The 127730-nt window shown below is 51.0% G+C and overlaps 2 protein-coding genes, 1 non-coding gene and 1 pseudogene across 6 annotated transcripts; all 4 read right to left on the bottom strand.

Moving 5' to 3' along the window:
* Nucleotides 1-11510: 11510 nt before the first annotated feature.
* LOC133746884 (multidrug and toxin extrusion protein 2-like) lies at nt 11511-59492 on the bottom strand. Its single transcript, XM_062175122.1, has 17 exons — nt 59340-59492; nt 59141-59242; nt 54848-54916; nt 53487-53635; nt 51175-51217; nt 50634-50678; nt 49617-49714; nt 47511-47608; nt 34854-34967; nt 33746-33813; nt 25606-25714; nt 23791-23866; nt 20561-20630; nt 17582-17714; nt 13070-13164; nt 12034-12088; nt 11511-11752 (listed from the first exon to the last, which is right to left on the bottom strand). Exons 1-17 carry the CDS (start codon nt 59490-59492, stop codon nt 11511-11513), a joined length of 1719 nt encoding a protein of 572 aa, XP_062031106.1.
* A 1847-nt stretch (nt 59493-61339) lies between these two features.
* LOC133776909 (multidrug and toxin extrusion protein 1) lies at nt 61340-99098 on the bottom strand. Of its 4 annotated transcripts, none has more exons than XM_062216209.1 (17): nt 98964-99098; nt 91705-91806; nt 88464-88532; nt 85251-85399; nt 84722-84764; nt 83315-83359; nt 80146-80243; nt 79813-79910; nt 79604-79723; nt 79442-79509; nt 78845-78953; nt 78653-78728; nt 75306-75375; nt 74350-74482; nt 67571-67665; nt 66133-66211; nt 61340-62239 (listed from the first exon to the last, which is right to left on the bottom strand). In XM_062216209.1, the coding sequence occupies exons 1-17, from the start codon at nt 99093-99095 to the stop codon at nt 62013-62015; spliced, it is 1713 nt and encodes a 570-aa protein (XP_062072193.1). In that variant the 5' UTR covers nt 99096-99098; the 3' UTR covers nt 61340-62012. The 4 variants fall into 4 exon arrangements, with proteins under 4 accessions (XP_062072193.1, XP_062072194.1, XP_062072195.1 ...); XM_062216210.1 differs by having other exon boundaries at nt 79610-79723; XM_062216211.1 differs by having other exon boundaries at nt 62146-62239; nt 75302-75375.
* A 10587-nt stretch (nt 99099-109685) lies between these two features.
* Nucleotides 109686-109757, bottom strand: TRNAW-CCA (transfer RNA tryptophan (anticodon CCA)). Its single transcript has one exon. It is a non-coding gene; the product is annotated as a tRNA-Trp (tRNA).
* Nucleotides 109737-116074, bottom strand: LOC133746883 (replication protein A 32 kDa subunit-like; annotated as a pseudogene).
* Between the last annotated feature and the right edge of the window lie 11656 nt (nt 116075-127730).

The raw sequence follows: 127730 nt of genomic DNA, 5'->3' as shown, positions 1-127730 counted from the left end.
AGCTGGCTGAGAAGCTGGAGTCAGGCAGGAAGCGCCCGGACCCCGACGGGTCGCGGCCCGCGCCCCCCGAAGCGCTCTGCGGAGGCGTGCTCCCCTTCCTCTTCCATGTTGTGGCTCTTCAGATGTGGCCGGATGCGCGGCGGGCAGCGCCGGGCGTCGGGGTCCCGGCACCCACCTCCCCACCCTCGCCCTGTCCCCCGGGCTCCGGCTCCTCCCTCCGCGGATCGGCCGCCCCCACCCAGGCAGCGCCTCAGTTCCTGCGAGGTGGCTCCCCTACCCCCTCTCCCCGGGGGCAGGGGGCCGAGACAGCGGTATGAGTGGGGTCAGAGCTCGTGGAAAACTGTGCACGGGTCGCAAGAATTCTTTGCATGAAAACAAGCTTATCTCTCTATCCCATTTCTCAGGAGCTTGTTGAAGTATCCTAATGCATGCATTATCCTCTTCCATCCTTGCATGAAAGAATTCTCTTTCGGCCGCAGGTCACCTGCGGGCCCCCACTCCCCATGTTATAGCAGAACCCCCAAGAAGGAAACCCACCCGCTTCCTCGTTGCTAACCCAGTGGGGGAGTTCCCGGTTCTTTCTCCTCTGCACTCAGCGGCTGACCCTGACCCATGCCACCTTCTCCCCGCACCCTTGTGGTCTTTTAGCTCAGCAAGTCCTCTGGGTGGGTATTCCTTTGCTAGCTCTTTCGCGGTCGCTCAGTGTCGGAGAGGGCTCTAATCCCAGTCTTTCAACTCCCGAGGTACAATCAGCTGTGTCCTCTTCGTGTCCCTTTGAATGTTTGTAGAAAGGCTCAGTTACCCTCCTTCGTAAGCAAACAACACACGATTGGCCCTATCTTGAGAAGCGGCACTGTCCTTTGTCTGTTGTACTCCGGCGGGGGTCCTTGGACTCACCCTCGGCGGGGGTCCTTGGACTCACCCTTGAGTCTTTGGCCCTGATCTCCAGGCCTCCGTTGAACCCAACCGCTCTTATCTCAAATCCCAGCCATTTCCTCCTGAACTGTCCACACCAGTGGTATCTGAGTGACCTCCCTTCTTGCGCTCCTGGCTTTGTGAAGGTGATTTATCTGGAAACCTCATCAGCGGGCTTCCCATAAAGTTCGGCTGGCAAGGGGCACCCCCAGGAAATCAGCAGGCGGTTTCTGGCTCTTTCTACAGAGGAAGAGGAGGCAGGATTATGTCTTCCCAGGTCAAGGCAAAGGGCATAGGTGCTCGTCCGGCCTCTTGGTGTCCAGCCAAGGGTGTTGTAGCCGCTTCTGAACTCTCATACCGCCCCTTCTTCCTTTGATGTTTGATAATCTTAAGAGTCGTTCGGCAAGGAATAACTGAGAGCGGTTTCTCTTTGATGACTGGACTCTCATGCACTTTGTGGAAGCCTGTTCTCCACCTGGCTGACAAGCCATCTCTTAAAACATACCCTGACCATCGTTGCCCCCTGCTCAAAACTTGCCAGTGTCCTGCTAGCACATCTAGGATAAAACCCAAACCCCACGCTGAGTTCCCCAAATCCTATGACCAGGGCTGGGCCAGGTCAAAGCCAGGAGCCCACATGGATAGCAGGGGCCCAAACACTTGGACCATCTTCTTCTGCTTTTCCCAGGCCATTAGCCGGGAGCTGGGTTGGAAGTGAAGCAGCCGGGACATGCACCTGTGTCCGTATGGGATGACGGTGTAGCAGGCTGATTTACTCGTTATGCCCACAATGCCCACCCCACCCCACCCTCCCTGCAGTGGTTTTTGGGCATTTGATGAGTGAACCAGTAGTTGGGAACTCTCTCTTTTCTCTCCCGCTCTCAAATTAATAAAAAATTAATTAAAATATCAGTCTCTACTACTCTGTCCCTTACCCTGTTGTACTTTTCCTAATAGTATAAATGGAGTATGAATTTGCTTATTTGTCTTAGATGTTCACTGTACTGTTAGAACCCCTAGTGGGCACTCGGTCTTTATTGAATGAATGGTACACTTCTACCTACTCTTGTCTGGTCTTGGCCCTGCCAACTTTGTGGCCCTTTCCAATAGCCTGTGTTTGGAGGTTTCTTTAAGGAGGTTCTTGGTGAAGTAAGGACATTGGCAAGGCTTCAGACTCTTCTTCACTCCTCGTTTTTGCTTGCCTGCTAGAACTAAGCCAAATCCAAACATCAGTCCATGTGGAGCATGTGGGGTTAAAGTAGAGAGGTGAGCGGGCTTTCTACATTTCAGGAAAAAGCAATAGCTTCCAACACATAGCAAGTCGGTAGAGAACTGAGGTTGGCCTGGGCATAGCAAGCCAGCCATCCAATGTCAATGTCTAGAACTGTCAAGATTTAAATTAGCTCAAAACTCATCACAGAGTGTTCTCAGTTATCTTCTTGATTTGACCCATCAGAGTCTCCAGCTAGAAACTCCGGGTTGAATAAGCCTTAAGCAAGAGCAAATTATCTAAGATAAATTGAGACAGGACTCATGCTACCAATCTTTTGGAAATATAAATAATGGGGACATGCATTTGGCCTAGAGGTTAAGATATCCACATGCCACATGGGAGTACCTGAGTTCAGTTCCCAACTCCCTCCTGGTCCTGATTCCAGCTTCTTGCTGAAACAGACCCTGGCAGGTAGCAGGGATGGTCCAATGGGGAGACCTGGATTGAGTTCCTGGCTCCTGGCTTTCCAGTTCAAGGTTGCTAGCTGTTGTGGGGCTTTGGAGAGTGAACCAGCAAATGGAAGAACTTGTGATCTCTCTCTCTCTCTCTCTCTCTCTCTCTCTCTCTCTCTCTCTCTCTTTCTCTCTCTCTCTCTCCTTCTCTCGCTCCCTGCCTCTCAGATAATAAATATTTTTAATGTAAATCAGAGAATAGGAATCAGTATCACCTAAGATGAGGTCATCTTCCAGTAGCAAAGAGCTGCTTCTCCTTCTGAGAGTAAGATGTAAGGATTTCTAGAAAGAGTACCTAGGGTTCTGATGTCACAATCACACAGAGTTTGACTCTTTACCAACACTTGGACATTATTAGTTGGAGAAATTAATGGATAGTGTTTTGTTTGGCATACAGGTATTAAAAAAAAAAAAATCCAGGGGCCAGTGCTGTAGCACAGTGGGTTAAACGCTCTGGCCTGAAGTGCCAGCATCCCATATGGACACGGGTTCTAGTCCCGGCTGCTCCTCTTCCGATCTGGCTCCCTGCTATGGCCTGGGAAAGCAGTAGAAGATGGCCCAAGTCCTTGGGCCCCTGCACCCGCATGGGAGACCCGGAGGAAGCTCCTGGCTTCGGATCGGCGCAGTTCCGGCCGTTGCAGCCATCTGGGGAGTGAACCAGCGGATGGAAGACCTCTCTCTGTCTCTACCTCTCTCTGTGTAACTCTGCAAATAAATAAATCTTGAAACACACACACACACACACACATCCAAACACTTTAATAGAATAAGGTGATATATTTGGGAATTCTTTTTTTTTTTTTCTCCAAGATTTACGTATCCTAAAGACAGAGTGACACAGTGAGAAACAGAAACAGAACAAGAGAGATCTTCCATCTTCTGGTGCACTCCCCAAATGGCTTCCACCACTAGGGCTAAGCCAAGCAGAAGCCAGGAGCCAAGAACTCCATCCAGGTCTCCTACATGGGTAGCAGGGGAAAGTCCTTGGGCCATCATCTAACGCTTTCCCTGGCGCAGCAGCAGGAAGCGGGCTGGGAAGCAGAGCAGCAGGACTAGAATTGGCACTGTGATATGGGATGCTGGCCTCGCAGGTGGCAGGGGGCAGAGATGGTGCTTGACCCACTGTGCCACAACACCACCCCCTTGAATATTACTTCTCTCAGAAATGTGGTAGATTATGGTCATTTTAGTATGCCTGCCCGTGCTTCTTTCCAACCCCCCTTTTCATTTCAAAAGGGCACAGTGGGTTAAGCTGCCACCTTCAATGCCCACATCCCGTGTGAGCGCCAGTTGGAGTAGCAGTTGCTCTGCTTCGGATCCAGCTTCCTGTTAACCTGGGAAGGCAGCAGATTATGCCAAAGTATGTGGAACCCTGCCACCCATGTGGGAGACTCCTGGCTTCAGCCCTGCCCAGCCCTGGCTGTTGCAGCCATTTGGGGAGTGAACCAGCAGATGAAAGAGCTCTCTACCCCAGATCTGTAACTCTTTAAAATAAATAAATAAATCCTTTTTTTTTTTAAAGGCTATCTCTTCTCTACTCACTTGCATTGTTTCTCTACAAAACTTAGTCAACTATATTAATGCAAGTCTATTTTGGCCTTTGTATTCTCTTCCATTGATCTCTCACCAATACCACACTATCTTGTTTACTATACTTTACATTAAGTCTGGACACTCAGCAGAAAGTTTTAGAACTTCATTCTTCTTCAACATGTTGGCTTATCTGGGCTTTTGCCTTCCCATGTAAATGTTAGAATCCGTTTGCTGAGGTCCACACAACAACTTGCTGGATTTTGATAGGCAATGTGTTGAATCTATAGATCAAACTGAGCAGAGCTGACATCTTGATGATGTTGAGTCTTCGTGTCAATGGATGATCTCTTCATTTACCCAGATCTTCTTTGGTGAAGATCTAGCATGTCCAAGCCCATGGAAAGAAGTAGTTTCCATTGTGTAGAACTTTAGGTTTATGTCTAAGGAGCCTCTTTTAGTGCTAATGTAATTGGCATTGTTTTCCATCGCTTTTCATTTCAACTCAGAGTGTTCACTGGCGGCACACAGAAAGAGGCTGACTTTGGCTTAGCAACCTGCATCCCGATACCTTGCCAGTCACTCAACAGTTCCAGGATTTTGTTGTTGCTTTTTAGTTGAGGTTTTCCAGCTAGATAACCATGTTGTCTGAGAACAATAGCAGCTTTATTTCTTCTTCCTAATTGGCATATATTTTATTTCCTTTATTTCTCTTACTGCATTAGCTAGAACTTAAACTGTGGAGAAAAGAAATGGCGAGGTTGCTGTGGCGCAGTGGGGTAAGCCGTCATCTGCATATGGGCGATGGTTCAAGTCCTGGCTATTCCACTTCTGATCCAGCTCCCTGATAATGTGCTTGGGAAAGCAGCAAATGGTCCAAGTGCTTGAGCCCCTGCACCCACGTGGGAGACCCGGATGAAACTCTTGACTCCTGGCTTTGGCCTGGCCCAGCTCTGGCCATTTCGAACATTTGGGAAGTGAACCAACAGATAAAGATCTCTCTCTCTCTCTCTCTCTCTGTCTCTGCCTCTCCTCTCTCTTTCTGACTTTCAAATAAATAAATCTTTTTGAAAAAAATGTGTTTTTTTATTTATTTGAGAGGCAGAGTTATAGACAGTGAGAGGGAGAGACAGAGAGGTCTTCCATCCGCTGGTTCACTCCCCAAAAGGCTGCAATGCCAGAGCCGAGCCGATCTGAAGCCAAGAGCTTCCTCCAGGTCTCCCATGTGGGTGCAGGGGCCCAAGGACTTGGGATGTCTTCTACTACTTTCCCAGGCCACAGCAGAGAACTGAATCTGAAGAGGAGCAGCCAGAACTCGAACTGGCACCCATATGGGATGCTGGTGCCACAGGCAGAGGATTAACCTACTGTGCCACAGCACAGGCCCCTAAATAAATAAATAAATAAATAAAAATAAATGGTTCCTGATATCAGCAGGAAGACATATTGTTTTGCTCCTTGAATGTTACCTAAAGTTCTTTGCAGGTACTTGTTACTAAATTGAGAAAGTTCCCCTCTATTACTAGTTTGCCATATGGCTTTTTTTTTTTATTGCCATAAAACAAACATCACATAAAATTTACCAGTTAAAGGTCACAGTTCAGTGACTTTAACCATATTTACAGTGATCCGCCACCAGCACCATCATCCATTTCTGAATTTTTTACCTGCCCTGCCATAACCTCTGGGTATCTTTATTTAATGAAGTGGACTCTTCTGGTGCTATGGTTTGGACATGGTTTGTCCCAACCAAGACTCAGGGGGAGGCTTGGTCCCCAGTGCAGCGGTGTTGGGAGACGGGGTGGAGCGGGAGGTGTTTGGGACATGAGTAGGATCGGTGCCTTCCTCACCGCCACAAGAGCGTGCTCTTAAACATGAGCCCACCCATCGTGTGTCGCCGCTTTCACAGGTGCCCACTTGCCCTTCTGCTGTCTGCCATGAGTTGACACAGCTCGAGACCCTCCCCAGATGGGGTCGCTCCCTCTTGGATTTCCACCTCCAGAACTGTGAGCCAAAATAAGCCTTTCCTTCATTAATTAGCCTGTCACAGATATTGTGTTATGGCCACAGACTAAGGCACCTAGGTAATTCATGTAAGTGAAAGGATGCCGTCTTTGTCCCTGTGTGCTTGTACACGCGACCTTGCGTAACTCCGAGAAGGACTTATTTTCCTTAGTTTCAAGGTTTATCTGTGTTGTCGTGTATCAGGATTTCATTCCTTTTTAGGGCTGACAATACTCCTTTGTAGGTGTGTGCCACGTTTTGTTTATCGTTTTACCTATGCTGATGGACGTTTGCCTGGTTTCCTCCTTTTCACTACTGCGAATGGGGCTGTGAACATTGGTGTGCAAGTCTCTGAGTCCCTGCCTTCCATTCTTTCCAGAGTATACCTAAAGTAGAACTTTTACACCATATGGTAACTCTGTGTTTAATTGTTAGAGATCCCTCACAGTTTTCAATGTTGGTTATATCATTTTGCATTCCCAACAGCAATATACAATAGTTCCAATTCTCCACGTTTTCACCAACATTTGTTATTTTGTTTTCTTTATGTAACACTTGTGATTTTAAGTTGCATTCCCTAGTATAGAGAATATTTTCATGTGCGGACTGGCTGTTTATCTTCTCTGGAGAAATGTCTATTCAAGTCTCACTCCCACTTAACAATGTATTAAAATTTATTTTCATTTTATTTTACAGGCAGGCACAGGCAGAAAGGTATCTCCCATCCTCGAATTCACTCCCCAGTTGTCTGCAACAGCCAGGGCTGGGCTAGGCCAAAACCAGGAGCCTGCAGCTCAATCCGTGTCTCCCACTTGGGTGGCAGGAACCCAAATACCTGCTGCCTCCCAGGGAGCACATTAGCAGGAAACTGGAAACATAAGCAGAGCTGGGATTCGAACCAGGCACCCTGAAATGGGATGTGGTTGTCACAAGCAAACTGCTGAGCCAAATACCTGACCCCCACGCCCACCCCATATTAATTTTTTTGACTTGAGCAGATTTTTTTGGTGATGTTGAGTTCTAAGAATCTTTATTTGCTCTGAACACTGATCCCTTGTCAGATATATAGTTTGCAAACATTTCCTCCCATTCTATTAACTATTTTGAATGATGAGTTTTCTTTGATGCACACTTTTCTAATTTTAACTCTTATTTATCTGTTTCTCTTTAGTTGCTTGTGCACTTGGTATCAGATCCGAGGACCCACTGCCTAGTCCATTCTCACAGAGACGTCCTCTTGTGTTTTCTTCTAGAAGTTGTACAGTTTTGAGTCTGGATGCTTAGGTCCTCCATTGCTCTTTAGTTAGTTGTGTATGGCAAACGGTGGTGGAGGTCAAACTGCCTCCTTTTTTATGCAGATATCCAGTTTCCCTAGCACTTTGTGTTCAAAATCAGCACCCTTGTTGAAATCATTTGCTCATGTAGGCCAGAGTTAATTTTTCCGGCTTCCAATTCTGTCTGTTGGTCTGTCTGTATTTCAGTACCACACTTTTGGTTACTGTCACTTTGCAATGCATCTTGAAATCAGGAAATCCTCTAACTTTGTACTTCTTTTCCAAGATGGTTTTGGCTTCTTGGTTCCCTTGAGATTCCACATAGGGGTCGGCGCTGTGGTGTAGCAGGTAAAACCGCCACCTGCAGTGCTGGCATCCCATATGGGCACCGGTTCGAGTCCCAGCTGCTCCAATTCTGATCCAGCTCCCTGCGATGGCCTGGGAAAGCAGTAGAAGATGGCCCAAGTCCTTGAGCTCCTGCACCCATGTGGGAGACTGGGAAGAAGCTCCTGGCTCCTGGCTTTGGATTGGCGTAGCTCCAGCCATTGCAGCCAACTGGGGAGTAAACCAGCGATGGAAGATCTCTTTCTGTCTCTGTCTCTGTCTCTCTGCCTCTCTTTCTCTCTCTGTGTAACTCTGTCTTTCAAATAAATAAATAAATCTTTTCAAAAAAGAGAGAGAGATTCCACATATATATGAAGATGGATTTTTCTATTTCTGAGACATGCCTTTGGGATTTCGATAGGGGATTGCATTCAATCTGTAGATTGATTTTGGTAATACTGTCATCTTAAGAGCATTAACTGTTAACTCTTTTTAAAAGAGTTATTTATTTATTTGAAAGGCAGAGTTACAGAGAGGCAGAAACAGAAAGAGAGAAAGGTCTTCTGTCTGCTGGTTCACTCCCCAAATGGCTACAATGAGAGCTGCGCTGATCCAAAGCCAGGAGCCAGGAGCTTCTTCCAAGGTCTCCCACATGGGTGCAGGAGCCCAAGGACTTGGGCCATCTTCTACTGCTTTCCCAGGCCATAGCAGACAGCTGGATCGGAAGTGGAGCAGCCGGGACTCGAACCGGCACCCATGTGGGATGCCAGCACTGCAAAACAAGGCTTTAACCCACTGTGGCACAGCACTGGCCCCATAATTTTACTTCTTTTCCAATTTGAGTGCGAAGTTGGTTCTTCTTTTGTTGCCTTATTGCTCTGTCTCAAACTTCCAATATTATTTTGAACAGAAGTAGGAGAAGCAGACATCATTGTCTTGTTCCTCATTTTTGGGGAAAACCTTTAGTCTTTCTTTCAGCACTGAGTTTGGCATTAGCTGGAGGTTTTCATGGATGACTTTTATCATATGAAAGGAGTTTCTTTTTTAAAAATTGTCATTTATTTATTTGAAAGAGTTACAGAGAGAGAGAGAGAGAGAGAGAGAGAGAGAGACATTCTATTTGCTGGTTTACTCCCCAAGTGGCCGCAACAGCCAGGGCTGAGCCAAGCCAAAGCTAGGAGCTAGGAGCTTCATCCGGATCTCCTACATGGTTGGCAGGGACCCAAGCACTTGTGCCATCTTCTGCTGCTTTTCCCGGGTCATTAGCAGGGAGTTGGATGGGAAGTGGAGCAGCTGAGACTCAAACTGGCGCCCATGTGGGATGTGGGATGCCGCAGGCAGAGGTTTTACCTGCTACGCCACAGTGCTAGCCCTGAAGGAGTTGCCTTCTATCCCAGTTTATTAAATTTGTTTCTCAAGAAAAGGTGTATAATTGGTATGTGAAATTAACATCTGTAATACTCATTACTTTTTCTTCTTTTCTGCCTTCTCAGTTTTTTTTTTTTTAAAGTCAGAATTACACAGAGAGAGGAGAGGTAGAGAGAGAGATTTTCCATCCAATGGTTCACTCCCCAATTGGCCACAACGGCTGGAGATGCACCAATCCGAAGTCAGGAGCCAGGAGCTTCTTCTGGGTCTCCTACGCAGGTGCAGGGGCCCAAGGACTTGAGCCATCTTCCACTGCTTTCCCAGGCCATAGCAGGGAGCTGGATGGGAAATGGAGCAGCTGGGTCTCGAACTGGTGCCCATATGGGATGCCGGCACTGCAGGCACTGGCTTTACCCGCTATGTCACAGCGCCAGCCCATGTAATATACATTTACAACTAACCTAATTCGACTCTTCAGTAATATTACTCATATTACATTTCATGAGTGATGCAAGTGCCTTATCCCAGAATATTTTCAATGCCTCTTTCCTAACCTTTATTTTTGGAATCTATAAACTATAATAACCCAAAAGCAATATTGCTACTACTATTTTAAACAATTTTTTAATCCACTAAATAAATTAAGAATGGAAAAAATAAGGGCTTTTCTTTGGCCTTCATTTATTGCTTTTCTAACTCTCCCTTTCTTTGTGTCTATCTGAGTTCCCAGTGGATTTCGGGAAAGATGGTTCCTGTGAGATCACAGTGCAATGCTTCCCACTCATGGGTATGGCGCAACACAGGAAAACAAAGACAAAACACAGAACCACAGTGTTGGGAAGGAAGTGGAGGAAACGGAGCCCTCACACACCACTGGTGCTAACGTGGAAGGCACAGGCACTGTGGAAAACACCGGTGGTTCCTCAAAACTTACATGCAGAACTACCACATGGCCCAACAACGTCCCTCCTGCGCAAATACTCAGAATGTCCAAACGAAATCTTGTACGTGAATGTCCACAGCAGCGCCGTGGACAACCTACCCGTCCACTCACGCTGGACACACACACCGACTGTGCCCACCGTCCAGGGAGACGGCGCTCAGCCCGGAAAAGGAAAGAGGTCTTAACACACGTTAGTCTGTGGGGGAGTCACAGAGGAACATCGTGCCAGGCGAAAGAAACCAGGCTCAGAAGGTCTCACATCATATGACTCCTTCAGATGAAGTAACCACAACACGTAAACCCACAGCCGCAGATCAGAGGTGGGTGTGAGCCCGAGGAGGGCAGGGCGGGGGTGAGATGGAGATCTATGGTGGTGTCTGTGCAGCATTTGGTGGGGGGCAGGGCTCTGGGCTGGGGGCTCTGCTCATGGCCTGGTGGGCTTGCTGTTGGGAAAAACTAATTAGTGGGATTTTTTTTTAGGGTTCTCTCTTTTGTTTGGTCAACTGCTCTGGAAAAGGCTCTAGAGATGCCTTGTCTGGAAGATGAAGCCACCGTAGCTGACAGCACAGCAGGATCTGAGTAGCAAGAACACAGCTTGAGCTTCTGGTCATTAAAATGTACGTTGCCATAAAATTGTGTTAAAAGGCAAAAAAATGAAAACTACTTTTATTGACTTTGTATTCCCCAAATATTGCCAGCCACACTTTTGGTTTTAAGATGTTCATTTTATCAAACCTCGACATTAACAGAATACATTAACAGACCAAACACAAAACAGACCAAGCACAAAACAATGAAGCAACCTTCCCGAAAGAGGAAAACTATTCTCCACACAGGAAGAGTAAAGAACATTCCCAAGAGCCAGTGTTGTGGAGCAGCAGGTAAAGCTGCTGCTGGCGACACCCGTTCCCATGTGAACACGGGTTCAAGTCCCCGCTGCTCCGCTTCTGATCCAGCTCCCTGCTAATCCACCCGGGAAAGCAGTGAAGATCGCCCCAGTGTTTGGGCCTCTGTCACTCATGGGGAGACCAGGATGGAGTTCCAGGCTCCAGGCTTTGACCTGGCCCAGCCCCAGGTGTTGTGGCTGGGGAGTATATCAGTGTATGGAAGATTCTCTCTTTCTCTGCCACTCTGCTTTTCAAGTAAATGAAATCTTAAAGGAAAAAGAAAAAAAAAGAATATTTATAGTAGGGAAAATCAAATTTACAGATTTAGAAACCATGATGGAGTCAACGGAGAAAAAGTTTACTTCAAATTCTAGCTCCGTTCTCGAACCACTGTTAGGATAGGGTAGCTTCTCAGAATGACCAAGGAACAACACTAACATCTGGGGCACGGAAACCATCGGCCAAACGACAAGGTCACCTTCCGGGCCTAATTGATGCCTATCATCTCCAATCGGTTAGTAGACAGCTGATGACAGTGTTTTAACCACGGTCCCCGAAAACTCTTATTAGAATTCCGGCCAAAAAGACAGCAAGAGCAGCCGCTAAAGCCGCTCCGCGGTAGAAAATCAGCTGCCTCGTTGTCAAGACGTGCCCGACGGTGGGCACCGCGTACTGCGTGCCGCCTTCTTCTAGAACCACCAGCTGGGCCGTCTGGCTCTCCGGTCCGATGATATCAGGCAAGATCACTCCACCGGGCACTTCTCTCTCCAGCATTGGTAGAACTGTTTGCAGAGAACAGGGCGGGCGTTACCTTGTGAACCGGGTCAAGCAAAGGACTGTCACATGAGAAGACATGGTAAGTGCTGGCTGCCAATCGTCAGTTAGGATACATGGAATTACATGCAACACATTTCTACGGAGAGCCCAGAGTCCACCTGGCCAATTGGCGGGACAAGTTTGATTGAGCAAGACAGCAGGATTTCATAAACTAAGCCACTCCGGCTACACTCAATTTCAATCTTTTTAAAAGAAATAGGGTGCACTATAGCAAAGCCCCCATTACCTGTAGGGGGAGGGACGGTCTCTTTACTCCCTTTTAGCCCAGCTCGAACCTGCGCCTACAAACAAGTGTCAGGTGAGAACCGGAAGTGGAAGTCAGGCGCGCAGTCCTCTGTTTCAGTTCAAAGCTCCCGCTCAAGGGTGACGTTATCTTGTACCATCTTTCTTAGTCCTGAAAATGCCTCAGGCCAGCAGAACACAACACCAGACAACCAGGCTGAGCGCACAGCAGTTGTACAACAAGCTTGCTGCTAGCATTGCAAGTGTCATGCATTGTTTACACCTTTCAGTGTTCCTAAACACAGGTAAAAGCAGTAAATTCTTAAGATGAATGGTGTCAGTTTGTGGTCCTGCCACACTCTACTCACCTCGTAAATCAAACTGAGCACAGGAAAGACAAAATAAGTCTCAGGCAAATCAAAAGGATTGAAAACGGAAAGGCTGGGTGCAGCTGATGGCGGACAGCAGTGGAACCAAACTCACCCCTGGTGTTCCGGGTAACAACCCGGCCTCAGGCCAGCACCTACCCATCTCCTCTCAAGCCCCAAGCTAAAGAAGGGCTTCCCATTCAACACAGATGCATCCAACATGATCTTGACCCTCCACCCCTACGCCGTGTCCCACAGATCACAGGTGTGTAGCATACTACCTTTTAGTAAAAGAAAAGAAACCTATGCAAATCAGTAATCTGCGTAAACGGACCCAAACTGCTATTTCTCTAAAACTGTTACACTGAAACAGGAAAGATATTTGGTAAGCGAATTCCTTTTTCTGTTGCTGCTGTTCACTTGTAAGGTGCATTCCCCGGTCTGTAGGTGTTAACTCAGCTCCACAGCAGGAGGAAGACGCGCTCCAACACGGTCTTCCCTCTGCCCCACCCGGCCTGTGAGATGCAGTGCATGGCCCTGCGAGGTTCCTGATCACGTGCTAGGATCGAGCAGGGCCACCCAGACAGGTCTCCCATGTGGGTGGCAGGGACCCAAATACTTGGGCCATCACTGTTCCTCCCAGGGTCTTTCCAAAAAGACGCCGCCCGTTACCTGCTCTGCAGCTCTTGTCCAGTTTGTCCTCCAAACGTACACCAGGTAGAAAAGGGCTTGAAAGAAGACACAGAGGATCAAGCCCGACCAGAGGCCTGTGGGTTTGGAATGAGAACACAGGTCAGATCTGCTCCAGATCCACAGAGTGAAGTCCCAGTTAACTTCCCCCAAATTTTACATGACAGCGATTAGGCTAAGCGCTACCAGTGAGATGTTTGTCAATAACGGAAAAAACACTGGAGCAAAATGCATTGAGATGCCCCTGCTTTTACAGCTCTGACGTTATAGGCAATTTCAATCCTCTTCTTAATATGTTTACGTGTGTACAGGTGGATAATTTGTTCAAATCTATTTATTTATTTTTATTTGAAAGGCAGAGAGACAGAGTCACACAGAGAGATCTTCAATCGGCTAGTTCACTCCCCCAAATACCCAGACAGGTCTCCCATGTGGGTGGCAGGGACCCAAATACTTGGGCCATCACTGTTCCTCCCAGGGTGCACATCAGCCGACATCTGGAGTCAGAGTGGAACTGGGACTTGAACCAGGTGCTCTGATAGAGGACGCGTGGATCCCAGTGTCTTAACCACTGCACCCAAGGCTCAGTCCACATAGGCAGATGTCCATTATGCTAAGTGAGACACGCTAGGCACAGAAACACAAATACTGCACGATCCGTTTCACTTATGTGTGGAAGCTAAAAATAGCTGGACTTACAGAAGTGAGGCAGAGTGGTGGCTGCCCCAGGCCGGAGCGGGGAGCTGGAGAGATGCTGATCCAAGGTGCAAGTTTTCAGTTAGGAGCACTACGTCCAGGACCCAGATGGTGATTCGCGGGTGACTACTGTCCATGACAACGCGCTGTATTCACGAAAACTGCTGACATTTTAAATGTTCTCACCATTTTAAAAAAAAGGTACCCAGGAGCAGGCTTTGTGACTGACACCCACACCCGATGTCGAAGCGCCAGTTCAAGTCCTGGCTACTCTGCTTCTAAGCCAGCTCCCTGTCAATGCACCCGAGAAGATGATGGTTCACGTGCTTGGGCGCCTACGCCCGCATCAGAGACCTGGATGGAGTTCTTGGCTCCTGGCTTCAGCCTGGCGCAGCCCTGACTGTTGTGGCCATTTGGGGAGTTAAGAAACAAATGGAAGATCTCTCTCTCTCTCTCTCTCTCTCTCTCCCTGCCTGTTTCTCTCTCCCTCTCCCTCTCTCTCCCTCTCATACTGTCTTTCAAATAACTAAATAAATAAGCATTTTAAAAGAATGTATAAGGCAACAGCTATGTTAATTAGCTTAAATAACCCATTCTACAATGTATACATGTATCAAAACATCAGGTTACACCGCAAATATATACAACTCCTATTTGTCAATTTAAAAATGTAGCTAACACATCTGAGCACATACCATAGAAAATAGCAATAAGTACTTTAATAGATAAAGAAGGAAACCACTTATTTACAAAGGAGCTTAAGATCTAATGGGGTGGGGGAGGTTCTTTTATTTATTTATTTTTTCTAACACCAAAGCTGAATTAAATGTAAAGCCAAGGGCGAAGATGGTTGCTTTGGTTAAGTGGTGCTTCCGAGGGTCTGTGGTAGAGAAGGATCGCAGTAAGTCCCTGGCAGTTCTCCTCCCAGGTACCTGTAGACAATGACAGTGCCAGGCTGGGATGAATCAGGTACCGCCTAGTCCAGTCCATGCCGGTCATTAAGCCAGCATGGGACATTACCAAGACAACGAGACACTAAGCACCAGCAGTGTGTGGACACCAGCCAGCTCTTCCGACAGCTTCCAGACTGACACTGCACCAAGAAAGGAGGAGAGAACTGACAGCGGCTCTTTCGCACAAACACAGCTGGCCTCCAGGTCTCGGGGAGTCCAGCAGGTGGACTCAGAGTCAGCGCCCAAGTCTCCAGCCAGTCCGCATCTGTTCTCTACAGATCCACTGGAACCGTCTTGGGATGAAACCTAAGGGAGAAGGGTCTCCCTGAGGAAGCCACGAGAGGTCTGAAGACAAGTTGCATTGAGCCGTGGGAGCTCCGCCTCTCCCCCCTGTAGGGGAACAGGTGCAGAGTGCTAACATCTCGAGGAAGGACGTGACTGATGCGGGGCAGGGACAGTGTACAGGTGACAAGTCCATCGCCATGCTGCTGTGTGCCCAGCTCTTCCCTTCTCACTCATGGGCTAAAGCCCTCACACAGGCAAAGGCTGTTACTGAGCCACACATCGTCAGGCTTGGCAGCGGCACTGGGCAGAGCTCGCAAGCATGGGTGACCAAACCAGAAAGGCGGTCAGAGGTAGGAGATGTCGGCAAGAGTGTACGAATGTAGGCGCGGCCAAAACCGCAGAGTGGAGGGCAGGCATGAGGTCAGGCCAAAGATGGAGGCACCGTCAGCACCAAAGAGCAAGGCCCTGAGACTCACAGGAGAGCGCGGAGGCCAAGAGGAGCAGCACCGTCGCCAGCATTCCAAGAGCAAAAGCAGACAGAGCACCAGAGAAGTAGAGAGAAAACCAAGGTCTGAGTGTGAGCTGAGAAAAGACAGGAACCTCGGGGCCGGTGCTGTGATGTAGCGGGTAAAGCCACCACCTACAGTGCAGCATCCCGTTAAGGGCGCCAGTTCAAGTCCCGGCTGCTCCACTTCCGATCCAGCTCTCAGCTATGGCCTGGGAAAGCAGTGGAAGATGGTCCAAGTCCTTTGGCCCCTGCACCCATGTGGGAGACCCGGAAGAAGCTCCTGGCTCCTGGCTTCAGATCGGCCCAGCTCTGGCCATTATAGCCAACTGGGGAGTGACCAGCAGATGGAAGATCTCTCTCTCTCTCTCTCTCTCTCTCTCTGCCTCTCCTTCTCTCTCTAACTCTTTCAAATAAATAAAACACAGGAGCCTCGCCCAGATGCTACACGGCACAGGCCTGACGGATACATCACTCAGTCAATGCCAGGTAAAGGGTTGGGGGAGGATGAGCCCCAAGGATAGAGGACAACACCAGGGCGGCTCTGGAGTCAGCTAGCTGGGTCAGCTCCGGCTTCCCTGCTGACCACGTGTGCCACTCTGAACACACTACTAAATCCCTCAGGTTTTAGATCTTATGATAAAATGCAGCTAATGGAAATCATACCTTATATAGCTGTCATTAAGTTAAACGGCATAATATGCATAAAGAGCTTAGCACAGTTTGACAAAAGCTGTCCACGAATACTGTCTTACCTGTGCATTTGAGCAGTTACAGTATTTGCAGGAAAAATACAAATTTTGGCGCATTTTGGCTTGTGGTCAAGGTGCCCGTTAAGATGAACACAGCACACACTGGAGTGCATTGTGGGTTCAGTTCCCACCTCTGGCTCCTGACCCCAGCTGCCTGCTAATACAGACAATGGGAACAGCAGTGGACGCTCCAGGGGTTGGATTTCCGCCACCCACATGGGAGACCTGGGCTCCCAGTTTCAGTCTGGCCTGGTCCTGGTTGTTGCAGGCATGTGGGGAGTGGACCAGTGGGTGGAAGCTCTCACTTGGGACTGGAAGACTAAATGCTACTAAGGTAGCAATACTCTGCAAAATAACTACAGGTTCGCATGCAGTCCTGATTAAGAACACCAATGCCTTTTCACACAGAGATGGAAAAGCTGATCCTAGTTCACATGGGATGGCAAGGGGCCCCCAACAGCCAAAACAACAACAACAACAATGAAAAAGCATAACAAAGTTGCGGGATTCACATTTCCTGACTTCAAAACTTATTACAAGGGGGCCTGCGCCATGGCTCACTAGGTTAATCCTCCGCCTGCAGCACCGGCATCCCATATGGACACCGGGTACTAGTCCTGGGTGCTCCTCTTCCAGTCCAACTCTCTGCTGTGGCCCGGGAGGGCAGTGGAGGATGGCCCAAGTGCTTGGGCCCTGCAACCGCATGGGAGACCAGGAGAAGCACCTGGCTCCTGGCTTCGGATCAGCGAGATGCACCGGCTGCAGTGGCCATTGGAGGGTGAACCAACGGCAAAAAGGAAGACCTTTCTCTCTGTCTCTCTCTCTCACTATCCACTCTGCCTGTCAAAAAAAAAAAACAACAACAACAACAACAAACAAACAAGCAAACAAAACCTTATTACAAAACAAGTCATCAGGGGAGGGTGGAGATGGATAAGGATAGACATACAGACCAATGGGCCAGTACTGCAAGTCCAGAAATGAACTCCCAAGTCCACGGCCAACTGACTTTGGACAAGCAGTCCAAGAGCACGCCGTGAGGGAAGACTACAGTCTTCATGGAGAGCTACTCACACGCAATCCGGAGGGAATTCCGCCCAGCAGTGTGGGCTTTGAAGTTCCCCACCACTCACCAGGCCCCAACGGTAACTGACTCCTGCTAGAATCCCTTATTTAGTCCTGGTCTCGGCCCGAGGGCAGGAGCTTGCTGACTTTGTTCAACACTGCATTTTAGACAGACATTCCTAACTCCTAACCGGACAAGTGAGGGCTGAGGCGAGTCCCTGGGGAATCGAACACGTACCTATTATCCCAAGTTTGGCAGCAAACATCAGAGATACTCCAGTGGGAAATCCAAAAGCATAGTACCCGATGCCATTCAAGAGAGCACCAATCTTTTGTTTACCCATGCCTCTCAGGACCCCTCCGGAAGTGCCCTAGGGAGAAGAAAAGCAAGGTTGCAGGCTCGGGGCTGTCGTCCTACCAAGTTCACGATACAACATTAATATCCCATTACTTTGGATATGGTCAAATCTTTTTTTTTTTTAAAGATTTTATTTATTTATTTGAAAGTCAGAGTTACACAGAGAGAGGAGAGACAGAGACAGAGAGAGGTCTTCCATCTGATGGTTCACTCTCCAGATGGCCGCAACAGCCGGAGCTGCGCCGATCTGAAGCCAGGAGCCAGGAGCTTCTTCCGGGTCTCCCACATGGGTGCAGGGGCCAAAGGACTTGGGCCATCTTCTACTGCTTTCCCAGGCTATAGCAGAGAGCTGGACAGGAAGTGGAGCAGCTGGGTCTTGAACCGGCGCTCATTTGGGATGCCAGCGCTGCAGGCCAGGGCGTTAACCCACTGCGCCACAGCGCCAGCCCCAGATATGGTCAAATCTTAAAACAAGAGACCAAGGACAACATTTGGCATCTCAAGTTATGTTAACAACAGCTACAATACTAAAATACAACAGCTTTCGTCAGAAAGTCATCACTGAATAGTATTGGGATCTGTTTATCTTGGCTGCTTAAGAATGTTTTGTAAATGCACATGTTGGGGCCGGTGCTGTGGTTAATCCTCCGCCTGCGGTGCCGGCATCCCATATGGACTCCAATTCCAGTCCCAGCTGCTCCTCTTCTAATCCAGCTCTCTGCTATGGCCTGGGAAAGCAGTAGAGGATAGCCCAAGTCCTCGGGACCCTGCACCCGCATGGCAGACCCAGAAGAATCTCCTTGCTCGTGGCTTCGGATTGGCGCAGCTCTAGCCGTTGCAGCCATCTGGGGAGTGAACCAGTGGAAGGAAGACCTCTCTCTCTCTCTCTCTGTCTCGGTAACTCTACCTCTCAAATAAATAAATAAGATCTTTTAAAAAAAATGCACGTGTTATAGGAAAGATGTAGGGGCAGCCTTCGGCCTGGCAGTTAAGATGTTGCCTCCTATACCAGAGAGCTGGGTCTGATGCCGGCCTCCAAATCCAGCCGGTGCAGACCCCAGGAGGCAATGGTGATGTCTCCAGTAACTGGGTTCCCACCAACCAGCTTCGGCCTCCACTGTTGCAGGTACTGGGAGAGCCAGATGACAGGAGCTCTCTCTGTCTCTCCACCTCTCAAATAAGTTTTACAAAAGATTTTAAAAAATTTATTTGAGAGGCAGAAAGATGGACGGAGACACAGAGATCGCCCATCATGATTGCTGGTTCAATCTCCAAATGTGGAGGCCAGCACTGTGGCACAGCAGGTTAATGCCCTGGCCTGAGGTGCCGGCATCCCATATGAACGCTGGTTCTAGTCCCGGCTGCTCCTCTTCCGATCCAGCTCTCTGCTATGGCCTGGGGGAAGCAGTAGAGGATGATCCAAGTCCTTGGGCCCCTGCACCCAGACCTGGAGGAAGCTCCTGGCTTCGGATTGGCTGGTGCAGCTCCGGCCGTTGCGGCTATCTGGGGAGTGAACAAGCGGATGGAAGACCTCTCTCTCTCTGTCTCTACCTCTCTCTGTAACTCTGTCTTTCAAATAAATAAAATAAATCTTTAAAAAAAAAAATCTCCAAATGCTCACAATAGCCAGGGCTGGGCCAGACCAAATCAAGAGCCAAGAACTCCACCTGGGTCACCTATGTGGGTGGCAGGACTCAAACAATGGATCCATCACCTGCTGCCTCCGTGGGGTGCCCATTAGCAGGAAGCTGGAATCAAAAGCAGAGGCGGGACTTGAACCCAGCACTCTGATGTGGGGTCCTGCGTGGTGTCTTCACCACTGTGCCAAGTGCTACTTTTTAGTTAGGTGTCATTGATGGTATCTCAGCAGAAGTTAGTGTAACATCAAGGCTGCCAACGGTGACCATGACCTTGTCTTCACACTATTCTTATGACAGCCAGTGCTCCAATCCTGGGCTCAGAGTGACGCGGACAGAGTAGAAGTTCCACAGGGAAAAACAGCAAATGACAAATGGGCCTAGAGGTCGCGTCATGAAGGGTACGTGCCCGGCTGGGAACAAGCTTCGAGGAATGATGCTGCACGACAACACAGGGGCCTTCAGACCCCTGTCCACCCGCGCGAGAGAGCCTGGAGAGGGACTTGGTTGGCCCAGGGAGGCAGGCACCAGGCTAAGTCAGAGAGGGGGGGCAGGCACCAGGCTAAGTCGGGGGGGGGGGGCAGGCACCAGGCTAAGTCGGGGGGGGGGGGGGCGGGCACCAGGCTAAGTCAGGGAGGTGGGGCAGGCACCAGGCTAAGTCGGGGGGGGGGGGGCAGGCACCAGGCTAAGTCAGAGGGGAGGGCAGGCACCAGGCTAAGTCGGGGGGGGGGCAGGCACCAGGCTAAGTCGGGGGGGGGGGGCAGGCACCAGGCTAAGTCAGAGGGGAGGGCAGGCACCAGGCTAAGTCAGGGAGGTGGGGCAGGCACCAGGCTAAGTCGGGGGGGGGGGGCAGGCACCAGGCTAAGTCGGGGGGGGGGGGCAGGCACCAGGCTAAGTCAGAGGGGAGGGCAGGCACCAGGCTAAGTCGGGGGGGGGGGGGCAGGCACCAGGCTAAGTCGGGGGGGGGGGGCAGGCACCAGGCTAAGTCAGAGGGGAGGGCAGGCACCAGGCTAAGTCGGGGGGGGGGGGGAGGCAGACACCAGGCTAAGTCAGGGAGGTGGAGAATGTGGGGCTCTGCTTCCTTGGGAGGCCGGGTTCTGAAGCAACCCATTCCCTCTCTCCAAGGCTCACGCTAAGCAAGAGCTCCCTCTCTGCAGAAACGGAACCACAGACATTCGATTTTTTAGCTACAAGGCCAGAAGGAGTCCCGCCAGATACTCACTGCCAATGCATCAAATAGATGAAAGGGAGCAAACACGGGCATCACTTGGCTCACCAGGGAAATAATATCTCTGTGGGAGGAAAAGCAAGCAGTCAGTGACCTAGAAAGATAAACCATGTGCAATCACCGGTTAACTGCTGACCTGACACACCTGACAAATGGAGCAGTCAAGTTAGTCAAAACAGTACATTTCTTTTGGACAAAATGCGTAATAAAGCATCATTTCTTGGGGAGGGGATTTGGTGCAGTGGTTAAGTCGCCACCTGGGATGCCCATGTACAACATCAGAGTGCCTGGTCCCAGTTTCTCCACTTTGGATCCAGCTTCCTGCTAACGCGCCCTGAGAGGCAGCAGGTGATGGCTCAGGGGCTTGGGTTTCTGACACCCACATGGGAGATCTGGATTGCGTGCTGTGCTCTTGGCTTTGGCCTGGCTTAGCCCAGCAGTTGTGGGCGTTTGGGGAGTGAAACCAAGAGGATGGACGATCTCTGTGTGTCTGTCTCTCCATCTCACTCTCTCTGTCTTTCAAAGTGAAGATAAAAAAAATTTTAACTATTTTTTTTTAAAATGAATGAGAAAAGTCTCCATCCAGGTGACATCATGTAAGATGGCACAACAGGCCGACACAGCGGCTCAATAGGCTAATCCTCCACCTTGCGGCGCCAGCACACCGGGTTCTAGTCCTGGTCGGGGCGCCAGATTCTGTCCCGGTTGCCCCTCTTCCAGGCCAGCTCTCTGCTGTGGCCCGGGAGTGCAGTGGAGGATGGCCCAAGTGCTTGGGCCCTGCACCCCATGGGAGACCAGGAGAAGCACCTGGCTCCTGCCTTTGGATCAGCACGATGCGCCGGCCGCAGCGGCCATTGGAGGGTGAACCAACAGGAAAAGGAAGACCTTTCTCTCTGTCTCTCTCTCTCACTGTCCACTCTGCCTGTCTAAATAAATAAATAAATATTTAAAAAAAGAAAAAGGAAGGGGTCCTGAGAGCCCACGCTGTCCTGGGAGGTAGCAGGTTCCTTCCCACCAAGCTTATTCAAGCAGAAGCTGCACAGCGGACAAGGACGTTTCAGAGGAATCCCGACGGCCGGTGGGTGATTGCGTTCAATAGCTTTTTAGGTCCCTTTAATTTCTATAATTATTAATTTGGAAAGGTTTTTTTTTTTTTTTTTGCCACTACTTTTTCAATTTCTTTTTCTGTCCTTCCTCCTCCTTCTCTGCTTCGACAATCCTCCATGCATTTTAGGCCACTCACGGCTTTTCCTTCTCAGTCTTCCGTCTCTCTGCATTTCATTTGGGATGTCTGCCGCGACTGTACCTTTAAGCTGACTATTTATTTACATACTAATTCCATTACTTGTTTCATTTCTGGTCAGTTTCAGTTGCTTTGTTTCTCGTCATCATCAATGGAGGATCATACTTCTTGGTAAACATGGTAATTTCACTTGTTTTTGTTTTTAAAGATTGAGTTATTTATGTGAAAGGCAGAGTGACAGAGAGAAAGGGGAGGGGAGGGAGATAGAGATCTTCCATCTGTTGCTTCACTCCCCAGATGGCCACAGCAACCAGGGCTGAACCAGACCAAAGCCCGGAGCCCAGACCTCCATCTGGGTCCCCCATGTGGGGAGCAGGGACTCAAGGACTGAGCCGTCATCTGCTGCCTCCCAGGGTTCACACTGGCAGGAGGGCGGGTCAGAAGCAGAGTAGCTGGGATTTGAACCAAGCACTCGAGGATGACACGTGGGCGCCCCAGGCAGCAGTCTAAGCCCAGTCACGGTGTTCACTCCTGCTTGGTGATTCTTGTACGCCACACACTGTGCATTTCACCGCTCTGAGTACTGCGTATTCCTTCATGTTCGCAAGCACCCTTGAGCGCTGATGTGGTCAAGTTCTGTGATGCAGTTAGGTTTTCTGGCATCAGTCGGATCCTTTCAAGGCTTGCTTAAATTTAACCTTTGTGACACAGGAGCAGAACACGAGTTAGTTCTAGAGCTAATTTTGCTCCACTATGGAGGCCAGATGTTTTGCCATCTTTCCCAGCTGCCGTATGTGTTACGAGGCTGTTCCGTTCTGGTTGGCAACGACAGAACTTTTTCCCAGCCCCCTGTGAACTGCACGGATGTTCTGCTTGTTCCTTTGGGCACGTCCCCTGCCTTGGCTGTGGCCCCCGCCTTGGCCGTGGGCTGGAAACCCTCTCCCAGGAAGCTGGGGCGAGCAGGGACTCTCTTCCTTTGTTTTGCCTCCCAGGAATTATTATTCTGCCCTGCTTACAGCCCAACGTCTGAGAGCCATTTGTTCTTCACTTAGGTCTGAAGGCAAATCCAGTCCCCCGAACTTTATCAGATCACCTCCTTCGTGCTAAACTTTTGTAAGAATGTGTTAGGGTATCGGTCTATCTAAAAGCAGTAGGGTCAGAACAACTAGGAGAGTACACTTAAAAATAATAAAACTAGGAGCTGGCGCTGTGGCATAGTGGGTGGAGCCGCTGCCTGCAGTGCCAGCATCCTATATGGGCATTGGTTTGAGTCCTGGTTGCTCTACTTCCAATCCAGCTCTCTGCTATGGCCTGGGAAACAGTGGAAGATGGCTCAAGGACTGCACCCATGTGGGAGATCCTGGCTCCTGGCTTCGGATCAGCCCAGCTCCGGCCATTGTGGTCATTTGGAGAGTGAACCAATGGATGGAAGATCTCTCTCTCTGCTTCTGCCTCTCTCTAACTCTTTCAAATAAATAAATAAATCTTCAAAATAATAATAATAATAATAATAATAAACCTAAATTTCTTCCTAAAAGTAATTTGAGGTAACTGATACAAATTACCGAAGCTCTTCTATGAACTGGTTTTTTTAATATTCAAACGACGCCTTATTATGAATCTACCCAGCGTGGAAACACATAACTACAGAAAATGCAGTAGAAGTCAGCCCGTGCTGAAGGCAATGGTGCTGTGGCTACTGCCCAGGCTGCAGCAGAGAGGCCCATCTCTGTGCTGCTCCTGGGGGTCTCTGAGCAGAAGCAGCACTGAGCACGGAGAAGCCCCTCTCAGGTTTGATGAGCGAGTGAGCTGGCTAGTGGAGCAGCAGGGTGATGTTCGTGGGCTCCTGTCGCTCCAGGTCATTCAGAGGTAGCCCCGTACCTCTCTCTCTCTCTTGGCTGCACCGCTGGCTTTTTCCCCTGCGACGTGCTTCATGGGGCTCCCATAGTCAGAGAGAGTCAGTTTCTGGATGAGTACCTACTTGTCACTGGTGAAGACGTAGGCGACCACATCCTTCAGAGCTGTGAGCAGGACGCCCACCACAAGCGCGCAGATGCCTGGAAAACAGAGAAGCCACAAGAAGGGACAGTTCCCCAGGGTGACGCATCCTGCGGCGGATCTCTCATGAAATTCTGCATCCACAGCTCAAGACACGTAATCATGTACGTGAGGGCTTCCTCTTACTGTCTATGAAATGGGCAAGCAAGATTAGATGGTTTCATCTCCTTTTTCTTTTTTTTAAAGATCTATTTTTATTTATTTGAAAGACAGAGTTACGGAGAGAGGTAGAGGCAGACAGAGAGAGAGACAGAGAGAGAGAGAGAGAGAGGTCTTCCATTTGCTGGTTCACTCCCCAGATGGCTACAACGGCCAGAGCTGAGCTGATCAGAAGCCAGGAGCCAGGAGCTTCTTCCGAGTCTCCCATGGGGTGCAGGGGCCCAAGGATTTGGGCCATCTTCTACTGTTTTCCCAGGACACAGCAGAGAGCTGGATTGGAAGTGGGACTCGAACTGGCACCCATATGGGATGCTGGTGCTGCAGGCCAGGGCAACCCTCCTGTGCTACAGTGCCCACCCCGCATCTCCTTTTTCTAAGAGACTCATGGGAAAGATGCTCAAGGAGATATCGTTATTGTGGTTTGAGGCTTTGAATCCCCTCCAGGTTCATGCTGAGGTTTATCTCCAGTGTGACAGCGCTGGGAGGTGCGGTCTTTGGGAGACTCTGCCATCACGAGTGGTATTAGGGCCCCGTACAGGGACTGAGGGAGGGAGGCGGTCCCCTTCCGTTCCTTCTGCCATGAGGACACAGCATCAAGGCGCCACCGTGAAAGCAGACAGCAGCCCTCACACACGGCCCACCCTGCTGCCGCCTGGGTTTGGGCCTTTCCCACGCTTCCTGAGCTGTGAGATAGAAATGTTGGGGTCTTTGTAAGTTACCCCATCTGTGGTATTCTGTCACGGCTCAGACGGCAAGATAACTAAAACTCTTTCCCAATTGCTCAGAGTACAGAGCGCTGGAGACGTAGAGGAGGCAGGAGCCACCCCAACTACAGTCATTAAGCAGGACTGCCGAAGATAATTACTGCCTTTGAAATTAGCTCAGTAATGGGGCCACGCTATGGCGCAGCGGGTTAAAGCCCTGGCCTGGAGCGCCCGCATCCCACATGGGCGCTGGTTCTAGTCCCGGCTGCTCCTCTTCTGATCCAGCTCTCTGCTATGGCCTGGGAAGGCAGTAGAAAATGGCCCAAGTGCTTGGGCCCCTGCACCCACGTGGGAGACCCGGAAGAAGCTCCTGGCTCCTGGCTTCGGATCGGTGCAGCTCCAGCTGTTGTGTCCAATTAGGGAGTGAACCAGTGGATGGAAGACCTCTCTCTCTGTCTCTACCTCTCTCTGTAACTCTGTCTTTCAAATAAATAACATAAATCTCTAAAATAAAAAAAAGAAATTATCTCAGTACTGCCAAGGATAACATTATATAGTTTGTAGATAGCAACAGAAAACCAATTAGCAGTAATTAGTATTAATATTACCAATTAGTACATTGGCAAGAGCATAAAGAACAGAGATCTGGATTGTGTATATGAGGGTACTTCAAAAAGTTTGTGGAAAATGGAATTAAGCAGGAAGTTTATTTTGATATAAAGCCATGCAGGTTTTTTTGTAATAGGCACTTTTATGAAGTTTTGGAAGGCCTTTCCTACACATTGATTTCAAATCTAGGGAGCTCGTAGGGAAACGCTGACACACGGATCCTCCAGTTACCCGCTAAACCCAGCCTGGCGGCCGGCATCACTCACCGGCACACAGGAGAGCGGCAGTGCAGGAGCACTGGGCCTGCTCAGCGCTCCCAGCTCCCAGGGCGTTGCCCACACGGACGCTGGCTGCCACCCCGAAGCCGAGGGGCACCTGGGAATTAACAAGCACAAAGCACAGTCACAAGTCACCAAAATCACCAGCGTCCAGTGACATGGAAACTCTAGACAGACTCAGAGCTCTGCATTCTAGAACCTTCTATCACCATGTGGCCGGAAGGACGCAGTGGCTCAGCCTCACCGGCACACGATTTCTCACTGCTCAGAAAAGTGTCTCGGCCACCCTGACTGTACCCCGTGGCAGATGGATCAGAGCAGAACCTGGACTTGAGGGCCAAACACCCTGTTTGTGGCTACACACACTCAGGAATTAAGTCCTGACACGCACTAGCTGCATTTCTGAGATTTAACTGACTCTAAGTTTATAAGTAATTTGTGAGGATTAAAGGAGCCATGTGCAGGAGCACTCACAGCAAAGCCTGGCACTCAGCGGGCACTCGGGAAAGGCTGATAAATCCAACACCCTAACAACCCTCAGTGGCAGTGGATGGATGAAATAAACATGTACACCCAAGAGTCAAGCAAATACACCTGTGCGAATGCAAAACCTTGATTTTAATCACTGACTGTGGAAACCTAGAGCAATGGGCATCCTTGCTTCCTAAACAGATGGTCACGCAACTTCCAGAATCGTCCTTCAGACCCTCAACTATTGTGGGGCACACACCACACACACCACTCTGAGTGTGGCGCTATTGCTTTTGCTGAGTTACACTTCAGCTTTTTTTTTTTTTTTTTTTTAGACAGGCAGAGTGGACAGTGAGAGAGAGAGACAGAGAGAAAGGTCTTCCTTTTCCATTGGTTCACCCCCCCAATGGCCACTGCGGCCGGCGCACTGCGCTGATCCAAAGCCAGGAGCCAGGTGCTTCCCCTGGTCTCCCATGGGGTGCAGGGCCCAAGCACTTGGGCCATCCTCCACTGCACTCCCTGGCCACAGCAGAGAGCTGGCCTGGAAGAGGGGCAACCGGGACAGAATCCAGAGCCCCGACCAGGACTAGAACCCAGTGTGCCGGCGCCGCAGGCAGAGGATTAGCCTAGTGAGCCGCAGCGCCGGCCTACATTTCAGCTTTAACTTCTCATTCCCACCAGAAGAAGCACCCTTCCTGCAGCCTTCGAATTTGCAACTGTTTCATCAAACTGGTTGTGTTGATAAAAATTTATATATATTAAGTTGTGGGAAGAGTTGAGGACATAAAAAGGCTTAAGACTTGTATGACCACGGTATATACGTATTTGACTTCTGGTTCAAGATGTACGACTGGCTCACGTAGTAAACTCTCTTCCCTCTCAAAATGCCACTAATAGGGGCCGGCGCTGTGGCAGAGCGGGTAAAGCCACCGTCTGCAGTGCTGGCATCCCATATGGACGCCGGTTCTAGTCCCAGCTGCTCCTCTTCCGATCCAGCTCTCTGCTATGGCCTGGGAAAGCAGTAGAAGATGGCCCAAGTCCTTGAGCCCCTGCTCCCATGTGGGAGACCTGGAAGAAGCTCCTGGCTCCTGGCTCCTGGCTTCGGATAGGCGCAGCTCTGGCCATTGCAGCCATCTGGGGAGTGAAGCAGCGGATGGAAGACCTCTCTCTCTCTCTCTCTCTCTTTCTCTCTGTGTGTAACTCTTGCAAGTAAATAAATAAATCTTTTTTTAAAATGCCACTAATAGAAAATAAACATCCATACTTAGTGGAAAATAAATTGTCAGCATTGAGAATAAAAGAGCAAACCGCTTTTGGAAAAGCTGCCACCACCTAGATGCCAGGGTGAAGCCACAGGAGGCCCACAGCGCAGGGAAGGCAGGACCGTGTGCGTGAGAAGTATTTGGGGAGACACGCCGGGGGGCGACAGACAGAATAGCCGATGCAAGCCAATCACATCCTTAAGGTTGCACGAATGATAGCCTCTGGGTCCCAGTTCCCTCCCCACTACGTATGTGACATAGCAGCACAGTCCTCCAACGGCACTACAGGGAGCAGTCCACGAGTCACCGTATGTAACGTGTTGACACTGCCGCCTGGATCCCAGCAAGTGGGTGGCTGTTACCCAGCTGCTAGCATTTGGAAGGCAAAGGAGAACTCTCATAACTGCATGTTCCTCATCTTACTTGGGAAGCCAAGCTGCAGGTGACAGATCAAGAAATAGAGGTGCGTGTTCATTATTTAAAGTCGTATCCACCCAGAAAGCTAGAAATAAAGAACAAAACCCACGGGGTTGCCCGGGATACTGCAGAGGGCGAGCTGCCTCCTCCCCCCGCTCCCGGAGCCAACAGCCGCTAGGTCACGGTGAGCAGAAGGCACGCAGCTCTGGTGACAATCACCAGAACTAGAGGCAGGAGGAGTCAAAAAGTGGGGCAGCTCTGGGGAACCAGACTAAAAAAAAAAAAGAGGAAGCGACGTGATTTTTCATTTTTATAAACTTCTAAAGGTAAGTACTTCAAAAAGTTGGTGGGAAACGGAAAGAAAAGCTATTTTGGTGCAAAAAAATTGGAGTTCCATACACGTGTTTTTTATAATGCTTATTTTCCATGAACTTTTTGAAAACTCACCATGAACTGCTTTTAGAGCAAAATATGAACTGCGTTGATAATCAGGCATTTTAAGAACACATACAGCCGGCGCCGCAGCTCACTAGGCTAATCCTCTACCTGTGGCGCCGGTACTCCGGGTTCTAGTCCTTGTTAGGGTGCCGGTTCTGTCCCGGTGGCTCCTCTTCCAGGCCAGCTCTCTGCTGTGGCCCAGGAGTGCAGTGGAGGATGGCCCAGGTCCTTGGGCCCTGCGCCCGCATGGGAGACCAGGAGGAAGCACCTGGCTCCTGGCTTCAGATCAGCTTGGTGCAGTGCGCCAGCCGTAGCAGCCATTTGAGGGGTGAACCAATGGAAGGAAAACATTTCTCTCTGTCTCTGTCTGTCTCACTAACTCTGCCTGTCAAAAAAAAAAAAACAAACAAAAACAAAACAACAACAAAAAAAAAACACATACAAGTTTAAAAGAAAACAGAAAAAATGGGGGCCAGTGCTGTGACATAGCAGGTTAAAGCCCTGGCCTGAAGCACCAGCATCTCATATGGGCACCAGTTCGAGTCCCAGCTGCTCCTCTTCCGATCCAGCTCTCTGCTATGGGCTGGGAAAGCAGTGGAAGATGGCCCAAGTGCTTGGGCCCCTGCTCCCGCATGGGAGACCCAGAAGAAGCTCCCGGCTCCTGGCTTCAGATCGGTACAGCTCCGGCTGTTGTGGCCATTTGGGGAGTAAATCAGCAGATGGAAGACCTCTCTTTCTGTCTCTACCTCTCTCTGTAATTCTGTCTTTCAAATAAAATAAAATAAATCTTTTTTAAAAAAAAAAAGAAAATAGAAAAAATTATATATATGCAAGTGATGGAAAGCTAGTAACAATCTATTTATAATGAGTTCATATAAATTGGTGAGAATACTACTCCCCAAACTGACAAACAGGCAAAGGACTCACACAGATAATTAAAAACAAAACAAAGATTGCAGTTAAACATAAACATATTGGCCGGTGCCGCGGCTCACTAGGCTAATCCTCCGCCTGCGGCGCCGGCACACCAAGTTCTAGTCCCGGTTGCTCCTCTACCAGTCCAGCTCTCTGCTGTGGCCCGGGAGTGCAGTGGAGGATGGCCCAAGTGCTTGGGCCCTGCACCCACATGGCAGACCAGGAGAAGCACCTGGCTCCTGGCATTGGATCGGTACAGCGCACCGGCTGTAGCAGCCATTTGGGGGGTGAACCAACAGAAGGAAGACCTTTCTCTTTGTCCCTCTCTCTCACTAACTCCGCCTGTCAAAAACAAACAAACAAACAAACAAACAAAAAACCACACCATGAACATATCATTTATTCAAAAAAGAAAAGAAAATACCCATTTTCTTCTATTAACAGCAAAAGATGTTTTGAAGTACTCCTTTCCGGTACGATCTTCTGTACTTGGGATAGTGCTAATAGTCAGCTTTCGACGAGGATGGCACTGATCTGAGGACCACTGTGGGAGGCACCGCCTTCTTAACAAGGTGAATAACCAGATCTGGCTACAAGAGTTTCTCAGGCATGGCAAGGCAAGACACTGTGGCAAAAAATGACCTAAATGAAGGATCTCTGTGAGTGAGATCCCAGCAGAAAGAACGGGCCATCAAAGTAGGAGGTGCCTTTCTCTGAAGGGAAGAGAGAACTTCCACTTTGACTATGACCTGGTCTAAATAAGATCGGAGTTGGCGAACTCAGAAGGCCTCCATAGCCTTGGCAACTCATGACTAGAGCCTAGGGTGATTACTGACGCCATAAACAAGAGTGTCAATTTGTTAAGTCAACAACAGGAGTCACTGTGCACTTACTCCTCATGTAGGATCTCTGTCCTTAATGTGTTGTACAATGTGAATTAATGGTATAACTGGTACTCAAACAGTGCTCTATACTTTGTGTTTCTGTGTGGGTACAAACTGTTGAAATCTTTACTTAGTATATACTAAATTGATCTTCTGTATATAAAGATAATTGAAAATGAATCTTGATGTGAATGGGATGGGAGAGGGAGCGGGAGATGGGAGGGGTGCGAGTGGGAGGGAAGTTATGGGGGGGAAAAGCCACTGTAATCCAAAAGCTGTACTTTGGAAATTTATATTTATTAAATAAGTTAAAAGAAAAACAAGATGAATAACACAATCAAGTTCCCCAATCCACGAACACAAGACTGGACAAATGGATCCTAGAATCCATGGGCTGAAGAAGGCCCTGGAGACTCAAGACGGTCACGGACGAGAAGAGACTGGAGAACGCACCCCCAGCTCAACACTAACACCCGGAGACAGTGAGATACCATCAAAGTGCTGGGCCAGCAGGCGGGCCCTCCACCAGCTAAGCTGCTGCCCTCCACAGAGGGAGATTCCAGGGCGCTGGTCAGCCCAGGCTGAGGCTTCTCCGTGAACAGGCCTCGGAATCTACACCAGCGCGACTGTAGCTCTTAAACCTGACCGTAATCGTGGAGGCTAAGCCACACAACTGAAAACAAGGTGAGAATAAAGTAAGGCAAGATTAAGGAAGTTAAAGCCATCTAGGTGTATCTGGGGGGGAGACAGTGATGACAGACTTACAGGTTTTACAGCAGGCACGTACCCACGTGGACATGTTGAAAGCAATCCTCGGGCCGGCACCGCAGCTCACTAGGCTAATCTTCTGCCTAGCAGCGCCGGCACACCGGGTTCTAGTCCCGGTTGGGGCACCAATTCTGTCCCGGTTGCCCCTCTTCCAGGCCAGCTCTCTGCTGTGGCCCGGGAAGGCAGCGGAGGATGGCGCAAGTGCTTGGGCCCTGCACCCGTATGGGAGACCAGGAGGAGGCACCTGGCTCCTGCCTTCGGATCGGCGCGGTGCGCCAGCCGCAGCGCGCCAGTCGCGGCGGCCATTGGAGGGTGAACCAACGGCAAAAGGAAGACCTTTCTCTCTGTCTCTCTCTCTCACTGTCCACTCTGCCTGTCAAAAAATAGAAAAAAAAAAAAGCAATCCTCGAACACATGCAGTAAGATACAAGATTCACTATCTCCTGTCAATGCCTCTGAACACCTCGTCCCCAAAGGCCTTCCAATCTCCCCTATGTACATAATGAAATTCCCACTATGTACGTAACGACCTGCATCCCCCACACATTCTGCGTCTCTGTGCGTCTTTGTTTTATTCTACCCTCCTTATTTCCATCATTTTCCGTGCGCAGTTAAGGTCTTTAGCCTATCAAGTATTAAATTTCAATGGCTATATACTCTATTTCTGCAAGTTCTACTTGACTGTTTTCCAAACACTGTTCTTTTAGTTTCAATTCCTCCTTTTTTAAAAGATAAAAAAAAAAAAACAATTACTGGTTTATGTGGGAGAGAGGGACCTCTCGTCCAGTACCTTTGACAGCTGGGAACTGGGCCCACAAGGAACCCAAGCCAAGACTCCCATATAGGTGGCAGGAGCCCAGCCAGGTCTGCCCTTGTGCTAGCTGCAGTCGGTAGGCGGGGCCATGAATCAATCCAGGTTTCCCGATGTGGGAAGTGGGTATCTTACACGGAGTCTTCACTGCTGGGCGCAGGCCCACCCCTTCATTCACTGTTTCATGTTTCATGATTCTATGCATAATTTTTATTTTCTTTCTCATTATTACATCATTGGTTCAATTTCTGAACTCCAATTTTCCCCATGTGTTGTGTCTTAACTTTGGCTTATGGTGGATTCTTTGTACTTTCTCAGTTTTATTAAAAGCTCATCACTACATAAGGGGACGTCAAGCCTCGAGGCACAGTGGCCTACAGTCCTGTAGCCTGGACGACTCTCCGTGCCCAGAAAGGCAGCGACTCACACCTGCCTCTCACTCATCGTTCCACAAGGCCCCTGGCAACCTTGAAGCAGAGGGCTTCAAGGACATTTGAGACAGCGACTGAGACATGGCTCGGGATGCCCCTCATCCCACACTGGAGTAAATGGGTGAGAAACTAAGGATCCCGTGGAAGTCCGGCTTCCTGCTCATGCACACCGTGGGAGGCAGCAGGCCAGGTCCCCGCCCCCAGCATGAGAGACCTGGACGGAGTTCCCGGCTCTCAGCTTCAGCCTGGCCCAGCCCAGGCTGCTGCGGACATTTGTGGACAAGAACATTCTCTCTCATACACACACACACACACTCTCGCCCTCCCTCTGCTTTTCAGAAAAAAACAAACAAACCAAACAACCCAAGGGCCACTCTCCAACCTTATCCTGTGCCGGCCCCGGGCAGCGCTCAGCCCAGCCGCTGGCTCCCTCTGAAGCTGCTGTGCCCTGGGCCTCCTCCATGTGTTCTCCGCACATCCTCCCCTCCACACTCGCTGCCTACTGTGTCCTTGACCACGTCTCCTTCCGTTTCCGACCTCTCCACGCCGGGCTGGCTCCTAGACCTGCTCTGTTTGCACTCCTAGACGACCATGCCAATTGCCATTAAAATTGTTTTTATTTTCCATTTTAAAAATTAAAAAAAAAAAACATGGAAACAAAAAATGTCCCATAATCCCACTGCCCACGGACCTCTGCTGCTTTACAAACAAAGGTGGTTCTCTGTACAGGGTTGGAATAGCCCAAAGGCCCCCCAAGGTAAAAGGTGTCACCCCCACACCGCGGTTCAAGCTGAAACCCCTGGAGGTAGCTGTGATGGAAGACGCACGCACGCCCCGACTACGGCCTGGCAGCCCGGCCTCAGCACATCACCAAGGCTTTGTCTTCACCAGCAGCCTCCTGCCCACACCTCTCCCCTCTGGGTCAGCCTCTGTAGGGCACAAGAGGCTGTGTCCCCTGGGGGAGTCCCCAGGCCCTACGCCCCCCCCCCCCTCCTGCCTATGACAACCACACCTCCCCCAGTTCCTCGGTGGCCCAGGAGCCCTGGGCCAGGCGCCCCAGTGGGCTGTCCAGGCCAGTTTTTCCACACAGAAAGGCCCCGCCTGACTCGCTATCTCTTTTTATGTCTCTCAAATATTTTTGGCTTTTTTTTTTTAAAGATATCGTACAAACAAGGGTGCTTCAAAAAGTTCACGGAAAACAGAATTAAAAGCTAAGTTTGTTCTGGGGTCTTCACAGGAAAAAAGCTATGTCTAGGCTTCCGACTGTTTTGCACCAATTCAACCTACCTTTCAGTTCCAGGTTTTTTTTTTTTTATTCACAGACTCTTTGGAGTACTCTCACATGTGATGTGTGCAATGCACGTACCCAGTGTTTATTTGTTTACCTCTGTCTCCCCACCAGGCCACAGGCACGAGAGGTCAGGAGCTACCTCCTCCTCACCTCCATCATATCCCAGCATCAGTGCCCTCCCTGCTTGCATGCATTTGCCAGGCACTGTGTTAAGAATTAGATGCACGATCTCATTCCACACCTGCAAAGTGGGCACGTGCCCATTCTGTACACAAGGAAACAGAAGCTGAGAACAGTTAGGAAAAGAGCTGGGGGTAGCACGGCTGACGGGCAGCATGGCCAGGACACCTCGTCCCTCTCCAGTGTGTCTCTCTCCCTCCCTCTCCTCCCATCTCCCCTCCCCACCCCGCCCTGTGCCAAGTCTCACCTGAGGTTCTTACCATGTAGGCTACAGAGGCCAGTTCGTAAACGATGGCTTGGGCCCCAAGCTCTGTGACGTTGATCAGCCCTGAAATGTCAGCACACACAGACAATGTTTCAAAGAGTGGGCCGAAGCAAGCCCCTTCCTTGCGGCACTAGAACGTGCTCTAAGAGAAGCCGAGCGCTTCCCCTAGATGTAACCGGGTGCCAAGACTCCCCACCTGTGCTGAGGAGGCCCTCAGGGCGGCCCTTCCTGCAGAGGAGACATGGGCTCCGTCTGGGGGCCCCTCACCCTGCCACCGAGGGACGAAACATCAGGTGTCCAAGGAGGAAGGGGGAGGCCCCTGGAGCTGCAGAATGTTCCGCGGGACAGGCGGGTTCACGTTGTGGGAGGGGAGGAGAGGCCACAGAACTCCCTCTGCACAGCCGATGGGACAACCGAGGCAGCAGTGCCACAGTCTTATCATTCTCTGTCTCTGTGTTCCCATGACAACACTCGGACGGCTCAGGAGGATGCTGGGACCAAAACTGTCGCGGTCCCAACAGAATCAGGGGCCAAGGCTGGAACAAAGCCACTGTAGCCCCTCTGTGTTTGTGAAAAGCCTTCAAAAACGTGGCACGAAACCCCAGCATCTCCCAAATGAAGGGCAGGGCAGGGCGGGTAGTCAGGGCTGGGGAGGGTGAGAAGTTGATAAGCAGGTTCAAGGCCACGGTTACGTGGGAGGAACAAGAAGTCACACAGCCGATGACTGCAGCTAACAATAATAGCGAGGAGAGCATGTTAAGTGTTCTCATCACGATAAATGTTAGGCCAATTACTCTAATTGTGCATTATACAACGTACACGTGTCTCAAAACATCACCTCGTGTCTCCTAAGTACGTATGTGTGATGGTGTGTCAATCAAAATGAGATATGTAAATAAAAAGGAGAAAAGGACCAAAAGCAAAATGACAGGTGGCGTAGTAGAAGTAGAGCTGCACCGAGGTGAACCTGCTGATGGCTGGACGAGGGTCTAAACCTGTCCTGTGGAATGGGGCGGGGCAGACAGGTAGATCCAGAATCTTCTGGCAAGCTCTGGAAACGTGGCCGCTGGGCTGCGGGCAGTTTCTGTGGCGCGCAGACACACCTGCAAGGAAAGTGCCGATCTCAAAGCTCCACCACTCGATGCACACCATGAACAAGCTGGGAATGGCCAGACGGGTGTATGAGCCCCACTCCTGCAAGCAGTCCACGGTCCAACCTGGAGAACAGGAAGCAAAGAGCTGTTCAATACCAGGAATTTGACTGCACGCACCCGCCTCTTCCAAATGGGCCGGAGATGAGGGAGGGGTGACCTCGGCTTCCCAGCAAAAGGTAAAGAAAATCCCACCGGGGCAGAGTGTGGGATGGCAGGCACCAAGCTGGCAACACTTAGTAAAACCGAACCCAGGCTATGCCCTGTCACTTACACGACCCACTCCTGGGAAACTTTCATATAAGAGCTCCATAAAAGTCGCGTGGGATACTCCCTGTGGTAGAGTATGGCTGTCAGGTGTTGCGGACATCAAGGAGCCAAGCTTAGGAGAGAAGTGCCTTGTGACAAAGCCAAACCTGGAATGACAGATGGCTGCAGACGCAGCTGAGGCAACACGGGTACAGCCACCCACCTACCACACACGCAACACTGAGGTCCTAAAGTGTGCTGTGCTCACAAACAACCAGAGTACAAAGGCATCAGTTGGCTAAAACAAAGCAAAAACCTTCAGGGGGCTGGCACTGTGGCAGGTCACCACCCACGGTACTGGCAACCCATATGGACGCTGGTTCAAGTCCTGGCTGCTCCACTTCCCTGTTAATGTGCCTGGGAAAGCAGCGGAAGATGACCCAAGTGCTTGGGCCCTTGTACCCACATGGGAGACCCAGAAGAAGCTCCTGGCTCCTGGCTTAGGCCTGGCCCAGCTCTGGCTATTGCAGCCATCTGGGGGAGTGAATCAGCGGATGGAAGACCTTTCTCTCTCTCTCTCTCTCTCTCTCTGTCTCTCTCTCTGCCTCTGCTCTGCCTCTCTGTAACTCTGCCTTTCAAATAACTAACTAAATCTTTTTAAAAAATAACTAAATAAAAAACTTCTGTGCCTCGAAGGACATAACCAAAGTGTGGAAAGGCAGCCCGTGGAGGTCATGGACCTGCCGGGGGTGCCTGGAGCCCGATCTCCAGGACCCACAAACACGTCCTACAGCTCAAGAACACAACGCCCAACCGCTCGACTGCCAGACGGGCAAAGGTACCTGTGCAGACCTCTCTCCAAAGAAACACCTAGCAAGTTTATGAAAAGATGCTCAACAGTATTATTTTAAGATTTTGTTTATTTACTAACTTTGTACACAGAAGACCCGTACAAATGACTCTTAATGGAGAATGGGACTGGGAATGGGAGGAGGAGGAGGAGGGGTGGGAGTGTGGGTGGGAGGGAAGATATGGCGGGAAGAGTCACTATATGCCTAAAGTTGTACTTAGGAAATTTGTATTCCTTAAAGAAAAGGTTTCTTTGGGGGAAAAAAAGAAAAAAAGAAGGTGGCTGGGGAGAAAGAATTGTGACATTTGATCTGAGGAAAGGACAGAGGGAAGAGGAGATGCACATTGTAAAATATCGTGGCCAGCACTGGCTGCCGGTCCACCCACACTGCTCCTCCTTCCGCAAAGCCTCCTTTTCTTCTGGGCACCCACACCTTCTTTGCACCTCGATGCTGAACCAACTACCCTGCAACTTCTGGTTACGTGAGCCAGCTACATAAGCTTAATAAATTAGGTGAAGCTAAGTTGAACTGTTTTTTTTTCCCCTTTCAAACATGTAGCTGAATGACTCCTGATATAAATACGCACACCAAAAATACAATATTTTCAACCCACAATGTAACAATGTATTTCTTTTTTTATTTTTTATTTTTAAATTTTTTTTATTTTTTAGACAGGCAGAGTGGACAGTGAGAGAGAGAGACATACAGAAAGGTCTTCCTTTGCCGTTGGTTCACCCTCCAATGGCCGCTGTGGCCAGCGCATTGCGCTGATCCGAAACCAGGAACCAGGTGCTTCTCCTGGTCTCCCATGCGGGTGCAAGGTCCAAGCACCTGGGCCATCCTCCACCGCACTCCCGGGCCACAGCAGAGAGCTGGCCTGGAAGAGGAGCAACCGGGACAGAATCTGGCGCCCCGACCGGGACTAGAACCTGGTGTGCCGGTGCCGCAAGGCGGAGGATTAGCCTATTGAGCCACGGCGCCGGCTACAATGTATTTCAATAATAATGATCAGTGGATGCTAAAACCTCTGGATGAGAGCTCTTTGAGGGAACCAGACAGTTAATTGTTAGGGAAATATGAATATGGATACAGATCACATGATACTCTTTTTCATTTGTTACCTATTTAGTTGAAAGTCAAAGAGAGAAAAAGAGAGCTCCCATGCCCTGGCTTACTCCCCAGATGCTTGCAATGGTTAGCACTGGATCAAGCCAAAGCCAGATCTCCAAGGTGGGTGGCAAGAATCCAAATACTTAGGCCTTCACTGGTGCCTCCCAGGGTCTGCGTTAGCAGGAAGCTGGATTGGAGTGGAACCAGGACTCAAGTCCAGGCACTTAAGTGTGGGACATGGGCATCTTAACTGCTGGGCCAGATGCCAGCCCCAGTAATACAGGTTTATAAAGATTTATTTATTTGCAAGGCAGAGTTATAGGTGGCGGGGGGTAGGGTAGGGAGAGGGAGAGAGAATCATCGGCTGGTTCACTCCCCAAATGGCCGCAATGGCCACAGCTGAGCCAGGCCAAAGCCAGGAGCCAGGAGCCAGGAGCCAGGAGCCAGGAGCCAGGAGCCAGGAGCTGGTTCCTGTGGGTGCAGGGGCCCAAGCACTTGGGCCATCTGGTGCTGCTTTCCTGTGAGTGTTAGCATGAAGCTGTGTCAGCCGGCGCCGTGGCTCACTAGGCTAATCCTCCACCTTGCGGCGCCGGCACACCGGGTTCTAGTCCCAGTCGGGGTGCCGGATTCTGTCCTGGTTGCCCCTCTTCCAGGCCAGCTCTCTGCTGTGGCCAGGGAGTGCAGTGGAGGATGGCCCAAGTGCTTGGGCCCTGCACCCCATGGGAGACCAGGAGAAGCACCTGGCTCCTGCCTTGGGATCAGCGCAGTGCACTGGCTGCAGTGTGCCGGCCGCGGCAGCCATTGGAGGGTGAATCAACGGCAAAAGGAAGACCTTTCTCTCTGTCTCTCTCTCTCTCTCTCACTGTCCACTCTGACTGTCAAAAAAAAAAAAAGAAGTGGAACAGCTGGGGCACTAACCAGCACCCATGTGGGATGCCGGCATCCCAGGTGGTGGGCTTAACCCACTACCCTACAACACTGCTCCCGCCATGATACTTTTAAATGTCATATTCAGTAAATTTTGATTTCTCTTCCGTATACTGGTAATATCGTGGTTATTCAGGAGAATGCAGCTGGAGAGGTACATACTGATATAATTACTTGGTGAACTTTTGAGATGTCAGTACTTAGCTAGACAACAACAAATGGCCGGAATGTTTTCCCCTAATTTCATGTGCTGGAACCAAAAGGTAACGCAAATTTCCCATGAAGTTTATTTATTTGTTTGAAAGCCAGAGAGACACAGAGGGCCCCCATCTGCTGGTGCACTCCCCAAATGTCCAATATTGTTGGGGCTGGGCTGGGACTGAAGCTTGCAGTCACTCAACCCAAGTCTCCCATGAGAATGGCAAGAACCTCACTACCGGAGCCATCTCCGCTGTCTCCCAGGGTCTGTGTTAGCAGCCGGTTAGAACTGGAGTGGAGCTGGGACTCAAGTCCGGGCACTGATACGGGATACAAGCATCCTAATTGACATCTTAGCTGCTTGGCCAAACACCTGACCCCTCGATGAGCTTTCTGAAGGCCCTTCATGTATCAACATACATGAAGATGAAAGGGACAAATATGGCAAAATATTAACAACAACTGGCACATCTGGATAAATCATATGTGAATGGCCAACAAACCATTCTTCTCACTTTTTTGGTGGGCTGGAACATTTCAAAAGTTAAAATTTTAAAAAGTGGTTGGGATTACAAACTACTTAAAAATATTCAAGGGTGGGGCCAGCACCGTGGCTCACTTTAATCCTCCACCTATGGCGCCAGCATCTGATATGAGCACCGGGTTCTAGTCCCGGTTGCTCCTCTTCCGATCCAGCTCTCTGCTGTGTCCCGGGAGTGCAGTGGAGGATGGCCCAAGTGCTTGGGCCCTGCACCTGCATGGGAGACCAGGAGGAAGCTCCTGGCTCCTGGCTTTAGATCAGCGCAGCTCTAGCCATGGCAGCCATCTGGGGGGTGAACCAACGGAAGGAAGACCTTTCTCTCTGTCTCTCTCTCTCACTGTCTAACTCTATCTATTAAATAAATTTTTAAAAAATATTCAAGGGTAATGCAAAAACACAGCAGCTAATGCTTGTTGAGTACACCTTATGTTATCATCCCAGTTCTAACATCATCATGTGAGTTCTAACACCATCATGTGGATTAACTCAGTTAATCTTCGCAAGAATTCAATGATGCGAGTCCCACTGTGACTTCTGTTGTCACCACTTTACAGATGAGGCTCACAAATTGTCCCACTGTGACAAAGTGGTGGCAGCAGCAGTGTGGCCGCCTGAGGTCCCTTCTATGCAGACTCCAGGAGAGAACTGTTTAAATCTAGGCAAACTAAACATGCAGGCAGATGCTCCTCACCTAGGCACATGTTTGCCGGCTGGGAACAGCCCTCGGTATGCACCTGCAGCAAGCCATGGACCTCCCGGACATACTGGCTACCCTGGCCCTAGGCTGGCTGTCCAGGGCCCATCTGCAGGCTTTGCAGTTACTGGTCCTGGAAGCTTTCCCGTCCCAAATCAGCCAGGTGGGCTTGAGGGGGTACCGTGCATGCCAGCACTGCCACCTCCACCTTGATTGGAATATTTAACTCAGATAACCACTCATCAACAAACTGAACTACTCAAAGTCTTCATAGGTTTTGACGCTAGGAACAGAGTGAGGCGCAGCGTTGGAGGGAGGGTTTCCTTTGCAGTGGAAGATGACTGATGGCCGTGCCAGGAACGGTTATGGGGCTTCTGGCTTCACGATAATGTGAGCCCAAAAGGGCAACAGCAGTGGTAGGCCCAGCTCCTTCTGGCGACAGAGACGCTAGCTCCCCCTGGTGTACCTACAGGTCATGTCGCTCTCAGACCCGGCACCCGCGCCTGCCACAGCTGGAACTCACAATGCAAAGAAAAGAGGACGTGCTGGGTCCGTGCGCTTTGTGTGGCTGTCGTGGACATGTTGATTTTGAGGTTAAATCTCGCGATGAAAGAGGTGTGGCTGGAGAGGTCTCTAAGCAGTGGACTGGGCCTTGGGGACACTGGTCACTGTGGGATCCGGTTCCCTTCAAGACTTCCACGCGATGCTCGGGGCCAGTTCCCTCCTTAGCTTCGCGTTTTCTGAAAGCACTACAGGCTGAGACCAAAAGGCCTTCGGGATTGATCTAAACTCCTCGGAAAACGTGAAATCTGCATATTGACTGGGGATAGCTAAAAGGAAAACTTAACTGTTTTCTTTTGTGAAATGCCTTCCGTGAATTAAGCTGGGATGCCTGTAGCTCCAGTACTGTGATTCTGCGTTGTAGAGTTTATTTTCCCTATCACTGCCTCATTTTGACATTTATTTTATTTTTATTTATTTTTGCATTATGTACTGTGCATTTGTGAGAAGGGACATGGGCATTTTTGCATTTAGAAATGGAACTTTTTATGAAAAATGTCTTTGGATTATAAAATCTGATTTATTTTCTTTCTTTTTAATTTGACAGAGTTATAGACAGAGAGAAAGGTCTTCCTTTGCCGTTGGTTCACCCTCCAATGGCTGCTACGGCCTGCGCGCTGCGCCGATCCGAAGCCAGGAGCCAGGTGCCTCCTCCCGGTCTCCCATGCGGGTGCAGAGTCCAAGCACCTGGGCCATCCTCCACTGCACTCCTGGGCCACAGCAGAGAGCTGGACCAAAAGAGGAGCAACCGGGACAGAATCCGGCGCCCATATGGGATGCTGGAGCCGCAGGCGGAGGATTAACCAAGTGAGCCACGGCGCTGGCCCCAAAATCTGATTTATTTTCTACATTTATAATATATTGCTTAAAAGCTTACTAGAGTAATATTCATATAAAAGTAGAAATCATTCCATTTTAAATCTAATTACAATTTATTTCACTTCAAAGCTAATGGCATTTTGCAAGTACTATATATTCAAAAAGTTAAAAAATAACACTTTCTGTTCAAATAATTCTCAGTACATATATCATTGAGGAAAAGTTAGCTTTTTAGGTATTTTCAGGAAATTGTATTATATTCAACTTCTATTGGTGGATCTACTATATATAAGACATTTATGTGGGCACAATAATAAATTTGTAAATGGCTTTCAGTGAACAAAGGAAGATGTGATTCTTTCCAAAAGAAGAACACATTTGAAGGCTCGTGCCCTCTAAAACTGGGTATTTTTGCAATTTCTGGTTACTATTTATAGGCAAAATATTTAACTTCTGTATTCTATCATCCCTAGATCACAGTAATTATAATATTCCTCAGATATTGAGTAGAATTTCTGAATTTCTTTTTTTTTTTTTTTTTTGACAGGCAGAGTGGACAGTGAGAGAGAGAGAGAGACAGAGAGAAAGGTCTTCCTTTTGCCGTTGGTTCACCCTCCAATGGCCGCCGCGGTAGGCGCCCTGCGGCCGGCGCACCGCGCTGATCCGATGGCAGAAGCCAGGTGCTTCTCCTGGTCTCCCATGGGGTGCAGGGCCCAAGCACATGGGCCATCCTCCACTGCACTCCCCGGCCACAGCTGAGAGCTGGCCTAGAGGGGGGGCAACCGGGACAGAATCCGGCTCCCGACCGGGACTAGAACCTGGTGTGCCGGCGCCGCTAGGCAGAGGATTAGCCTATTGAGCCGCGGCGCCGGCTTAGAATTTCTGAATTTCTTCAGAGTATAAATTTCAAAAATAGTCTGATAGATTATTTATAATAACAAAATATCTGAAATAAAAACATTGCTATATAAACAAACAAACAAAAACAGAAGAAGTGGGACTTGAACCTGGACAGTCTGGCTCTGGAGTTTAACCACAGAGCCCTCCTACTGCCTCCCTGAGGGAGAGGTGCTCCAGGAAGAGTGGAGAACAGCAGAAACAAGGAAGAAAGAAAGTTGACCATGAACACAGAAAACAAAAATTTTTTTTTAAAAGCAGCAAGCTTGGGGGTGGCTCCAGGGCACAGTAGGTTATCTTCTACCTGCAATGCCAGCATCCCATATGGGTGCCGGTTCTAGTCCCGGCTGCTCCACTTCCAATCCAGCTCTCTGCTATGGCCTGGGAAAGCAGTAGAAGATGACCCAAGTCCTTGGGCCCCTGCACCCACGTGGGAGACCTGGGAGAAGCTCCTGGCTCCTGGCTTTGGCCTGGCACAGCTCTGACCGTTGCAGCCACTGGAGAGTGAACCAATGGACAGAAGACCTTTCTCTCTGTCTCTCTCTCTCACTGTCTAACTCTGCCTGTCAAAAAAAAAAAAAGAAAGAAAGAAAGAAAAGAAAAAAGAAACACAAAGTAAAAGTAACAATAGTGAAAAGGACAGAGGAGAAGTAAATGTTTACTTTTTTATAGTAACACTCAGTATGAGAAAATTTGATTATGTTTTAAAACATTGCACATTTTGTATAAACTGTATTTTAAAACTACTTCATGTGGCCAAAAGCATTTATGAGACTGATACATTAGACTTAAAAGATATTAATTAAATACTTAACAGTGATAAATTTCCAATCAGTGTATAAACACTTGAAGAAATTTAAATTGTTCATTCAAGTTTTTGGTGTTTACGTGTGTAAGTACTGTGTGACTATTTGGAGGAATGCTGATTAAAGAATGTTAAATGGTTAATAAATTCACATCAAATACAGAAATCTACACCCAAAGCTCCCCAAACATTGAAGGATCTATTGCTCTGGGGTAACTAACTAGATGCACCTGTGTTAATAAAAACCTAAATAAGGCAGAATTATTCTTAGGTGTTTAAATCCAATTGAAAATTGATCCCTGTTAAAAATAAGAGTGGGAATAAGAGAGGGTGGAGATGCACAGTTCAGCACGCGTTTCCTTGGAGTTACCCCTGAGGCTAAAGCTGAAAACTTGCCATGGGACTCCAAATCCCATTAAGTTGGCAAATACTAATGCCATCTTACATGTTAAATTGATCATATTAAGCGTGTAATTGATTATATAGATAGGATTAAGTGTCAAAGAGATCATATAAATAAGACCAATCATCTGGTAATAACAATAGATAGAATTAAAAAGATGAGAATGATCCAACATGGGTAGCAGGCCACACAGCAGATTAATAGAATGACAAATGCCCTAAACAGCACTCTGACCTCAGAATCAGCCCTTAAGACATTCAGATCTGGCTGAAAAGCCCATGAGAGTATTTCAGGCATGGAAAGCCAAGACACTTTGGCAAAAAATGATCTACATGAAGGATCTCTGTGAGATCCCAGTGGAAAGAACGGGCCATCAAAGAAAGAGGTACTTTTCTCTGAAGGGAGGAGAGAACTTCCACTCTACTTGTGGAACACTGATGGAGTTTGTGGACTCAAAAGGCTTCCATAGCCTTGGAAGCTCACAACAAGACCCTCGGGTGATTACTGACATCATAAATAAGAGTGTCAATTGTTAAATCAACAACAGGAGTCACTGTGCACTTGCTCACCATGTATGAGTTGTACAATGAGAATTAATGGTAAAAACTAGTCTTCAAACAATACTTCACACTTTGTGTGTCTGTGTGGGTTCAAACTGTTGAAATCTTTACTTAGTATAGAGTTGATCTTCTGTATATAAAGATAATTAGGCCGGCGCCATGGCTCAATAGGCTAATCCTCCGCCTTGCAGCGCTGGCACACCGGGTTCTAGTCCTGGTTGGGGCACCGATTCTGTCCCGGTTGCCCCTCTTCCAGTCAAGCTCTCTGCTGTGGCCATGGAGTGCAGTGGAGGATGGCCCAAGTGCTTGGGCCCTGCACCCCATGGGAGACCAGGAGAAGCACCTGGCTTCTGGCTTTGGATCAGCGTGGTGCGCCAGCCACAACGCACCGGCTGCGGGAGCCATTGGAGGGTGAACCAATGGCAAAAAGGAAGACCTTTCTCTCTGTCTCTCTCTCTCTCACTGTCCACTCTGCCTGTCAAAAAAAATATAATTAAAAATGAATTTTAATGAAGAACGGGATGGGAAAGGCAGTAGGAGGTGGGACAGTTTAGGGGTGGGAGGGCGGGCATGGGGGAAGAATTGCTATATTCCAAAAGCTGTACCTATGTAATTTATATTTATTAAATAAAAAATTTCTAAAAAAAAAAAAAAAGCCTATGAAGATACAACTGCTTTCTCTGTCACTAAAACTAAGGGGTGGAAGAGAATAAAAACAAAGACGGAAACTGAGCAAGGATACCTGCGCTGGCTTGTCCACTAGGAGCAGAGAAGTGACTACTGGACGACCCACCTCCAGAGAAGCCATGAGAGGTCTCACAGCCAACACCAGCAGATGGCCAGGGAAGGCCACCCACAGAGGCTGAGCAGGCTGGCGGCTCACAGGGGGAACGGGGACTGACTCAGCATCACGAAGAGTCTTGCGTGGGTGATGAAGATGTTCTAAAACTGGACTGTGGCAAAGACTGTACAATTCCACAAATCTGGAAAAAACCCTTTGAATTATGCCTTTACTAATGAGCGAATTTCATGGTTTGTAACCTGCACCTCCACAAAGCTGCTAAAATAATAGCTGAGATAGCTTTGCTCGTATGACTCTGAAACCTAAGTAATCTGAAATGATTAAGAACTGAGATCTGACAAGAGGAAGTGAGTACGCAGAGGGGGAGGCTGGGTAGGGCGAGCTGAGAATCCGCTAAGCGCTCACGTCCTGTCTGGTCAGAAGAAAGAACTGAAAAACTGTAAGAGTCAAATGGAGATTTAAAAATCTAAACTTGCTCTATTTAGTCATTTTTAACAGATCACCTTTGTTTTATATTTTGGCATGTGTTGTGTGTGGAACGTTCCTTGTTGTGGGCAAACTCTGGTCTCGAGGCTGTCTCACTCATAGAAATACACTGGAACCCAGCTGGGTGGGACTTGGCATCCTACCACATCAGAGTGGTACCCCCGCCCCACCCACAGGGCAGGCATTCCTAGACACCCCGCAGATGCCTGGAACTGCAGATGGTACCAAATCCTGTAATTACAGATTGACTTGTTTTTCCTGTACATGTATTCCTATGATACAGTGTACTCGATGAATTAAGCATAGGTGGAGATGTTGGGATTAAGCTGGGACACTATAAAGATACACTGTAATAAAAGTTTTGTGAATGTAGCCTCCCCTCTCCTCCCCAGATCTCTTACATTGGACTCATCCTTCTCCTTGTTGGCCACAGGTAACCGAAGCCACAGAAAGTGAAATGGCACGTGGCCCAGGCTACTATCTGCTACTCAGCTCCCACCAGGATCCCATAAATGAGCTCCTGATGGGACCTCCTTTCCCAGCAGGAGCGTGCGTGGGGTCTGGCAAGGGCGGTGAGTACCAGGGTGACCCTGGGAGAGCTCCAGGACTGTAGCGGGTTGCCCTGGCCAAGTGCGCCACAGTTCTAGCCGTGGCACTGGCCATTATTTGTTGACTAGAATCCATTCCCGTCTTTCACAGGAATTTTAGAGGCCACTTGTACATTTCTTGTGGCTTTATGGGGCCAAGTGGGTAAGTGTTCACCACAAAAGTCAGAACTGATGTGGGCAACTTTCAAGAAATGTTCTCTTAAGATTTATTTTGTTTATCTGAAAAGCAGAGAGAGAAAGAGAGAGAGAGAGAATCTTCCATCTCCTGGTTAACTCCCCAAATGACCACATGACAAGGACGGAGTCAGGTCAAAGCCAGGAGCCAGGAACTCCATCCTGATCTCCCACACGGGTGATCGGGGCCCAGGCACTTGGGCCATCTCCCACTGCCTTCCTGGGTGCACTAGCAGGCAGCTGGATCTGAAGTGGAGCAACCAGGACTTGATCCAGTAACCCAATATGGGATGCTAGTATCACAGGCTATGGCTTAATTGCGGCACCACAACACCAGCTCCAGGAGAAGTTCTTAGACAGTGTGTGGGTACCCTGTCCTCTCCTTGCTACCTCCATCGTGGGAGCCATGCTGGAGCCATTGTGGTCCATGAAGTGACCCTGGGAATAGAATCGACATGGTGGGGAAACAAGGTAAAATCAGCATGGAACCAGGTTCCCTATTGACAAAGGTGAAGGACATAGCTCCATGGCACGTGGCTGGGCCACGGGAGGAAGCTTTGCACAGGACAGACCCCAACTCCTCCTCTTGGAGGAGCCCAAAAATAACACAACCACAGAAGCCACAATTGCACTGCAACCAGCGTGTCAAAGGGATATTTGATGCCTTCAGCCAAGTGCAGCGTTAGTTACAGCAGCCGGGACGGGAAACTCAACTTGGATGCCCATGGAACAGACACAGAAAATGGGGTTTATGAGAGAACTTCAAAAGTTTGTGCAAAACTGGAACGAAAAGACGAGTTCACTCTGGTGCAAAAGAATGTTTGAAATCCAGGGGCACTTTTTCTTTTTTTTTAACATAGGATGCATTTTTCAAGAATTTTCGGCAGTACCCTCAGATACACACGGGGAAATACTATTCAGCCTTTAAAAAGAACAGAATTCTGTCATTTGGGACAACCCAGAGGAACTTAAAGGACATCATGCGCCGTGAAACGAGCCAGGTACAGAAAGATCAATACCAGTGATCTCTCTTGTGTGGAATCTTTAAAACGTTGAATTCACAGCACAGACAGTAGCACGATGAAAACAGAGTGGGAGGGAGAGGCCCGTGGGCACGGATGTCAGGTGTGCACAGTAAGTCTTGAGTTTCAGTATCCAACACGGTGACTACAGTTGTGAATCATGTACTATACATTTCAACATAACCGAGAGACTAAATTTCAAATGGATCACCATAAAAATGGTAAAGAAGTTTGGTGAGAGGGTCATTAATTAGCTTGAGCTACTCATTCTACGTTGTGTTTATGACTGTATCAAGCCGTCACATTTGGTTTGACATGCAACCAGTAGATAGAAGATCTCTCTTCTGTGTCTCCGCCCCTCAAATAAGCAAAAAATAAAAAAAAAAAACTGCCCCTGAGATTTTCATTTTTCAGTAACTTGAACATTCTCCATACTTTTTAGATTACCTAAAAAGATAAAAACAAAACAAAACAAAACAAAAAAAAACCCTCTCGGAAAAAAAAAAAAAATCCAGAAACCAGAATTACGACTTTCTCTTTTCGGAAAAAAAAAAAAAATTTTTTTAATTTATTTGAAAGGCTCAGAGACATAGAGCTATCTCCCATCCACTGGTTCTCTCCCCAAATGCCCACAATAGCTGAAGGCGGGCCAAACTGAAGCCAGGAGCCTGGAACTCCACACAGGCCTCCCATATGGGGGGCTGGGACCTAAGCACTGCTCCCAGGGTGCACATCAGCAGGAAACCGGAGGCAGGAGCAGAGCCACAACTCCAAGCCACGCACACTGACGCAGGATGGGGGCAACCCAAGTGGCGGCTTAAACTCTGCGCCAAATGCTAGCCCTGGAATTACATCTTCCTGAATATCCAGTAACAGAACTGAAGAAGTCTGCGGCTCCATACCTCCCCAGGTGTCGACGTGGATTCTTTTCCACCACACATAGAGGAAAAGGAGGGCAGACTGGAAGAACTGGGAGGTGGTGTTCGCCCAGGCAGAACCCCTGCAGGACAAGAAGTCAGCATTGGCCATCAGCAATTCCCTTCCACATGCAAACCAGCAGACCACCCTGCACGGGCTCTCACGCCACGGCGGGAATCGCAGCCATTGGCTGAGCCCGGAAGTCCGGACTACCTTCTTTGAACACTTGAAACGCTGAATCCACTTATACTACACTTGTTTCCCCTCCACCAGGGTTGAACTTTCTGGAAGAACCAAACATTTCTGTTCATCCATGGAAAAACAAAAGAACATTAAGATTTAAAATCACCACCTATCATAGACTTCAATAACCTACCAAATGATTTCTTAAACATAATTAGCTAAAAGGGATTTAATTAAACCACGACAAAAATACATGTCATAGTGGCTTTGCTTCCCAGGACTACAGTAAATTGGCTTTCTATTGGAAAATGACCTTGGAGCACCTTCAGCAGGTGCCACTTCATCGTGACAAACAACGTGTCGCCCCACGCTGGCACAGAGACAAAAATCCTGCTCTCTCGTCTGCTTTTTTCATTACACTCTTGCACCAGCCAATGCCTTGAGCAGTTCAAAGTCTCTATTTGACTCCTTTCTACTTTAACATCCAAGGCACCTGGGGTTTTCCAAAGCTGCTTTTCAGGTTGCTTTGGTTTTTCCGGGCTGAGATGCAATCACCAGCCGCTGCCCAGAGGGTGGTCAGAGCAGCTAAAGCCCGCCCTCCGCTTCCTTTAATGCCAGGATCCCCACTCCAGGAGGAGCTGAGGCCTCCTGACCACACAGGCCATGCTTCTCCACTGCGCCTGGGAGCGTGTGCCCGCCCCTACCTGTGATGGCAAAAACTTCCCTCTTACATACTCACTTCCCCCTAAAATAAGAGCAACCCCACTGCCCTTGCTCTGGGTCGCAGCTTCAGAAACAATTCCCTGTGGTCCCCTTATTTTCTGCAAATAAATTATTTGTGTGCCAACTGCTTCTAATGTTTTTCCTTAAAGGCTTGTTTGTTTGAAAGGCGGTACCTGCATTAACCATGTGTGTAATGTGCACACACACACACACACACACACCCCTCCTTACATACCTCAAAGTCTCATGAGAAATAGTTGACGCACCTCTTATTTTCACTTTTTTTCTACTGAACTCATAATACATTTCATTTTTACGAAGTACTGGCCACGACCCACTCAACTGACTTTCATGTATAAAGAGACACCCTAGGGCAGGCATTTCACCAAGTGGCTGGGATACCTGTGTTGCACAGCAGAGTGCCTGGGTTTGAGACCCAGTTCTGGCTTCAAATTCTAGCTTCCCGCTAAGGTGCACCGTGCGGGCAGTGGCGACAGCACAGGTCCTGGGGTCCCTGCCAACCACAGGGGAGACCCAGGTAGCTTCAGCCTCAGCCCAGCCATGGCTGTTACAGGCACGGCTAGGGGGTAAAGCATTGGACAGACATATCCTTTCTCTCTCTCTTTCTCTCAGTGGAAGGAAGGGAAGGAGAGAGAATACACTCCCCTAAAGCATCCACAACCCACTGGGGCTGGGGCTCTATCTATCCCTGCGTCTTCAAGAGAGGATGGACCTGGCAGAGGGGGTGGTGGGGTTCACACTGGCAGGTTCTCCTATCTTCGTGGGGCCCTCACGTCCTCAAGCTTCATAAAGCGGAACATTATCAATCTCTTACAATTCAGAGACCTTGGGAGAACACCTGCAGGCCAGTGACCCACATGTGTCTCTCTGCCTCAGTCTCCCAGCACAGCCTTCCCGGACCACAGCAACTCCCTTCCCTGTGGACATGCAAGCTGCAGCTCACACATGGCTTCTTCCAAAACGTCGTCCCTATCCCTCCACCCGCTCGGCCATTCCCTCCCAGCCACTCCTGGGCTGCTCCTGGGCGCTCCCCGCTCTGGCTCTGACCCGTGGCACAGTGCACCTGCACGCCCTATGCCAGGCGCCTGTCTTCCCTCAGCCCCTAGAAAGGACGCAGCACCCCCCAGACACAGCCTGTGCAGAAGGGCTGAGTCACTACTCACACCACTCCGAGGCGCAGGGCGTACAGCAGGAGGACATTCATGCCCACGTTGAGAACATTCGCGGCAATCCCGGTAATGACTTGGGGCATGATGACGCCCTACAGCCGCCAAGCAAACAAGACACGATGTTTCAGCATGAGTTAGCCGGGCTCACCAGGCAACAGTGCTCAGAGAGGGTGAAGTGAGACAAGACTGGAACCGCCAGGAGTTAAGACAGATGTGCCTCCTCCGCCGGTGCTAGTCCCCACCAGACCAGACAGAGGTTTGTGAACATTTTTCAACGATCGGGCTGGTCATGATGAGACCACTGGCCGGGGAGATGCCAGGGAAAATGTCTGACCCTCTCCGCAGGGCTGCGTTTGGCTCTCGGGGACAAAATGCCCAGTGAGGCCTGTTTGCAGCAGGTGCGCAGCCCTGGGGCTAAGGAGCAGCCACACCTTCCTTCCACTGTGATGCCCACTTGACACTATACGTCACAGAACGTTTTCTTCAGTAAAATGGCTTCTGTTGCCCTGCTTAGCTCAGCCGGATGGACTGCGTGCTGGCTTCGAGGACGCCATCTTTGGATTTAAAGGCTGGGGGAGGCTCAGCCGTGGACGCTGCTCAGCCATCTCCTGCCCTCAGCCTGCTCCTTCCCACCCATTTCGACCTCTGGCGGGCACAATGGACCCTGTGCACTTTCAGAAATGTGGCCAGGCAGCTCTAGGCAGAAGCCAGGCTTGCTCCAGGCCAGATGTCAAGCTGGTGGCCAGCACCAGAGGAGGCGCAGGATGGCAGGGGCGGGGGCGTCATCAGACAGACACGGGAGGTAAGCAGGAAAAACCGGGCAGATTCATTCAGGCATCTGTCCTGGGCCGGATGCTGTCCATCCACAAGGCCCCGCGTCCCCCAGGCAAACGGGAGAGCCAGGAACGAATTACAGGAAAAACAACGTGGCTTTTTGGTAGAAAAGTCTCCAAGAATATCTGCTCTACGTTTCCAGTACTATGGGGTAAAAATAGGGAAAGAATCTAATACCTGACTTTGTAAATATCTCATCTGCAGCTGGAACAGGAAGGCTGCCTGTGAGATTAAACAGAAACAAACACTTCTCATCGATACAGAATATAACCCATTCCCACTGTTTGTTTCCATCCTGGTTTCTAGGATACTTGTTCCTGGTATGTGACCTCAAAGTCAGGACCAGACCCACACTAGACACGCTGGGATGCAATTCTCTAACAGCAGCCGTGGCCCCAAGGTCCTGAAGGGCTCTGATGGACCTGTGGCCACATTGCCGCCATCCACCCCCCTGCCCCGCCCCGCCCCAGGGACCCCAGGAAACATTCTGGGCGGCGAGACTCATGGCAGGAAAGACATCTCTTCCCCTCGTCAGCGTGTGTATTTTGCTTATGCTGCTGGACACCAGAGTGTCACAGGGTCTGACAATCAGTAAGACGGGGACAGCAGGTGCAAGAAACTCAGGCCCAGCATCTTTGTCAACAGCACGAGGACAGACAGAGGCGGAGTCGGGGGAGGGAGAGGCACCGCCTGAGCTGCTTCAGGTCCTGAAACTTACAGGAAGGGCAGGAATAAAAATCATCACGTAGACTTGGGCTATCCTGAAATTTAAAAAAAAAAAAAAAACAGTCATCAGTTAATAGTACAACATTTCTGGTCATTCTGTCTTCAAATTGAACCCAGGGTATTTTTTTCTAAAACATAAAACCGCACCTGATTCGTGTGGGAGGAATTTAATGACAATTTCCAGGGGCTGTGTCTCTGTAACCCACGTCACCGTTACCCTAGGCGGGTTACACGACTGCTTCCTAAGGGGAGGTCTGACAACCCGGCAGCTTCCAGCACTTCCCTCGCACACGAAGTGAAACAAACACAGGAAAATGAGCCTCCCCGAACAACGCTGAGAAGTTTTAGTAACAGGACTACCTCGAGTGAGCAGGAAAGAACGTCTTCTGCTAAAGACCACCTGCCCCGAGGAGAAAGCCAGAGACCACGCTGGAACTGTAGGTTTATATTTTGTTTAAGATTTATTTATTTATTTGAAAGTCTGAGTTACACAGAGAGAGAAGGAGAGGCACAGAGAGAGAGAGAGAGAGAGAGAGAGAGAGAGGGAGGTCTTCCATCCACTGGTTCACTCCCCAGATGGCTGCAATGGCCGGAGCTGTGCTGATCCGAAGCCAGGAGCCAGGAGCTTCCTCCAGGCCTCCCACGTGGGTGCAGGGGCCCAAGCACCTGGGCCATCTTCTACTGCTTTCCCAGGCCACAGCAGAGAGCTGGATGGGAAGTGGAGCAGCCAGGACTCAAACTGGCACCCATATGGGATGCCTGCACTGCAGGCAATGGCCTTACCCGCTACACCACAGCACCAGCCCCGGAACTTTAGGCTTCAACATAAACCCGGCTCTGACAAGCTTGGCCGCCAGCTTCCTGCTAATGTACACAACGGGAGGCAGAGGGGATGGCCCAGGTGCTCAGGTCCCTACTACCCCATGGAAGACCCAGACTAACTTTCAGACTCCTGGCCTCAGCCCCGCGCAGCCCCACCTGTTGTGCCCACAACACCTGGGGAGTGAGCCGCTGGGTGGAAGATGTCTGTCTGTTTCTGTTTCTCTGCCTTTGAAATAAATATTTAAACACAAAGAAACTAATAATAATAATAACAAAAGCAGCCAAATATGTTGCTATTTACTAGAATGCATCAAAAAATTCATGAAAAATGGAATGGAAAGTTAAGTTTCTTTTTTTTCCTTAAAGACTTACTTATTTATTTGAAAGTCTGAGGGGCTGGCGCTGTGGCGCAGCAGATTAAAGCCCTTGCCGGCAGTGCCGGCATCCCATATGGGTGCCGGTTCGAGACCCGGCTGCTCCACTTCTGATCCAGCTCTCTGCTGTGGCCTGGGAAAGCAGTGGAAGATGACCTAAGTGCTTGGGCCCCTTGCATTGGCAGGGGAAGACCTGGAGAAAGCTCCTGGCTCCTGGCTTTGGATCGGCGCAGCTCCAGCCATTGCAGCCAATTGGGGGGTGAACCCCTGGATGGAAGACCTCTCTCTCTCTCTCTCTCTCTGCCTTTCCTCTCTCTGTGTAACTATGACTTTCAAATAAATAAATAAATCTTAAAAAAAATTATTAGAAAAGAAAAAAAAGTCTAAGTTACACAGAGAGAGAAGGAGAGGCAGAGAGAGAGAGAGAAAGAGGTTCACTCCCCAGTTGGCTGCAACGGCTGGAGCTGTGCCGATCCAAAGCCAGGAGCCAGGAGCTTCTTCCAGGTCTCCCATGCAGGTGCAGGGGCCCAAGGACTTGGGCCATCTTCTACTGCTTTCCCAGGCCGTAGCAGAGAGCTGGATCAGAAGTGGAGCTGCCGGGACACGAATCAGCGCCCATATGGGATGCCGGCACTGCAGACGGCGGCTTTACCCCTACGTCACAGCGCTGGCTCCGAAAGTTAAGTTTCGATTCAAGGGGCACAGTCACTTGAGCCATCATCTTCTTTCTCACAGAGGCATTAGCAGGAAACTGGATCAGAAGCTGAGGAGCTGGGACTCGAGCTGGCTGTGTGGTATGGAATGCAGGTGTCTCAAACAGAGGTTTAACCCACTGCACCACAACGCTTGCCCCTGCGTGAGCCGTTTGAAGCATCCTCATACCTTTGTCAAGGGAAAAAATACTCTTTGCATTTGCAGACACAAAAATGGACGAACGACACAAAAGGGAGACGAGGCCAAGGTCAGGCCACCCTGGTCCTGTGTCTTGTCACACTGGGCAGGCGTCCCCTGGCCCACAGTCACAGCTCCACCAGGTAAACGGCTGAGAAGGTCACTCAGACACCTGCTCTTAACCCCGGGGAATTCTGGAACTGGAGAGGCTGCTGACCTGGCGACCTCGGGGTCTTGTTTTAAGAGCAGGAGGAGGCGCTCAGTATTGATGAAGATGGCCCAGCAGGGAAAGCAACACAGCATCAAGATGAGGATCCCTCTCTGCAGAATGACCCCCACACGCTTCAGGTTCTTCCCGCCGAAGGACTTTGAGAAAACGAGAGAAAGAAGGAAAGTTAGCACAACCAGGCAGGCCAGGGCTGGGCCACCCACCGCAAACAGCCCCTGAGACCCGGGCAGCCCTATTTCCCACTGTCCACTTCCATCGGGGCAGCTGATGGGGCAGGCGGAGCTTCTGAGTCAGGGCTGTCCGTGAGCTAGCGGCTCCTGTGTCATTTTACCACGTGCAAGCCATCAGCCCCTGCTCCCCAGAAAGTGCAGTCACCAGAGACAGAAGCTCAACGAGGGGTGGAAAGAAAAGCTAGAGGTGACCTTGGAGAGCGCACGGGAGCCGGCGTGGGCTGGGGGCCTCTAGGGGGCAGTGCGGGGCAGGGGTGCTCAGCGGTGGAGGCAGCAAGGCCATGAGGAGGGTCTGTGACCATGGAGGCCCAGGGAGTGCTTGGGAGAGCAGACGGCCAGGTGCTCACCGGCTGATGTACGGAGAGGCCTGGTGGGCATGGGGAGGAATGGGAAAATATCAACGGCGGCTGAGCCGAGAGTGGGGGTCAGGACCAGGAACGCGAAGAATGTTTTCAAGATGCATAGGGGAGGGATCATACAGGAAGAGACCAAGGAGCAGAGGAGACCCAGAGCATACAGCTTGCTGTTAAACAGAATGATAGGAGCCCATCGATTAGGACTGGGGTTCCTGCGCCGGGCCCCAGCGGATCAGAGCAAACCAAAATGGAGTCACTCCAGCTAAGTGCCATGGCAGCAGCTGAAACTTTAAGGAAGCAGGTGGATCCCAAAACAGACCGGTTCTTCCTGAAAACAGGAGATCCCAGGCTGTCTGAGTCCGTGTAATAGAAGGCCCCCTCATCTTTCGCCTGGATAGAAAAGTGACCTGAAGTAGCCTAGTGTTTGTGCATCCTTCAAGGTCTCTCCCTCACTCTGCTGTTTCCTTGTCTCCACCCTACAAAGCCCACCGTTCTGCCACTGCCCTGTGGGAGGGGTCTCACATCACTCCGTAGAGTGGAAGCTGCCAATGACAGCCGCCTGGATCCATAACTAAATTTGTCCTAAGTTTGGATTCGGATCGGTGAAGCTAACTCTGTTCTATTTTCAGCACTGAACTTGAGACATAAAAGGCAAACAAACAAACAACAACAATAAAACGCAGAGTGGACAGTTTCCTAGGCAGTCTCTATCATGAAAGGTAATTGCCAATAAGAGAGCTACCCTGGGCAGGGTGGGCCTCACCTGAGACATGAGCGTGTCGCAAGCAGAGGCTAAGCCCGTCCCAACTGAAATCCCAGTGACATTCACAACCTGCAAAAAACAACGGGCCAGGGGCATCTGTCACTGTCAGCCCAGGGACCATCAAGACCGTAGGCACTACGTTTGTATATTTCAGATCAAATAATGTCTGCATCAACTGTTGAACAGACCTGGAGCCATAATCACTCTGTGTTCAACAGGGAGTCTGAAATCCTAGTTTATCTTAAACAAAGCAGGGCATTAGAATTTCTGGATTTACGGCCGGCGCCGCGGCTCAATAGGCTAATCCTCCGCCTTGCGGCGCCGGCACACCAGGTTCTAGTCCCGGTCGGGGCACCGATTCTGTCCCGGTTGCCCCTCTTCCAGGCCAGCTCTCTGCTGTGGCCAGGGAGTGCAGTGGAGGATGGCCCAAGTGCTTGGGCTCTGCACCCCATGGGAGACCAGGAGAAGCACCTGGCTCCTGCCATCGGATCAGCGCGATGCGCCGGTCGCAGCGCACTGGCCTCGGCGGCCATTGGAGGGTGAACCAACGGCAAAGGAAGACCTTTCTCTCTGTCTCTCTCTCTCACTATCCACTCTGCCTGTAAAAAATTAAAAAAAAAAATTCTGGATTTAAAGGTAAGCTGGGGCAGGTGGTTGACCGAGTAGCAACACTAGCATCCCTCCTGGAAGTGCCTGGGTTTGAGTCCCAAGCTCCAGCTCCTGGCTTATGCTCACTCTTGGAGCCAGTGGTGATGGCTCAAGAAACTAAGTTCCTGCCACCCACGTGGGAGACCTGGTTGGGGTTCCTGGCTCCCAGATTCAACCCTGATCATTGCTGGTGTGGGAGGGCACTTGTGCTCACCTGCCCTCTCTCTGATCGCAGAAAAAGAAAAAAACTTCACACCTATGAGTCTATTTTTTTTATATTTTTTAAAGATTGTTTTATTTATTTGAAAAAGTTACACAAAGAGAGAAGGAGAGGCAGAGAGAGAGAGAGTTCTTCCATCTCCTGGCTCACTCTCCAGTTGGTTGTAATGGCTGGAGCTGTGCCAATCTGAAGCCAGGAGATTCTTCCAGGTCTCCCACATGGGTGCAGTGACCCAAGCACTTAGCCATCTTCTACTGCTTTCCCAGGCCATAGCAGAGAGCTGGATAGGAAGTGGAGCAGCAGGGACTCGAACCTGTGCCCATATGGGATGCCAGCGCTGCAGACCAGGGCTTTAACCCACTGTGCTACAGCAGCAGCCCCGAGTCTATTTTTGTAAACTTGCTGACTCTGCTTGGCTTAGAGGGCTGTTCTTCCTCTACAGCTCACAGCTTCTCCCTTGGTCAAGTCAGCTGGCCAGAGAGCTGTGACCTTGGACCCCACTGCCGACTGCTTTGCTATCACAGCTTTTACCAGACTGAGCTCTGAGAGTATAGCTCTCGCTTACAATGGAGGACAGTGAGATAAAAGATGGTACAAAAACTGCTACTTTGTCTCCTGTGCCCAGCTGTCCAGGACACAGGTTTCCTCTTCCCCTCCACCCTCTTCTCCTGGACCGAGGATTTGCTGAGTGTGCATTAGATACAAATTCCTCCTGAGCTTTTACTACTCAGTGTTACAGACTGGGAAGCCCACCTGGTGCTGGGCAGGTGCGATTCCCTGGTGTGTCTTCCTCGGGAAAAGTCTGCTTCCTTGGGGAAAGTTTTATTGCCCAATGTTATTGGGCAAAAGCCATACCCTTGGGAGTAGGCTGGGACCACCTGCAGAGCTACTGGGGTACTGGCAGGGACTTGGTAGTGTAAAGTACTGGGCTGCTTGTAAGGTGCACTTCCAAGGCTGCTGCATGCTACAATTCCCTTCCGGTAGAAACTTGTTTTCAGGCCTTCACTCACACACTGGCTAATTCCTAACTTGCATTGTTGTGTCCTGTTTAGATTGTACCTCCGGAAGTTGCTCAAATGGGGTAGGGTAGGGGTGAGGGCAGGGGAATTTGGTTGATAGATATAAAAGGAACAAAACTTCTAAGAGCAACGCCTGCGTGCACAGGCCGGTCACCACGTTCGAGGCCGGGTATCAGTAAACACCTCATTTGCTGCTTCCTTTATGTTTCTGAGTCCGTCCTTTGTGGGTAGGTGGTCTCGGGTGGGCTTATTTCTCAGAGGCACAAACCAACCTTTCCACTTGTGGTCTTCAGGGCTTTCTAATGTCATTCTGGATTTGCATTTACTCTATTATTGCAATTCTTTTTTTTTTTTTTTAATTTTTTTTTTGACAGGCAGACACAGAGAGACAGAGAGAAAGGTTTTCCATTGGTTCACTCCCCAAATGGCCACTATGGCTGGTGCTGCGCCGATCCGAAGCCAGGAGCCAGGTGCTTCCTCCTGGTCTCCCATGGGGTGCAAGGCCCAAGCACTTGGGCCATCCTCCACTGCACTCCCGGGCCACAGCAGCGAGCTGGCCTGGAAGAGGGGCAACCGGGACAGGATCGGCGCCCTGACCGGGACCAGAACCCAGGGTGCCAGCGCCGCAGGCAGAGGATTAGCCTAGTGAGCCGCAGTGCAGGCCTCCTGCAATTCTAATATACGAACTGGGGGGGGGGGGGGGGATTCTACCATCATTGAGTGATGGAGGGGGCAGAAACGTGGGAAGGAAATCACAAAACCACAGACCCTGAGACCTTAACTTAGTATTCTCTCTAAGACATACAGGGACACTTCAAAAAGTCCACGGGGGGGGGGGGGGGGATGAATGAAAAGATCAAAGATAGGGAGGGGCTGGCATTGTGGCGAGGTGGGTGAGGCAGGGCACACCCCCGTGACAGCAGCATCCCATAGGAACACTGGCTCCAGTCCCAGCTGCTCCACTTCCGACCTAGCTCCCTGCTAATGAGCCTGGGACAGCAGCAGAGGATGGCCAGAGTGCTTGGGCCCCTGCCACCCAGATGGAGTTTCTGGTTCCTGGCTTTAGCTTTGTTGGCCCTGGCCATTGTGGCCATCTGGGGAGTGAACCAGTGGATGGAAGCACTCTCTCCTCTCTCTCTCTCTCTCTCTCTCTGAATCTTCCCTCCTCCCTTTATAACTCTACCTTTCAAACAAATAAATCTTAAAAAAATAAATAAATTCAGGGCTGGTGCTGTGGCACAGCGGGTAAAACCACTACCTGCAGTGCCAGGATCCCATATGGGCGCCGGTTCAAGTCCCAGCTGCTCCACTTCTGATCTAGTCTCTGCTATGGCCTGGGAAAGTGGTGGAAGATGGCCCAAGACCTTGGGCCCCTGCAGCCACAAGGGAGACCCGGAAGAAGCTCCTGGCTCCTGGCTTTGGATCAGCACAGTTCCAGCCATTGTGGCCATCTGGGAAGTGAACCAGCGTATGGAAGACCTCTCTCTCTCTCTCTCTCCCTCTGCCTCTGCCTCTCTGTAACTTGGCCTTTCAAATAAATAAATAAATTTTTCATAAAAAGATAAATTTGTGGTTTTTTCATGATCCATATTTTCCATGAACTTTTTGAAGCACCCCATACACACAGATTCCAAGATTTTCTGCACCGAAGTAAAGTTAGTTAGCTTTTAATCTCATTTGCAACAGCCTCATATTTTTAAATAATTTCGACAAAATAAAACTCTACAAAGACGCCCCGCGGTGAAGCCTGAAGCCCCCAGCAGGTCACAGAATGGAAAAGGGGCAGAGAGTGCGGAGACGCCAAGAGGGTGAGGGGAGGCCTCACCTCCCCAACAGAACGACTGCCCCAGCCAGGCGAGCTCGCCATCAAAGCTCCGGGCTCCACGGGCCTCTCAGGGTGCCCCACCCACCACCCACAGGGGGCCAGAAGGGACTTTTTCTGAGGCTGAAAAGAAGCTACCCGCTATGGGCAGCAAGAGGAGCATTTTCTCACTGCCACTGAGAGCCTGGACGAAATGCAGAAGAGAAGCAATTTTCACCATGTCAGTAACAAATAGAAATCCGTGCACAAAAGAGCAAAGCCGGTGTCATTTCAACCCGCGGCGGAAGGGTGAAATAAGGCGACCACGGGGAACCGTGTAAGTCGATAATGGTCCGCAGGTTTGCTGGTTTCTGTGGCTTCTTGGCCAATGGCTGCGAGCTCCTCGCTGGACCCGCAACCTCGGCCGCGAACGCGGGCCCGGATGCGTGCGGGGCACGTAAGATGCCTCTCCGCGGTGTGGGCTCCGCGGCGCTCTCCACCCCGGAGGCCCGAGGGACAGGCGGGTCGCGGGGCGCCACGAGGGAGACGCCGCGGGGCCCGCCGTCCCGGGGGGCAGACGGGGAAAGGCAGCGAGCAGCACCTACCGAGACGGCGAGGGTGACGGCGTCCAGCTCCACTTGGCCCAGGTGTCCGCAGAACATGGAGCTGACCAGGCTGATCAGGAAGATCATCAACTGGGCAAGGAACTGCGAGGGGAACAGAGAGGCGCGCGGGTCGACCCCGGGCCTCCCCGCCGCCGCGCACGGGCGAGGGGGCCGGGGCCCGGGGACGCCGCGCACTCACCACCGGGCCCGCCAGCGCCGCCAGCGCCGCCGCCTCCCGCCGCAGGTGCGGGGACAGCGCACCGCGCCCGCCGGGGGCGCCCGGCACCTCGCGGGGCTGGTGCGCGGCGGCGGGCGCGAGGGGCTTCCCGCCGGCGCGGGGAAGGGGCTCCATGCGGGCGCCGGAGTGCGAGGGAGCGGAGGCGGGAGGCGGGAGGCGGGAGGCGGTCGCTCCGGGCCCGGCCGGCCCCGCGCCGCCGCCCCCGACTCCCACTCCCACGCTCACGCCCACCCGGTCCAACCGTCGCCGCCTCCCGCGGGACCCCGGGCGCGGGGTGCGGGGCGCGCGCCGTGCTCGAGGGAACCCGAGGTTCTCTGAGGAGACTGTCCGTGGGAAAAACAAAACGTGGGCCAGAGAGGGCCGAGGGAGTCACCCCAGCCCTCCACCCCCGCCGACCGCTTCGCTGGCTCTTTTAGGGGGCGTTTCTGACCCACTTCACCACCACCACCACGCCCCCCACACCCCGCTCCTCGGGGTTCAAGTTCGGCTACGCTATACGGGCCCCGGGGACCTCCTGCCAGTGCGGCCTCCAGGGTTGGAGGAGCCTTGGTGTCCCCGGGGACCTGGCTAGGGCCAGGGTCCAGGGTGCAGGTCCCTGGAGGCCCCTCTGGGTGGCCTTTGAGCAGAAGGGAGAGTGTGTGTGGTCTCTCTCCCGGAGACCTGAGGGAGGGGGCGTCAGTGCCCACCCTGAAAGCCACGTTCAGCGCTGACCTTTGCACCCGGCAGTGCCCAGAGCTGGGGACAAGACGCCTTGGGGGGCCCTGGCCACGATCCGCAGGGGTGCTGGGCTCTCACAGTAGCTGGCATTTCTGATTTGGTCCCTTGTCTGTTTGTCCAGGACAAAGCCGCGCCCCGGCTCTTGTATCCATCCCAGCAAGGGCCTGTCCCTAGCCCACAGTGAGCTTCTGAGCTCACAGCATGTGCCCTCCCCGGGAAGGGGCACTTGCTTGGAACAGAGGTTCCTTAAACAGACGCGAGACAGGACGGAGGTAAGCAAGGGAGCAGGCTTAAAGAGCTCAGAACAGACAGGCACCTCTCCACAGCGCCCAGGCTACATTCAGACTGGGGTTTCTGCGGGTGTGGGGTGCACGTCTTCCCGCCGCTCCCCCTCACTCCCAGCCCTTCTCCTAGACAAAGGGTTTGCTGGGTGTGAGATCGGTGAAATACCTCCCATGGTTTTGTTTGGTTACCCAGCGTGGGGTGGGGGAAGACCACCTATAAAGTTACTGGAGCATAGGCAGGTCTTCCTAGTGTAAAATACTGGGGCCGCGCTATGGCGCAGTGGGTTAACACCCTGGCCTGAAGCCTCAGTATCCCATATGGGTGCTGGTTCAAGACCCGGCTGCTCCACTTCTATGGCCTGGGAAAGCAGTAGAAGATGGCCCAAGTCCTTGGGCCCCTGCACCCGGTTGAGAGACCCGGAGGGAGCTCCTGGCACCTGGCTTCGGATCGGCACAGCTCCAGCCGTTGTGGCCAATTGAGGAGTGAACCAATGGATGGAAGACCTCTCTCCTTCTCTCTCTGTGTAACTCTGACTTTCAAATAAATAAATAAATCTTAAAAAAAAAAAAAAAGCAATACACAGTGTAAAATACTGGGCTATTCCTTCCTAGGCTGCTACGTTCCCTTCCACGGGTACTCTGTTTTGCTTAGGCCCCCTGGTTTCTGTCTTCCTCCCTAACAAGATGAAGTAGGGGTACTGCTTAGGCCAAGGCCTGCAGTGACACCATCCTCCAGTGCCACCCTGCACACCACTGGCAGGAAGGACCAGTTCTTGTTCCACCTCAGGGAGTTTCCAACTATTTCCTGTGCCTGCGGTGCCTGAGACCCAGTTCCCACATGAAGACTGGCAGACGCCAGGGGCCCACGGAATAATAATTCAAGACGCAGGAAAGGTATCTTGTAAAATATATTTTAAACAGGAAAGATTCTGTAAAAGATATTTTTTAAAAGCTATTTTAAACAGTTCACACATTAAGAATTTTGTATATAGGTTTGTAACGCCAAAGGCAGGAAGCAGAAGCAATGCAAAGCCATGGATCATTGCCGTGAGGACAAGGTAGGCCTCGGTTGAGTCAATCATGGGTGAATTATTATTATCCAGTGTCACCTTGCAGACAGCGTCCTGGGACAGAGTGAGTTTTTTAACTTTGCCTTCATTTCCTCCTTAGGCAGATCTGTCTTTGAGTGTGCGTCTTCAAAACCTAAAATCTATGGTGCTACTGGATTAGATGAACACAGTTAATTACCACTGCTGTGCTTATGAATCGGAAGACGTCCCAGCTTAGAACGTTTCCACTTCAAATGGTCTGACTTCAGAATGTGAGTGCGTTAATTAATGATACTGAGTGCATTCATAAATAGTGAGAGCGTTAAGCCTTCTGGAGAAACTGCGTACATTTTGGCTTTGGGTCTTGTCCCAAACTCTGAGCAGCTCGCCGGCAGCCCCACGGTCACAAGGTCAAAGCAGTGAGATTCTCAAGCGTGCTGTGCTACAGAGCTGCGAGGTTCAGTTGGTGCGGGGGATTCAACGCGTTGTCCATGTACAGTCTTGTCCACTGAGGATGGATCCACGGAGACAGACCCCCTTCGGAAGTCTAGTGCGTTGTATCGCGTGACCGGCCTCCAGCCGCATCACTGGATTCTGACATATACTTTCACTAGAATCCCCACGAGCAAGACTAAAACGACCCCCAGCAGCAGGAGCCCCCGCCGCAGCACCAGCTGTTTCCCAGACAAATGCGTGCTATCCTCAGGGCGGACGGGAAGAGGCAGCCCTGGGTGCACCTGCTCGTTCAACTCGGCCCCTTCCTTTCTGTCAGCATCTCTCAGTACGATTCCTCCATGGCTGTCAGGGCCCACTTGGGGGAGAGAGAAACTCAATTAGCATCTTAAAAGGAATTTGTTCTTCCATCTGTATGAGAAGGGATACATATGTGCTAATAACTGAGAGAAAGCTCAGGAAGTAGTTGTTAACAGTGAATAAACAGAGACATCCTATCTCCCAGTGGCTCGCCTTCTCACACACTGATGATCCCATTGTAGTCAGCACCCATGCTTCCGGGAGCATGCCCCCAAGAGCTAGGTTACCAAGCATAGGTGCGATCTCCAAGGGGCCAACACTCCTACGTATTTCAGAAAGAGAACAAAGCAAATGGAGGAGCCAGAGTTGTGGCACCATGGGTTAAGCCACCGCCCGCGATGCTAGCCTCCTGTATGAGTGCCGGTTTGAGTCCAAGCTGTTCCACTTCCAAAAATAAGACTAATTTGGCACATTTCCAGCTGGTTACAACTGCACATCCTCTTGTAAAACACATGCACCAGCTCCCTGCTGATGCACCTGGGAAAGCTGCAGAAGATGGCCCAAGTGCTTGGGCCCCTGCACCCACGTGGGAGACCCTTGGGGAAGCTCCTGGCTCCTGGCTTCAGCCTGGCCTAGCGCTGGTGGTTGCGGCCACTTGGGGAATGAACCAGCGGATGAAAGATTTCTCTCTCTGTCTCTCCCCCTCTCTCTGTAACTCTATTTTGGAAAAAAAAATCTTTTTTTTTAATTTTTAAGATTTATTTATTTATTTGAAAGGCAGAGTTACAGAGAGGCAGAGGCAGAGAGAAAGAGGGCTTCCATCTGCTGATTCACTCCCCAGATAGCTGCAACAGCCAGAGCTGTGCCAATCAGAAGCCAGGATCTTCTTCTGAGTCTCCCATGTGGGTGCAGGGGCCCAAGGACTTGGGCCATCTTCTACTGATTTCCCAGGCCATAGCAGAGAGCTGGATCGGAAATGGAGCTGCCAGGACCCAACCAGCACCCATATGGGATGCTGGCACTGCAGGCAGCAGTTTTACCTACTACACCACAGCGCCAGCCCTTCTTCTTTTTTTTTTTTTTTTCTTTTCTTTATTATTATTATTTTTTTTTTGACAGGCAGAGTGGACAGTGAGAGAGAAAGACAGAAAGGTCTTCCTTTTGCCGTTGGTTCACCCTGCAATGGCCGCCGAGGCCAGCGCGCTGCAGCCAGCGCACTGCGCTGATCCGAAGGCAGGAGCCAGGTGCTTCTCCTGGTCTCCCATGGGGTGCAGGGCCCAAGCACTTGGGCCATCCTCCACTGTACTCCCGGGCCACAGCAGAGAGCTGGACTGGAAGAGGGGCAACAGGGGCAGAATCCGGTGCCCCAACCGGGACTAGAACCCGGTGTGCTGGCGCCACAAGGCAGAGGATTAGCCTATTGAGCCACGGCGCCGGCCAAAATAATTTTTTAAAAAGCCCATGGGGGGGCCAGCGCTGTGGTACAGAGGGCTAACGCACTGGCTTAAAGCGCTGGCCTCCCATATTGGTGCCGGTTTGGGTCCTGGCTACTCCACTTCTGGTCCAGCTCTCTGCTGTGGCCTGGGAAAGCAGTGGAAGATGACCCAAGTCCTTGGGCCCCTGCACCCGTGTGAGAGACCTGGAAGAAGCTCCTGGCTCCTGGCTTTGGATCAGCGCAGCTCCGGCCGTTGCGGCCATCTGGGGAGTGAACCAGCGGATGGAAGACCTTTCTCTCTGTTTCTACCTCTCTCTGTAACTCTGTCTTTCAAATAAAATAAAATAAATCTTTAAAAAAAAATGCTCTCGAGTTCTGAGGGAAAACCATTTCTAACAATGCCACACAAAACGTTTGCCCCGCGTGAAGCTGTTGTCAGTACTCAGCACGCTGGCGAAATCGCAGTCAGGGCTCAGGTTTGCTGCTTCGAGTCCTCATTTGGTTTGTCCCGCCTCCCGTGTGCACGTTAGCTTTGATGATGTACAGACTCTTTATGTGAAAATTGTTTCAGGAGTAATTTGAGACAGGACTGGCATTGTGGTACAGAAGGTTAAGCTACCCCTTGACACCAACATCCCAGGTGGGAATGCTAACTCAGTCTGGGCTGCTCCACTTCCAGTCCAGCTCCCTGCTGATGTGCCTGAGCAGAAGATGGCTCACGTGCCTGGGTTCCTGCCACCCACACGGTCTCCCTGAATGGAGTTCCTGGCTCCTGACTTCTGCCTGGCCCAGCCCCAGCTGTGGTGGGCCTTTAGAGAGTGACCCAGCGAAGGAAGTTGTCTTTCTCTCAGTGACCCAGCAACAGACAATCCGCCCCCTCCCCTTGTCACACTGTCTTTCAAATCTTTAAAAATAGATTTAGCCAGTGCATGCACTCACAAGAGTTTAAATGATAAGGGGGTATTGGGGCTCAGGCCACATCACCCCAAAATGTAACTGTCAGAGACCAGAATACGCCACCCAAAAATAAGACTAATTTGGCACATTTCCAGCTGGTTACAACTGCACATCCTCTTGTAAAACACATGCACATCTATTAAGAAGTTAGATTGGTAGTGTACGTAAGCAAGAGACTCTTTTATTGCCTGAGACACTTCCCCGGCCTGGCAAGACCACCTTCATTCGCATACATCTCCTGCCTTCACCCTCCCACACCCCGAGTCACCACCACCACTCAGAAATCCCGGCCTCGTTCCTTATGTTGCTCTACACTCTCTGTGTCAATGAGCTCACCCTTCCTGCAGGCTCATATTTTGTAGACACATATGGTTAATCGAGCTTTTGTCAACTTAATCTGTAGCCCAGCCCAAGAACCTAGGAAGGTGTAAGAAAGTCATTTTCCCAGTTCCATGTGAATGGAAGATGCTGTGAGTGCTTGACCCGCGGGACTAGGCAGGTAGAAGGAAAAGATAACCACTTGCCGTGGTTCTCATCAATGCCCGTGGCTGCTTGCCTGATGAACACGAGACCCCATGAAAACAAACATGCAAATGGCAGTTTCCAAGGTAGGCTCATAACACAGGATGGCCAGATATCAGAAATGCCTATATGAAAGCCAAGACACTATGGCAAAAAATTATCAACATGAAGGATCTCTGTGAGTGAGACCTCAGTGGAAAGAAGGGGCCATCAAAGAAGGAGGTACTTTTCTCTGAAGGGAGGAGAGAACTTCCACTTTGCTTATAGCCTTGTCTAAACAAGGTCAGAGTTTGTAGACTCAAGAGGCTTCCACAGCCTTGGCAGGCAGTTCATGTCAAGAGCCTCGAGTGATCACTGACGTCATAAATAAGAGTGTCAATTGTTAAATCAACAACAGGAGTCACTGTGCACTTGCTCCCCACGTAGGAGCTCTGTCCTTAATGAGTTGTACTATGAGAATTAACAGTAAAACTTGTTTTCAAACACTATTTTATATTTTGTGTGTCTCTGTGGATGCAAATTGTGGAAATCTTAGTATAGAGTTGGTCTTCTGTATATAAAGTAAATTAAAAACAAATCTTAATGAAGAATGGGATGGGAGAGGGAGGAGGAGGTAGGAGAGGAGTGTGGGTGGGAAGGTGGGTATGGGGGGAAGAACCACTATATTCCTAAAGCTGTACCTATGAAATTTGTATTCATTAAATAAAAGCTGTCTAAAAATTCAATTAAAAAAGGCGAAAGAGAGAGAGAGAGAGAGAGAAGAAATGCCTATAAAATCCTGACGAAGTGCCACAAATTACTGGAGGACTGGTGACCCTTGAATCATCTATAGCGATCTGTTCACGTGTAGGACTGACGCTAACACACTATAAGTCAATAAACCCCTGATTGGGTATTCCTTGACATTTGTTTCTGAAACATGACTGCCCTATTTAAATGGAAGTTCACAGTAGCAAAGCCAGTCATGTCCCACAGAGGGCCCCTTAAGTCCCGCCCCCAAGCAAGGCTGGCCCAGAGCCCCAGGAGGTCCCTCCTACCTGGGTGAGGCTGTTCTGGGAGGACAGCAGAATTCCCATTCGAGGTCGTATTTACCGTTAAATTGGCATGGACCCGAGCCTAGGAGATGAAACTCGAGTAAGTCCACAAGGTTTTACGGCAGTGTTGTGAAGACATTCGACTCTACCCTCAGTGTAGGAGGAGCCAGGCCAGGACCCTCCACTGACAGGTGATGTAGAGGCTCCTCCAGGTGCCCTTCACAATGACTGAAGTGTGGGCGCTGTCAGGAGATGGGGGGGCACTGCAGAGGGATGAAGAGGACAGGCACCGAGCGCTTCCAATTCTCCTTCTGTTTTTACTTCTTCTCCTTTTTCTCCTACCTCTGTCCAGACCCCACACTGACCCAGAAAGCTAATGAACAGAGTGATACACACAAGTATCTTAACGGTATTTGGGGATCATAACAAATAGTAGGAGGAAGTTCACGCTTCTCATCTTTCTTCCCAGTGACAATTGTTTTTTCTTTTCTTTTTTAAAGACAAAACACAGACACATACAGAGCTCCTATCTGCTGGTTCCCTCTGCAAACGCCCACAATGGCCAAGGAACCGGGGTGGAGAGGGGGACTGAAGCTGGGAAGAGGGAACTCAATCCGGGTCTCCCACGTGAGTGACAGGAATCCTATCACTTGAGCCGTCATCACGGACTCCCAGAATCTGCTTTTGGAGGAAGCTGGAGTCGGGAGCCAGGGCTGGGAACCAAACCCCAGCAGCCCAGGCGGATGAGCATCCTCAAACACAGCTTCACTGCTGGGCCAGAAGTCTGCCCCCAGTGCCAGTTCTTACCCTGAAATTGGCTTTTCTGGCGCAGGGGACAGCCTAGCACGAGACGAGACGCAAGGAAGAAAAGAACCTTCCATTTTGCCTTTCAATGAATAAAACAAAGGGAAACAGATAAAGCCAGGGGCATCTGGCCCTTCACATCTGAATTAGATCTACTGAAAATAGGGGCTGGCACGGCACCATGGGTAAAGCCGGCACCGTGGATAAAGCCGCCTCTTGTCACACCAGCATCCCATGTCAGAGTGCCAGTGTCAGTCCCGGCTGCTCCACTTCTGATCCAGCTCCCTGCTAATGCTCCTTGGAAAGCAGCAGAAGATGGCCCAAATCCGTGGGCCCCTGCCACCCACATAGGAGACCCTGATAGGGTTCCAGACTCCTGGCTTCAGCCTGGCCCAGCCCCTGGCCTTGGCAGCCCTTTGGGGAGTGAATCAGCAGGTGGAAGATCTCTCTGTGTCTCCCTCTCTCGTACTGCCTTTCAAATTAATACATCTTTAAACATAAATCTGCTGAAAATAACAAACCAAAAATAATGTTCATGATAAAAGAGAAAATTCCAGAATGAAGGCGGCACCAAAGTGGATCCCAGCTGTATCCTAGAAAAGCAACTTTGATTGGGACAGCAGTGAGCCTTCGTTACCTGTTGGCAGGCTTTTGTCCAATTTAGCCGAGCAATAAAGCCGAGAAAACACACAGCCTGAGAGACAGCACAGACGATGATCCCTAACCACAGGCCTAGGAATGGAAAGAGGAGAGGTCACTGTGGTAGGAACCCACTGGCCACCCCGGGAATTATTTCTGCCACCCCACTTCCACCTGCCGTGCTGAAAACCTGCTTTCAAGTCTGTCACGGTGGGCCAGAGATCTGCAGCTCTCTCCTTGGGCTTCCAGAAGTTTCCAGAAGGCTTCCCGAGGCCACCCCCGAAGGGACATCGCCTGTGGTTCAGGATGTCAGAGGAAAAATGCAGAGGCCCTCTATGGCCTTTGTGACCATAATGCTTGTACCATCAAGAAAAGTGTGTTAGGCGGAAATAAAATTCCCCAGGACAAACTACTGTGGACCTCAAGAAAGGCGCCTGGGGAAAAGTGTTGACACGGCAGCTAAGGTACTGCTTGGAAGGCCCACAGCCCATAGCAGAGCGCCTGCATTCCAGCTCCCTGGGGGGTAGCAGCAATGGCTCAAATATCTGGGTCCCTATCACCCATGTGGGAGACTTGGATTGAGTTCCGAGTTCCTGACATCAACCTGGCCTAGACCTGATTACTGCAGGCTGTTGGGGTGTGAGCCAGCAAATGGGAGATCTCTCTGTCCCTCCATCTTCCAAAATCAATCAATTCTTAATAAGAACATTAAAAAGGGACTGCAAACTAACTTAAAAAAAAAAAAAAAAAAAAAACCAGAAGGCACCATTCACATACAGGAGCAACGCTCCCTCCCCGGGGACGTCCCGCCTGGCTATGAGCGCAGACTTGGCTGGACGCTCCAGGGCAGGGCCAATGCCCCCAAGCTCATCTGAGAGAGGCTGACTGGGAATGGGTGATGAGGGAAAAAGCCTGTGGGTCTCAAAACGCCATCCCGACTCCCCTGAACGAACTCACACAGGGCACAGGGAGGGCTGCGACTGGTGAGCTCAGCAGTGCGGCAGTGTGACAGACTGGGGACACACACCGTGGCCAGATCACATCTAAAACAGAACGCAAACGCCTGCCCGTGTGGGGATGGAAAAGACCCCGCCGAATACGAGGAGACTCAAGAGTTTGTGGAAAATAGAATTGAAAGATAAGTTAATTTGGGTGCCAAAAACAAGCCAAAAAAAAAAAAAAAACACACCCACATATTGAAATCCGAGTATACTTTTGCCATAATACCCAGTTTTCATCGACTTTTTGAAGACTCCTTGTGTGCATGGATTTCAAAATTTTTTACACCAGAATAAACTTATATTTTAATTCTACTTTCCACAAACTTTAGGGAGAGGAGATGAGGATCTGAAAGCTGCCCAGGCGAAGACCAGAGGTGGCTGCTACTTGGGAGGCATCACTGGCACCCCAAGGGCTACCTGGCTCCCTGTTACCGGTCTCCCCACAATCTTGCAGGGCCTGGGCCATCCCCTGTGTCCTTACAAACCCAATCATCCTCTGCCTGTTAAGCTCTACATGAGGTTCCGCCACCTGGCTAAGTCTGACACCCGCACACCTAAGCCAACTTGTGAAGCTTAGACGTTCTCTTTTCCTGTTACCTGTCTGTCACCTTCATAGACTACAATTATTGCCACTTCGGAGGGGAACGTTGTACCTCTGCACCTCCACAGCCTGCTGCGGCCAGCCCAGGAACACCTTCTCCACAGTAAACACCCCAGAGCGCCGGGCTCCTGCCAATCAGACCTGCAGGAGACCAGGCTGCTTCCAGGAGAGGCAACCCCGCAGCACTTCCAATGACACTCGGCTCCGACTGCACGGGACGTGGTCCCGAATCTTGGTCCCTCCAGCCAGGGCACACCTGAGCCATCCCTTGGTTCCACCAGAAAGCTTTCCCCTTCCGTTGAACCTCCGATGGAGACCAACACAGCCTCTGCCATGCACCTTTAGTCTTGGTTTATTTCCACAGCTATCCAGATCCATGGGGGTTGCCAGTGGCACCAATCACCCTCCCGCCACATTTTCAGGTGTGATCAGCCTCCCTTTAGAATAATAAATCAGACTTTTCTCCCGGCCCCAGGCACCTTGGGCCCCAGGCAAGGGTGACAGTGCAGACATGGCCAAGTCCAAGGACCACACCAAACGCACCACTCCCAAAAAAGGCATCAAGAAACCCTGATCGGAAAGATACAAATCTCTTAATGAGGTAGAGCCCAAGTTCCTGAAGAACACACGACTCACCAAGATGCACAAGAAAAAAAGGCCTGAAGCAGCTGCAGGCTGACGACGCCAAGGCTGTGCGTGTCCTCAATGAGGCTACCAAGGCCCTTGTCAAGCCCCGGGAAGCTAAGCTGTGGTCATCAAGCTCGAGCCAGTGGCCTACGTCATCCACCCCAAACGCATGAAGCATGATGGTGCCTGCATCACCATGGGTCTTAGGCTGACCCAGCAAAACATGCAGTCAAGGCCCAGGCCCGGCTCAGACTCAGGCTCCTGCTCCGGAGGGTACCCAGGCCCCCACGAAAGCTCCGTAGTAACAGGTTCTATCAGCCAATCCAAGGACAGAAGGACTGGTGAGACCCCTGGCTGCTGTCTTCATGGGCTTAAAGTCTGCCTGTGCTGTTTGTCCAAAATAAGCCTGAGGCAAGGTCTCTTAAAAGAAGGAGGAGGAGGGGGAGGGGAGGGGGAGGGGGCCGGGGAGGAGGAGAGGGAGAGGGAGAGGAAGAGGAAGAGGAAGAGGAAGAAGAAGGAGGAGGAGGAGAGGGGCTGGTGCTGTGGCGTAGTGGGTAAAGCTGCCACTTTCAGTGTCGGCATCCCATGTGGGCACCAGTTCGAGTCCTGGCTGCTCCACTTCCGATCCAGCTCTCTGCTGTGGCCTGGGAAAGCAGTAGAAGATGGCCCAAGTCCTTGGGCCTCTGCACTCACATGGGAGATCCGGAGGAGGCTTCTGGCTCCTAGCTTTGGATTGGTGTAGCTCCGACCATTGTGGCCACTTGGGGAGTGAACCAGCAGATGGAAGACCTCTCTCTTTCTCTCTCTCTCTCTCTCTCTCTCTCTCTCTCTGCCTCTCCTTCTCTCCATGTAACTCTGACTTTCAAATAAATAATTTTTTTTTAAAAAAGGGAGAAAGTTATGGACCATATGCTATCCCTATAATGGATTAACAAAGCAAGGCACTGGCTTCCTCTTTTAAATCCATTTTTCTCAGTACCTAGAAAGTATACATTGTCCTAACCATCTTCAGCAAAAGCTAACCAGTTATCTCTTCTAAAATTTGAAAACTCAGAATTAGCTTTCCAGCAAGATTTCTCTTAGGGCAGGTGTTCAGCCTAGCAGGTAAGACACCAGCAGGTGGCAGCAGGTACCGGCTCCAGTCCTTGGAGCCCTGGCATCTACTTGGGATACCCTGGGGTTGAGTTCCCAGCTGCTGGCCTCAGCCTGGCTAGCCCTGGCTATTGCGAATGGGAGAGGCCACTGTATCTATCTGTGTCTCTCCCTTTCAAATAGATAGATGATAGGTAGGTAGATAGATGATTTTTTAAAATTTCTATTTCACTAAACTAAGGAACCCCAAACAGGGAGATGATTGGATGCCAATAGCGGGGGCTGGCACTATGGGGTAGAACGTTAAGCCTCCACCTGCAGCGCTGGCATCCCATATGGGTGCTGGTTTGAGTCCTGACTGCTCCACTTCCAATCCAGTTCTCTGTTATGGCCTGGGAAAGCAGTGCAAGATGGCCCAAGTCCTTGGGCCCCTGCACCCATGTGGGAGACCCAGAAGTTCCTGGCTCTTGGCTGCAGAACTGCCCAGCTCCAGCCACTGTAGCCATTTGGGGAGTGGACCAGTGGATAGAAGACCTCTCTCTCTGTCTGTAAACCTGCCTCTCAAATTAATAAATAAAATCTCCCGAGAGAGAGAGAGAGAGAGAGAGAGCGAGAGAGAGAGAGAACAGAAGTGATTCCAGCCAACAGCATTTTCGGAGGTCATCCTATGTTTGCTTGGCCCAACAACTTCAAGGAAACCAGTTGTACTTGTGTGTAGCATCTCATGGCATTTAAGAATCTCCTAAAGCTCAGGGATTTACATACTTGAAGGCCCCCCAGGGAATTCTGATGACCGTTATGACTGGCTGAACCTGCAGCATCCAGCAGTGCTCTGGGCCCCGTGAGTCAGAGCACTGTGCATACCCAACCGGCAGGGACGCAACATTCAAAATCAATTTCTACTGTGCTTTTTCCACAAGGTGAGTGGAGGCGCCTCCCCAGGGTCCCCAACATTGCCCGGTTCTTGATTCTCTCAACTTTGCATGCAGTGGGTGTACTTTTGTTCAATGAATCCATGGGCCCCTCAGATAGAGAAGGATCTACATTTTAAAATTGATTCCTCTTCTAAAAAATGTGAACTTGCAGAAATAAAAAGTAGAATGATGGGGCCGGCGCCGTGGCTCAACAGGCTAATCCTCCGCCTTGCGGCGCCGGCACACCGGGTTCTAGTCCCGGTCGGGGCACCGATCCTGTCCCGGTTGCCCCTCTTCCAGGCCAGCTCTCTGCTGTGGCCAGGGAGTGCAGTGGAGGATGGCCCAAGTGCTTGGGCTCTGCACCCCATGGGAGACCAGGAGAAGCACCTGGCTCCTGCCATCGGAACAGCGCGGTGCGCTGGCTGCAGCGCGCTACCGCGGCGGCCATTGGAGGGTGAACCAACGGCAAAAGGAAGACCTTTCTCTCTGTCTCTCTCTCTCACTGTCCACTCTGCCTGTCAAAAAAAAAAAAGTAGAATGATGGTTACCAGAGGCATGGGTGGCCCAAGAGGTTGGGAAGGGAGGTATTAGGAGCTGTTGATTGAGAGTACAAGGTTTCAGATAGACAGAAGGAGTAAGTTTGGAAAAGTATTGCAAAACAGGGTGACTACAGTCATAACAAGGTATTGTATGTTTCAAATTAACCAAGATAGATTTCTCTTTCTGAAAGATTACTTATTTGAAAGGCAGAGTTATGGAGAGAGAAGGCAGAGAGACTGAGAGAAGGAGATTTTCCATCCACCTGGTTCACTCTCCAAATGGCCACAGCAACTGGGGTTGGGCCAGGCTGAAGCCAGGAGCCTAGAACTCCACCCAGGTTTCTCAGGTGGAGGGCAGGGCCCAAGCACTTGGGACATCATCTGCTGCCTTCCCAGACACATTAACAGGGAGCTGGGTTGGAAGTGGAGCAGCCAGGCTTGAATCAGCACCCATATGGGATGTTGACTTTGCAAGAGGCAGTTTAAATTCCTGTGCCACAATGCCTAAAATAAATTTCAAATGTCGCACCATCAAAACAATAACAAAGCAAAGTGATAGCTATGGTAATTACCTGGATCTAATCATCTGTGCACATGTATGTTAAAATGTACACAATTAAGATTTCACAATTAAAATCATATTAATATTAATAAGAGGTCTTCAAAATGGTCATGGAAATTGCCTATTATAAACAAAATATGCACTTTTTGCACCAAAACAAACTTATCTTTCAATTCCATTTTCCATGAACTTTTTGAAGGACCCCTCATAAAAGATAAAATTTTAAAAGAAAATATAAAGTATGTTCTTAATATTTTATATTGATTGCATGTTGTAATGTAATACTTTGGATATACCCTATTAAATAAAATACATTAATCAAAAAATAAAAATAAAGTCGATCGCACTAATATTTCCATTGGCTACACCATTGGCAAACCCAAAAGAAGAAGCATGCCAAAAACTCAGCTAAATAATTTTTCTGAACCCTGATGCAAGCCCAGTGAACTCTGGGAATTCCATTTCTGGAACATCTCTTGTATTTTCAATTAAAATATTATCGAACTTCAGAGAAATTCGCAACGTCAGGAACCCACGGACTGGAAGTTCTCTGCAGGTTTCGGATGACTCCACGCCCTTCTGAACCCGCCAAGTGCTTGACAGATCAAATAAGCCAGGCTGGAGTAAGTCCCTGCTTCATCCCAGAGATAACACTCAGGTTCTAACACAATCACTTGTTAACTGCCAACGGATTCCCAGCTGTTATTTTAGAAATCAAGTCATGCATTTCCCTCCTCTCAAAAAGATGACCTCTGCCAACTTCAGAGCCTGTGGATTAAATTCTTCCCTACAAACGCAGCAAGGCCAGAGAGCACTCTCTCCCTCTGTGCCACCCACACTCATCACACCCACGCGAGACACCAGGAAGGAGATGGTGACAAGCAGAGAAGGGCCATGCCTTGCCCTCTATGAGTGCTGCATGCCGTCCGGGTGAACACAAGGGGGCGCTGTGCTGGGGTTGACTAGGCCACCAGCCCAGGTTTCCCCAGCCTCACTCCAAACCCTCCAGGATGGCCAGGGTGCCACAGCCTCAGCCCTGCCGACTCACTCACAGGGTCTCACCATCCAAGGGCTGTCTCTAAAAGAACAGGACGAGGTCAGCAAGAGGCACGATCCCGAACGCTTCTTCCGATGGTCCTCATTGTCCCCCCCTTTGAAGAAGAGGGAACTAGGCAGCTCAGCTCAGGGGCTAAGTTGAAAAAGGCATCCTGGGCACAGGTGTGGCTGGTGCAAGATCACCTGCACCAGCAGAGATACGTCACCGCGGAGCCTTGGGCCCCGGCCGAGCTGAGCTCCCCACCTGTCCCCTTCTTGCTCTGTGCCACAAGGCACAGAGTGGATGTAGGAAAGTTTCAGAATTCCAGTCAGATCTCTGAGTGTCCCAGTGGTCATTTTCCAGGCCATGGTACCCAAGCTCTGCCTGCCCACGGTTAAAGCTTACCGATCACTCCAAGCTTGGCTGCAAACATGAGAGCAATGCCAATGGGGAGACCAACCACGTAATACCCAATGGCATTGACAATGGCTCCAAACTTCTGATTGCCACTTCCCCTCAAAATGCCGCTGCTCGTTCCCTGTAGGCAGACGACATCACCCATCAGTGTGAACACCGTGCTGCTCCAAAGATGCCCCACCCCATCCCCAGGGCCCAGCCAATCCCTCCGTGGAACCCTGACTTGGCAGTCCACGCCCATGGGACAGTCTTCCTCTAAAGCGAATGGGATGGTATAACAATATTCAATTTTACTACCGACCCTAGACCTTCTTTTCTGTTGAAATTGTCACCACAGAAGAAATACATAGGAGGGTACTTCAAAAAGTTCGCAGAAAATCAAATTGGAAGATAAATTTAGGGGTGGGCCTGTGGCACAGTAGTTAACTCTGTGTTTGGGGCACCCATATCTCATATCAGAGTGCCTGGTGTGAGTCCTAGATACTCTGCTTCCAATCCAGCTCCCTGCTAATGCACATCCCAGAAGGCAGGAGATGATGGCTCAAGTACTTGGATCTCAGTCATCCATGTGAGAGAGGAGATTGAATTTGGAGCTCCTGGCTTCAGCCTGGCCAGCCCTCGTAGGCTGGCATTTGCCAAGTCAGCCAGCAAAAGGGAAAAAGGGAAATTCTCTCTCTCTCTCTCTCTCTCTCTCTCTCTCTCTCTCAAATAAAATGAAAATAAATAGGTAATAAAAGATTAATTTATTCTGGGCACAGAGTTTTTGAAACCCATGCATAGTTTTCTCCTGATACTCATTTTCCTTGAACTTTCTGAAGACTCCTTGTAGGTACTGCGAAATGTTTCACACCCAAAGAATCGTTTTCACTTTCATTTTCCAGGGCCTTCCAGAAGTATCCTCATAGCTCATGAGCGCGCTCAAGGCAATACTGCACAATACCTACAGCAAGACTTTCAAAGAGATGGGAAACGGCGTAAATGGGGGTCACCTGGGCCACCAGGGCGATGATGTCACTGTCAGGAAGGCAAAGAACATGGTGATTAGTAGGGGACCGAGGTGTGGAAGAAGGGGAACTCGGCCGCCCCCAGGGGCTGGGACCTGGCATCTGTCCCGGCCCTGCAAGGTCCATCCTTCCCGGTACACACATTCCAGCCAATAGCCAGTGCGGGACAGTCCTGCTGGCTGGACACAGAGAAGATAACTGTGTGTCAAATCACACAGCTTTTTGAAGAGAAGTGAGGGGCTGGCACTGTGGTGTAGTAGGTAAAGCCACCGCCTGCAGTGCTGGCATCCCATATGGACGCCAGTTTGTGTCCCGGCTGCTCTACTTCAACCCAGCTCTCTGCTATGGCCTGGGAAGGCAGTAGAAGATGGTCCAAGTCCTTGGGCCCCTGCATCCATGTGGGAGACCCAGAAGAAGCTCCTGGTTTTGCATCAGCGCAGCTCCAGCTATTTTGGCCATTTGGGGAGTGAACCAGCAGATGGAAGACCTCTCTCTCTCTCTCTCTCTCTCTCTCTCTCTCCACCTCTCCTCTCTCTGTGTAACTCTGACTTTCAAATAAATAAGCAAATCTTTGAAAAGAAAAAGAAATGAGTCCATTTGCTCACATAGATGAATCAAATAACCTGGTGCCTCTGCCCACCCCCGAAATAAAGTTTCAATGACATCACCACCCTTCTCCTAAAGGTTTTATTTATTTGTTTATTTACTTACTTACTCACTCACTCAAGAGGCAGAGAAAGCTTTCATCCACTGGTTCACCACCCAAATGCCCACAATGGGCCAGGGCTAGACCAGCACTGAAGCTGAGAACCCGGAACTCAACCAGAGCCTCTCCCATGGCGGTGGGAGAACCCAGTTACTTGAGCCGTCACCTCTGCCTCCTGGGGTCTGCATTGGCAGGAAGCAAAGCAAGAGGTCAGAGCCAGGTACTAAAGCCAGGCAACCAATGCAGCACGTAAGTGTCCTAACCACCAGGCCAAACTCCTGCCCCTGCCCACTGCTCTCCTGGGAAACAGGTGCCTCTCCCTCCCCCGGTGGGATTAGGTCAAGGAATAATTTGGTTTTCGGGTTTCCCATGGCTCCTAATCACATCAGAGATAAAGACTGCGGGTCCCTCGTTTCATACTTTTTTAATATTTATGTATTTTATTTGAAAGGCAGAGTTACAGAGAGGCAGAGGCAAACAGAGAGAAAGAGAGAGAGAGAGAGAGAGAGAGAGAGAGAGAGAGAGAGATGTCTTCCATCCACTAGTTCACTCCCCAAATGGCCGCAATGGCCAGAGCTGGGCCAATCTGAAGACAGGAGCCAGGAGCTTCTTCCAGGTCTCCAACACGGGTGCAGGGGCCCAAAGGCTTGGGCCATCTTCTACTGCTTTCCCAGGCCACAGCAGAGAGCTGGATGGGAAGTGGAGCAGCCGGGACACAAACTGGCGTCCATATGCGATGCCGGCACAGCAGACGGCAGCCTTACCCGCTACGCCACAGCGCCGGCCCCTTCATGCTTTCTCCCGCCCTGTTTGGTTGGGAGAAGTAGACAGATGTGGACTCCAGCTCGCCCCGGGCTCTCCTGCATCACATGCAGTCAGCTCCGCCCCCTGTGAGGAGACGGAGAACGCTGTGTGGCTGCTCTCCCCGCTCGTGCTGCAGTGAGGGCGTCTCACTTCCCCACCACAGCACGGCTGAGGCTGGACGATCACCACCCACTCTCCAAGATCTGAAGACACATACGTGAAGAATAAACTGTCGAAGCTCGTTCCATCTGCGCTGCTGGCTTTTGGGACCCACAAAGGCAGTCAATATGCATTTTGGACTTGCTGATAAAAGTGTCTCCACTAAGAAGTATCCTCACATTGTTTCTGGAGTCACAGAATACCAGCTTTCTCTTTGAAGAAGCACGGGGAAGAGGCCACAGAACCCAGAGGAGCTCAACAGGAATCCCTCAGTGATCAACCTGATACAGGGCCAGTGTCCCTTCGCCAAAATGTCTGAGGCCAGGGCCGGCACCGTGGCATAGCGGGTAAAGCCACCACCTGCAGTGCAGCATCCCATAAGGGCGCCGGTTCAAGCCCTGGTTGCTCCACTTCCGATCCAGATCTCTGCTGTGGCCTGGGAAAGCAGTGGAAAATGGCCCAAGTCCTTGGGCCCCTGTACCCACATGGGAGACCTGGAAGAAGCTCCTGGCTCCTGGCTTCGGTTCGGCGCAGCTGTGGTCATTGCAGCCAATTAGGGAGTGATCCATCGGATGGAAGACCTCTCTCTCTGCCTCTCCTTCTCTCTCTGTGTAACTCTGACTTTCAAATAAATAAATCTTTAAAAAAAAATGTGTGAGACCAGAAATGCTTTCAGATTTGGAGCTTTTTCGAGTTTTGGAATATTTTCGTAGACTTTACAAGGTGAATGTCTCTAATCTGAAAAATCCAAAATCTGAAACTTTTCGTATGCCATATTTGTGCTCAAAAAGTTTTGGATGGAACAAGTGTTGCATTGTAGCAGGTTAGGCTGTAGATTATAATGCCTGTATCCCATATCAATTGGTTGGTGTCTGGCTGCTCTGCTTTTTATCCAGCTCCCTGCTAATGCACCTGAGAGGAATTGAATGATGCCCCAAGTACTTGGTCCCTGCCATCCAGGTCGGAGACCCAAATGGAGTTCCTAGTTCTTGACTCCTGGCTTCAGCCTGGCCCAGCCCTGGCTGCTGTAGGCATTTGGGGACTGAACCAGTGGATGGAAGATCTCTCCTCTCTCTCTCTCTCTCTCTCTCTCTCTCAAATAAAAAATAAAATAAGTAAATCTTCAAATGCAAAAGTTTTGGACCTCAGAGAATCTGGGATTTTAGATTTTCCCATTAGGGATGTTCACATCTATAATGTGACAATTGAAAAAGCTCATTGGTGAGATTTTTAACTCAATGTGGTCTGACAAACATATCACACAGCAACTACAAAGCAGGCAGTGTGGCAGATGCTGAGATACCAAGCTGATGGTTGCCATTAGGAAGAAAAGAATTAGCTGAAAAGGTAATAGATGGTACCAGAAAGGAGTTTCTTGAAAATACATGAGGATTCCAACCACCAGAAGCATAATGTCACCAAGCCCCCTCCAATTGGCATTTTAGATCCTAAGTCAGTTCCCACATATAATTGGTGAGATTTCTGATCTTGCAAAACAACTTAGATACCCCTCCCCCAAGCAACAATCCCAGGGAACCCCTACCCCGTGATCGCATCAATCCAACTTAATCATGTCTTTGTCACAGGTTTCACACATCAAGAAAGTCCCAGCACTCACCGGTCGCTAGTGAAAATGTACCCCACAAGGTCCTTGCAGCTCAACAGCACGACACAGAAGACAACAGCAACCAGCTCTGGAGGTAAAAGGGTAGGGAAAAAAAACAGCACTGGGAACAGGGAGCCCCACAGGAAGGGGGCACCTGGGCTGCCCATGCAGGCATCTGTCCCACAGATGGGTCTAACTCAGCACCTGTGACCAGCAGCGCAACCGCGGACGACTTCTTTGCTTGCTCAATGTTTCCAGCACCCAGCGCGTTTCCTACCCGGACGTTGACAGCCACACTTAAGCCCATAGGGATCTAAAAGGAACAGGAAACCGCAGAGTGAGAGCGTGGAGCAGAGAGGCAGGCTGGCGTCTCACACCTCAGCGGTCAATCTCTGGTCGCACTCAAAAGATCAAGTTGTGTCATCCTCCCAGGTGGTCCAACTGGCTGCAACGGAGACCCCACGCGTCTCTCAAGGCATTTGCGTTGTGACAATTGTGAGAGTCTTAGCCATGTGGAAATACAATGAAAAGGTTTCAGATGGAAACGGTGTTGGGATTCACAGCATGAGCAGACCATCTGGAGTTTCTGCTGACATCCCCTTCAGCTCACGTGGAAGAACCAACCTCCCAACAGGACCCTCCTGGACTCCAGGATGGAGCATTGTTACCTAAAGCAACAAACACCTGTGCCCATCCATGGAGGGCTTTCATAAAGATGTCTAGCATCTCACCAGAAACTCTCTCCATGGAAGGCTTTCATAAAAATGTCTAGCATCTCACCAGAAACTCTCGGACACTTACCATGTAGACGATGACGGCCAGCTCGTAAGTGACAGACTGGGCCCCCAGCTCCACCATGCCCAAGATACCTGGTGAAGACAGAGAGAGAGAGTGAGCTGACGCCCTGAGCTGGGGCAGGGCCCCAAGGTTCCTCCCACCCCCGTGGTCGTCCTCTGTCCTCACACGGACCGCTCAGGAAGCTGCCGATCTCGTAAGCCCACCACTCCATGCACAGCATGAGCATGCTGGGGATGGCCAGACGGAAGAAGGAGGCCCAGTCCTGCAGGCACTCCAGGGACCACCCTGCAGAGGGGACAAAGATGAGCCACCGGGCTGGAACCCCAGCGGAGACCAAACTCATGTGCACGCTGGAAGACAGAAGGCATCTTTACCTCCCCACGTGGCCTGATACACCTTGCTCCTGAGGATGTAGAGAAAGAGGAGGAGGGCCAGGGTGAACTGGGCTACTGTGTTGGCCAGCGCAGAACCCCTGGGAGGAAGGTCCTCTGTGAGGGGAGGGACCTGGGCTCCGGCCCTCCCTGGCCACGCCGTCTCCATCCAGCCCTGAAGTCTTCCCAGAGCCGCATTCCCCTGCATCCCTCACAGCATCTCCAGGGCTGGGGCAAGCTAAAGGGCCCACTCATCTCCCCGCCCCCCACCCATCTGGGGAAAAGCCACACATAAGGGGTCCCCCTCTGTGTGCCCCAAGAGCAGGGCAGACTCACATCACCCCGAGATGCAGCTGATACACAAACAGGTAGTTGGCGAGTGCATTGACAAGGTTGGCTGCAACTCCAGTGACGACCTGGGGCAGTACGATGCCCTGGAGCAAGGAGACAGTGCAAGCCACACCTGAGATCCATAGGGAGGCATGGCCTTTCCACCTTATACACACACACACACACACACGGGCAGAACAGGCAGGCTCAGCTGGGGGGTCCGTCACTACCGCTCCCCCCAATTTCTTTCCCTTCCCCTCCTCTTGCTTCTCTCTTTGAAGCATGATGTGCAGAGTCTGGGGCACAGAGAGGCATGGGCAGGAAGTGAGAAGACACAGGGGCAGAAAGTGAGAAACAGATCATCATCAGGGGCCAATGCATGGTGGAACTGGTTAAGCAGCCGCCTGCAACACCAGCATCCCATACGAGCACCAGTTCAAATCCTGGCTGCTCCACTTCCGATCCAACTCCCTGCTCATGCTCCTGGGAAAGCGGCAGAAGATGGTCCAAGTCCTCAGATCCCTGCATCCATGTGGGAGACCTGGATGAAGCTCCTGGCTCCTGGATCCTGGTTTCAGCCTGGCCCAGCCCCAGCCATTGTGGCCATTTGAGGAGTGAACCAGCAGGTGGAAGATATCTCTCTCTGTATCTCCCTCCCTCTCTCTCTCTCTAGCTCTTCCTTTCCAATACATAAAATAAATCTTTTAAAGAGAGAGAGAGAGAAATGGGTCATCTCAGAGACGACAAACATTGGCAGGGGTTCAAAGATTAAACACACCGTTTGTGACATCAGACAAGAAGTGGAAGTAGAATGTTCTATCCACCAAGACTGAAACTCAGAGAGGGACCTAAGAAGAGCCTGTGAAACTGGTGTTTCTCTGCGGGGTGTGGAAAGGACCTACCGTCTCTGACCCCCAAGCACAAAGGGTGGGAGAAACAGCCAGTCTGGTTGGTGTCTCAGGTTAAAATTAGCAGCGGGGCCGACGCTGTGGCATAATGGCAGGTGAAGCTACCACCTGCAGTGCCGGCATCCCATATGGGCACCGGTTCGAGTCCTGGCTGCTCCAATTCCGATCCAGCTCTCTGCTATGGCCTGGGATGGCAGTAGAAGATGGCCCAGGTGCTTGGGCCCCTGCACCCACGTGGGAGACCTGGAAGAAGCTCCTGGCTCTTGGCTTCAGATCAGCACAGCTCCGGCCGTTGGAGCCATTTGGGGAGTGAACCAGCGGATGGAAGACCCTTCTCTCTCTCTATCTCTCTCTCTCTCTCTCTCTCTGATTCTACCTCTCTGTAACTCTGCCTTTCAAATATAAACAAATGTTTAAAAAAAAAAAAAAAGGTTCACGGCCCAGGAACAGCGATGGGGCACAGCAGGTTAAGCCATCGCTTGCAACACCAACACCCCCTCTTAGAGCACCTGTTTGGGTCCCAGCTGCTCTGCTCCTGATCCAGCCTCTGCTACTGCATGGAGAAGCAACCAGAAGGCAGGCTGTGTACTGGGAACCCTGGAGCTCCTGGCTCTTGGCTTCAGCCTAGCCCGGCCTTGGCTGTCGTGGCCACTGTGTGCCATGAACCAGAATCTGGATCAATGATCTCTTTCTCTCTGTGTGTCTCCCTCTGTTGCTCTGCCTTTCAAACAAATAATAAATCAGAAAGAAAGACAGATAGACTTAGGACACAAACATAAAATTAAAGCAGGAAAAATGGGAGAGGGGACAAGGCCTGCCATCCAACAGGTGAAAAAGTCAGAGGAGACACTGTCTCTCCCCACGGTCCTAAAGACTCCCTGCACCACCTTCTGTGAATGCTTATTGCTTTCTTTTCTATTTAAATTTTAGTTTCGTATTGGAAAGAGACAGACAGACAGACAGAGCTCCTTTTCCCTGGTGACTCCCCAAATGCCCACAATGCAGGGACGGGGCCAGGCGGAAGGCGGGAATTCAACCCAGGTCTCCCGCAGGGGTAGCAAGGACCCGAGCACGTGCGCCATCACCACCCCTGCCTCCCAGGGTCCAGGTTGGTACAAAGATGGAATCGCTGGGCACTGAGCCCCGCGGCTCGCTGGTGTCACCCTCCAGGCGAAATGCCTGCCCCCACTGCTGCTTTCTGACCCGCTGAGCAATTTTGTTCTCCAACCCAGGCTCTGAGCAACTCTGCTGTTTGAAAGCCTATCAGGAAATGGAAAACATCCCACCTCCCTCTCTAGGGCTGAAATCATTTTAGCACACGAAAGGGCAGCCCGGACTTCTGACCCAGGCGCAGAACGTCTGGGCTCTGAGATCTCCGTCTCTGCCCACTACCTCCATCTCAGCTGCACGGGTTCCAAGGGAACAGGACCTGCGTCCACATGAGGGTCCCCCCATGTGCTGACCTCCCTCCCTCCCAGGGCTGCTCCATCTGAGGTCACCTGACCCAGCCCTTCTTAGGTACCCCTGCAATTGGAGGGTTCACATCCCCACTGGAGAAGAGGGGGTTCAGTCTGAACACAGCGGAGAGGCTGGCTCCTGGGAGCCAGATGGGGGGGCTCGCACCCTTCACAATCTCTGGGGAGCAGGCAGCTGCACCCTTCAACCTAGGGAGCTGGGTTAGAAAGCAGTCAGGGGCTGGTGTTGCGGCATAGCGAGTTACGCCTCCATCTGCATTGCAGGCATCCCATAGGAGTGCCAGTTGGAGTCCTGTCTGGTTTACTTCCAGTCCAGCTCCCTGCTAGTGTGCCTGGGAAAGCAGTAGAGGATGGCCCACTTTGGAGTTCCAGCCTCCTAAATTCAGCCTGGCCCAGTCCCAGCCTTTGCAGCCATTTAGGGAATGAACCATTGAACGGAAGATTTCTCTCTCTCTTTCTCTCTCTCTCTGTCTCTCTCTCTCTCTCTCTCTGTCTGTCTGTCTCTCTCTCTCCCTCTCTCGGTAATGCTGCCTTTCAAGCAAAAAAAAAAAAAAAAAAACAGAGCCAGGTCTGATCCTAACACTGCCAATGACAATATTTCCAGGTAGGAATTAGATAAGAGCTTTCCAGAACCAAAAATAATGTGTTCCTTTCTTAACAAACTTCTGTACATCAATAGCCTGGGGACCCAATACCCACCAATGTCTCTCAGTGGTTCCCAGGAGGAGCGATGCCTCCACCCTGACCTCCCCATCCCCAAAGCGCTCAGAGGAAAAAGACAGTCGGCATTACCTGGTTGAGCAGATATTTCACCTGTAAGGTGTAAAGAAAGGTCGCCTACAAGAGAACAAGAGAGATGCTTGTTTGATCGCTCAGCAGTGCAGCTCGGCCACAGAGCAGGGAGCCGGGAGCCTGGGCTGCCCGGCCATTCCCAGCGGAGCCAAGGAGGGCTCTGTGTGCCGGGCCGGGGGTCAGGGTCCTTGTGGTTTATGAACAAACGTGATCCATTCAACCCCTCGCCTGGCGAAAGGAGGTGCAGTTTCCTAGGTGCCGAGAGAGGGACAGGGGACAGGGGTCACCTCTCAGAGGTCACTCCCCGTGGGCCAGGCCATCCTCTGTGTAGGGGAGTGAGGAGAGCACAGCACACGTGAAAGCTTCCGGGATAAACTAAAGAACACAGGGCGGCTTACAGCCAGGATCATGGGGCTGACTGTGTCCCCTAAATTCACACAGAAGCCCTAAGTCTGCAATGTGGCTGCATCGGAGGTCTTTGAAGAGGGGATTCAATTAAAAAGAGGGTGACAGGGGCTAGCACTGTGGCGTAGTGGGTAAAGCCTCCACCTGTGGTGCCATCATCCCATATGGGCACCAGTTTGTGTCCTGGCTGCTCCTTTTCTGATCCAGCTCTCTGCTACAGCCTGGGAAAGCAGTAGAAGATGGCCCAAGTACGTGGGCCCCTGCACCCACACGGGAGACCTGAAGAAGCTCCTGGCTCCTGGCTTTGGATCGGCTCAGCTCCAGCCATTGAGACCATTTGGGGAGCGAATCAGAAGATGATAAACCTCTCTCTCTATAACTCTGCCTCTCAAATAAGTAAATAAAACCTTAAAAAAAGAGAGAGGGTGAGGGTGATAGGATAGGGCCCTAACCCAAGCCATTGGGACGGCCCTGTGAGGAGGCAGCAGGAGAGATCCCAGGAGAAACCAAACCTCCTGGCTCCTTGACCTTGAACCTCCAGGACCTGGAACTGTGGGAAAAGAAATCTCTGTGGTTGAGGCCACCAGTCTGTGGTGCCAGGTCCCGGCAGTCCCAGCGGACGGACACATTCAGCTATGCTCTCCCACGGACTGTCTGTTCACTGTGCGATACTGCATCAAATATTAACACACACGTTCTAGGTGATCACGCTCAGCAAACAAAACAAAAAAGTGCTGCCCGTCACCCTACCATCGGTCTTTTAAATCCACCGCCCTGGAGCTCCAAGACAGCAGTCTCCTGAAAGGGTCCCCCTAACCTGGTATTTCCTTAGAGACCAATGCCTACACCCCTCGGGCATAGTTAGATCCACACTCGGATGGGCATAATTCGATTCACACTTCCCTGACGAAGCCAACAGCACCTAGGAGAGTCGCGTGGGCTGTAAGCTCCACAGCCGCCTCCCACCAGCAGCCCCCAAACTCCAGACCGTTGGACACTCACAGGCAGGGCTGGAATGAAGATCGTGACGTAGGTCTGCGTGAGCCTGTTGTTAGGAAAGAGGAAACGAGCGTCGGAGCTGTCCCCATCTCAGTGGAAGACAGGCAGGACCAAGTCACCCAGACCGCCCTCTCTACTCTAGGCAAGCTGTTGGAGCGTATGTGAGCGTCTGTGTTCTTATAACCAAGATGGCCTCTCTTGGTCCCGCCAAACCTGTGGGCTCAGGACATGGCTCTTCGGCCCCAGCACGAAGGCCAGATAACTCCCGTGGTAGAGTGCTTCCACGTCGCACAGCCAATCCTTGTGTCCTCTCCCGCCACCAGATGTGATGAGCAGAAACATGTCTGCACACAGGGCCAAGGACTGATCCTCCCAAAAAGCCTTTACCCAGAAAGGGGGGGGTGGTGTGTGTCTAGATCTCAGGCCCCAGGAAATCTTGACCCATCTGGAGGCGTGGCCTGTCGTCCCCGGCCGGGATGCATGCTTGCGCACTGCCCCCTGCCATGCCGCGGCCCAGCCTGGCCTGCGCTACCTGGACACGGCCGGGTCCTGTCTGAAGAGCAGCAGGATGTGCTGGGTGTTGAGGAAGAGCGCCCAGCAGGGCAGGCAGCAGAGCAGCAGGATGAGCGTGCCGCGCTGCAGGATGACGCCCACGTGCTTCAGGTTCCGGCTCCCGTAGGTCTGGGGTGCACACAGCCGGGCACACCCGTTAGTGCAGAAACCACGCCCCTCCCCCAAAAAAGCTTTCAAGCATGCCTCATCAAGAAGCATGAGGCGGGGCTGGCGCTGCGGTGTAGCGGGTTAAGCCATCCCATATGGGCACCGGTTCAGGTCCCGGCTGCTCCACTTCCCATCCAGCTCTCTGCTGTGACCTGGGAAAGCAGTAGAAGATGGCCCAAGTCCTTGGGCCCCTGCACTCCAGTGGGAGACCCGGAAGAAGCTCCTGGCTCCTGGCTTTGGATCGGTGCAGCTCTGGCCATTGCGGCCAACTGGGGAGTGAACCAGTGGATGGAAGATCTCTCTCTCTCTTTCTCTCTCTCTCTCTCTCTCTCTGTCACTCTGCCTTTCAAGTAGGTGAAAATAAACAAACATGTTCTTCAAACGAAGGTAAAAGGCCTGGTAGAGACATCCTGAATTCAACTGATCTAGGAGGACAACGAGATAGGAATTTCTAGACACTCCCTTGTGAGAGTGGGTGCCAAGCCTAGCAGTGGAGATGCCCACAGCCCACGTCAGAGCCCGGCTCTGCTCCCTGGCTGCAGCTTCCTGCCCATGCACACACCAGGAGGCAGCGGCGATGGCAGGGGTTGGGCTCCTGCCACACGTGTGGGAAACCTAGGCTCAGTGCCCACCTCCTGGCTTTGGCCCCTGCCCAGCCCCATAGGAGCGGTTTGGGAATCAGGAGTCATCGCTCTCTCTCCCCACCCCCACCCTGTCCCTGCCTCTCGAATTCATAAATAAATAACTCCCCATGTGATGCCAATGGGCAATCAGAGTTGTACAACCTGACACTTGTGGGACACACTCTGGCCTTCCTAAAGCAGGGTAGGACATGGCGTGCTGGAGCCGGCTCTCACTGCCTTACAAAAGCCGGACTCTGCCCGTCTCATCCCGCTGTGCCATCAGCAACATCTCGGCAGTAGCTTGGGATCGATCAACAAGCACCACCCTCAAATTCTAATGGTCCCGCCACACCGCTTCACGGCGGGGAAACAAAGAAAGACAGCAATAAGCAGTGTGTAGGCTCCACGCTTGGAAAGTGGAATTTGGGGGTTACCCAGGCTGGCGCTGGTGGTGCCATCTTCCCTGGCATTTTGTGTTCCTTTTGTTTTTTTGTTTTTTGACAGGCAGAGTGGACAGTGAGAGAGAGAGACAGAGAGAAAGGTCTTCCTTTGCCATTGGTTCACCCTCCAATGACCGCCGCGGCCAGCACGCTGAGGCCAGCGTACCGCACTAGGCCAATGGCAGGAGCCAGGTGCTTCTCCTGGTCTCCCATGGGGTGCAGGGCCCAAGGACTTGGGCCATCCTCCACTGCCTTCCCGGGCCATAGCAGAGAGCTGGACTGGAAGAGGGGCAACTGAGACAGAATCCGGCACCCCGACTGGGACTAGAACCCCGTGTGCCGGTGCCGCAAGGCGGAGGATTAGCCTGTTGAGCCACGGCGCTGGCCTTGTGTTCCTTTTTTTTTTTTTTTAAGGTTTATTTATTTTATTTGAAAGGCAGAATGACAGAGAGGCAGAGGCAGAGAGAGAGAGAATTAGAGAGGTCTTCCATCTGCTGGTTCAGTCCACAAATGGCCACCATGGCCGATCTGAAGCCAGGAGCCAGGAGCTTCTTCCGGGTCTCCCACGCGGGTGCAGGGGCCCAAAGACTTGGGCCATCTTCTACTGATTTCCCAGGCCATAGTAGAGAGCTGGATCATAGGTGGAGCAGCCAGGACTTGAACTGGCACCCATATGGGATGCCAGCACTGTAGGTGGTGGCTTTACCAGCTACGCCACTGCACCGGCCCCACATTTTGTGTTCTCACATCCTACCATGTCTTCAACAAATGACATGAGCTATTCAACACTTTAGTCAAAAGCAAGCCTGGTGTTAGACAGTTCCGGCAGCTCTCAGCTAATGCAGGAGTTCTGAGCCCATGTAGAGGAGGCTGAGCGAGGGTGCTTATAGGTCGGGTGCGTGACGACAGCTTCAGCTGACAGTGGGTGTCTCAGGATGGAAGTGCATCTGTACCACGAGTCAGATGACTCTTCCTCCCTCTCCTGCTAGGGCTGGCTGTTGCATGGGCTGGAGGGGCCCAGTGACCTTGTCTTTACAAGTCCAGTGGGTGATTCTGACACAAGCTCAAGTTTGAGATCCACAGGACTACACCAAACTTAAAGAAACACAGAAGGGACTTTTATTTTTGGAATGATAAAGAGACAGGGAGAGGAGACGGACCAAAATATCCACTGGTTGGTAAACTCTCCAAATGTCTGCAACAGCCGGGACTGGGTCAGGCTGAAGCCAAGAGCCCAGAACACAGTCTGTGTCTCCCACAGGAGTAGCAGGGACCCAGCTACTTGCGACATTGCCTGTTGCCTCCCAAGGTGTGCATTAGCAGGAAGCTACAGACGAGAGCCATCGCCAGGACTCAAAGTCAGGCTCCCCTGCATAGGGTACATGCATCTCAAGCAACATACAAACACCTGCCCCTACAGAAGGGCTTTTACAAAACATCCCCTGTTTGGCCGGCACTGTGTGGCACAGTGGGTCAAAGCTCCGCCTGCAGCGCCAACATTCCATATGGGCACCGGTTCGAGTCCCAGCTGCTCCACTTCCGATCCAACTCTCTGCTATGGCCTGGGAAAGCAGTAGAAGATGGCCCAGGTCTTTGGACCCCTGCACCCACGTGGGAGATCCGGAAGAAGCTCCTGGCTCCTAGCTTCAGATTGTCTCAGCTGTGGCTGATGCGGCCATTTGGGGAGTGAACCAGTGGATGGAAGATCTCCCCGCCCCTCTCCCCCCGCCCCGTAACTCTGTCTTTCAAATAAATAAAATAAATCTTTTTTAAAAAATATTACCTGTTTGATGTCAGGGTGGCGTTAGGGGATCACACAAATCAACACTGGCTCACAAGGCTGAAGGAAACCCAGCCACAAGCCAGAGAAAGGCTCATGGCGTGGAAGCGCTCGCCTGAGCGGGGAGTTCCTGCCTGGCCACTCGAGAGCGTCTCTGGGAGAGTGGGAGCCCTCGCACTTACCTGGGAGATGAGGGTGTCGCAAGCAGAAGACAGGCCGAACCCCACGGAAACACCCATGACGTTGATGACCTGCAAGACACCCAAGGACAAGACCTCCCGGAGTGAGAGGCGGGAAGGAGGGTGGCTTCCCTCTCCGTGCTGCTCAGAGTCTGCTAGTGTTAAGTCAACTGAACCTGTTAGGTAGGAAGATGGAAATTAGCCGATGTGCACAGAAGGGGCTAAGGGAAACAGAGCCCCTGCAGAAAGGACAGAGCACCCTCCCGCTCAGCCTGGAAGCAGCCCAGTACTTTACACTACAAAGTCCTGTCCGTACCCCGCTAACTTTACAGGTGGTCCTAGCCTTCCACCCACGCCCCCAAGGAAAGCACCCCAGGAGACTCCTCTTGCCCAGCTCCGAGTCACTCGGTCTGATAACAGTAGGCGGTAAGACCTTGCAAGGAATCTCACCGACTTCACACCCAGCAATGCCCCTTCCTCCAGAATAGGGTGGTGGGGAGGAGAAATGGCAGGAAGACCGAGGACCCCATTCCCTTAGAACCCCAATCTGAATGCAGGCTGTGCACCTGGCCCTTAAGGTGTGTTCTCTGCATTAAACTCTGTAACCTTGCAAACCCCACTCTGAATGACTTCTGTCTGTCTGTCTGTCTCTCTCTCTCTCATCACACTGGAGAGGTACCCATCCCTTCTGACGGATGCCCGACCTCATTAAGCCCTGCTACCTTGCTTAACATTTCTCTGTCTCACCTCGGAATCCTCTCTTGCCAGCCATCTCCCATACCAAATCAACTCTGTGAACAGCCCGGAGCCCCTGCTCAGACCAGCGGGGCCGTCTTAAGAGATGGGCACCAGTAAGAGAGGGAAGAGAAATGAAGTTATAACCAGGTCTTTTTCTTTTTGAATTTCAGGGAATCACAAAAAAAAAAAAAAAAAGTCATCAGCAAATGAGAAAGAAACCAGAACATTTCTCTCCAAAACATAAAGGATTGCTGCGCAGAAGATGAAAAAAAAAAAAAAAAAAGGAAAACACTCTGGTTTCCCTCTCTGCTTGCCTCAAAGCGAGACACGGTCACAAAGACAAGAGGCCTTTCTGCCCTCCCCACACCCACCCTTTCAATTGTTCATGGCGCCTGCCCAGTGGCAGGTGGGGCCTCTCCTCACACCTGAGCATGGCCTGTCCCAGCACCTGCAAATCTCAGAAATCAGGCAGTGCCTGATGCGCCTCGGGCGCACCTGCCTTCCCCAAGGTCGGCACCAACTCTTGGGGCCCCTACAGCTCTGCGGAGCCCAGGGCAGTGCCCCCGGAGCCAGGGAGCGGCACACAGGATGTCCGACACTGTCCTCAGCTGGAACCTCTTCCTTGCACCCACAACCCCAACTGGGCCTGGCCCAGAAGCACCAGCTCAGGTAAGTCCTTGGCCTCCCCTTGCCACGCCTTGGCCAAAGGACATCTGGCTGAAATCTGTCCCCAAGTTTCCAAGCACAACTTGTCCCCAGCTTACGGTGGCTCAACCTAGGGCTATTTCAACTTGACTAGGATGGGTAAGAAATACACATTCATAAAAACTGGTCAGGGCTGGCAGTGGGGCACAGCTGTAAAGCTGCAGCCTATGGCACTGGCATCCCATACGGGCACCGGTTTGAATCCTGGCTGCTCCACTTCCAGTCCAGCGCCCTGCTGATGCACCTGGGAAAGCAGCTGAAGATGGCTCAAGCCCTTGGGCCTCTGTACCCATGTGGGAGACGTGGATGGAGCACCTGGCTCCTGGCTTTGGATCAGCCCAGCTCTGGCCATTGCTACCATCTGGGGAGTGAACCAGCAGATGGAAGATTTCTCTCTGTCTCTGCCTCTGTTTCTCTCTCTCTCTCTCTCCTCTTTGCCTCTCAAGTAATAAATAAATATTTTTTAAAAAGTTCAGGGCTTGGATTTGGATGTTTTCTGGTCCAGTCCTCCCTGGTGTGCACTGCACAACTCCCAGGCAGCCCCAGGGTTGCAAAGGAAAACCCTGACTCCTGCCATGCCACTGAGCTAGGATGTGTGTGGGGTGAGGTGCAGTCGTGGCGTCGTCACCTAACAACATCTTCAACCCTACAGCAGGACACAGAACCCTTCAGAGCTCAAGGAGTTCTGGACCTCAAAAATGGAAAACTGAGCCCCGGCTTGTCCACGGTACCCCTGAGGCCAAAATCATTGCTGGTTGCTTGGCGACTGCCTCTGAGCAGCCTGGCACAATTCAACAGTGGCAAACCCAAGCACCTGGAGGTACCAGGCAGGCGGGTCAGGGTCTATCTCCCCAGGGTGGGGTGGGAGAGGACAGGCAGCCAGGGAATCCTTTCTTCTTCTTTTTTTTTTTTTTTTTTTTTTTTTTTTTTTTTTTTTTTGGACAGGTAGAGTTAGACAGTAAGAGAGAGAGACAGAGAGAAAGGTCTTCCTTCCATTGGTTCACTCCCCCAAATGGCTGCAATGGCCGGCGCATCTCACTGATCTGAAGCCAGAAGCCAGGTGCTTCCTCCTGGTCTCCCATGCGGGTGCAGTAAGCACTTGGGCCCTCCTCCACTGCCTTCCCGGGCCACAGCAGAGAGCTGGACTGGAAGAGGAGCAACCGGGACAGAATCCAGCGTCCCAACCAGGACTAGAACCCGGTGTGCCGGAGCCTCAGGCTGAGGATTAGCCAAGTAAGCCGTGGTGCCAGCCTTTTTTTTTTTTTTTTTTTTTTTTTTAAGGGAATCCTTTCTTCTACAACACCGCACTGGCCAAGCTGATGGCTACATGGTCTTCCAATCCGGCAGAGCCAATCCCCGACCCCTGGCAGAGTTAATGAGCTCTCTTTAGTCTTGGGGGTTCACATCCGTGACATGAGCACTTGGGGGTCCCTGTTAACTTTAGGTCTGGACATTAGGATCTACACATTCCACTTCCGGATCAGGACTCTGCGGAAGACAGACAAGCTCAGCCAAGTGGGTTGCCCCCAGTGAAGCCAAAGTTTTCCCCTTTTTATGAATCCCTTCTCCTAGGCACGGGACCAAGAGGGAAGAGAGCCAGAGCTCTATGGCCCACAAATTAGGTGACATGGGAGACAGAATAAGGTCCCCCCAGCCCCCATCCCAGTGTCCAGAACAGGTTCCAGCCCCGAAACCCTCTCAGCTGCAGAGGAGAACGCGTGTGTGCGGGTTTGGAGGTCACTGTCCCAGCAGCAAGAGGAGTAGAAATGGTAACACCTGCTAACGACAGACCCGCGCCTACCGCGATCGCCAGTGTGACGGCGTTCAACTCCAGCTTGCTCAGGTGGCCGCAGAACACGGAGCTCACAAAGCTGATCAGGAACACCATCAGCTGCGCCAGGAACTGGGGTGACAGAGGGACAGAGGTGAGGGCAATCCCAGCTACCAGCGGGACAGCAGGGACCCAGGGGTGACCCCGCCTCTGTCAACTGCAGCCTGAGAATATGATGCTGGGGTCCGCTGCCAGAGTGCCTGTTCGCGTCTTGGCTCCTCGGCTTCAGACCCAGCTTCCTGGTAATGTGCCTGGGATGGCAGCTGCAGGTGACCCAAGCATATGGGTCCTAGTCACCCACGGGCAAGACCAGGAAGGACTTCCTGGCTCCTGGCTTCAACCTGGCAGTTGAGGTCATTTGGGAATTCAACGAGTGGATGGAAGATTCTCTCTCTCTCTCTTCTCTGCCATATACATAAATAAAATACATCTTTCTCTGTTTTTTTTTTTTAAAGATTGGTTTGTTTATTTAAAAGTCAGAGTTACAGAGAGGCAGAGGCAGAGAGATAGAAAGAGAGAGAGGTCTTCCATCAGCTGGTTCACTCCCCAAATGGCTATAACAGCTGGAGCTGGGCTGATCCAAAGCCAGCAGCATCTTCCAGGTCTCCCACGCAGGTGCAGGGGTCCAAGCACTTAGGCCGTCTTCTGCTTTCCCAGGCCATAGCAGAGAGCTGGATCGGAAGTGGAGCAGATAGGACTCGAACTGGCGCCCATATGGGATTCCGGTACTGCAGGCGGCGGCTTTACCTGCGACACCACAGCACCGGCCCCAAAACATAAATCTTTCTTTTAAAAGACTGGGTTCATCTAATCCCTACTCCCTAGGACAGCACAGCTGCCTAAGGATGCGCCACATCTGGTTCACAGTGACCCCTCCAAAAGCTGATGCTCTGGGATGGTGACACTCACCGCTGGCCCGGCCACAGTGCTGTCCCTCACAGCCCTCCAGGGTGAACGGCTCCTCTGAAACGCTCAGACAAGACCCTCTCTCTGGGGCCCCAGTGACTGAGTTCTTAGCCCCTGCCTCCAGCAGGCACTGCACATCCCAACGTTGCCGTGTGAGGCTCCGACCAAGCCCTGAAACCTTGACAGTTCAAATGGCCGCCCTCTCCTGCCCCAGAGTCCAGATCCGGATAGAGATAGCGTTCGCCTCCTGGTATGGGCCGGCACACCTGCTCCTCACTGCGGGAGGAGGCATGTCTTCCTGGCACCAGCTCCCAGACCAAGCCCAGGGGCCTCTGTCACTGCCATGGAAACCAAGGGTGAACCTCCCCTCCAGCTGGGCCTGCTGCCGCTGAACAGAAGGAATGTTCCGGAACATACTGCATAGCGAGCCCACATGAGGAAGACGGAGTGAAACGCCAGAGATAGGAGTTCAACTAAAATGTGCAACCGGGAAGCATTTGGCCTTCCAGTTAAGACAGCGAGTCCAACACCGGGAACACCGGGCCGGGTTCCATTCCCGAGTGGCTCCTGTGCCCAGCTTCCTGCAAGTGCACATCTGGGGGGGGGTGATGGTGAGTCACCACGCCACTGGGGGCATTTGGGGAGTCAGGAGGGCTCTGTCTTCTTTTTTCTCTCTTTCCTTGACTTCCAAAAAAAAAAGTTGCCATGAAAAACCCAATTCTGCAGAATCTCAAGCCAGGACCCACCCACGGATCCCAGTACCAGGGGATGGGGCCATGATGTAGGCACTGTCACCTCCCCTGTAGGCACGCCCTATGGTTTCACTCGATGGGGCCCCATGGTGGCTCTGGACATGGTGACTTTGGAGGCCACAGGATGCTCTGTGTGTATGTACCTGGGCCACTTTTGAATCTTCCCCATCACACAGCCCACAGTCACAGAATCTGTCCTATGGGGCCAGCGCTGTGGGGTAGCGGGCAAAGCTGCTGCCTGCAGTGCCAGCATCCCATATGGATGCCGGTTCGAGTCCCGGCTGCTCCACTTCCCATCCAGCTCTCTGCTATGGCCTGGGAAAGCAGTGGAAGATGGCCCAAGTGCTTGGGCCCCTGTACCCACGTGGGAGACCTGGAAGAAGCTCCTGGCTCCTGGCTTTGGATCAGTGCAGCTCCAGCCGTTGCGGCCAATTGGGGAGTGAACCCAAATGCCCCCAGTGGCCAGCTAGGCGGCTGGGGCTGGGGCTGGGTTGGGTCAAAGCTGGGAGCTAGGAGCTCAGTTGAATGGAAGACCTCTCTCTCTATCTCTGCCTCTGCCTCTCTGTAGCTCTGCTTTTCAAATAAATAAATACATCTTTAAAAAAAAATCTGTTTTCTCCTTTCCCAAGGAGCAGTGACATTGCACGCTGCAGCTCCCTGTCTCCCAGGCAGGCTGTTTTTCCTGGGTTTCTGGGAAATTCTACTCAGCTTCCCCCATCTCAGGCCTTTGGAGAGGCGCCCAGACTCTGCTATCACAAACCGTACCGCTTCTGAACGTCATTTTCACTTGGGTGGGGTGGGGAGGGGACAGGACATTTTCTTGGGACGCACGCCCAGCTCAAGGGTGCACTGGTGAAATGCCTCTCACACAAAAGGCCAGGACATCTAGCTGAGCTCCACCAATCCCAGATGCACCTTCAACCTCAGTGCTGGCAAAAACAGCTGCTTCGTGCGGGCTGCTGCGGCTTTGCCGGGGTTAGAGCAAGGGCCCCGCGCTCAGCTAACACAAGTCAGGCTGGGCCAGGTGGAGCCAGACCAGCCTGAGCGTCCATCCCAGGACAGTCACCCTGCAAGTTCGTCTTACATCCTGGTTCCAAAGCCTTTGGGTGGACTTCTGGCCACTACAGAAGGGTCACCTGTGTGCTGACGCAAATCAGTAGAAACCCATGGGACCAAGGAGTCTGCATTCCAACACGCCCCTCCCCTCTCCCCTCCCCCCCCCCTTCTCCTCCCCACCTCTCCATCCTCTGACCCTATACAACCCAGTCAACATGCAAGGGACCCCCTGGAGCCATGCCCTCCTGAAGCATGCTGCCCTGACAGGAATCCGGACAAAGGTTTGTTGCCATAAATGGCTCAGTGACGGCTGTCTGAAGAACAGGCTCACTTAGAACCAAACACACGGCGGAAGTGGCCACACCGACTTCCTCTGTCCCCGGGGTCCTTTGCTCATTCTTGGGCCAGGCAGCAGCAAACAAACCTGGTCGTGAGACTCCTGGAACCTAGCAGCTTCGGGGCGGGGTGCTCTCCTGGGCCAAGTGCCTGCAGGCCACCACCATACACCTGCTCTGGGTACGGCGCCTCAGTCTGAAAGGGCCTCGCTTCCTCCTTCTGTGCATGCCTGGAAGTTCACCCTCAGCAGTGGAAGGTCAGCACCAGGGGGCCTCGGAGCGGTCAGGTGGAAAGCCCCCTTCTTGTTCCCCATGAGGAAGCATCAGCCCCCAAGACTCCTGATTCTCAACCCAGATGCTCACTTCAGGCCCACGGCAGCACAAAGTGCAACCCCTCGCACAGGGGTGCGGGCGTGACTCAGCTCAGAGGTGCGTTGGAAGAGGACTTCGCTGCCTCCAAGGTGCAGCCCCTGGGCAGCCTGAGCTGAAGAGGGGCCAGAGCTCCTGGAGGCCGAGAAAACAAATGTGCGCAAGTGGATGCTGCTGAGAGAGACGTGGGCGCTATGACCGAAGACCTGGGTGAGGACAGGCCGGAGGAGGAGCTGCGGAGGGCAGAGGGAGGAGCCCGGGCCCTTCCCTGGTGCCTTCTGTCTTGCTGCTGCCGTCACGGAATCCCCCTCAAACTCATTCACCCTAGGACCTGACTCCCAGAGGAATCGGCTTCCCCTAGGGGTCTCCCCGTCACTGGCCGGGATCAGCTCCTGCCCCCAGCAGCCTTGTCCAGCAGAGTCTGACCCCGTCGCTAATCAGTAACCCAGTAACCTCGAGCACTTCCCTGCACCTGCAGGGCACAGTTCAAGCAGCTGACCTGTGGCTTTGCCTCCGTGCGTTCTAACCGGGCGCGGCCAGCCTCTTCCGTCATCAAGCCCTTCCACAGTGCCTTGGCTGAGAGGGCCCCTGGACGACAGCAGACCCCAGCCTCGGAGCCTCCCCTCTTTAGCTCAGTGTCCTTTTCCTTAGTAAAATTCACTCACTGAATTGAGGGGGCGGGGCAACCAGCCCCCAGGTTTCTAACCACAGGAGCCACGAGGTTTCCCCCATCAGATAACATCTGGATGTTCAGTCTTGTCTGGAAGAGTTTCTTATCTGGGAACTCCACAACCCCAGCAGAAAATAACTACCCTCTGGCTGACAGAGGCCCATTTTGCCATCATAAAAATTCTCTGATGCAGCCGGCGCTGTGGCATAGCAGGTAAAGCTGCTGCCATCCCATAGGGGCGCTGGTTCAAGTCCCGGCTGCTCCACCTCTGATCCAGCACCCTGCTAAAGCACCTGGGAAAGGCAGCGGAAGATGGCCCAAGTGCTCGGGTCCCTGCCACTCACATAGGAGACTGGGAAGAAGCTCCAGGCTTCCCTGGCTTTGGCCTGGTGCAGCCCTGACCATTGCAGCTATCTGAAGAGTGAACATGCAGATGGGAAGATCTCTCCCCCACCCCCTGCCCATAACTCATTCAAATAAATAAATAACTCTTAAAAAATAAAAATCCTCTGATGAGCACGGCGTCGCTGACCAGTCGAAGGAAGGACACGAGCTCCAGTGATGACCCAGGAACCTGGACAGGAGCTGAACACGCAGCCCTGAGCCTCAGCTTCAGACCGTAAGAACCTGCACCCTAACCCCTCAGGGACCCAGGAATTCAGCAACAGCTGCCTGGCTCTGGGCTCTGCAAGTCTCCTTTCTTCCACCCCCTGTCCTGGGCCAGTTTTTTACTTCCTGCACAGGAGTGAAGGCATCCAGCGTTGGGGGTTCCACAGCCACCCCCCTGATGAGTTCTGGGGATTTTCTCTATCAGCCCATCCCCAGCCCTTCCAGATCTTTCTGCCCTGCAGCCCTGGGGCGTTCCTGAGTGCCTTCTTAGATGCTTGGACCCAGGCTAGCCCACCTCCGTTACATCACAGCCCATAACCCCGGAGCATCTGGCTTCAGGATTATTGTTCAGGACTCACAGTGCAACCAGGCAAGGAGATGGTACTGGCAAGCCGAAGCCATGGATGGAATCCCTGAGCGAGGTATCGGCAAACTACTCCCTCAGTGCCCCCCAGAACCATTTCCTAGGGCTTCCCCCAGGACAAAACAGAGAGCACACAATTCCTGAGAGGCTAAACAGGTGCCAGCACCCTCTGTCTGCAGTCCACAGAGACTGGGAGGGAAACTCCCAAATTAGCTCTCCATTGCGAGATGCCCCCGTGTTTAAACTCTGTTGGATTTGATTCTCAATTTCCTTCTACAGGGAACATACATTTACAACATGCACAGATATTTCCCCAGGAGTTTTTTTTTTTTTTTCAAAGAGTTGGTGGAAAACGGAATAAAAGGATACGCTTACTTGTGTTTTGAAGCCCACGCATAGATTTTTTTTTCCTGTTGGACATTTTCCAAGAACGTGTGGAAGACCCCCTTGTGTCACTCACAGGAAGTAAGGAGAGGCTCTGCCCCCAATATCACCCTGGTGTTTGACCCTGGAGACCCCAGGGGCCCCCTACACAGGACCAGGTTCCTGGGAGGGGCTGGGCCTGGGAAAGCTCCCGGCTGTTTGAGGGGTTCTATTAGAGCATCCCACCCCTGCAGCAGCTCTGGGATGGAGTCCTGAGCCATGCGGAGATCCCTGTCCTCATTCTCTGAATGAACGAGGTTCAGAAACTCTTTAGAAGAGGTTAGGTGATAGCTCCAGTTCATACAGCTGTCCCGTGACATACCCAGGGGACCAGCGCAGGTCTTGAGGTCCCAGCTGTGGGGTCCTCCCCCACAGTCTCCTCCGCACTGGATGGATTTTCAGGTCCTGGCTCTGGCCCTGGCCGTCCTCTTGCCCGAGGATCACCACTTCCCACAAAGCGTCACCCCTGCAAGGGTCTCACCCAGCCCTTCGCCTCTGCCCACGGCCAACAGACACACACTTGCTGTTCCTTGTGCGAGGACCTGGCTCTCCTGCCTCCACACTGGCAGGAGGACATTGGATTTTGTGTGGTTCTTCTGGATTTTAAAACCCATATTACTTAGAAGAGACAAGACAGAAAGACCCTAACCTAATAATAATAATGTCGCAGATAACAGCAGCTCAACCCCAAAGAGAACCCCATTAAAAACTGTTTTGTTAGGGCCTGCATTGTGCCAGCATCCCATATGGGGCACCTGTTCAAGTCCCAGATGCTCCACGTCTGATCCAGCTCCCTGCTAATGGCCTGGGAAAGCAGTGGAAGATGGCCCAAGTGCTTGTGCCCCTGCACCTGCATGGGAGACCTGGAAGAAGCTTCTGGCTCCTGGTTTTGGCCTGGCCCAGCCCCTGCCGATGTGGCCATTTGGGGAGTGAACCAACAGATGGAAGATCTCTCTCTCTGTAACTCTGCCTTTCAAATAAACAAAATAAATCTAAAACAAACAAACAAAAAACCTCTTTTGCAACACAGTTGTTGTCTAGAGGGCAGTGTGGGGTAGGATGGGCAGAGGGCAGACTCCAAATTTCAAAGAAATACCAGGGTGCTTCAAATAATTTGTGGAAAAATGGAATGAAAAGGTGTTCATTATTTGCACAATAAATTTGAAATCCCTGCATTTTTTATAATAAGCATTTTCCATGAACTTTTTGAAATTCTCTTATGCATAGATTTCAAAAAAAATTTTTTGCACGGAAGTAAATTTGTTTTTAACCCCACTTTCCAAGTCTTTTTGGAAGGACCCTCTCGGTAGCCCTGGATTTCCAAGCCCAAGGCAGACCTCTCACCTCCCTGCTCTACGTTTCGAAATCATTTCTTAGACCGCTGAGCTCCGGGACTTCGCTGCCAGTGTTCCAAGAAACCAAGTTCAAGAGCGCTTCAAGGCCCCCTCCCTGGGCTGCACCTGGTCCCAGAGAGGGACCCGGGTCGCGCGCGTCCCTGCTCCCCGCAGAGGCTGCAACACAGGAGGCGGGAGCCGCCGACCTGGCGCTGCGCCCCGCGCGCCTGGGGCGCGTGCCAGCTGTGCCGGCTGCGCCAGGCAGGTCCGCTCGTTGCCGCGGACGCACACCCGGCTCTCCGCACCGACTCTGAGGCCCGCTCGCCAGCGGCCAGCTCCCTCGGTCCCCTACCCACGCGGCAGCAAGGTCCCCAGGCGGGAGCAGCCTCCCCCTGAGGCCACCTGACTCACCGCGGGGCATGCCAGCACCAGGAGCGCTCGCAGCTCCTCTCCAAAGTCCGACAGCACCAGGCAGCGCAGCCAGCGGCGGCGCTCAGGGCCGGCCTGCCGGCCTCGGGGCCCGAGTTCCACGGGAGCCTCCATGTGCCTGGCGCGGTGTGGCTGGCGAGCCGAGCGCTGAGCCCAGGACCTGCCCCCACCGCAGTCCCCGCCCCCAGCCCGCCCAGCGCCGGGAGCCCAAGGGACCCCCCCCCCCCAAGTGTATTTATTCCTGGCTCCTCTGCTCCACTGTGGACGCCCACGGGTCTCTACAGGGCTGGTGAACTCCTGCATTGGAAGGCGAGCTGGGGGCCGGGTCCTCCGAGGGTGGGACTCCCTGCGAGGCGTTGCAAGGGGGAGGGGGACTCAAACACGTGACTTGAGAGTCCCAGGGCTGTATGTAGCCCGGCTGCAGACTGGGCTCAGCACGCGTTTTGGTACGGGCTTGGATTTTGCATACTCCATTAATGGAACCAGTGTCATGAAAAACTTTGGAAATCTACCGGGATAGAGCAAACAGCTCCCCCCCTTTTTTTTTTCCTCAGCAGCACAAATGAGCGTTCACCTGTTTCATTCCCCAAATGGCCCCAACAGCCAGGGGCTGGGCCAGGTGCAGCCAGGAGCGAGGAGCTTCATCCAGGTTTCCCACCCGAGTGCAGGCGCCCAAAGCCTCGGTTCATCTTCTACTGCGTATTAGCAGAGAGCTGGATCGGACGTGGAGCAGCCGGGACTTGAACCGAGTTCCATAGGGGATGCCGGTGCTGCAGGCGGCAGCTCTACCCGCTGCCCCAACAACGCTGGACCAGGTAAAATTCATTCTCAGGCAAATGAGCCAACCGAAGCAGTGGAAATGGAAGCAGACATTTTTTTGGCTCCCGTGAGCAGGAAGTGTGGGTTCCGGGATTTGGAGACAAGATGCCTGATGTTCTCCCCTCTCCACACCCTGTGTGACGCCTTCCCTCTTCTGGTGCGAGGGAGGGTGGCCGCCAGTGCCCTCCCACCCCGTAGGCAAGAAAGTAAGACCCTCTCCCTTCCCTATAGCTCCAAACCATGAAACAAGAAATGGGGAGAGAAGCTGACTGGCCCTGCCTAGGCTTCCCGACCACCTCTGGAACATCCGTCACCCTGGCCAAGAAAACAGGGTCTGTGTTTCGCTGGCTCTGTCCCGGAGAGCTTGAGTGCAGGGCAGGGTTTGGCTCAGTGGGGAAGACACGCCTTGGGATCACAGCACCCCACCTCGGAGTGCCTGGGATTGAGTCCCGGCTCCGCTTCCCATCCCAGCACATACTGAAAGGCAACAGGTGATGGCTCAAATACTTGTTCCTTGCTGTCCAGCCCCAGCTGTTGTGGGCATATGGGGCATGAACCAGATCTCTCTGTGTATCTCTCTCTCTATTCAAATATAAAATAAATATACAAATATTTTTAAAATATTTATTTATTTATTTAAAAGTCAGAGTTACAGAGAGGGAGAGAGAGAGAGTCTTCCATCTGCTGGTTCATTCCCCAATTGGCCATGACAGCTGGAGCTATGCTGATCTGAAGCCAGGAGCCAGGAGCCTCCTCTGGGTCTCCCACATGAGTGCAGAGGCCCAAAGACTTAGGCCATCCTCCACTGCTTTCCTAGGCCATAGCAGAGAGCTAGATTGGAAGTGGAGCAGACAGTTCTCGAACCTGCACCCATATAGGATGCTGGCACTTCAGGCCAGGGTGTTAACCCACTGCACCACAGCGCTGGCCCCAAAATATAATTTTTTTATTTGATAGGCAGAGTTAGACAGTGAGAGAGAGAGAGAGAGAGAGAGAGAAACAGAGAGAAAGGTCTTCCTTCCATTGGTTCACCCCCCCCCCCCCAAGTGGCTGTTACAGCCGGCACGTTGCAGCCGGCGTGCTGTGCCAATCCGAAACCAGGAGCCAGGTGCTTCCTCCTGGCCTCCCATGCAGGTGCAGGGCCCAAGCACTTGGGCCATCCTCCACTGCCTTCCCGGGCCAGAGCAAAGAACTGGACTGGAAGAGGAGCAGCCAGGACAGACTCCAGCGCCCCAACCGGGACTAGAACCCGGGGTGCCGGCGCCACAGGCGGAGGATTAATCTGGGCTAGGAAGTCAGTGGCTGCTGGACCAGGGAGGCTGACTGTGCAGGCCTCAGTTCTTCGCTGAGGGGCTCTGCCCAAGTGCCCGTGCCCTTAGGATGAAGGATTTGGGACTTTTAAGTCCAAGGGCAGCAGCGATAGAAAATGTACCTGCTCTGCAGGGAAGGGCCTACTCCTGCTCCCAGCCTCCCCGTGGGCCCCCAGCTGACTCGGTGGTGCCCGCCCTACCTAGGCAGTCTCCCCCACCCCGGGATCCCTGACCCACACGCCATTCTCCTCTGGAAGCATTCTCAGAGGCACACCCAAAGCATTTTTAAGATTTATTTATTTGAACCGCAGAGTTACACAGAGGAGAGAGGGAGAGGTCTTCTGTCCACCGGTTCACTCCCCAAATGGCCGCAATGGCCAGAGCTGGGCTGATTCGAAGCCGGGAGCCTCATCTGCACCAACCACCATGTGCAGTCTCTTTACTGAGACTTTCTTATTTATTTATTTATTTTAGATATTTATTTTTTATTTATTTGAAAGGCAGAATTCACACAGATCGACCACATTCTGCGCCGTAACACGCACTGCAACACATTCAAAGGCATAAACGCCACACCAGATGTGATCTCCGACCACAGTGGAATGGAATTCAGAATCAACCCCATGAAGATGACTTGGCGAATGCCAATGTAGGCGCTGCTGAATAACACACGGGTCAAAGGAGAAATCACGAGACACGTTTTTAAATATTTTGAACTACATAAATACATAAAAATTAAGATACACCTCATCAAAGCTTGTGGAATGTGTCAGAGTAATAGAGGAGAATTTGGGGCTTCAGTCACATTTTTCTTTTTAGATTTATTTATGTATTTGAATGGCAGAGTTACAGAGAGAGAGAAGGAGGGACAGAGAGCTTCCATCTGCTGGTTCACTCCTCAGATAGTGGCAAAATGCTCTGGGTTAAGGTGGGTTAAGTCAGCACCACATATCAGAGCACTGGATTGAGTCCCAGCTGCTCTGCTTCTGATCCAGCTCCCTGCCAATACCCCTGAAAGAGCAGCAGGAGATGGCCCAAGGACTTGGAAGCCTGTCACCCATGCAAGACACCCAGATGGAGTTCCACCTCCTGACTTCAGTCTGGATCACCCCAGCCATTGAGGTCAATTACGGGGTGAACTAGCAGAGACCTCTCTCTCTCCCACCATCATCTGCCTTTCAAATAATAAAAAAATTTTTTAAAAAAAGCAAAATTTGTAATATTGAATTGTTATACCCAGTTCAGTCATCCCCAAAGACCACCAAGGAGCCGATACCGCTGTAAAGCACATGAGAGTTTTATTGCAGGTCCGGCCTGGTCTCTCAATCAACACCGATGCAGCGGGTCTGAGTTGAGAGCCCCGACCCTTCAGTTAACAGGGTTTGTATAGGGTTTTCAGAGACATTCTATGCATCATGGTACCATTTAGCAAATCATCTCATCCCGCGGGACATTCAAAGGACATCTCCTAGAACTGATTAGCGCAGCCAGTGGCGGGAACGGACCTGCTAAAGGTGGTTGGATGGCTTTGGGGTTGATGCCTCTTGAATTGATTGGCCGAAGCACAGGGTCCGAGCTGCTGGGGTGTACGGGCCGAACTGCAGGGTCTCGGGTAGCTATCAACCACCTTATCTGCCCTGAGAAGACAGCAGGGACTCTAGGTATTTCTGTTATCTGTTAATTGGCTGTTGCTAGGAGAGTTTATTGCAAGGTGAGTCCATTTATTTACTTTTGGCTTAGGGTTCAGGGCCTGGTCAGGCCCGAGTTACAAGATGGAGGCCTAATTTAAAATAGTTACACCTTGATTCAGGCTCGGGTCTCACAGAACGTATATATTAGAGGGAGATCTAAAACCATTCATCAGAGCTGCCACCTTAACAAACCAGAAAAAGAAGAGCAAACTAAATCCAAAGCAAACCGAAGAAGCAAATGAAACTGGAAACGGAAAATCAACAAAACTGTCAGGGCTCAGAAAGTGATACCCCAAGGCCTGACACGGGCATGCTGAATGCCCTGACCTAAAGGAGGACCTCCCTCCCCCACCTTGTCCATCACTTACCCTCTCCCCCCAAAGTACAGGAGGGGGCTTCCTCTGAAGTTCCCCCACCTCCCCAAAGGTTGGACCCACCACAAGTCTGCTCACAGGCAAATTGAAATCACACCCAGAGGCGGGGCAAACTTCGTCCCACGCAGCATCTGTTCTTCAGGCCGATTCATCTCCCCTAAAAGTGCCTGTAGCCCCCTCCTCACTGTCTCCCGGAAGGAAAAGATACTTAAGCTTCAACCATCTGGTCCTCTGCATGTCTGCCCTTCCTGCGGCCCCGGGGGTCTTGCGTGTCTTCTCTCCTGTTAATCCATTGTCACTTTATTTTACAGACTCAGTCCAACTCAAAGGGGTAGAACCAGGTTCTGTCGCCTCTATAAAACCAAAGAGCTGGTTCTTTGTTAAGAGATGTTCCTTTGGCTTGGTTAGCACAGAATGGGAGCTGAATGGACTCAGAGCAGACAACCAAGTGTCTGATGGGTGTGCTTAGTGGAAGTCCACAGCCCCGTGCAGGAGGTCAGAGAAATGTTCTCTAATCCCCGCCCCCAGACTGGAACACTCCCCCCAGCCATCTAGATGGCAAAGCCTCCCTGCCCACTAGCACACTCCCAGATGTGTCACCTGGGACCGGGCACCTTACCTTGAACCTTGACTTCTCACCACCAAGTGATGACAATTCCCAGCTGCTCTGTATTAATAAGCTCATTGGGGGTACAAGAGGGAAACAGGTATATAGGGCCCGGCTCCGTGGCTCGCTTGGTTAGTCCCCCACCTGCGGCACTGGCATCCCATATGGGCACCAGGTTCTAGTCCCAGTTGCTCCTTTTCCAGTCCAGCTCTCTGCTGTGGCCCGGGAGGGCAGTGGAGGATGGCCCAGGTCCTTGGGCCCTGCACCCCATGGGAGACCAGAAGGAAGCACTTGGCTCCTGGCTTCAGATCAGTGCAGCGCACCGGCCGTGGCAGCCATCTGGGGGGTGAACCAACGGAAGGAAGACCTTTCTCTCTGTCTCTCTCTCTCTGTCTGCAACTCTACCTGTCAAATAAATAAATTTAAAAATCTTTAAAAAAGAAAACAGGTGTATAAAATTGCACTTCAGGGGCCAGCACTGTGGCATAGCATCTCATATGGGCGACAGTTCGAGTCCCAGCTGCTCCACTTCCGATCCAGCTCCCTGCTATGGCCTGGGACAGCAGTAGAAGATGGCCCAAGTCCTTGGGCTCCTGCACCCACGTGGGAGACCCAGAAGAATCTCCTGGATCCTGGCTTCAGATAGGCACAGCTCCAGCCATTGCGGCCATTTGGGGAGTGAACCAGCGGATGGAAGACCTCTCTCTCTTTCTCTCTCTCTGCCTCTTCTTCTCTCTGTGTGTAACTCTGACTTTCAAATGCATAAAAAATCTTTTTAAAAAATTGCACTGCAATCTCTATCAATTTATGCAAATATAGGGTGTTGTGTTGTTTTTTTTTTAATTTTATTTATTTATTTATTTGAGATGCAAAGTTGCAGACACAAAGAAGGAGAGACAGAGAAAGGTCTCCCATCTGCTGATTCACTCCCCAAATGGCTGCAATGGCCAGAGCTGGGCCAATCCAAAACCAGGAGCCAGGAGATTCTTCTGAGTCTCCCACATTGGTGCAGGGGTCCAACCACCATGGGCCATCCTCTGCTGCTTTCCCAGGAGCATTAGCAGGGAGCTGGATCAGAAGAGGAGCAGCTGGGACAGGAACCGGCACCTATAGGGGATGCCACAGGCGGCGGCTTTACCTGCTACGCCACAGCACTGGGCCCCATAAGCCGTTGCTGTTAACGCCATCATTAATCACCCCATTCTAAGGGGCCTTGGAGGTGGCCTAGATGCATCTGTGCATCCTTGGTGACCACAGCAAATCGTCCTAACATTTCCGTGATGGAGACCTTGCTATTTGCATTCGTTTTCTATTACCTCAAACATAATGTGAAACGAGACCGATGTGTCACACTTCCAGAGGTCAGGGATCCAAAATGGAGACAGGTGGACTACAGTCAAGGTGTCGGCAGGGCTAGCTACATCCCTTGCTGGAAGTTCTCCATCACAATTTATCTCACTGGCCTTCCTGGCTTCTAACGCACCCCCATCCCTAGGCTCGTGGCCCCTTCCTCCAACATCAAAGCTGGCAACACGGGTTGAGCCGTCTCAGCCTGTGGTCGCTACAACTCTCTCCTCCCTGGCCCCACCCATCCCCCTCTTCCCCCTGCTAAGGAGTTCAGCCACTACACGAAGCCCACCCAGATAACCTACTATCATTTCCGTCACCTGATGAGCACCCTTAATTCCATCTGCAGCCCAGATCCCCTTTGCTTGGCCATGTGACACTTCTCCCAGTTCTGGGGATTGTGACATGGACACGTCTGGAGGGCACTGCCCTGCGCTGCCCCCCCCCCACATCATTTCTGAGCGTCCCTGAAGGGCGGGCAGCTCGCTGGTCAGCTGAGTGCTATCTGCAGCCCTCCCCCAACAGCCTTAGCTCTGCCTGCAGGACCCACACCTAGGGAGGCTCTGCGGAGTGCCACGTGGTGGCTCCGGCTGAGGCACGTGTCCCGGAAGGCAATTCCTGTAGCGTCTCCTGGGGAGTCTGCTGTCAGCCAATGATTCTCCCCCTTCTGTTTAACTGAGGTCCCTGCATCCTGCAGAAGTTGAGGAAAGTTTATTTGAAAGTCCCCCCAAATTGTCTATTAAAGAAGAGCTTGTTCTTGTATTTTTTTAGAGGATAAATGACAGAGGATCCAATTATTATATATACATTTTATTGGATATATTCGAAAGAATGACATAACGGTATTATTTTAAAAATGTTGCTACTTGCAATTTACCAGCACTCGCAACAATTTTTAAGTTGCGGTGAAAAGGTTAGGTGCACTTTTAATACATGTGCAGAGGTTACAGAGTTTTCCAGAAATTCTTTCGGGGGCTACCGAAGCAAGAGCGGTCAGCAGCTCCCAGAGAAAGGCCGCGTGGGCAGTCGTCCCGTTTTGTCTAGGTTTGCCATTTGCGCCCTCTGCTGGTGCGCCGAGGGTGGCTGACCTGTTCTCTGCTCTCTTCTCCCCCAAAATCTAAAACCCAGACCCAGGCGATTCCCAACAAGGGCGAGGCCTGAGCCGTGGAAGCTGTTGAGGGTTCGAATTCATAGGGCGCAGAATCGCAGACCCGAGCGACTAGAAGCTGGACCAGAGTTGGGGAGTCGCTCAGCCTTGGAAATCTAAATAACTTCAGGGCAGTAGAAACGGCCACAGCTGCAGCGTCTGAGGCCGCGGCTGCTGCTGGACTTGTTCTGTGCTGGGCTTCCGGGGCTGGCGGCCTTGGGCAGGCACAGAGGCAGGGAGTGGCCCAGCCTCTGGGAGCGCCGCTGGGGCGTGACGGCCCAGGACGACAGCGCCTGGCCGTGAGACCCCACTGGCCACCTGCAGCTTGTCCCATGTGACTGTGACGCAGGGGTCCTGCAGGACACCAGGTCTCCGGAGATAGAGCCTGTGGGGGAGTGACCTGGCTGTGTTTCCAGCGCCAGGGACAACAGAGCCTGTAGGAAGGGTTGCCTAACTGGAGCCAGGAGCTTTACCAGTGTTGCTGTTTGGCACTCCCATGGCCTTCTCTCTTTCTTGGAAACGCTACTGGGAGTGGATTTGACCCGGACGGCGGGGAAACTAGAAGATGTGTTTGTTCAGAGTTCAGCTCCATTTCTGCTGGCTGTGAGCCCTTCTCTCCTGGGGAACGACTTTCCTGATTGAGGGTTTTGGATCAGGCAGGTGGAGTGAATTCTGGCCTGGATCCATGTTTCATAACATTAGACTCTATGAATAACAATGACTATATTTATTTTTTTAAAGGGAGACTCTGGGGTGGGTGTTTGGCACAGTAGTTAAGACACTGCTTGGGGGCTGGCTCTGTGGTGTAGCTGGTAGAGCCACTGTCCTCAGTGCCAGCATCCCATATGAGCACTGGTTTGAGTCCCGGCTCCTCCTCTTCTGAACCAGCTGCGCGCTAATGAGCCTGGAGAGAAGCAGCGAAGATGGCCCAAGTACCCAGGCCCCAGTACTCACGTGGGAGACCCAAAAGAAGCTCCTGGCTTCAGGTCAGCCCAGCTCCGGCCACTGTGGCCATTTGGGGAGTGGAAGATCTCTGTCTCTCTCTGTCTCTCTAACTCTGCCTCTCAAATAATCTTTTTCTTTTAAGATTTATTTTATTGGGGGCCGGCGCCATGGCTCACTTGGTTCATCCTCTGCCTGCGGCACCAGCATCCCATATGGGCGCTGGGTTCTAGTCCCGGTTGCTCCTCTTCCAGTCTAGCTCTCTGCTGTGGCCCAGGAAGGCAGTGGAGGATGGCCCAAGTGCTTGAGCCCTACACCCGCATGGGAGACCAGGGGATACTCCTGGCTTCAGATCGGTGTAGCTCTGGCCGTAGCGGCCATTTGGGGGGTGAACCAACAGAGGGAAGACCTTTCTCTTTGTCTCTCTTTCTCTCACTATCTAACTCTATCTGTCAAATAAAAAAAAAAAGATTTATTTTATTTATTTGAAAGACAGAGTTACAGAGAGAGGTAGAGACAGAGAGAGAGGTCTTCCATCTGCTGGTTCACTCCCCAGATGGCTGCAACGGCCGGAGCTGTGCCAGTCCAAAGCCAGGAGCCAGAAGCTTCTTCCGGGTCTCCCACGCGGGTGCCAGGGCCCAAGGACTTGGGCTATCCTTTACTGCTTTCCCAGGCCATAGCAGAGAGCTGGATCGGAAGTGGAGCAGCCAGGACTAGAACCAGCGCCCATATGGGATGCCAGCACTGCAGGCGGTGGCTTCAGGCCAGGGCTTTAACCCGCTGCGCCACAGCTCTGGCCCTATCAAATAAATAAATCTTAAAAAAAAAAAAAAAAAAAAAGATGCTGCTTGGTCTTTATGTCACACTGCCTTTCAAAAATAAATAAATAAATAAGGGGGGGGGGGTACCGGTATTGGCGCTGGTTCAAGTCTGAGCTGCTCCTTTTCCAATTCAGCTCCCTGCTTATTTGCCAAGGAAACCAGCAGATGATGGCCCAAGCCCTTGGGCCTCTACCATCCGTGAGGGAAACCCAGATGAAGCTCCTGGCTCCTGGCTTTGGCATGGCCCAGTCCCAGCTCTTGTGGCCTCTCTGTCACCTTTCAAATGAATACATACATCTTTAAAAAAAAAAAAAAAAAAAAAAAAAAAGACTGCTTGGGTCAGCCACATAGGAATGCCTAAACTACAGTCCTGGTCCTGCTCCCTCCAAATTCCAGCCCCCCTTTAAATGTGCACCCCCAGGAGGCAGCAGGTGGCTGCCAGGGAGACCAGGATGAAATTCCCAGCTCTCGACTTTAACCTGGCCCAGTCGCAGTCATTGTAGACATTTCGGAAGTCAACCAGAAGATGGAAGAGCCCTCTCAGCCTGTCTCTTTCAATAAATAAATAAATAAAATAAAATAAAATAAATAACAGAAGTAAAAGGGAAAAAAAAAAAAAAAAAAACAGAAAAAGGGAGAATGTGCCTCCATGACACCAAAAGTGGAAAATTCCACGCCTGACCGCACATGAGTCTCCCTCAAAATGCAAACTACAAACAGCATATTAAATCACCATAGGGCTGCGTTGTGGCGGAGCAAGTAGACCATTCCATGTGGGCACCGGTTCAAGTCCTGGCTGCTCCACTTCCAAGCCAGTTCCCTGCTGATGGCCTGGGAACAAAGCAGAAGATGGCCCAAGTGCTTGGGCCCCTGACACCCAAGTGGGAGACCTGAATGCAGCTCCAGGCTTCTGGCTTTGGCCTGACCCAGCACCGGCAGTGTTGCCAACTAGGGAGTGAACCAACATATGGAAGATCTCTCTCTAGATATAGAACTCTGACTTTCAAAATAAATATTTTTTTAAAAAAAAATATCAACTTCAGGCTATGTGGAAACAGCATATGAAACATAAATTTGGCATTTCAACTTGGGTCCTACTCCAGAGACGGCTCGTTATGTGCATGCAAAATTCCAAAAATCTGTAAAACTCTCTGTACCAAGGAGCTTGAATACGGGTGCTCTAGCAGTGTTAACATATTGGAGTGAGTAAGCATTCTCTGCAACTTGACTTTTTTCCATACATCCATCTACTGACGGACAAGTAGAGTGAAAAACCAAAAGTACTTATACATAGTAATGAAGTGAATATCCGACCTTCCAAGAGTGGGGTAGCAATCCAGGCGTGAGGGAAATGAACCCCCGAGAGACCAGGGGCCCCTTAAAGTGGACCAAGAAAAAATGGGAGACACCCCCCAACACCAGACACAGGAGACTTGGAAGGGGAAGAGGGCGTGGCCTTGAGGTCACTCTGCGGCTTAACAGGACCCCCTGGGGGTTAACAGAAAGAAACTTCTTCTGGAAAAAGGAGCACTATTTTCCCTGCCTCTCGCCACAGATCTCGGCTGTTAACGCCCAAATTTCTCATTAACGGACTTTGTTTGTATTCATTCCATTCCTCCGGAGTGGGCAAGGAAAAAAACCGACTTTGACCCCGACGTGACTTGAACACGCAACCTTCTGATCTGGAGTCAGACGCGCTACCATTGCGCCACGAGGTCACAGCAAGCGCAGGGCTCTGCGTCGTTAAAGGCCTCGCTTCGCCGCCGCCGCCCGCGGCCGAGAAGGTGCGAGCGGCCCGCGCGCTCCCTCCGGAGCTGTGGCGCAGGTTCCCGGGCGGAGCTGCGGAGGCTCAGCGGCTCGGCCGCGCACGAACGTCCGCCTCGGAGGCGGCCGAGGCGGGAGGAGCGGCGGCCGGGGCTCGGCTTCTTCCGCGGCTTGGGGGAGGCTGTGGGCTCGGGCGCGGGAGGACGAGGGGACCCCCGGAACAGGGGACCCCCGGAACGAAAAGACTCCGGGCTCTGGGGGACACGGAGCCCCTGAGCGCGGCGCAACATGGCGGCGGCCGCGGGTGCGGCGCGGCGGCGGCGGTGCCCGCGGGCGCTCGAAGGCGGGGTGTGGGCCGGGCGCCCCCCGCTCCGGTCCGCAAAGGCGGGAAGAAACTGCCAGGGAAAAAACTCCGTAAGCTTGAAGGGGCAACATTTTGTGTGTGTGTGTGTGTGTGTATATATATATATATATAAAATCTGAGGAAAATCAGTCGTCATATGGAAGAAAATGATAGTTGAAAAAAAATCCCCAGACAACCCCTGCTGCTGCTGTGCTGTGCTCTTACTCCCCGATTTTTACCGGGTCCATCCCAAGGAACTTAAAAAAAAAATCGTGCATAATTGGAATTAAAAAATAAGTTATTTTGGTGCAAAAAATAAAGTTCTGAAATCTATGCGTAGCCTTTTCGTCGTGTCTCCTCCCTTGTTACACTTCTCTTTTCATTCCGTTTTCCACGAACTTTTGACGTTCCCAAATACATGGCCCAGATACGTAGCTGGCAGATGGTTCACACACAGGCGTATCTTTGAAACCTGGGTCCAGCCCCAGAACACTGAACACCCCATTTGCAGTGACTTCAGGTTTCATTGTTAAGATGGGGTTATACGTACATAACAGTTGATTCATAACCACACTTGCACTGCCCCCATATATCAGTTCATATTTTTCCCCCAGCTTAATTATAAATGGTTCATTGTCTTACTTGTTGGAGTCTTAAGTGTCTGTTTTGTACAGCAATTTTTTGTTTGATTGAAAGAGAAAGCAAGAGTGCTTCGATCCGCTGATTCTCTTCCCCAAATGCTCACAACAGCTCTGGTTGGGCCAGGCTGAAGCCAGAAGCCAGGAACTCCATCCGGGTCTCCCACATGGGCGGTGGGGACCCAAGCACCTGGGAGATGGTGTGCTGCCTCGCAGGATGCATTAGCAGGGGCCTGGATAGGAACAGAGGAGGCAGGACTGGAACCAGGCACTCTGATACGCGATGCGGGAGTCCCAGGCGTGGCTGCACCTGCTGCACCACGGTGCCCACCCCTCTGTTTTGGACAGTACTTCTTTCTCCCTGTTAAATAAGAAAAATCAATCTACTACATGAGTAAATAAACTCTTAAGTAAAAAATAATAATAATAAAGCACTGTCCTTATTTAAGGGCAAGAACCAGTTTTTAAAATGTATTTTATTTGAAAGGCAGAGAGAGGGAGGAAGTGAGACAGAGTGAGCAGGCTCCCATCCCCAAATGCCCTCAAAGGCTGGAACTCAATTTGGGTTACCCATGTGGGGGCAGGAACCCGACTACTTGAGCCGTCACCTGCTGTCTCCCTGAGCGTACTAACAGGAAGCTGGAAGCTGCCGTAGGACCTGGACTGGAACCCAGACACTTGTACACATGAGATGCAGGCCTCCCAACTGAGGACTTAACCACTAGGCCAAATAGCCACCCCGGCAGGATTCATTTAAATTCAGTAAATACAGCACTCACGGGGCCTGATAACGTTTTAGAGAAGGAAAGATCGGGGATGGACCCTACATTTTGCAGAAGGAAAAGAGGCACTGTGCACGGCTGGTGCTCCCAGGAAAGCTTGCGAGACAGGCATTCGAGTGGGCGTGTGACACAGTGGTGACATCAGTGGAGTCTGAGAGTCTTGGTTACTGTACTGGAGTGCCTGGCTCAAGCCCTAGCTGCTTGGCATCTCATCCAGCTGCCTTCCTGTGTACAGTGTGGGAGACAGCAGATGACGACTCAAACACGTGGTCCCTGCCAGCCCCAAGAAGGACCCAGATGGAGCTCCAGGCTCCTGGCTTCCGCCTGGCCCAGCCCTGGCAGTTGCAGGCATTTGGGGAGGGAACCACTAGATGGGAGATTTCTCTCACCTTTTCAACTAAAATGAAATAAATTTAAAATTTTATTTATTTATTTATTATTTAAAAAGAGGCTGGCACCGTGGCTCACTTAGTTAATCCTCCACCTGCAGCGCTGGCATCCCATATGGGTGCTGGTTCTAGTCCTGGCTGCTCCTCTTCCAGTCCAGCTCTCTGCTGTGTCCTGGGAGTGCAGTGGAGGATGGCCCAAGTGCTTGGGCCCATGCACCCGCATGGGAGACCAGGAGGAAGCACCTGGCTTCTGGCTTTGGATCGGCGCAGTGTGCGGGCCATAGAGGCCATCTGGGGAGTGAACCAACAGAAGGAAGACCTTTCTCTCTGTCTCTCTCTCACTGTCTATAACTCTACCTGGCAAATTAAAAATAAATAAATAAAGGAAAAAAAATTAAAAATAAACAAACAATAGCAGGCATTTGGGACTAACGGTGACTGTCAGAGAGCAGGGTTAGAAGGCTCTGTCTCAGTGCTCAGGAAGTGGAGAGTCAGCCTGGCTCACAGTGTGGCACTGAGTCCACGGCCAAGGCCAGAGACAATCAGGCACCGCCTCATGGTTTCTGATGGCGCAGGGTACACTGGGCCACAGGGAACGGCCATCCGCCTGGTCACTCCCAGACTTGCTTCCCTGTGAAGCCCTCCAGCACTGCCACTCAGTGAAGCCACTGTGAGGAAGGGCCAGGGGCCCAGAACTCTCTGGAAGGAAGGCTCCACACGCAAGGAAATCCCAGTGACACTCAGGAGTGTGAAACCCCACTCGGATTTGTGGATAGACCTTGGGGTCCTGGCCCCTCTTATCCTGGGATATAGAACCAAAAACTGTTGTGTTATATGATGGGGTATATCACTGAAGTGCAGTGTGAAACTATCAAGTGAAGGGCTTAGGGCAGGTGTTCAGCCTCGTGGCTAAGATACCATTAAGAAGCCTGCATCCCACGTCAGAGTACTGGGGTGGCTTCCTAGCTCTGGCTCCTGACTCCAGCTTCCTGTTAGTCCCTGAGATGCAGTGGTGATGGCTTGAGTCAAAACTTGGGGTTCTATCAGTTTGCACCCACACAGACACACAAAGTGTAAAAATACTGTTTCAGTACTAGTTATAGCATCACTTCACATTGGACAACACATTAAGAACAGATCCAACATGAGACATAAGTACACAGTGACTCCTGTTGTTGATTTAACAATTTGACACTCTTGTTTATGGCGTCAGTAATCTCCCTAGGCTCTAGTCATGAGTTGCCAAGGCTATGGAAGCCTTTAGGGTTCGCCGGCTTTGATCTTATTCCGACAGGGTCATAGTCAAAGTGGAAGTTCTCTCTTCCCTTCAGAGAAAGGTACCTCCTTCTTTGATGGCAAACTGATGAAATCTTTACTTAGTATATACTGAATCGATCTTCTGTATATAAAGATAATTGAAAATGAAAAAAAAAAAAGCCTGGTGTTAAATTGGAAATTGCATACAAAATTAATCAATTTTTAAAATAATATCATGTAGGATCTCTGTCTTTAATATGCTGTACACTGTTATTTAATGCTATAACTAGTACTCCAACAGTATTTTTTCACTTTATGTTGGCATGTGGGGGCAAACTGTTGAAATCTTTACTTAATATATACTAAACTGATCTTCTGTATATAAAGAGAATTTAAAATGAATCTTGATGTGAATGGAAGGGGAGAGGGATCGGGAAAGGGGAGGGTTGCGGGTGGGAGGGAAGTTATGGGGGGGGGGGAAGCCATTGTAATCCATAAGCTGTACTTTGGAAATTTATATTCATTAAATAAAAGTAAAAAAAATAAAAATAAAAATAAAAACTTGGGGTTCTAGTCCCGGTCGGGGCACCGGATTCTGTCCTGGTTGCCCCTCTTCCAGGCCAGCTCTCTGCTGTGGCCAGGGAGTGCAGTGGAGGATGGCCCAAGTGCTTGGGCCCTGCACCCCATGGGAGACCAGGAGAAGCACCTGGCTCCTGGCTTCGGATCAGTGCGGTGCGCTGGCCGCAGCACGCCCGCCGCGGTGGCCATTGGAGGGTGAACCAACGGCAAAGGAAGACCTTTCTCTCTGTCTCTCTCTCTCACTGGCCACTCTGCCTGTCAAAAAAAAAATTAATTAATTAATTAATTAAAAACTTGGATTAGGTTCTCAACTCCCGGCTTTGACCTGGCCCAGCCCTGGCCGTTGCAGACATCTGTGCAGTAAACCAGAGCATGAGAGTTCTGTTTGTCTCTCCTTTCTTCCCCCTGCCCACACCCACCTCCCTGTGTGTGTGTGTGTGTCTGCATCTCAAATACTCAAAAAAAATTAATGAAAGGATTAAATGGCAGCATTATGGTACAGCGGGTGAGGCCTCTTCAACACCAGCATCCCATACCAAGTACTGGTTCGAATCTTGGTTATTCTGCTTCCATTCCAGCTCCCTGCTAATGTGCCTGGGAGGCAGCAGAAGATGGCTCAAGGGCTTTGGCCCTTGCCACACATGTGGGAGACCAGGATGAACCTCCTGGCTCCTGGCTTTGGCCTGGCCCAGGCCTGAGTATTGCAGCCTTTTGTGGAGTAAACCAGCAGATCTCTCTCTCTCTCTCTCTCACTCTCTCTCTCTCTCTCTGCCTTTCAAATACATAAATCTTTTTGTTTACATCAAAGGATTAGAGCAAGTGGCTTCGGCTGATGTGGCTAAGGGTCCATTTAACAGCTAGAATCCTGCTTACCAGGGCAAGGAGGGAGGCAGGGGTGCAGCTGTGCGGCACTTAAGTCAAATCCTGTCTGTCTGTCTGTCTGTCTGTGTGTCTCTTTCTTAATGTCCTGCAATAGTAGAACTGTTTTATTAAACATACGAATGTACCTGTTTTGTACAAAGTGCAGTAACCTTTCTTCCTCTCTTTACCCCTTGAGGTTACCACTCCGGCATCCCATGTTCACATGAGCCCACTTTGGGCAGCAGGCAAAGGAGGTGAAGGGAAGTGCGCTTCTGAAGGGAACGCTGCACAACCCAGGGGGAAACCAAACCTGCCAGAGGTCGGCAGGGTTCTCGGCAGGTGCTGGGACTCGGGCCCTAGCCCTGCTCATCCATCTCGCAGCAGGAAGCACATCAGGAACAGAAAGTTCTGCGCATCGTTGAAGCGACACTCTTCCAATGCTACCTATGCTGATGCTGTAATGAGCTTATCTGTAATTCTTCAAGAAATTCCATCCTAATTTATATCCCTGTCAATTGCACGTCTCCTTTTGAGCATCAAAAACAAAAATACAAAAAAATAAAAAAAAGCAGTAAGTTGCAAAAGGATGTCGCCTGCGACTTTTTATAGAAGAAACCTACTTGCTAGAAGTCACCTGACCATACACGTGCCCAGCCGGAGACAACAGCACAGTAAAAATAGACCCAGTTGGAAAGCATCTCCGTTTCCCAATCAGACCCAGCTCGTCTGCATCTGTGGACTGAACGTGCTCCTCACCCGCAGTGGAATAGATGGGCCGCTGGTTGCTAAGAAAAAGTCACAGCTTGCCTGCTTGAGGCCACAGTCATGTGCTGGAGCTGGAAGTTTAATCCTTCAGGTCTTAATCCCATTTGGCAGGAAGACAGGGGCCACAGTGAGGCCATTTGCTGGCATGAAGCTGTCCCCACCGAAGTTGCCCGCCTGACTCGTTCCTGGTTTGCTGAAACGTGCCCTCCCGGCGGAGGGCTGCTGGACTTCCATTGACCACATCCAGAAAGCGAGCAGTGAGCTCACTGGTGTCCCGTGGGGCATGGCTTTAGAGGCTGCCGGGTTCTTTGTTCTGAAAAGCTCTCGGGGCGGGGCCCGCCACTTCCACGTGTTTCTGGAGGAACCACAGTGTTTTCACTGCTGGCATCATCTGTGTCAACCCCCTGGGGAACAGCCAAGGGTGCAGCTGTCATGTCTTCTGTTCTGTAAACAATGTTGACTAGAACATTCTCTGCCTGTCTGGTGAGCCCCACGATGGGGACCTGGGAGAGCTCAACATTGCCGACTTTGAACACCTCATCAACCAGAGTGGCAGAAAGCGGCTGAGCTATACAGGGTGCAATGTGCCCGGCTCGGGCTCAGTTTCTTTTCAGCCTGAGAAGGTGTGGGCAACCGGAAGCTGCCCAAGGACTGCATGGAGCCCCTGACTCCCCCTAGCGGGAGTCAAGTCCAGGATTGCACATCTTGGTCACTATTCCTTTGGGGAAGTCTCAGAAGGCTCTGGGCTGGTGAGATCCCAGGACACACCTCAGAACCATTTGTTTAAAATTCTGATACAATGCTTTCATCACCAGGGATGTCAGCACTCATTTTTAAATTGCATCATTTTTCCTTTATCTTCACTGATTTGGAGGCCTCTTGAATTCCACACTGGGAGGGTATCTCCTACCAGCCCTGCTACTCACTGTACCCAGAAACTGGAGAAGAATTTCTCCTTATTTTAAAACTTGTATATGTAAACTGCAAACTTTGAAAGGCAGAGCAACAGAGAGAGAGAGAGAATCTTCCATCCTCTGGTTCACTCCCCAGATGGCAGCAGCATAACTTACTGCCCCACAGTATTGGCCCCTCAACCTTATTTTTTTAATTCTCTAGTATACAGAAATTTCAAGATTAAGAACAGCCAACATCCAATTAACAACTATAAGAAGGAGTGACAGGTACCAACTTTGGTAAGGGTGTGGGAAAATGCAAGACTGGGAAACAATGTAAATTGATACCTTGTAGTATGACAAAACTTTCTTTTTTTAAAAGATTTGCCTATGTTTTTGAAAGTCAGAGTTACACAGATAGAAGGAGAGGCAGAGAGAGAGAGAGAGAGAGAGAGAGAGGTCTTCCATCAGCTGGTTCACTCCCCACATGGCCACAACGGCCAATCCAAAGCCAAGAGCCAGGAGTTTCTTCCAGGTCTCCCACGCAGGTGCAGGGGCCCAAGGACTTGGGCCATCTTCCACTGCTTTCCCAGGCCACAGCAGAGAGCTGGATGGGAAGTGGAGCAGCCGGGACTCGAACCGGTGCCCATATAGGATGCCAGCACTGCAGGCGGCACCACAGTGCTGGGCCCTGACAAAACGTTTTAAAGTGCCTCTGTCCAAGCATTGCCTCTTCTAGAGAATATGTACAAAGGAAACAGTTAAAGGTGAACGCAAAAATGTACCCTCCAAAACTTCATCAAAATTGCTTCTTGTAACAATGAAACATTGGAGCCATCTTGACTACTGCAATGCACACGTCCACTCTAGCTTCCCTAGGGAGTAAGGCAGGGAAGCAGATCTTGGTGAGCCCTGGCCCCAGAGAGTGAGGGCTTTGCTGGAGGAGGGAGGATGCAGGTATTATGCTGGGGGCTCATTATGAGTGGGGCTGCCCCTTTATGGAGGAACACACAAGAGCCTGTGCACAGTTTCGCCTCATCGCACACCTGGGCAATTGCTGTCTTCAGTGTCCAAGAAAAAGTCTTTCCTTGGCTCCTGTGTCCTACAGGGCTGCTAATGTCCAGCTCTCCACAGCCCATCTGTGGAAAATGCCCTCTGTCATTCAGATCTACACCTTCCACATCCAACAGATTCCAATCAGAGCCCCGAGGGAGAGAAGGCAGGCTTCTGCCTGCAGTGCTGCCCAAACAAAGGCTTGGGGAGCGGCTTTCACCGTTGCAGGCTGGGTTTTCCGGAACCATCTGCCGGAGGTTGAGTGGAGCGCGGGAGGATCACAGTGGGAGTGACAGGGAGCAGCTGAGCGGGCAGGAGAAGCCGGCAGGCTGTGGTGCACAGCTGGCGGTCTCTGCCAGCCAGCGCAAAGATCCATGGGAGAAATCCCCAGTCTCACAGAAGGGACTTGTTCTGTCCCTTGAGTTTGATCAGGCCCAGGTCAGGGCCACTCCTGGAGGAAGACGGCCTTGGCCTGAAAGCTGAGGGGGGTGAAGGCAGACAGCTGGAGGCTGTCTACCGTTTGCCTTGCCTGTGGTCGCTGGAGGAGGCCCCGAGGGCACACGCGGGGTCTGAGGCAACATGCGGCATGCACTCCATTTGCAGATTTTTTTTTTCCTTTTCACCTCATCCTTGGTGGTCTACTTCAAGCCCGAATCTCAAGTATGAGTGAGTCAAATCAGTAGAAGACGTGAGATCGAGGGTAGCAGTCTCTGGATCAGCTTTCTCTTCTCCCCGCTTAACCAGCCTTCAAACAGAAATCTAGCACAGAGGAGATGAACGGAATTCCTGTTTCATGTTGTGAAAGAAAGCCTTCTGCTAAGTCCTGCTGTTCAGAAGGAGGAACGTCCTTGACCGTGGTGGGACATTCTAAACTCCACCAGGAAACGGGGAGGCAGGCAGGGGCCAGGTCTCCACCGAGATGCAGTTCCCTGACTGACAAAAAACCACAAAGACAAAAAACAACAAAACCCTACACAGAAGGCCGTAACAGGGAGATAAAGGTACAATCTGATGGCTACAAAAGAGAAAAAAAAAATCATGGGGGTGAGCATTTGGCCTCTTGGTTAAGAAGGCCAGAGTGCCTGGTTTTTGTTTTTCTTTTCATTTATTTATTTGAAAAGAGTTACACAGAGAGAAGGAGAGGCAGAGAGACAGAGAGAGAGGGAGAGGTCTTCCATCCACTGGTTCACTCCCCAGATGGCTGCAACGGCCAGAGCTGTGCTGATCCAAAGCCAGGAGCCAGGAGCTTCTTCTGGGTCTCCCACGTGGGTGCAGGGGCCCAAGGACTTGGGCCATCTTCCACTGCTTTCCCAGGCCTCAGCAAAGAGCCGCATTGGAAGAGGAGCAGCCAGGACTCGAACCGGCGCTCATACAGCATGCTGGCACTGCAGGTGGCGGCTTTACCCGCTACGCCACATCGCAGGCCTCAGAGTGCCTGGTGTTGAGTGCGGGGCTCCAGCTTCCTGCTAATGTAGACCCTGGAAGGCAGCGCTGTTGACCCAAGGGATTGGATTCCTGCCACACACGTGGGAAACTTGGATCCCCCCATTTAGGGAGTGAAGCAGCAGATGAGGGCTCTTATTTGTTTCAAAATTTTTTTAGAAAAATGCAAATTTGGGAAATCTGTAACCTTTGGGCATTTTTATTTGCATGATGATTTGTCTGATGCCAGGTTTTCATTGTGTTGGGCCTCAAATACCTTGATTAGGAAAGAAACCCTCTTAAAGTGGGAAACCCAAAAGGACTACAAAGTCGATACCGTCGCTCCACATTCCTCTCTGCCCTTTAAAGCTCCTGTGGTTTTCCTGAGGCCATGGTTGAGTTAAACTGACATAACTCTGGCTTGGACAGGTGTCTTTGAACAGCCTCGTGAGAAGATTGCCACGAATGGTCAGTGGCCCAGAGAGTAGCGAGGGCAGTTTGGAGATAGGCAAGATACAAACAGAAAGTTCCAGTCAGGTGCAGGTTAACCGCTGTGAGGGCAGCCGGCAAGGTCAGTTTTCCAGTCCCTGATTGTCCCTCTGTGACAATACAAATGTGCCCTTTTCTCATTCTCTCTGCCCCCACGTGACAGTTGTAGCTGAACTTGTCCTTAGAGGTGTTTTTCAGTCCGGAGCTGTGGAACTCAGCACTTGACTAAATGCAAAGGCCGTGCTCCCCAGGCTCCCATGATGCAGCTGGTGGTGAGTGTGACTTGGTGAGGAGGGGTTACACATACAGAGAGGCCTCAGTGCCAGACAGGGTGCAGGCAAGATGAATGTTATTTTTGAGAGAATTTTTAAAGATTCATTCATTCATTCATTCATTTGAAAGGCAGAGTAACACAGAGAGGGGTGGGAGAGAGACAGAGACAGTGAAATCTTCCATCTGCTGGCCTACTCTCCAGATGGCCACAGTGGCCAGGACTGGGCCAGGCTGAAGGCAGGAGCCTGGGACTCCATCCAGGTCTTCCACATGGGTGGCAGGGGCCCCTGTCCTTGGGTCATCTTCTGCTGCCTCCCTGTCCTCATTAACAGGGAGTTAAATTGGAAGCAGAGCACCTGGGACTCAAACCAGCACTCCAGTATGGGATGCTAGTGTCACAAGCGGCTGCCGAACCTGCTATACCACAACCCTGGCCTTTTTTATTGAATTAAAACAGTTGTCTTCTAGCCTGGTGTCTGACTTTACCTACAAAGGGGAAAGCCTTGTCTCGATTAGAATTTAACCATCAGCTTAAAAGTCTTCAGCAATATAAGGAAAGTCTACTGCGAGAAAATTAATTAGACTAAGAAAAGGGAGCAACTATGCCAACGCTGTCTGGGTGATCCGGAGGACAGGGGTTCGAGTCCTGTCCTCATCACGTACCGACTACATGTGTGACTTTGGACAGGGCTCCCAGCTTTTATTGGCCAATTTCCTCTACTCCAAACTGTAGACAATCTAACCCATCTCAAAGAGTTCTAACGATGAAGGAAAGTAATGTATGGAAATGGGTTGGTTCTAAAAAGAACAATTTCTGGTTATTCAATGTTTAGTGACAGCTTGGGCTTTCACAGGCTTGTCAGAACTGAGGCCTGCAGAGGGTACACAGTGGATTAGGGCTACAGGAGTGAGGCATACAATTTAACAGGTTTCTAGGTCCTCAGATGACCACAGGTAGTAACTAAGTTTACTCTCAGTACTTGCAGTTCAATCACTTAAACCCAAACACAGCCATGCGTAGAGGCGCCCCTTTCCAGGTTTTGTTGTTTTTGTTGTTGTACCATTGGTCTTCTTTCCCCTTTCTGCTTTCCTGTCTCCTTACTACATATTATTTCAATGATTAGGCTGTGTGGAGTTCAACCGATGACTAAACACGCGACCACAGCAGCCAGATTGTGTGAGCTTCTTGTGATGGCTGATGGATGTGTAAACCGGGGAGTCATCCCAAGACGATTCACAAACCTACTCCGAGTGGTCTGAGAACACAGATCTTTATCATTTCACCAATTACTTCCAACTGAGGACTTCCTATGTCCCAGCACTGTATTTTGTTACTTTATTTCACCTTCACAGCTGGTCTATTCTTGAGTTCTCTCATTGTACAACTTCACCTTTTTTATTATTTAAAAGCAGTGTTTTCAACCTCACCTTCTTTGTCTTTATTCATTTTCCTTCTTCTTTTATGGAACAGCTTCCTCTGAAGATCCTCCCTCCTTCCCCACAGTGGAAGCTCTGGGCTTCCATTCACATTTTATTATTTTTTTTTAAGATTTATTTATTTATTTATTTGAAAGTCAGAGTTACACAGCAGGGGGCCGTGGACCATGGAAGGCCACAGCCCTGACGTCGGGTTCCCAGGTCCGGTCTCCCATCCGGGTCCCGTTTCTCTTTTGTCCATTGTGGGATTAGGTGTCCCACGAGGCGCCGGAGGGAACCGTAGGCCTCGAGACAGTGACCTGCTGGTCGTGATGCAATCCATGGGGGAAGAAGTGGTTCACGGAGCCCAGTGGACCAGCACCGAGAGGCCAGGTTCAGAAGCATCTGGAATCTTCCAGCACCTTTTAGGGGGAATCTATGAAAGTTCCTTTACCATTCGTCTTAGGAAATAGGCCAGCCATACCTTGGTGCTCGCTGTGTGCAGTCATAATCATTATTCATTTTGTTAATAGTCAATCGCTTCCTATTTAGAGAAACTGCATTTTAAAATCCCCAACAGCACATTGCCTTGTCTGGTGTTCCTTCCACCATGCACATGAACGGTGCCACGTTTCACCGCTCCTGGGCTGCGTTTCCACTCTTCAGGATTCGACTTGGGAGCTTCCTTGGCTTTGCCACTGTTGTACCCAATTTTCCCTTCGTTTCTTTTAATGAGCACTTGGTTGCTTTCCGTTTTTGCGTAATGCAATACTTCTCTAAGCTGGTTGGTCGAGATCTCTCCAGGCCAGTGAGGGCACTAGAAGTGGAATTGCTGGGTCATAGGGTGTGACTGCATCTTGGTGCAGTCCAGTAACACTGCCAGTGATAAATACATTTGTTCTCTAGACAGCTCCCTGAACACTGGTTCCAGAGCCTTCCTACTTGTGCGTGTGCGTGTGCGTGTGCGTGTGTGTGTAGCATTTGCTTCGTATCCAGTCAATGGTGATGAACAGTTTCTGTTTCTTCCTGCATCCGACAGTTCCTACGTCTATTTCTCTATGGATTGATCATGGGATTCACCTGTGTCCTTTTTTTCTCTGCCAGAGGCAAAATCTAAACCCTCACACTCCAGCCTGTGTAACTTAAGGCTTTTCTTATCTCTCTCTCTTTTTTGTTGAAGAGGTAGAGAGACAGATGGAGCTCTCATTCACTAATGCACTCACTCTCTGATGCTTGCAATAGCCTGGGGGTGGAGTGGGGTGTTGGCAAAGCTAGGGCCTGGGAACACAATGCAAGTCTCCCATGTGGATGGTAGCACCCAGCTATTTAAGCCATCGTTGTTGCCTCCTAGGGTGCACAAGAGCAGGCAGCTGGAGTCAGGCGTCTTAATCCCATAGCTAAATGCCCAGCACCCAGTGGTCACCTTTTTTAAGACAGGAATTTTCGTCGTGCCTCTCAGGAAGTGGCCCTCGTCCTGGTGGAAAAGTACATTTGAAGGTTTTCCTGAGCGCTGTCTCCTCCTGCGTCTTCCCCCAGCTTCCCCTCATCTTTGTTCAAGCTTTACTGCTCATTTTATGGACCTGCATTTGTTTCTGATTTCGCTGGTTGCTTTCAATGGGTTTTGGGGGAACAAAAAAGTAATAGAAATGCCAAATGTATGCCCCCTCCTTCAAGCCAAAATTCTCTGGGAAACATTAAGAAAAAAAATCATCAGTGCAGTCCAGGCTCACTCAGGCAGTATTTCCAAGCATCTGTGCTTGGGGTTTTTTGTTTGTTTGTTTGTTTTGACAGGCAGAGTGGACAGTGAGAGAGAGAGACAGAGAGAAAGGTCTTCGTTTTCCATTGGTTCACCCCCCAATGGCCGCTGCGGCTGGCACACTGCGCCGATCCGAAGCCAGGAGCCAGGTGCTTCTCCTGGACTCCCATGTGGGTGCAGGACCCAAGCACTTGGGGCCATCCTCCACTGCACTCCCTGGCCACAGCAGAGAACTGGACTGGAAGAGGGGTAACCAGGACAGAATCTGGCACCCCAACTGGGACTAGAACCCGGGATGCCAGCGCCATAGGTGGAGGATTAGCCTAGTGAGCCTAGTGAGCCACGGCGCCAGCTGCATCTGTGTTGTTTTAAAAGGTCTCCAAGTACAAAGCCCTGCTTAACAGCCCCTGAACCACAATGTCTATTTTCTGTTTAAGTCTTCTTAGAAAACCTGTGGCTATCCTTAAGTATTTGATGAGAGATTTGCTTTCTTATTGCTACTATGATAAATTATCAGAAGTTTACATTTCTGCGGGGGCCTGGAATCTAAAATCAAGGTGCAGCAGGGCTGTGTTCCTTCTGGATTTGTTTGCCTTTTTCAGGCACTGTAGACCGCTCCTCTCCCTGGTTTGCGGCCTCTTTGTCACATCACTCCATCCTCTCCCCTCTGTGGTCCTACCTAATTCTGAGCTTGCCCACCCGAATGACCCGGGTCATCACCCATTGTCAAGATCCTTAACTTACCCGTCTACAGAATTTTGCATTTTCCATGCAGGCTAATTCTGGGAATCACATGTGGATGTACTGGGGCCATGTTTCAGCCTAACACAAAGAGTTAGAACGCCTGCTTACATTCTCAAGGTCTATGCCATTCATTTTTTAACAAGACGTATTTATTTATTTTTGAAAGAGTTACAGGGCTGGGGCGAGGGGTGGGGGGACATGTCCATCTGCAGGTTCACTCACCAAATGGCAGCAACAGCCAGGGCTGGGCCAGGCTGAAGCCAGGAGCTTTATCTGGGTCTCATGTAGGTGGCAGGGCCCCAGGCACTTGGACCATCTTCCACTGTGTTTCCCACACCATTAGCAGAGACCGCGACTGAAAGTGGAGTGGCCGGGACTCGAACTGACACCCATAGGGGATGCTGGCATTGCAGGCTGCAGCTTTACCCCCTAGGCTACAATGCTAGCCTCTGCTCCGTTTTATTTTTGTATGGAGGTGAGTCTTCTTGCATTTTTAGTAATGTCTTAGAAGTTGTATTGCTTATTCTATATTTAAAGGCTTTGATTTGTAATTGATTTTCAGCTACTTAAATAATTATGTTTGTATTTAAACTCAGAATTATTTCCTATTTGTGGCTCATTTTTTCCATTGAGAGGAGGTATGTGTGTGGGGAGGGGGGGACTAGGTAATAAAAACACCTCACTTCCCTATTTTTTAAAAAGATTATTTATTTATTTGAAAGAGTTACAGAGAGAGAGAGAATGAGATCTCCCACGTGGGTGCAGGGGCCCAAGGACTTGGGCCATCTCCCATTGCTTTTCCCAGGCACATTAGCAGGGAGCTGGATCGGAAGTGGAACAGCCGGGACTTGAACCGGTGCCCATATGAGATGCTGGCATTGTAGGCGGCTGCTTTACCCACTACAGCAGGATGCTGGCCCCTCTATTCCCTATTCTAGTCTACATTTCCTGCCGCCAGTGCTGATACAATCTGGTTTTCCAGCAGTGGATTCTGTGGGTGAACGGATGATGCTGGACTTGTGAACTGAGAATATCCATGTGACATGAGTTTATATTTGTCTACCGAATTTTTATCGTGTTTTAATTTTCAGCATTTTATTAGCATTTTATTTAGTTTATTAATCCCACACTAAAAGCTGTGTCAGAAGGGTGACTGTTAAAAACATTGCAGATGAGTTCACTAGGGCTTCCATAACGAAGCTCCACAGCTGGGAGGCCTAAATCACAGAGTTCTTTCCCCACAGTTCTCGAGACTAGAAGTCCAAGGTTAAGGGGTCAGCAGGCTTGGCTTCCTGTAAGGCCTCTCTCCCTGGCTTGCAGATGGCTGTCTTCCTTTGCGGCTACAGGGTCGTCTCTGTGTGTGTCTGTGTCATTTCCTCACAAGGACTCCAGTCATTGAATTAAGGCCACCCATGCACACATGCCCAGAGTTGGAGGCCTGCTCAGCCAAAGCCCGAGAAGACCCTAAGCTTTTACCACTGGCTGGCCAGCAGGTTCCACACAAGCAGCACCCGAAGGCTAAGGCAGAGCTGCGCATGACCTCACCACACTGTGAAACACATGCCCAACCCAGAACCAGAAAAGACTTAGAGAATGTTATTTTCTTTTCCTTGTTCCTTTGCTTCCAAGCATTTAAGGAAATCCTATACCAAAAAAATAAATAAATCTGTTGATCTAGTGGAACACAGACCTCTACGGCCACATGACACAAAACTTTCCAACAGTAGTTTAGAAAAAACAATAAACAACTTAAACAACAACCACCCATGACAAGCAGCCCCAACAAGCCCCGGGGAGAGGGAAGCATGTCTTCCAGAGTTGCAACGGAGAGATAAAGACAATTCAGAAGAAAAACTTATCAGAAACTGTCCGGGATTCCAGGCATTGGCATTCGTTTACTAAACAAAGGCTCTAAGTCAGCTCTTACATATGCACAAAGAGTGCAAAGAAACCACGAGTAAAAGGTAAAAGACCTGAAAGGAACAGCACCAAATAGATACTATCAGTAATGAGATAGACATTATAAAAAAAAAAAAAAAAACCAAAGAGGAAAGAAAATTCGTGGGGCTGGCGCTGTGGCGCAGTGGGTTAAGCCTCTGCCTCTGATGCTGACATCCCATATGGATGCTGGTTCAAGACCTGGCTGCTCCACTTCTGATCCAGCTCCCTGCTAATGCAGTTGGGAAAGCAGTGAAAGATGACCCAAGTCCTCGGGCCCCTGTACCCACATGGGAGACCCGGCCGTGGTGGCCATTTGGGGAGTGAACCAGCAGATGGAAAATCTGTCTCTTTCTCTCTCTCTCTCTCTCTCTGTGTTAACTCTGCCTTTCGATAAATAAAAAAGAAATCTTTAAAAAAAAAAAGAAATGAAAATTCACTATAAGTGTTCTTTGGTCACAAAAATTAGTGAACTTGGAGATAGGTTGATTTAGATTGAATATTCAGTATGAAGAGCTGGAGGAGAAAAATAAAAATGAAGAGCCAAAGAGAACTATGAGACACCCAAGTACCAACACAGAAGAGAGAAAGGAAAAGGCAGGAAGAACGTTTGAAGAAACAATGACCTGAACATCCCGAATTTGACGAAGGACTTGGATCACACACCCAAGAAGCGAATGAACTCCAAACAGATACAGTACATCCCCCTTATCCGTGGTGTGCGTTTTCATGGTTTCAGTTACCCGTGGTCAACCATGATCTGAATATATTCCATTTAAAATGCCAGACGTAAACAATTCGTGGGTTTAAGTTGCAGCCATTCTGAGCACCATGATGAAATCCCATGTCCCACCTAGAACGTGGCCCAACACTGTGTTCAGCCGCAGGCAGAGGCTTAACCTGCCACACCACAGCTCCGGTCCCTAAATAAGTCTTTTTTTTTTTTTAAATCAAATAAAAATAGATTAAAAACCAAAATATGAGGGAAATCTATAACTCTTTTGCAAGAGACCTTATATCTCTCAGTGAGTTCTTATATATGACACCAAAAACACAAGCAACAAAAGAAGAAATTAAGACTTCATCAAAATTAAAGACTTGTACTTCAAAGGCACTACCAATAAAGATAACCCACAAAATGGGAGAAAATATTTCCAAGTATTGAGAAATGATACCCTCACACACTGTTGATGTGAATGTAGTCCATTTTCCATTAGTATTAAAAAAAAAAAAAAGTTTTTAAAAAAAAAGAGGCGTGCTGGCACTGAGCCCAGCAGGGAAGAGGCCAGTTAAGAGGGTAAGGTCCCGCAGCAGAGCCCGGGTGTGCTATCGCCCCAGCTCCGACTCCAGGTTCCTGCTAATGCAGAGCCTGGGAGGACGCGGCAATGGCCAAAGCAATGTGTTCCCGTCACCCAGGAGAGAAACCTGGATTGAGTTCCAAGCTCCCAGCTTTGGCCTCAGCCCAGCCCCTGCCATTACAGAAATTTGAGAAAGTGAACGAGAAGAAAAGAGATTCATTTCTCTCACAGTTCTGGAGATTTGAGGTCATGGTACTTGCAACATCTTGCTTCCCCTGAAGTCTTCCTGACAGTTGCCGTTGCAATGGTGGGAATGTGTGTGTGAAAGAGGGATCCCATGGTAAGACAGGAAGCCAGAGAGCAGGGAGGGGGCTGGTGTTTGTCTTTGTAACAACCCTCTTGTGGGAGCTAATCAGGGATCCACAAGAACTCCATCAGTCCCTCCTAAGGACACTGCACGCAGTGATGTAAGACCTTCCATGGGGTCCCACCTCTTAAAGGTCCCGCCATACGTCTTACACCACGTTAGTGGGTGAGAGCTACATTCATGACACATATGTTTGCCGAGGAAGGGGAGGGGCCCAGACAGCAATGGAGGACCCTAGACACACGTCTTACGACATAAGAGGTGACTATCATGGAGCTAGCTAGCCATCAGAGGGAGCTCTAGCTAGGGGGGAGTGCCAGTGGGGATCCTGTTTCTTATTTTCCAATCCCTGAAATGGGTAAGCCAGATTTGGCATCCAGTGGTACAGAGCCTCAGGCAGGAGGCCTGCAACTTCCAGCATCGCCTAGGTGAGCGCAGCAAGGCAGCCGCTGAACAGAGCCCCTCCTTCTTCTTGTAGGAGAGCACAGCCACTGCTGTAGGTTCGTGGCAGGTGGTGGCACTCACAGCCACGCTCTTGTCTCTATGGCCAAACCCGGAGCTGTGGTTTGCCTTTTGGACTGTGCTTCAGTCTCAGGGCCACAGGTTCCTTATCTGCAAGCTGTGCCTTGGAAGGGGACAGCCTGGCTCAGACCTCCTGGGGTTC

The sequence above is a fragment of the Lepus europaeus genome, chromosome 18 (assembly GCF_033115175.1).
Source record: "Lepus europaeus isolate LE1 chromosome 18, mLepTim1.pri, whole genome shotgun sequence".
Lineage (NCBI taxonomy): Eukaryota > Metazoa > Chordata > Mammalia > Lagomorpha > Leporidae > Lepus > Lepus europaeus.
The sequence above is the reverse complement of the archived record's forward strand: the minus strand, read 5'-3'. Positions and strand labels throughout refer to the sequence as shown.

What these genes read in the sequence shown, in the direction of transcription:
- LOC133776909 (XM_062216209.1), bottom strand. Translation starts at nt 99,095, where the DNA reads ATGGAGGCTCCCGTGGAACTCGGGCCCCGAGGCCGGCAGGCCGGCCCT. An exon ending in CAGGACCCGGCCGTGTCCAG is followed by an intron (nt 84,765 to 85,250) that starts GTAGCGCAGGCC and finishes TCCTAACAACAG; the next exon opens with GCTCACGCAGACCTACGTCA. An exon ending in CAGCTTCCTGAGCGGTCCGT is followed by an intron (nt 79,510 to 79,603) that starts GTGAGGACAGAG and finishes TGTCTTCACCAG; the next exon opens with GTATCTTGGGCATGGTGGAG.
- LOC133746884 (XM_062175122.1), bottom strand. Translation starts at nt 59,492, where the DNA reads ATGGAGCCCCTTCCCCGCGCCGGCGGGAAGCCCCTCGCGCCCGCCGCC. An exon ending in TGAGATATTTACAAAGTCAG is followed by an intron (nt 49,715 to 50,633) that starts GTATTAGATTCT and finishes TGGCGGCTGTAG; the next exon opens with GGCGTCATCATGCCCCAAGT. An exon ending in GGACAAGAGCTGCAGAGCAG is followed by an intron (nt 12,089 to 13,069) that starts GTAACGGGCGGC and finishes ACTTGTTTGTAG; the next exon opens with GCGCAGGTTCGAGCTGGGCT.